The following is a 144179-nucleotide window of genomic DNA, read 5'->3' on the forward strand; positions in this document are numbered from 1 at the left end:
TAATAAATAACAATGAAAAACTAACTATGTTTTGTGGCCACAATTCAGCGCAACATTTTGAAGACTCAAAAACCCAGACAACTTCTTGTATCATTTATTGTGAGGAAAAAGCAACTGGTATAATGAGATTTCCTGAAAAAGATTATATATTCTGTACAACTGAATTATGAAATCTAGTAATTGTCTGCTACTGACCTGAAAGGGTTTCTAAAATACCTTAGCAAGGAAATTAAGAAACACAGTTGCTGTCACTTTGGAAAACAATCAGGAAGTTCCAAAAATTAAATGTGACTGCTACAGTGTAAGCCAAAGCAAGCCTTGCTAAAGTAAAGACACGTGCACCGCTCTCTGTCCACTGAATTACTCACATAATCATAGAAGCATGGCATTACTTTCCCCTTTACAAACCTGTGCCAACTCCTCCCCATCACATTTTTGTCCCTAACATCTTCAAAAATGGCATTCCAGGAGAATGTACTCCATCACCTACCCAGGCAGTGAGATGAGGCAGACTGGCCAGCTCCTCTGTCTTGCCCTTCTTGAAGACCAGGCAGGTATTTCCTATCTTCCAGGCCCAGCAGCCTCCCCTGACTGCCTTAGCCCCTCTGAGGTCACCAAGTGTCCTCACTGGGACACTGGAGATAGACCTTCAAGAGGAGGAGTGGAGTTCTCCTTAGCCACACACCCCAGCTGCCGATGCTGACTTTCTGTTCTTGTGCTCCACCTGCCGCAGCCGGCTACAAACACGCTTTAACACATGTCCCTGTTTGTCCCAATCACAACAGAAAGGGAATGCCTTCTGCACTTGCTTTCTGGGTGGAGAGATGCTACAAAGTCCCAAAAGCAGGCTGGATATATTTCCCAATGCTTTTTTTTCTTTGTGGGCTACAGCTGGGTCAGCTCCCCACAGGCTCAAAACCTGCGGGTTTTTCCCGTCTTTTATGGCTACCAGAAGCTCACTGGCTGCCTTGGCCTTCTGCACAGACCTCTACCCAAATAAAGGTACAAGCAAGACCATATGCCAAAATCATTAGTACAGATTTTTATTTAACAGGAACTGTGAGGTAGAGAGATAGAAAAAAGACAAGCAGAGGTAGGGAGAGAAGGGAAAGACTGAGAAACTGGATAAACACCAGAAATATCACCACCCCATATGTTCCAATAATGGCCTGTTGGTTCTTGTCTTGTTGGTTGCAGTCCTGTTCCTGTGGTGGTTGCAGACTGTATCCATCAAGTGGGGAGGAAAGAGTCCACAAAACACCAGGTCCATGGAGTTTATATTATGCTGAGTCTAGGTGGAAACGTCCCCTGTAATTCCCCTGGATTACGTATTACTGGATCATGGGACATTCCATGAGCCATTGACATCTTCTAAGATGTTGCAGCTGTCTCTTACCCAGTATAGTTCAATCAATCATGGCCCATCAGCCAAGAGGAATACCTTGATCCTGTGGTACTTCAGAGGGGAGTTTTCACAGCTGAGTCACTATGTAAGGGAAGACACTGGCATAGTAAGAAGGACTATCCCACTTTGCAGGATTTGCCTCTTATCAGCCTCTTCCCTTATCTGGAACCCGGTTGGCAGCCTCAGGTGTGCACAGCCACCTGCACCAGGGAGGCCACTCTGTGCAGCACTAGCCAAGCACCCAGCCGATTGTTTGAGCCAGTCCAGTCTCTTGCAGCACCTGGGCAGTTACTGCAAATGGTCGAGTGTCTGAGTCATTCATCAGCAGCAGGCCAGTCTCTCACAGGGGGACAGGCAAGGTGCATCTGTGAGCAGAGGAGAGCTCTGGAGACTTCTATGAGCAGGGAAGGGGTGGAAAGCAATGTCAAGAAGGGGAACAATAAAACAAAGCCATGTCCTCGATTGCAAAGTTTATTAAATATCAAATTCAAATAAATACAGTGTAATAGCTTCACAAAAATGTCTTATAAAGAGTGTCACAGCAGCCTTCAGTGCTTTTCTCACTCCCTGTTAACTCAAGTCCTTGAAATACTTGGTAAAACCCTAAAAGTCTTTCAGTCTTGATTCATCTCAGTACAATCATTCTCACTTTTCCAGAACTGGGACTTGTTCTATACTGGTGTTCCATGCTGGTGACTTTTGCCAATGGGAACTGACAACTCACATCTTAATTAAAAACTGCTAACTCCCTGAAATAAGTGAAACTGCTTATATGGTTGCTGTCAATTTTCCACCACATCTGGGCTACTGACACCATATCATCAGCTGCTAGCAGCAACAAAGAGATTGGCTATCCTATCACACAAGTTCTGGAGAGTACTGAGGAAAGTTGATAATATTAATGTTCCTTTCTTCCCCCCTCCCACTGGAAGTGTTTTCAGGTGTACCACAGGTGTTGATGCAAGAGCTGCAAAAGTCTGAAGCTGCAATTTTTAATACAGAAATCAACACTATAAGAGGTACTGAGTTTGAATATCCCTCATGATATTCAAGTGTATTGTGACAGTGACTGATCATGAGGCCAGGTTGCCCATGGAGGCTTTGGAATCTCCATTCCTGAAGGAATTCAAAAGCCAATACAGATCTGGGAAAATAGCTAAAGGTGGTTCTCCTGGAGCAGAAGGGCTGGAACAAATAGCCTTCCAGAGGTCCCTTCCAACCTCACTCATTCTGTGATACAAAATAAACATACCAAAAAGACCATGAAACAAGTCTTAGCACTACTATACAGAGTCATTTTAAATCTACATCGCATAAAGTGACAACAATATAAAGTGCCCTTTTCTCCAGCTTTAACACCACTATAAGTTAATTAGCAGAAATTAGTCACTGCATCAGGACTGAAGCACTGGGCTCAAAGCACATCAAATGATGTCCTAAGCATTGAAGTAACAGAAGAACTTACAAACATTTTGAGTGAAAGGATTAAACAGAACAAAGGGAATGCTTTTGTTAAAACACAGAACATGAGTGGAGCAACATAATGAAGCCACTGTAATGGGACACATTTCTGACAGTTTTGTCAAGCTCAAGAATCCAGATAAGCCAATCTCCTGGTCAGAAAAAACGAAATGTGGTTCTTACTATGAGTGCAAAAGAAGCCAGCTATGCAGAAAAAACCCCAACAGATGAGTGCACTGGGCTCGACACCCATTTAATAGACTTAGAGTTTATATTCAGACTGCAATGAACATGTTTTTACATCTGAACCAGGGAAAAGGGAAACTATAGATGCTCTGTAAAAACAAAGTATGTCCAGAGCCTTTCCATAGCATTTCTGTCAAATAATGTAATTTTTGGTTAAAACATCACGGTATTCCTCTATTGCTCTGCTAAGGGGATCCTGGTCCACATGAAGGTTTTTTGAAGATCCAGCACATCCAGTTTCAAGTTCAGCAGTGGCTGGGGGGAAAAGGAGACAAGATTCCTTACGTTACTTTTACAGCAGACAGGGAGAAATAAGGCACTATAAGAAGATTTGACTTAACTCAATAGTCTGCAGTCCTGAACGAGACTTTAAAATTTCCAAGGACACATAACAAGGGAAGAGCTGGGCACAAAGGAAGAAACACATTTTGTGCACATTTGCTTATCAGTCAACAGCATTTCTAAAGTCAGTGACAGACATTCCGGAGGCTACACACCAAACATCTTCCAGGACTCTCCACACATGACTCCAGTGGCCCTTAACAGTGCTTCTTAACATAGCCCCTGCAGAGCTCTTCAAGCTGAAGTCTTTGCTTTCCTTAAACGTTGAAAGCAGTGCTTTATTAGAACACTACTCCTACATAGCTGCAGTCCCTGCAAAGCAGTGACTCTGGAGGACCAACTATCATGAAACAGGTGGATTTCCTCTTTGGACGCCTGGCCTCAAATTATAGAGTGCATTTTATGCTCTGTGTTTCAAGCATTGAACTTGTGCTTGCCTAAACACTACTGAACAATCTCTTCCTAAAGAAAGGCTGTCTTTGGTCCCTGATCATGTTCTTCTTACTTACTCAAAACAACACTGCAACACTTAAGCTACAAAGACAAGCCATGCATCATAGCAGGAAAAATCTAGATCTAACAGCAGAGAATGTGTTTGGTATGGTTTAGTACTGAATGCAGTTCATGTACAGGGAAGAAGGGATGGCTGAAGTCTATAAAGAGCTCTAAAAATCTGGGGGCTTCTTTGATGTTTTTGCTGGAGATGAGCTCTAGCAAAGGGCAACTTCATCTTAAGCCAAGTGTTTCTGTGGGGGGCAGTGGGTGAATTTTCTTTTTGCTTGGTTTTTTCTAGGCAAGTGCATAACATTCTATGCAATATTTTGGGAAGCAGGCATTTTTCCCACTCAAGTCTAAACTAGAAAGCTAGCAGAACAAAATCTCAGTGCCTTGCAGAGGAAGTTGAAAATAATGGCTTGAAAGCTGTCGAGACTTAGAAACAGTCACCTTTTTCCTTAAGAACATTCCTAATGTAATGACACATTACCTTCTTTGAGTTCCTTAGTGATTTTTTCATCCAGTTCCTGTTGTACCTAGAATTATACATGAAATATACAGTTAAGATATAATATGACCCAAATGTTACTGCTAAAACTCCTGAAACATTCTTACACCCCACAGAGAATGTGATAAAACCTAAAAATAGCATCCCAAATGGAGATGATGGTCTGTGATGGCCGAGAAGATGCCAGAGGCCTTGGACCACATGAGCTATGTGGAAAGGCTGAGAGAGCCATGACTGTTTCTCTCCTGGAGCAGACAAAGCTCAGGCGACCTTGTCTGTGTGTGTTAACTACCTGATGGGTGGAGTAAAAGAGATGGAGCCAAGCTCTTCCCAGTGGTGCCAAAGGAACAAATGCCCCCAAGCCTCAAGGGTTTTTGAAGCGTGGACAGGCAGCAGTAAAATCCTGGGGAGAAGAGAAGCCCTAGAACATGAAATGAGACACTGGTAGCAGAAGGAAGCAGGAAATCCCAAGCCTAGACCAAAAGACAACCTAAAGCAGGACTAATCCTAAGCACAGCCGTAGTAGTGGAGGTGCTGGAAGCAAGCACTTTCCCTGGTTTATGAAGCCTTCACAATGACCAGAAGGTCCACAGGACCCTCCGCAACACGTGCGGATGAATGAAGAGAAGAAGAAGGTCTTGTTTGCCTCTTATTTATTCCGGGAACCTTTTTGTGATTCTCATCCCCACCCAAGGAAAAAGAAATAGGTGGAAATAAAGCCACCACATGGATTTCCCTGAAAAGGAATGAAAAGGCCTTTGAATGAAAATACACCTTTGAGGACTCTTGACAGTGTCTCCACTGCTCTCCTGCCCCCCAGCCCTCTGGAGAAGGCATCACAGCCTAAACCTCCTCAGCAGGTACCTCTCAGTGCTTAGCTCTTCAGGCAGTACCATACTGGGTCACTTGCAGCAGTCACCATCTCAGTAATTCTGTTTCACAAAGTGATGTTGGCTTACTACTTACCCACACAGCTTCTTGAGCACAGAGTAAGTTGGATCCTCTAAGACTCCATGAGATGATACTCAGAGTCTAGGAACTCAACTTCAGAGCAGTACTGCCAGTCCACACACAACTGCTCTTGCTACCCAGAACTTTCTGACTGTCAGAAAGGCAAGGGGGGTAAAGAGCCTTCTCCTCTAGTGTAACCAAGTTCCCGTAGAACAGATGAAATCCATACATACGGTGCCACCTTACACAAGCTGAACTACCACAGAAGCCGTGACTTCACAAATGCATAAAGCACAGAAGTACTCAGCAGCAGTCACTCTCTCACTCACCAGCTTTAGGCCAATGTGAACGCATCAGTTTGAATAAGAATGCATCAGTTTGAATCAAAACCTAACGGCATAAATAGACAAACCATTTCCAGTAGCACCCAAGGTTAAACAGTACGGGCTACAAACCTTGTCATGTATCTGGCTGCAGAGGAGAGAGAGAAGAACTTTGATTAAGGAGCTGAAGAAGAAAGAAAAACAGCCTTAAGTTTAAAGGTCTTCAGGGAGACACAAGAACATAGCCTACACGTGCATGAGGCAAGGGAAAAAAGCTCACAACAGAAAGACCCCTAAAATACAAGAGGGCAGTTGGAAATTGAAACCAGAAAAGGAACAGAAATTGAGAGAGAGCGTAGGGAGCCGACATTCCCTTTCTCACATCATGTAGGGAAACTGGTTTCATAAATCCACCCATTCACGCTGGTTGCAGGCAGCAGAGTTCACTATTCTCTTCTGTGTCAAGACATACATTTGCAGCAGCCTTTGGCACAGCTGTTAGGATTGAAGCTTGACAGTTTGTAAATATAACAACTGGCCTTGAGTCCCTAAATCTTCTTGCAACATTTGCAGCAGACAGACATTCCCTGTCTTGGGCTACGCACTAAGGCCCCAGCTTCCAAATTCTGGTACACAGACCACTACCAGTACTTCCTATTTATGAGTTGGAGAGGGAAGACAGGTCTTAAGACTTTCCTGAATACACTGAACATTGAGGTACTTGAGGCTACAGGCGATGCTGTGACAATTAGTCTCAGTTCCCTAACTGGTGATTTCAGAAAGATGTATCACAACAGAATGTGTGGCTCAGTTTAGTAAGAGGGAGGATAAATTCACAGCCGGAAATCTGAGTCCCAGACAGCAGCCTTCTGCTTTAATTGAGAGCAATCTGGCATGCTGAGATTTCCAGCTTTCTCTTGAAGAGTACCTGGCTGAAATGGTAAGATGTAGGTAAGTTTTCTGTGGATATAGCAGTTGTTTGACTCACCCTTATTCTAGGAAGAAGACTTCAGAGTTTGATACGGTATTAAAGTTCAAAGGGAATCCCAAGAAGACAAACTGTGTATAGTGAGAGTGGATTATCCTCTGCTCCTCTGAGGACAACAAACCAGAAGTCTCCACAGGTTGTAATCAAGAGCAGAGAGAACGTCAGGGGACTAAGTCTTACCAACAAAACTGCACTAGGAAGGAAAAATGTTGGTATAGAAGAAAGCCCCAAAATGAAGAAGCAAATCCCCTCTGGACATCAGTAATTGAGGACTGGGAAAATGTCATACATAACTGTTCAACAACTTCCTTGAGAGTATGCTCAAAGCTGTGAGACACACATGCTCTGGACAGAAACTCTATGGGTGCTACTGAAGTCAGGACACTGAGTGGGAAGAGTATCACCATTCTCAGATCTAGTGCAGACGTGTCTTGGAATCAGCTCAAATATTTTTCACAAGGGGGTTTGGAAGCATTTTTCACAAAACACTGAAGAGGCCTATATAGCAATTTGAACTATACATTTATTAGAGGCTGTATAAAACAATGAGCCATGAAATAGCCTGGAGAGATATTTAATTTCTGTAATACACTTAATGGAAGGCAGTAAACCCCTGAGGGTGTCTGTCTTGATACTGACAAAACTTTTGAGATTCACAGAGAGTTCCAATGTCTTCTGGAAAATGAAAATGGAAAGTACTGCCTGAAAACGGTTGCTGTCATTCAGTTTTAAGAAGCAGTAAGTATGCCCACTTTCCTTCCCTTCACTGTTTTCCTCATTCTTCTCCAAAAAAGGCACAACTGTGAAGCCTTTCCTTTTAACCTAAGGCAGCTTTTTTGCCTAGAAGAGGAACGGCTTCCTCTTTTGCCTTTTTCTTAACATCTTGCTCCCATCTCTGTCCTTTCTTTCCCTCTCTTGTTCTGTGCTCCCTACCCCTCCTGGTCTCCTCTTTATTTCCATTTTCCAGTGGGTCCCTGAATTTTCCTTCCTTTCTAGTGCTTGCATGCAGAATAGCCCCTGCAGATGCTACAGTACTAATGACATCAAGAGTTCTCCCAGTAATGCCTGTCCACCTCTCTGCTCTCAAAAGAGTGTTCACAGCTACATAGAGAAGTTCATCTCTGTAACTGCCACAGCTATGCATTTCCTACGCTGCTTTGGTCCCTTTTGTTCTCTTGACTTTCTTTTCTTAAAACAGGTGCTGTATGTAGACACATGGTTTAAATGGGTTCTTTCCAGCAAGAGGGGACCACCAAACTGAGATGGACTTAAAAGTGAACAAATACTTCTCCTATTCCCTCGACAACAAAATACAACGACTCAACAGAGAAGCTTGGCCATGCCTTAATCCCATGTTAAGTGGGTCTCCCACTGATTACAACTATTGGTGTGGGGTTTTCACATCTCATGGTATAATGTTCAGCATTCTGTGAGGGATGTGCTATAACGGTGACGGCTAATTACAGGGCATACTTGGACCAGAGGTACTGCAGAGGCTGCAGCACGGCTGCAAAATCAGAAAGCTGTGAAGACTTGCCAAGGAGTAGGTAATTTTACTGTTTCATGAAATAACACATGGCAGGAACTACAAGAACAAATGTCTCCTATGTGTAGTATGTGTCCTGCACTGAAATATAAAGAGCAAAGTTACGCCATCCCAGTCATATCATCCTATTTGGAAGCATCCTTTTGTTGGTATCAACATACTAAAGCAAGCTCTCTGAAGAAACTGCTGGAGTCAAGATCAAGAAGAAGAAAAAAGGTGTCTCAGAGATGTCTGATTGGATTTGTCACTCAGCGTGATGTTAGCCATTTTAAACAGCAGGTTAGCAAAACCATATATTGGAATTTCATGCTGAGCTTAGCTGGGAACTCTCTATGCACCAGTATTCCTTGTCACAGTTTCTCTTGTAAAAGAATGTCATGACACAGTTCATTGCTTTGACTTAAATACTTTATGGCCTTTGACCTTCTTGAAATTTTTTACAACCTTGATGACCAAAAGTCTTCAGCCTTACAGCGCACAGCTGTGCACTGTTCTGAGGATTAGCAGTTGCTTTGACCTATAGACAAGATGGCATGGAACAATAAATGGATTCTAACTTCAGACTAAAAAGGAGAACCTTGCATACAGCTACTGTTCAGCAGCAGTTGAGAACAGGATTTCAAACTGCTTACCTTGGCCACAAAGGCTGCAACCCTGTTTCTTGAGGATAATGTGTTCTCACTTTGCCTTAGGAAGCTTCCTCCTAGACTGAGACTTCTGTTCAGTCCCAAATTGTTGCCAAGATGTCCAAGTGCAGTTGAATACAGAACTGGAGTTGCAGCCAGACCTCCGCTAACAATGCTGCTTGTGATTAAAGATTTGCTTTTATGGCGCTCCCGGAGGAGCTTAGCATTGGCTTCTTCAAGTCTCTCATTAGCTCTGAAACATTTGGAAGCACACAAAGGGTTACCCAAAGTTACCCTCCAGGTCTTCACTATTATTTGACTTCTGAGATTAAGAGCCTCCCAAAATAGCACATCATTTGACCTGAGCTTGTTTGGAGGGCCTGTTTCTAAGAAGTCACACAAGGTACAAGGAGCAGCGAGTGTTACCCATGCTTAGGACTGCTCAGCATGAGGGCCTCAAGGCCTTCTGTGAAAGCCATGTGTTTACACAGCTTCTTCTGGAAGGTACATCACCTCCCTAATAAGTCTGGGCTGGCCCCCCCTTCCCAAGGAAAGCTCAAAGCTCAGAGCCTTGTGAGCCTTTTGGCTTCTGCTAAAATAGAAGCCAAAAATATAATTTCTATTTTTTTTTCACAGAACAGAAATCTGTTCTCTAAGAGGTCTACCCTTATTCAATAAAGGACATGAAATTCATTTTTTCTGTTCTACAGAGGATGAGATTATAGAGACTGGCAAAAAAAGCTGCCAGTTAAAACAGCATCGACGTGAAAAGTATCCTGTTAATGCCATGAGCAGTGGTGTTTCTGCTGAAACATTAAAGAGAAATGAAGGCCTGCTGAATGGGAAGGGTCTTAAGATACTTTTCCCCATAAACATGCCATCCATAGGCTTTCACACATAATGCCGGCCAGGTGCAGAAGAGGAATTACCAAGAAATATGCATGAGGAAAAAGGAGTCTCTTATTAGCAGTCCAAAAAAAGCACAGACTTACCTTTCCAGTTTCTTTGCTAGGCATCGTCTAGTTTTCACTTCCTCCAGATACAGCTCCTTGTACTTTTCCACTTCTGCCTGTGCACATTCTTTTGGAGAAGTACTCTCTTGTTGGGCATTTTTTATCTTGTCCAATTCACATTCAAGATCTCTAATTCTGTCTTTTAGCTGGTTTCTCAGTGAAGCATGATGACTGGCTCTGATGTGTTCTAGTCTGTCCTGGGAGGCTGCCTGTGCCTGAAGGAGGTAGTGCACCTTCAACCACCACAAAGAACAAGAGACCTCTCCCCACCTGTCAATTGCATGTACCCAGTTTCAAGGGCCCAGCTGGGCTCAGAGAAGTGGCTGTGCCTCCTCATTGCCATCAGCAATCAAGGCAGAACCCTGGAGCTACCACCAGGGTAAGTAATTCTTGTCTCTCAGGAAGAAGCCCAAATTTGTACTGCTATTGAAAGCTACCAATGAAAGGGCACTATCTCTGTTGGACAGGGCATGGAGAACAGGATTCCACAAAGGCATTAGCAGGATGCCTCACCTCCTCCCCATCTCCACACCTGCAACTTCAGTCACTTCTTTCCTGAGCACTCTCCCCCCTCCAAGGACAAAGCCGGACCTGTCAAGGTCTGGCCATGACAGCTGGAAGGTGCAAAACCCCTTCAAGCATGAACAGTGAGAAAAGCAGACCAGCGGACAGAGATAGCCCCAGGCACTGCAAAATGGAAATCTACCTTGGGAAGGCTCCTGATTTAGGGACCTGCTGGCACATCACACACCATGAGAGCACTCCTGCCCAACCATATTCCCATCTCACACTGCCCTTCGGCACAGGCACGAGGACAGCGCTAATACACAGCATCAGGCACCCAAAGCCAAACACTTAAAAAATGATGGCCACAACCAAAGTCTCCATAGTCTCCATAGAGACACACATCAGAAAGTCACTCACTTGCAAAAACAGATTGACTTCTTGTAGTTTTTGTCTTATTTCTTGGCCTGCTCGTTCATCAACCTCTCTTTTATACTGTTCTATTTGGTTGTGATCCACCATGTTAGTCTGCAAGTGATGTTGGAGTTTTGCCACCTCTTCTTTCAGCTGGCATTTGCTCTTCTCCAGTTTTTCACAGTTCCCATGCAGGGTAGACAGCTCTTCTCGCAAATCTCGATTTTGTGCTTCTAGCTGCATGCTTTTTTTAGACTCCGTGTCCAGTTGCTGGGAAAGTTCAGCAACCTGTACACATGGAAAAAAAAAGAAACTCAGAGGGATCTAAAGGCAGTGAATTCTGTTGAAATTGCTGAAGAGGTTTTCCATGGAGCCTGTATTTATCATCTGCATACTCAATATCAGAAACTAAGTATAAGCAGGCTCTTCTTTTCCAACAAGATCAGCCTTCACATCATTTGTGAGAGGATGGGAACCTGAGGAATCCTTTTGCAGTTCTTCATGCAAAACCACTGTAAGCTTCTGGACTAAAAATGAGTCAGTGCAAAGGCAGTAACTGATTCTGCAATGAGGCCTTCTAAAGCCAAGCGCAGCTCTGAAAGGCGGCTTCTCTAGCAACGAATCTGAGTGCCGAGCGGAGAAGTGTATCAAGGTTACATGCTACTACTGAACAGCCAGAGCAGCCTCAAAAACATCTCTGGCAACAATACTGCTGGGTTCCCATGCCAAGATGGGCTGAAACAGTTACCTGTGAAGAGTAAGTTACAGCACTTCTCCTATGTCACCTCTCCTCATCGTACCCTGCACAGCAGCAACGCTCTTCAGAAAAGGAAAGTCTCAACTGCCTCTGGCTGAACTCGTGCCTGAGACAGGGCTCAAGGGTTCTTCCTGCTGTGCGAGCAACAGCAGCATTCCTCTCCTCTCTTTCAGAGAAGGAATCCATCTGTCAGGCCTAGGTGACGCTGCCACAGCCTCACACTGCAGCCGGGCCAGGGCTGAGGCCCGCTGCTCTCAGCCCTGACCCTCACCCATGGGTGTGATGTCCTGGTAGGACGGCAGAACTGCCCATCCCTAAGGCCCGGCCTGGGGATCTGCACTCTTGGCTGACCCTGCCTGCTCTCACCGGACCTGTTCTGCTCCTCTTGGTGAGCGCCTGTGGGAGGGCTCCCTGGCCCGTGAGGTCACGGACCCTGCCAGCCTTGCTGCCACTCTTGGCTTGCCCTTCCTCTGCAGGACAGTCTGCCCTTCCTGTGCCATTGCAGATGCTGCTTTGCACTTCAGGATTGCATCTTTACCCGTAATGACAACTACATCAGTATTAGTTATAGTCACCTCCTTCTCTAACAGTAGAAAATCATTGAGAAAGGTCAATCAAATCCAAAATACAGCCAAGGAAAAAAGGCATCAACATGACAAGAAATACAAGAAAAGCTTCACACAGGTTTGAAAAGAAATAACACCACAACCAAACCCCAAATTAAGCAGAGCTCACCTTTGTTCTCAATCTATCAACTTCACTGACCATTTCAGAATATCTGCTCTTCATTTCTCCCTTCAAATTAAGCTGTGACTCCACTTCTCTCTCCTCATACATCCTTATTTTCTTCGTTGCTCTACTGAGAAGTCTCTTCAACCTAAACAGCAAATCAGTTCATAAAACAATGAAACATGGGAATAAGCAACCTTTTCCATATGCTCTCAAGTAAGGAGTGCACACACAGCTTTCTTCATCTTTAACCTTGTCATGGGTTAGCCACTACAAACATACTTGATAGTATCAGGAATTGCTGAGAAAAAACCCGCTTTTCCTGTGCCACCAATCACCTGGAGCATCCAAATTTCAGCTGAAAAGATGAATAGAAGACCTCCTTCCCCAGCCCTGAAGAACTGCAGGGCAACCTGGATTGGCAATTCCTTTTGCAGCTGTAAGTAAGTATAGCCTCATGCACAGACATACCTTGAGGGACTAACATGAGACTACTACTTGTTCACAGAGTACATATACCTATTCCTAAAGTTCAATAAAACTGGACTTCTATTCAGGGATATCTCTTCACCATATCAAAAAGCCATACCTCTTGAAGTCTTTCTGCAGTTCTAAGTTTCTTTTCATTTCTTGGTCCAGACGGAGTTCAACTGGGCGTTTCAACTCTACCAGTTTCTTCACTTTCTTTCTTTCACTCTCACACTTTCAAAACAGAAAAGACACATGACACACATAAAACGTAAGAACAATTGCTGGGTGCAATATATGTCTCTAGCATTCTCCACAGAGAAGCTGCAGTTCCATCTGTTAGCCAAGTTCCACTTTAAGTTTCACAGCAAACAGGCCAGTATTGAAGAACAAAACCAGATGCCTCCACTGAAATGAAGGTGGAAAAGATGCTGGACTACTTTCAGGAGTTCTCAACTCATAGCAAGGATTATGTAGGTATGCTTATCATGGGAGAATACAGATCAATCTACAGCTTTTACAGGATCTTTATTGACCAGCAGGCAGAGGAATTTGATCTTTGGGAATTTTTCAACATCTTACTCCCTTCTGCCATTACCTCCACCTCTTCTTTGTGGCTATTTACCTATGCCGCATTTGCTTTGCACTTCCTTTACTCCTCTATGGAAGAGGAGGGAAAGACTGCCCCTTTGAAACTGTCAGCTATTTCTTGTTTCCCAAGTACTAGTTCATTTCCCCAGAATTCCTTCTCTATGTTTTTCTGCAAGGCTTTTAAGCATCCACTATGTGGAAAACATGCACTGCACTGGAAAAATGAAATGCTTCAACCCTGCCCAGAAAACAAGGGGTCAGAAGATGGCCAGAAGGAATCCAACAGAGAACTGGGGAACTGCAGCCCTGCTTGGTGTGCTTAACTGATGCAAACCATACTGGGAACTCTTTCAAACAGAATCACTCCAGAATTACGCAAGATACCCAGACAGCTTTCATTTGCTTCCTGGATGATCCACAAATCACAACATATCCAGAGCCTGGATGGCAGGGGTAATAAAAAAATGCTCTTTACATAAGAACTTGACCAAAAGGTTAACATGGTTCTCCCAGGTACTGCCTTAGGTCTCTGGAGAATTTTCTGGATTTACCTGCTCAAAGAGATCTGCCTTTTCCCTGTCAAGTTGAGCAACACGCTCCTCGAGGTTGGATCTTGACTTAAATTGCTCTTCCCACATGTTCTGTAAGTCCTTTGATGTCAGAGCCAGCACATTCTGCTTTTGCACCTGTAAAAGCAACAGTGTCAGAAGAAGAAACTAAGGTGACCGTAAAGAAAACACTGCAATAGAAAGTTGTAACTTAAATGGAAACTCCTCTCCCCAGCAAAGGTCTGTGGTTAATGTAAATGTGGAATGCAAAACACAGCTTGGGAAACATAACTAAAAAGAGAAATTGAAGATGTAAAAACAATGAATGCTATGGGGTGATGAGATGAGGTTGCAGCTTTGGGGAATAACAAACATACAAAACAATACAAACAAAACATACAAAATTACCCTGCAGCTTTCTTCCAAAGGTTCTCCAGAATTCATTACATACTTTATAATGTAACAATTTCTAGTGCCCACCACAGAAAATACCCTACCCTCATGACTTCTGTAACAGCTGCACATCTCTTGAGAGCAAGAAAATGTTTTGAAATTGACAATGGTATTGATGGTTCTACCTAAAGGGACAACGACTTGCCTAAGGGATGCATTTGAGTTGAACAGAACTTGCTGATTCAGTTCAAGTATGAAGGCTGAAAGTTGACTAGATGCTTTTAGTGGCATCTTTTAAGGAAAAAAAAAAGAAAATTACAGAAGCAAAAAAGGTAAAAAGAGATGTCTACTGGCTACAAAAAGTCACAAAACACTTAGCACAAAGTCTTAGATAAGAAGAATCTTATCTATTAGGGTGCATGACTTTCTCAAGTGTCCTTACAGAGGAGGTAAAACACTGGGTCTTACGACAAAAATTGACATGGCCTCAAGACAAGCTCTGACAAAACTGCAAAGATAATACAGATCTCTCAAGTCTGGTCTCCTCTCTCAGCTTTCAACCACAGATCTCCAGATGTCCACAACATCCACTCTATCAGTCATCTGCCATGGTTTAACCCTGGTAGGCAGCTAAGCATTACACAACCACTTGCTCACTCCCTGCAGGTGGGATGGGGAAGAGAATTCATCAGATGAATCACACTGATCAACACAAGTATCTTGCACACCACAACACAGATACAAACCACAGCAGCACAGAAATGAGGAAATTTACAGCCTTTTCCCTTGAGGGTGCCTTGCCCTAAAACCAGATGGGTATTTAACAGCTGTGTGCTTACACAGCCCACATGATCTTTTCATCAATTACCTACACACAAAAAATTCAAAGACTAAAGCAGTCATTCACAGAAGCTTGTCATGTACCTGTTTGTGGTGGTCTTCTGCAGCTGCCTGTGCTGTCTGTAAGCTCGTTATCAAGTCTTCCAGGCGGTTATGAACCTATAGAAGCATTACAAGAAGCAAGAAGGCACACCATGACTTTCTAGATTGAAGTTACACCACACTGACAAAAATAAGTATTACATAGAACCTCTTCACCTCTTTATTCCTACACTATTTACACCCAACCAACAATGATCAAAATGGCCTTAGTTTGATGCCACTGTAAAATTGTTAGCAATCATCATCTCTGCCATGTGGCACAGAGAGAGAGAGAAAAGACCACTAGGGATACAAAGAATCTTCAGTGAAAACAGGCAGGAGTAGCTTTTCTCATCCCCAGTACCCTTGAAAATCATGCCCTATTAATCAAAGCGGAAGGACTTGTGACTGCCTTCCCACTTCTCTTGACAATATCAGTACATCACAAAGTTCAACTATCACATGTAGTGATTTTCAAAATACCTTCAGCTATAACTGAGAACTACAGTCGTAACAAGAACCCTAAGCCACTGGCTACAACACAAATACAACAACAACAAAATCTCTTAATTCAGGCCACAGAGCTAAAATTAACTGCTGTGTAGCAGTGGTAAATTCCAAGGCTCACACTGAGTTTTGCAGATACCACGGGCAGTCCTCTTCACTGTTTCATGAGAACAAACACACAGCAAGTAGCCAAAGGAAAAGCAATTCTGCACAGCAAAAGCTCTGGGATGTGTAATTTTTGTTTCAGTCTGATGATGTCAGCCAGGTCTCTGGCACAAAGGGCTTGTCATCAATATACCCTGTGGAATTTCCACAAGTTAACTTAATGAACACCTTAAATGAAAGACATTGCAGTCCCCAGAGAAGCATCTGACATTACGAAGGGTCTAAAGCAGACAGTAGTTACACCACAGTATTGCTTTCAAATCCTTACCTTTTAGAGTGTTTGACTTGCTATAGTATAGGAAAACTTTCAAAACCAGATGTCTGGGAAGTAGAGCAGGCTGCTTTTTGAGCAGCATCTATTCAGAAAAATGCAAGAATGAGCTCCCCTAGGCTCTCCAGGAAAACCTCATCTTAAAATTTTCCCACAGAAATAGGTAACTAGGCTCAGGAGTCTCCAAAAGGGGAAATTTATGAGCAGCTTACTGAGGCAGAGGCTTGCAGGTCTCTCTGAAGGGCTTCAATCCTGTTGCTTTGTTGCTGGACAGTGGCTTCCAATCTGGTGTTTTCAATTTCAAGGCTTAAAAAGAAATACAGAAATACAGGTCTTACTATAAAAATCTGCCAGAGCACCAATTCCAAAAGAACAGTGCAAAATATTCAAAATCAAGAGCATCCTTCAAAATCATAATAATTTGCTGTGATGCAACAAGGCTAAGTATCTATCCAGTGTTTTCCACCCAATCCCTGCAAGCAACAGACACCTCGCCCCACTGTGTTGTTCTCTTACTGTTGCACATGTTCTTCCAGTTGTTTTATAGTAGTGTTAGTCTCAGAAGATGCCAACAGCTGGTCCTGCAGTTTCTGGGCAGAAGCTGTTGCTTCTCTTTCCTTCTTATCCAAGGCAGTCTTCAAGTCACTAATAGAACGCTCTGACTGAAGAAACTTTTGTTCCATCTCCCGCAACTGTAAAATCACAGGAAGAATCCACAGTTGTCAGGTGAGCTTTTGTACAGAGTCAGCTGCTGCCGGAGGATTCACATGCTGCAGGTAGCTGCCCATAGATACTGGAATCTCTGCCCAAAGAACTGTAATCATCTCAAGTACCTTCACAGCTTTGCTTCTACTAGCAAATGAACACAAGCTGTGTTACTTCCTCATCTTCTACAGTGGCCTCTCCCATCCCTCCATGGACTTCCTAGAGCACAGTTCTAAGCACTGACACTGCTCCCTCCGACCCTTTTGGTGACTTAGGAAGCTCTTTGTATTCAATCGTTTGCTCCTCCATGAAAACATGAATTAAGAAGTTGATCTGTCTGTAGTGACTTCACAAGTCTCTCATAAGGATCAGATTTTAAATTATTTTTCTTTTAGAACTCCAAGGCCTCTATACCTCAGTTCTTGGAAAAACACTGTGAAAGGTGGTCCCTAATTCAGAAATAGCTTATACTTCCCTTGTAGGAAAACCATTTAAGGATGGCAAATTATAGCAGGGCCAAAGAAGGGGGGAAAATGCAGAATAAGCTACAAAAGCATCCAGAATTTGACATGTTACCTGGTGGCAGGACGGGGTAGGGGAAGTGGGGGCAGGGGGAAAGCAGGACAGCATAAAAATGTCCAAACACAGCAGTCCAGTACTTCTACTGTTCTTCAGAAATCAGACAATCTGCTTGGCTAAACCAAAGGCAACAAGCTATAGACACACCAATTTATTGTGTAAAGCACCTTCAGAAATAAAAAAAATTGTCCAAGTATGCGCATAATATCTACATGTCAAAGACACGGACACCAAGTTTATTAAACAATGCAATTGATTCACACATCATTAAATCTATCCTGTTGACTTTTTCCTGGGGTTTTAGGACAACATCCAATCCTACTTTTATTAGCCACCCTAAGACTATTCATATAATTACACGATGTACCTTGGTTTTAGCCTTTTCCAATTCCTTTTGCAAGCACAGCTTGTCTTCCTCCAGGTCACTGCGGTAGCGCGTAGTAACTTCGAGTGAAGCTTCTGACATAGATTGCTTTTTAAGAGCATCAGCAAGCTCCTGCTGCAGCTGTCTGATCATGCCCTAACGAAACAATTAAATGAGCATGAATATAGTTGTAAGAACATGAAAAATGCCTTTACTTTGACTTAATTTGATTATACAATTAGACCTGTCTTTTTATTGAACTGAAGTGAAATTGTCTGTCACCAGCAGGCATGTGCACAGACAATCACCTCTCCATCTTTCTCAGCTGAGCACCCCCTAACTGTCAGCAGCTCTTCATGAGGATTTCTGTTTTCTAATACATAAAAAAGATCCTGGTATTGTTCTTCTTCTTGAAACCATACATAAGCACCCACTGCAATCATGGGAATTTTTCTAACAGAATCCAAAGAAATCTGTTGTGATGCAAGAGCCATAGTGTGACTGCAGAAACTACTTTGTTGACCAAAGGCAGGACTTGGTATTCCATTGTTCTTTGTTCTACTCCTGCATTTTAGAAATCTAATTAAATGAATACATATATCTAAAAGCTCTTTTTAGATATACTCTAAGAATATGCTGAATCACATCCTCTTACAGCTGTCTTAATAAGTACGTTTTAGAAAAACAACTGCCTTTATACTGACATATTAAGTTTACCAAAATCTATAGAGTTCATACAGTTATACAGATGTAGTATTTTCAGAGGGAAAACTGTTGTTTTGGTATGTAGAATACACAGCAATTCACAGATTAAAGTGACTGACAGTATTGCTGGAGTTCCCTCCCCACACCCACCTTAAAGTAACTGACAAATGAAGAATAAAGCAGTTACCTCACACATGCCTATATTTATCTCACTCGAAGATTCTGGACTTGTTAGGAAGAAGGAAATGTAATTTTAAATCAGTATTCAAATCAGTAAAGGAGCCAAACCTTACACCAACGTGTCTATATATGGAATTTTATTAGTTCCTATTTTCCGGAAAGTAAGGGAGATTAAACAAAATGAGTAGGGCAATTTTAAAGTCATTGCTCTATCTGAAATTGGCCAAAATACTCTATCATTACAGAATACCCTATGTACTCCTAGGAACACAGATAATGATGCATTCTCCAGGCAGGCCCCTTAGAGCCCCCAGAATATACATAAATTAACACCTAGACACTATAATACTCTTCAATTTTGATAGCAACTTACAGAGAAGCAATGTTTTTCCTCTGTAGGAATTTATTTTAAGTTCATCTCACACAATTCACTCATCTGCATCTTCATTTCTCAACTGTCCCATATTGGATCAGTCTTCCTTTTATATCACTCTTACTTGTGTCATCAGTGCAATACTTCAAAAAAACATTAAATACCTAAACCAATTCTACAGGGCAAAAAATGGACTAAGGAAAAGAGATGAAAAAAGTTCTAGAGAAGAATCACCTTTCTTGATCAAAGCAGACGTGGATACCTTTTTTCTGCTCTCTGCTCAGATCTGAGCAGTAACATCCCATTTATCAAAATCTTACACAATTTCAAGAGAAACACAACAAACCAGAACAAAATATCATTATCCAGTCCCTTGCATATAGCTTGTACCTGGAACACTTTAGAAACACAAAATAATTTCAAGAACTGGAAAACTTTAAATTGCTCTAAGTCTGTAATTTACCTCTCTCTCTATTTTGTCAGTCTCATACTTGAAGACTTGTTCTCTTAAATCAATACACTTGGCATTTAATTCCTTGTTTCTCTCTTCTAGTAGGTAAACTTGCTTTTCAGTATCAGCTCTGAGCTTGTTGAAAATATCATTAAACCGATCTTGCACATCATTCACTACTTTTTCTTTGATGATCCCCTTGTTCTGCAGATCTTCCAGCTGCTGACGGAGCAAAAGGTTTTCACTCTGGAGCTGGGCCAATCGTTCCTGCATGGATTCCTGCTTTATTATAAGTTTGTTTACTTGGTCTTTCTCCAGTTGTCGAGCATGATCGTATTCCTTTGCCTGACACTGGGTTTGACTTAATTCTTTTTGTGTCATTTCTAAAAGCAATGTTTTTTCTCTGAGCGTTTGTCTTAACTGGTGAAGCTCATTTTCTAGACTATTAGCTTTGCTTTCAGCTTTACTCAGCTGCTGAGACAAGCTCTTGCTGGCTTCTCGCACATCTGAGAGGTCATGATGGAGCTTGTCTTGCAAACGAAGCCATTCGTCACGTTCCCTCTGAAATGTTCGTTCGACATCACTTTTTGCTGACTGGTGACGTTCAAGTTCTTGAACAGCAGTGTTCAAGCGGGAACGAAATGATTCAATTTCTGTCTCTAGTCTGTCTTTGCTTTCTTTTGTCTGCTCAAGTTTGGAAGTTAGCATTGCGGATTCTGTCTTTAGTAAGTTCAGCTGTCCATTGTACTGAAAAACTGTTTGTGTTAAAGCTTCCTCATTCAGTTTAAGTTCCTTTTTGAGATCTTCATTTTTTTCTTTCAAGGTCTCATTCTCCTCTAAAAATTTTCCTTCTTCCTCCTGGTGCCTAAGTCTTATTTGATCAAGTTCTAGTCTTAGCATGGCAATCTCATCTTGCAGTAACTGATTTTTGTACAACAGATCCTTTTCTCTCTCAGTGTCGGATTCCTGAATGACAGAGAACATGAATAAATATCCAGGTGGGAAATAAATCTACAAAACCACTTCAGCGTTAAACTGCATTTTAACATTTCTAACATTGCAACATGACTTCAAAGATGAAAGTGACATTTCAGATAAGACACAAGCTGATCTATGAACCAGTGCATGTGTCCAACACATGCATAGAATGAAAGCGTAATGTATCTGTAAATAAACATGCCAAATATACAATGTCTTTTTTTTGCCATAAAGCAGCAACAAAATAATAAAATTATTTAAAATATTTCAGGTATAAAGGTCTTAAAATGACAGTGCTTTTTTGTGTGTGCATGCCTTTAAAATATTCCCTTTCAGGTTAATTTAGCTGTGTTACTGATCTGGTAAAATCTATGTTTACCACAGGTAAAATCTCTGTTTACCAGGCTAAAAAGGGTATTTTCCTTTTTAAACGTCTTCTTGACACTATTTTTTAGCATTACTGAAAGTTAGCTATACAGCTGAATCATCCCTGGAATGCAAGAGTCTTGTACAGTGCCTGTTTATTATACAAACTTTTTTCCATGTAAACATATTCACCCTATATTTCTTGGGCAGCACAGCCAAGAACAAATAGTTTTTCCAAGAATTTCACATTCTTAGTAAATTCAGTAAACTTTTAAAGACTTTTTTTTTTAATACAGTGCTCACGATTACTTATTCTCCTTCAATTATTCTAACTAGGATCGAGAGTTTAATTCATTGTAGACCTTCCTTCGTAAGATTTTAATATGTCGAGGTGAAAAAGAACTTCGTATTTCAAGTAACTAAGTTTGGTAACGGAATAAATAATTTAAAAACTCCCAAGGAATGGGAGCACAGAGTGAGTGTCAAACAACTTCTTTCCTGGTCAGTCTGGATGTAGGTAGCTAGGTGTTTCACTGCTAGAAACCTTAGAAAGTGAAGATAAAATGCTGAGGAAATAAAAACAAGACAGTTTAAAAAACGGCATAAACAGTGTTTTCTTTTAGTTTTCCACCTGTACATGCAGTTCAAGTACATACAGCACTGATACTGCTTTCCAGAACTTTTAAAGACATTTTTAAAGACATAAAGGAAAACAGAAGAGGTATTTGCACAGTAAAATTACACTGGTAAACTGTAAATAATCCATCAAGAAGCAGAAAAAAATATTTAAGTTTTATTATGACTTTAGAACAAACATGGTGAAATTTAATTAATTAGAAAAAAATCTGCTTACATCTGAACTTTTTCCTATAGTTCTTCTTGTCTCTTCTTCTAGTTCTTTTTGTCTCCAAAGGTGGTTGTTCAAAATGCCTTCTTGCAGGGCTCTGGCACTCTTTTCCTGAGAGAGCTGTCTCTGTGTTTCATCACGCTCGTCTTCAACCTACAGTAATACAATTAAACTACTTGCACCTTCAGAAAAATCAAAGCTAGCAACATCTTCCCACTCTCCCTTTTATTCTTCTAAATATTTTTGCTTTCCACAGTTATGATAATCCATCTATAAATTTTTATTTTCTTCTGAAAAATTAAGAAGAGATATAGAATGCCTTGTAATAATTTAGAAAAACAACTCAAAGCCAGGCTTTGAAATACAAACGAAAAGAAAAGGGAACAGACTACTTGGAAACCAGCTGTTTTCAAAATCTGGCAATAGCTACCCAATGCCTCTTCCATTAACAAAGTATCTTTCAAGTGTTTAAGCCATTATCTAACATACCTGTTTGAAGAGCTTTCTCATTGTTACTAACTCCATTTCTAAATTCCTTGATTGTAACTCAAGTTGCTGTTTCTCCTCCATCTCTTTACAACATTGCTCTTCTTTCCTTCTGAGTTTTTCTCTTGTTTTCTCATATAGTGTTTCTATTCTGAGCCTCTTTTCTTCTTCTTGTTTCAAAGTAAATCTGGGATTTAAGAGAACAGTTGAGAAACTAAAGCACTGATACAAAAATTAGCTATTCCACACTATGAACTTAGAGAAACAACTCAAACCATAAAAATGTTAAATATTTTCAGATTTTATATTTTTACTTTAATTTTTAACTTTTTAAAGAATTCTAACTTCTTTATCCATGGTATCAGTTTTACAATATATGGAAATAAACCATTGAGTGTTTTATCACTTTTAAGTTTATCTAGGTAAACATACCGAGGTATGCACATTTCTGTTACTTTTAAAGAAGTCATCTTCATATTACAGACATTTCGATCAAGAGGAGTTTGTTGCTCATCAATCAAAGCAATATAAACTTTTGACTATGACTAATTTACATTTTCTTAATATGATGAGCATTGTCTGCATATTATGGATTCAGTGACTGCAAGTAATGCTGATGAAGCATCACATCACTTACCTCTCTGACAGACCCACCAATTCTTTAACAAGCCTTTTGTAAGTCTTAAACAACTGCTGACCACAGGAAAAGCACACAGTTTCTATTTACTCAAGAATGAAGTCAATTTTCAAAAATATATTTAGAAATGCAGAAGGTTTAATGTGATTAAAAATAGTTTTAAACCTCTAAGGATCTACACCTGGAAGAAACAACAGCAATCTGATTTTGAAGATTATCTATAGAGAAACTCTTAGCGAGTATCAGCTTCTTTACTAACTTACACAAGTAGCAATAAGCACCAACACAGTAAGAAGTGGTCCATGGTGTGCCCACAGTACCCAAACAAAAAAAGCACTTTTGTGTTTCATGATTATTTTGAGTATTTTTCCTAATATCTTCGTGACAGTCAACAAGAAAAAAAATTATTTACATAAAAGTATTAACATAAGAACAGTGCTGGCAAGTGAAAGTCTGCTTTAGAAATTCTGCAAAAACAAGTATCAGCAACCACTAATAAATTGTTCAAAAGACTGACAGTAACATTTGTATCTCAATGGTTTATATTGCAAGGAAGAAAGCTTTACATATAATTTTTAGGGTAATTTCACAAAAAAATAGCTTCTATAATTGTAAGGTTAACATTGCTTTCATAATTTATTAAAAATGAAAACATTAATTATTCACAATTGATAGATACTTGAGAATTTTGAAAAATGGTGGCTGAGTTAAAGCTAATTTTCTTCACATGGGGCTGTGTTTTGAATTTGTGCTGAAAACAGTTGATAATATAGACAGTTTTGCTATTGCTGAGCAACATCTGCACAGCAACAAGGCATTTTCTGCTTCTCCTACCACCCTGCCAGGGGCTGTGGGTGCACAAGAAGTTGGGAGGGGAGACAGCTAGGACAGGTGACCCAACTGACACAAGGGATTTTCCAGACCATATGACATCATGCTCAGTATGTATAGTGGGGGGAAGAAGGAGGATGGGGGGGATGTTCAGAGTGATGGCATTTGTCTTTCCATGTAACTGTTACATGTGATGGAGTCCTGCTCTCCTGCGGATGGATGAACACCTGCCTGCCAATGGGTAGGGGTGAATGGATTCCTTGTTTTGCTTCGCTTCTGTGCATGGCCTTTGATTTCCCTATTACAGAGTCTTTATTTCAGCCCACGAGCTTTCTCAGTTTTACCATTCTGATTCTCTTCTTGCCATCCCACTGGTGGGGAAGTGAGTGAGCAGCTGCGCGGGGTGTAGTTGCCAGCTGGGCTTAAACCATGACAAACTGCTAAATCCAATTCAGGCAAAGCTGGGAATAGCTTTGTCTTCCCCATAATCCTCTTCAAGTACCAGGAGGCACAACTCAAAGCTCACTTCCCTCAGCCTCTCCTCACAGGGCTGGTGTTCCTGCTCCCTGACAAGCTTGCTAGCCCTTTGCAAAACTCACGCATATCAATTAAGATCCCTCTTGTACTAGCCCAAAGACTGGACACAGTGCTCTAGATGTGGTTCAGTAAGTGCTGAGTAGGGGCAGATGATCACTGCCTTCCATCTCCTGATCTGCTGCCATTGGCCTTCTCAGCTGCCAGCTCACACTGGTTCACATTCATCTTGCTCTCTGGCAAGACCACCAAGGTCTTCTCAGCAAGCTCCTTGGCCAGGCCATCCCCAGGATATCATCACAAGAAGATCTTCCTTCCCAAGAGCAAGGCTTTGCATTTGTTCTTGCTGAATTCCCTATGGTGTGTACTAGCTACTCCTGAAGTGACGTAAACAGAGGTTAAAAACCTCACATCATCCAAGCCTAGCTCAGGATTATAGAGAAAGGGGCACGCCTTAATTTGACTTTTCAAATAAGCAAACATGAAAGCAAGTAAGCACTTGCTGCTTCTCTAAACACTTCTGAGTTGCACTCTGTGGAGTTACCTGAATTTCTAGTATTATACACCAACACCATACACATCTCATAAATCACCTCTCTTTTAAGTCTCATTTTCCCATACAAACTCTCTTATTCTCTTCTCTTGCTATAAAAAAAAAAGTGAAAACAACATCCAGACAATTTTAGATGGTGCTAATATCCAGGTGTTTGGTTTTTTTTCACCTGACATTACATGCTTTCTTTATAGCATGACTTGCCCATGGGACTCAAAATACACAAAATCAAAAGACTAGAAGCTTCTCAACCATCACATGTATCATCAGCACCTTCTGGAACATTAACACTGACAAGGTAACACACTATCAGAACACAAGATTACATACTTAAGACTTTGGATATCACTTTTCCATTCCACTTCTTGATGAGCCAATACGGATTTCAAATCTTGAGTCTCTTCCGCCCTTAATTTTGATTCCTGCTTTTCATTTTCCAATTTTCTTACTTCTCTCCAGACTGCTGCATACCGATTTTTTTCATGCTCTATTATTTGTTCATATTTAAGAAGTATGCTTTGAATTTTCAGCAAAATAGCAGAACCTATTTTGAGATAGAAAAGACAAAGCTGCACATATGCATAAATACTTTCTAATGTGTAAATTATTTGATTTGTTGTAGGTGATAAAAGTTTTGGTAGTGGGAAGACTGCAGGCAGTGGGAGTTCTGTGTGAGAAGAGGCCAGGGGTTGCCCCATGCCAGACAGAGACAATGGACCCACTGCAGGGCACAGCTGAGCCTTTCAGCCATGCTGGTGGCACCTCAGAAAAGTGTATTTAGGAGAAGACAAAACCACCACTCAGGCAAAGGAAAAAGATACAAAAAACAGCTCTGTATACACTCAGGTCAGTGACAAAGGGGGCGGTGGGGAGGTGGTACCTTAGATATAAATAAACTAAGACACCTAGGAGTGCATACAATGAAACCACATTTTAAAAGACTAACTTGTAACATCTGAGGAAAAAGTGACTTTAGAACATACCTGTATGATCCACAGGAAGCTGTTCTAAGAGCAACATAGCCTCTTTGTAGGTGGATGTTGGTAATTCAACATCCTCTGAAGTTGTGTCAGATGAGTGAGTCAAATCAAGGTCATCAGTTGCATCCATTTGTACGCCAACCTACAAACAATATAGTATTTTCTGTATACTACTATGTAATATTACAGATGCATTAATGACTCATTCTCTCATTCACATTCCATATCTGATTGATCCCATCCAAGAGATTAAAAGCTGATAAAACGATTTATCAAGAAACTAATTTTATAGTACCTTGTTCTTTCCACTCGCTGTTTTTGCTGCAGGTCTGGAAAACAGAAATGTATTTCAGTTCTGGAATGTTTATCTTGCATTAAGAACAATATCTAAAGTTGTTCTGAAAACCTAATTTCAGTAGGGAATTAAAGTAAAATTTAATACAAGAAATTTTTCAGATGTAGGTGAATACTGGAAAAAAACTGTCTATCATCATTATTGGAAGATTTTTTTTTCACAAGATATTAAGCAAATAGTTGAATTAACTGTTCATTCAAAGTGATAGGAATCATATAGCTACAGACATGGAGATACACAGATACATAGTTATGTGCATTCCTTGTTTAACGAGGTTTAGCTCTCTTCAGTATCGAGACTCTTTCCCTCACAAGCCAAAGAACCATAATTTTGGATTCTCTAGTGTAGTTAAGGCTGACTGGGATGGAGTTCGTTTTCTTCAGAGCAGCCCACACAAAGGTGTGTGTTAGATTTCTCACCAAAACAGTGCTGACAACACACCGGTGTTTTAGCTATTGCTGAACAGTGCTTGTACCCTTCAACAATTTCTGTTTCTCATTTCGCCCCCTACAGTTAAGTTTGAGGTAGGCAAGAAGTCAGGAGGACATACAGCTGAAGAAGAAATAATAAAAAGAAAAAAACCCAAACCCTAAGATGCATGTGATGAAATAGCAACTTTGTTCTTCTGTAAGTCTCTCCTCTCCCCTTTTCAATATACAAAATATATGTTTACATATACACTGACCTTGGGTAATTTTTTGGCACTTGAACTTGGCTAAGATGTTCAAAGCACATTAAGCAAAAATGATGTGTTTTGAAACACAGAAGGCATCAGGTCATATTGTCACATGAAGGAACAAAAACCACTGTACACATCAGGTTTACAAAGAATTTACCTTTAGCTTTAGGTCAATTTCTATCATTAAGTAAGTTTTACTTGTAACATTCCTTATATTCAGTACCTTCCTTCCCCTTGAGATGTTTCACTGAAAGTGCTACTATCCAGTACTTGAAAATTATTCACCCTGGAAGAGCACATCTGCTGATTAGCCTTCTGCTTTGAAGTCTGTCCTTTATTTTTCCTTGCAACTTCGGGATTCAGGGCAAATTCACTACATTAAATAGAAAGGAAAAAAAAAAAATCACCAATTGAGTAACTTTACAGAAAACACTTCTTTGAAACAGACATACTTAGGATGATGTCCAGAAACAACTGAAATGAAAAATATCTCTGATAAAACACAGACTTAACTCTTGAGAATTGTTGAGTATTTAAAAGTATTTAAAAAACCTTGCCCTAAGGAATGAGGGGGAAAAATGGAACCTGAACTGGATTCAGGCAGTATCTTATATCCAGATCAGAGGAAGTATTAAGAGCAAAGATTCCCTTGAAGGACAGAGAGAAAAACATTCCTGCTTAGGATTACATAAAAATATCAATGCCTCCTTCAAACTTTTGAGATTCATTAGGTAATATCTTTTCCCTCTGCCTAAAAAAAATGTGGTTTTCTTAAATGTTTGTGAAGCAGTGGACTATCAGTATGGCTTTCAGCATTAAAGAAATGGCTTCAACTAGTACAATATTAGAAAACCTGAAAGATACTTAAGGAATGCTACAAATAAGAATTTAAGATGTCTTTAGTTTAGACTTTCATTGGCATTTTAATAATTTCTGACCTCTCCTCAGGTGAAAAGTTCTTGTTGACTCTTTCTTCTGTAGTGCTTTCATCCTCCATTTTCAAACATTCATTCTTCCTCAGCGTAAGCTTTTCTTTCATTTGCTGATTAGTAATGTTACCCAGTGGTGTATTTAATTTATCAACAATTTCCTCTTTTGCCACTGTCTGCGTATTGAAACATCTTTCTTTGCTTTTTTCCTTCTCAACCTAGAAAAAAGGGTAAGTTTCATGTATTAGTCAGTATTTTCATAAAAGAGAAACACAATATCCAAGATCGAATAATTCAGAGTTTACCCCTGAAGAAGTGTAAAATGAAAAAAAAAAATATTGACAAGTATTTTCACAAAAACTATATTACAAAGTGTATTATCATTGAAAGTACTTCAAATTCAGTCATGATTCTATGATGTAACAGAAACATAGTCCTTAGAAAGAAAACAACAGTGTATCTTAAAACAGGAACAACAAAAACGTAAAAGCATTACTGATGGATTAAAGAGTTAGAAGGACAGTACAACGTTAGTTGTAAAAACAGAAATAAAAAAGTCAGGTGCAAGTGTGCTTGGCTACTGCTTCCTCCATGGAGGGTAAATAGGGTGGCAGGAAAGAAGATTTCAAACCCACAAGTAGAAGTTCCACTCACAGCAAACAGGAATTTTACTGAAGGGCAATGAAGACACATGCAGAAATCACAGCAAATGAAAATTTCAGTCAAGACCCTGTTCAGAAGCTATTTTCATTCTTTGTTTCAGAATTGGAACTGATTTAATTGTGTGCACTTCTTTTTATGTCAGTGGAAACTTACACTGGAACTGAGTGCCACGTACTGTTAAACAGGAACAATAGTGCATTCTGTGTTTTCTGAAAAAGGGGGGAAAGGCAACTCTCTGCTGCTCTCTTTATTGATAAGTATTGTATTTTCTTTAAAACAATAACCAATTTGCACAAAGCATCTTCATTTAATGATGAATAGCTGAAGTGAACAGGACCATTGATATGGAGAAAGACTAAACAATAAGGAGTAGCAGGTGAACTACCTCTTTTTGCAGCTGTACCTTCTCTTTCTCCAAAGCCAGGAATACTGTTTGCAGCATTCCTACCTTACTCTTAAATCTCTCCATATCTCGTTTTAGCTCTTCATCAAGACTCCTTTCCAGCATGCCACACGATTCCTGAGCATTAGTGAGAAGACTTTCAATTTCTGTTTCTCCTATATTACTGGTGGTAAGGCAGTCCCTGGGAACATCATCATTAAATTCAGAGTAGTTTTTAAGTTGCAATTTTGTTACAGAATGTGCATTTTCATCACTTGTACAAACAGGTCTTATTTTAGGAAGAATATTAGAAATGTCACCCAAAATACTTGATTTTAAGCTATGTCTCAGGGAGTAAGCAGGACCTTCCTCTTCATTTTTACTACTTCCATTAGCATTCTCTTCTGTTTCCATAGCAGGCATTTTCTTTTTCTCTCCTTTTGCTAAAGAAACCTTTCTGTTATCTATATTGTTAATGCCAGCTTCTTCATCTGTATTCCAGGTATCGTTTACATTTGTCTTTAAGCTATTTTGATCAGGAAGAACACCATGACTTGGAAATACAATTTCCATTTTGGGTACTTTTCCACCTAACGTAAGTTTAATATCTCCAAATTCACCTTCCCTTTTTAACTTATTACTTGATTCTGTCACAGGAGATGAAATAATGTGAGAACTCTTCGATTCTTCACCAAAGCCATCTTCTGGTATTTCTTCCACAAGGGAAGCAGTTTTCCCAGCTTCATTTTCACCAAACAACTGCTTCAGCTCTGCTGTAATGTTTTTAAAATTTGTTTTCAATTCCCTTTTCTCATTTTCAACCCACATTCTTTCATATCTTTCTTCCCAAGGTTTTAGATTTAACTCCTTGTCAGCACTCTGCGATTCCTCATTTTCTGTTAGGGCTTCCTGATGTGAAACTTCTGCTTTGTCAATCTGATTTTCATGTGCTGTTTTTTCTATCAAGTTGGTAGTTTCTAAAATATATTTATCCTTAAGTAAACAGGTACAGACAAGAAAGTCACCAAGAGAAAAGAAGTTACAGTTAATCTAGGTAATTTCTGTTGCAAACTCATCCTATTGTAAAACAGAAATAACCGAAACATATAAAATAAATATACATATATATACACACATAAGAGAAATAAGCATCAAGGTATTTTGAAAGCAATTTTTATAATACAAATCAAGGGATAGTAAATTAAAGGTTCACTGACTCACCTTTTACTTAAAAATAAAGGACTTACTAGCTACTAGGACTTACTAGAGACAAACAGTTTTTCTAGGATTGGAGTTGTCTAGACATTAGGGTTGCTTTTACCTTTAAGCCTGCCTGCTTTTTCTAACTGGTGGCCTTTGTTAGAAACCAATTTATTGTTTTATTGCTTTAATACCATTTTTCTTTGGAACTGCCCATGTTTTCTCACCCTCCTTCCTCCATTATTCTCTACTGTCTGGTATTTTACAATCCCTTGCCAGCTAAACTAATACACTGTTAATGAACATGACAAGCTTTTTACTGTCCCCCACATGGAGACCTGGGCCTGTTTCTTCACCCAAGATACAGAAATGTTAAATTCCATTCCAAGCTCCGAAGAACAGCATTTATTAGGGAAACCTGTCCATTCCTTCCCTCATCCCAAAAGTCAGGAACCCAAACTTATGTGAAAACCATACCATGCCTCACTCAACCCCACCCAGTCTCCTCATGTCCCTCACCCCATGCCCTGCTCCTCAACCGCTCTGAAGGCTTCTGTCATGTGTCACACTTTTCCCAACATGCTCCCTCCCCATATGCTTCCTAGTGCCTTCCATACAGGCCTACAGCCCTAATCCCAATGGGCTGAGACCACCCAACTCCTCTCTCTCTTCTTGTTATCCAGGCCCTTCTCTCTCTGCAAAAGCTCCTGCTTTCAGAACAGAGACGGAGCCCCTCAGCCAGCTACCATCTGTCCCAGCCTGTCCATTCCCCAAGTTCACTGCCCAACCCCTACCACCTTCCACAGCAGGCCTAAGTTCCACGCTCTGCCTGGTAGTAATGAGCATGTTCCTCTTTCATTGTACCTGGGTGTGGGGTAGAAGTAATTTGCTCCACTGTCCCTTGAGGCACTAGAGAAGACTCCATACCCCTCTATCCAGCCCTCTCCCTCTCCTGTTGTAGGCCCAACACAAACAGGATGCCTACCTTATTCCTCTCTAAAACGCCCTCTGAAAAAAACGTATTCGAACGCTTACTAACATGGTCAAAGAAGTGTGTATTTTGCAGAGGCAGAGAAAGCATTGAGAAGGTCACAAAATTTAATTTTTTTTTGTTTCTTCTTCTCTCATAAAGGGGAAGACCAGGCATGCTTAATCAAACAGATCAGCATATTAAAGACAAATTTCCTTCTTTACTTGAATGCGCAAATTGCATAGGGAAAAAATGAATTTGACTGCACTGTTTCTCAGCACTGTGCAAAAGGAAAAACACTGAACAAAGTTTAAGCAAACCAGCTGGAAACAAATTAGTATAACAGTAAGTATCCAACATAATTATAAGGATTTTTCTCCACCATAAGACAACTACATCCCATTTTACTTCAGGCTGTTATACAACCTTTATCTACAGGACTCTCCAGAATTACTCATTGACTGGTAAGTTTCCTTTACTTTTTAAGTGTATAATATATAATTCTTTGCTTTACAGTGTATAATACAATTTACTGATTCAGATTCTTAATTCAAAATATTTGGTGTTACATACCCACAGTCCATAGTTTTCAATGGCATCCTTAACATCTTCTTTTTCAGCTGCTGCTGATATATGGAAAGTAGATCCTGAGTACTCACCTACAGTGAGAAAACTGTATTTTGATAGCCAGCATGACCTAACACTACTTATTTATATTTAGAGTGCATCTTGAATCATATTTTTGAGAAAAATCTTAACACAAAATAATGCATCCCCTCTAATTTGTGAGATCTTAGGGACAAAAATTAGCATAAAATATATTTAAGATGCATCTGTGTGCATTGCTTTCTTCCAGGCATTTAGAGGAAATTTGCTGAAAATCACTATAAATAGTCACAAATAAACCAATCCTGTTTCTTAAAGGTGCATTATCTCTATCTCTCTCTTTGAAATGCTGTGTGCCATACAGTACCTAGTTACATGGCTCCAGCAACTGTAATTTTCCTATGAGCATATGTGCAGTGCACAAAAAATCATGAAAAAAATCACAGCTTTGAAATATTTTAAGGACTCAGCTTTACTCTATGCATTAAATAAATCTGTCTCTAGACATGGATATGGACTGAGTATTTCAAATTGCTGCCTCATCTGTTGCAGAAGACATGGATGGGAACTGAAAGACAGACTTATGTAATGTTGAGAATCAATCCATGATCTGAACATTTCGTTCATACTGTTGAAAACTGGATTCCACTCTTCCATCTCTCAGAATTTCTATATAATATGGGCAGGTCACAAACTTCTCAGACACAGTCACTCAGTCTAGCAGCCTATCCTGAATCTCTGTTACACCAGAGAACTGGACTCCAGATAATCCCAGATACAATCTAGAAGCAGCAACTCAGTGTCATTGTTCTTGTGGAAGGCACACTGTACACCTTCAAGTGACAAGTATTCAGAAAGAAACAAGTCTTAGCAACTCAAGTGTGCAATCTAAAAACAAGAGATGGAGGCTTTTCACTTTAATCACTCTGCACCTCCCGTCTTTCTCCATAATGCCATGGATTCTACACAATAGCCTTTCTATTCACAAAGTTTCACTGCTAAAGAGGGACACAATATCCTTCCTACAACAAAAGTGAGTAAGATGGAGAAAAATAGATAGATATAATCATAAAAATACAAAAGCGCACAACCTCACTTCTTGGCATTTCCTGCTTTAGGTGAGTACTTTAGCAAGCCTTCATTTCTTGAAGGGTTCTTAACATTTGATACAAGCTCAGAGTTACAACTTTTTATCTGAACTGGGAGTCCGAGCTCCTCAATCAGTCCTAAAGGTCTCCAGAGGTCAATTCTAACCCCAAGGTACACAGTGTGAAGTAACAGCCTTTTCCTCCCACCTCACTGCTAGGTAAAATTTCTGACAATTTTTGTAGATTTGATTGTTGGGTATTTCAGCACAAGGCATTTCACAAGACAACAGTCATTAGTGAGTTGACAGCACTAATTTCACAGGGTTGTTATGATGATCTCTTGATAACTCTGATGCATTTCAGATGGTCTGATTAACTAAAGACAACAATAACAGCAATAATTAGGGACTATCTAAGGATAATGTTCTACAAGGAGCACAGGCATTTTTTTTTATTTTCCTCATTGAAAAACAAGAGGAGCTTTAGACTTTACTCTTGCTTATACATATCCCAATACCAAGCTGTTTGCTGGTGCAAAAGAAGGTTCCACCCAGCAGTAAAAACAGACAGATGTGCTGGTGGTTGAGGAACATTCGTAGGTAGCACCACGGAAATTACCCTAAATTATCACTACCAAGACTGCTGTAATCAAAAGCAACCCAAACTCCTATTTAGTCTTGCCCATCAGTGAAGTTCTCAACCACACCTATGTTGAGTTTGAAGTCTCAGTCTTCAAATAAGATTTTAGGACCTTTGGAGGCCATAAGATCTATTTCACACAGTGTTTAATCAATCTTGAAATTTCTGTGTAACAGGCACAGAACAAGGGAAAAGGCAGGAAAGACACAAGGCAACAATGTTCTTCCATCTTTAGGACTGCCTGAAAAGGGGAGACGACCACATGTATGCTGGAAGAAGCCTGCATCATGGAAGACTATAGGAGGGAGCAAACATGTACAGGTGCATATTTCAGTAGTCCTGCTTCCAGACCACCTTGTTAGAACCATTAATTTAAAATTAGGAAAAGATTTACAATTACAATGTGTCTGTCCATGAAAGAACATTACAAAGAGATTGTTATGGATACCTTCAATATCCTCGACATCTTCTAAATCAAATTCCTGCAATAGATCTGCAAAACATAAAACAGATGCCTTATTAAATACTCCTAAGAGATTATGAAGCTAAACCTAGAACCACTTAAGGCAAATATTACCTGATTTCTGCTGCCTGTTTTTAGGAGACATTTCGCTCATTTCCAAAGCAGATATGGGAGTCTTCAGCTATGAAAGACAATTCAATGATAAAACACCAAATTCAAAGTAACTACATACTATTTAATGAGCAGAATAAGTAGTCAGTCTGACACAAACAAATACTTACCCATGAATTGTTGGGTTTCTCCAAAAAGCCTGGAAGTGAAAAATGTTTTGGGAAATGTTATTTTATTTAATTGCGGGTACCTTTTACTCCATTCGACATCAGGAGTTTCTACAACTGTTAGTCACAAGCATTATTTCACCAGGAGTACAATACTGAACGTTCCATTTACCTCATCATGCAGCATGTGTCTTAGTATACAAGAAAAGAACAATGCATAATTCCCACCATGCACCTTGGATTTAAAAAATAATTATCACAGAACTAGGACAACTTAGGTGAAGCAATAAGGTCATGCTTGTTAACAGAGCAAGATTAAAATGTTTAGTCCTTTTGAGGAGCTGAATCCTGCTTTCTAAAAGGATTATTTCAAAAGCCAAAGCTGGTCTACTGTAATGAATGATCATAAAAGAGCATTATGACTGTGATTATTCTACAAGTGCTTCATATTGAGGAGCATTTTCCTTTCCATTGATGGGGCTATGAAAGCACGGGTGCAGACACAGAAGCCTCATATACGTCTAACAAGGTGAAATCAAGGCAGTATTCATCAGATTGTTGTGGTTTAGCTTGCAGGGGAACAATAGAAACAAATGTTGTTTGGTTTTAATCTACATTTATAGCGTAGTTCCAAATTTTTTTTTTGTCCAACATTAAATCATTTCCAAACCCACACAATCTGCTGTCCCACCTATATTTCTCAAATCTTCTGCTTTAGTCATCTTACAGTTTGAGTCCTCTCACTAAATAAGTATATGAAAGAATACTTAGAAATATTAAGAATGGCTCCATGGCAAAAATTCTATATTCAAATAAAATTTGTTATATTTTATACTAAAAAAGAACCCAAACTAACATTAAAAAACGAACAATATTCAATTTCACTAAACCTGATAGACCAGCAGCATGGAAAGAGCTTAGAAAGATTACCATAAACCACCTTTTACCCTTTTTTCACACTAATGCTAAACCTGTCTTACTGGAATTCTTATCTAAGCAGAATTCCATGACAAATAGTTAACAACTACATTTGAAGCTCCTGGAAACTTGTAAAGTTTTGCTCAAGATGCTCAAGAGACATTGTCACAAACCACAGGCAGAAATTCTCGGCAAAAATCCCGGTACTTGCAGTCCTATTTTAGCTCCTAGGCAAAGCACAGAATAAAGCTATCAAAATGCTATCAAGGGTTAAGCTAGGGGGGACAAAAATGCTAAGCCAGATCATAGCTGTCTTCTGCTGCATTATCATCCAAAAATGTCAAATGTTGAGAGAGGTCAGTCCTAAAACACAGTCATCGCTATGAAACAAGAACCTGAATCAAAAAAAGCCTACGTACTCGTCTGAAGAGCACACATAATGAATGCAAAGAACTTCCTTTACAAACTGGCCAGCAAGTGCTGTGATTACTGGTGTTAATTAACGAACAGTAAGCTGGTATGGTTTGCACTCACACCATGACAGCATTTCTAAGACAGACACTGATAAAAGTTTACTTTAGCCTATAAATGCTTACAGACAAACATTAGCCCACCAGGAAGTTACCATTGTCACTTTCCCCTGAAACAATCTGGGAGCATGCTCCATGTCTCTCTGCAGCTGGGAGCAGCACAACACATGATATTTTTCTTGGACTTTCAGAATCTGCCTGCGTAACCTAAAACACATGAATGAGAATTGGTACAAATGCATTTTCAACTCATTTCTATACAATAAGCTCCTGCTAAACCAATTCACGTAGCATGGTACCAAATATATTAGGGATACAAAAAACATTTTTTAAGGCCCTTGGCAAGAATGCATCAAGACATAGTATACTGGAAAATCACAGGAGTTGTGTTTGTTTTCAGACCTTGGGCAAGAACTTCACACCAGTATTCTGCCACGCTGACAAACCTTGACAAACTGGACAATTACATACAAGAATTAACATGGTAACTCAAGATACAGGTTGTGAACCAACAGCTGCAGGTCTGCAGTGGTCCAACATTTGTACTGAACTTGTATCTGGCATTCAAGTTGGTACTGATATTCCCTAGGCATATGTCCTGCAGTGACGAATGAACACAGTGCTGCTCACAATTGCAAGAGCCATTTGGGTTGAACGAAGATTAGCAAGGCAGAGCTTAAAACCTCCTTAAAATTAACAACATTTGTACTTTTAAGAAGGGGATTGGATGAGCTCTTTTTCTCTCACAAGAACCAGAGGGACTTCGCTACAGACCCTGCTCATTGCCACAGACAGAAAGAATGAAAAAGGCAAACAAGGCCAGCATGTGCAGTGTCTCTGTTGAAGAAGACTTTGAAGAGGGCCAGAGTACAGCTACAAAAGGTAGAGAGGGTCTGTTCAGAAGCAGCTAGCCATCTCGGTTGTAGACCCCAAGAGCAATGGCCCACCAGGTCAGTAGACTAGGGCTGTATGGTGAAAAAGCAACAATCCTGCCAGCCTGTGAAAAGGTCAGAATATTTTAAGCAGCAAGGAACTTCACTGTTTCAGTACTACACTAGAAACCAAACTCAAAGGCCAGTTGCTGAGACCCAAGCCATTAGCTCAAGCTAACTTCATCCCAATCCTAACTGAGCAGCTGGTCTAGAGCACAAGTACTTCAAGGGCCCCCAGTTACAAACACATGGCAAAAGCAGGAAAAGAGGAAATAAGCCTTATCAACAGGAGGGTCCAAATCAGCTCCCAAGTGATTCTGGATCTTACTCCTACACCCTGCAGTGGAAACCCTTGAGTCCTTCACAAAAAGTACCTCGGAATCCCAGGGAGATTCAGCATCTTCCTCTTGCTCTGCTCCCACTGTTGGAAGGGCACCTACAAAAAAGGTAAGAAGTGAGATGCTTGAGTGTTTCTAGCTCACTCTGCTTTCTCCTCATCAGTCAGGTCCTGCATCCAAAGATGCAGGTTCTATTGATGAGGACAAACTAAGAAGCAAGTTTCATTCAAGGGTTTCTTCCCACCCAGACACATCATGTCCATTTCCAGCTCCTTTCCATCAGAAGATGGCTATGCACAACAGCTGACAAAGCCACAGACAATATCCAACACGCTTGGGTAACATTCAGGAAGATACTCCAATATCCTGCAGTTCTGTTGTATACAGAGCTAAGGTCTCTCCAGCCTACAGCTCCAAAATAGGCATTTACTATCACTTTTCACTGTACAGGGGGTACCATAGAAACACCATCCAAAACTTCCTCACACTAACGTCCAAAAAGTCACCAAGAAACAATGCTCCTTTTGTTGTGCTACTAGGAAAGATCTTCCCTGACAAAGCTGTTACCCTGCCCCTTCCCAGAAGCTAGACACCTAAACATTGCCATTTAAAAATTGAGGCTCACACCTCAAACACTTAACCCAAACACACAAAAGCTATTTCTGTCTTGGGGGGGTTAAAATTCAAACCTCTTCTCTACCAGATGATTTTAAGGTTCAGTCTCAGGAGGTTCCTAGCCTAGCCAGATTATGCTATCGTATTTCTGATGCCATGATGATTTTTTGCCTTTTCTTTTATACCCATTATACCTTTTTACAACTTCTGTATTCTTAGTGCTTTTGCCTACATTCTTGGACTTGTTTGTTCAGCTAGGAGACAAAACATTTGAGAAGCTTCGTAGGTAGGGGTTAGTGTGCCCCAGACCCCAAGGTCCTCTCCAGAACACATTTTGTACTCAGACAGAATCATCATGGGGAAGGTTCCTTGGGGAGGGAGGCTCATTCCAGCCTCTAATTGGGGAATTTTTGATAATATGCTAATTAGTAAGACCTATAATGTTATATCAGATCTTTTAGAGGTGTGCATTTCGGTGCATTCCACCTGGAGGTAGTGCACCTAAGGATCCTTAAAATAAATACCAAGGTAAAATCCCTTTTTCCCCTCTAACCATGTTTAACCCTTGATTTTAAGACCAGGAAAAGGCATCATTTCTATTTTAAGCTACTGCATTAGGAAAAACTGATTCAGGATTCAATTGTGGCGATGCATAAAGACGGGGGAAGGAGCTGGACACCAGTGAGGACACCCACCTCAGAAGAGGCAACTGCCAATTCCAACCTGAACTCTTGACTACTTACACTATGCCAAATGCATACTTATGGCAAAACACAGACAGATGAGCAGGTATAGGTACAACACTAGAATACAGCAGGTTCTGCCAGGCAGGCCTCCTGTGTAGCATCTGAGCAGCTGCTACACATGCTCTGGTAGCATCTACTGCAACAAACTACTCTCTGGAGACAGACAATGGAAATGGTGCTTTCTCTTCCTACTGTCAGACCTCAAGTAAGTACCAAAGTGTCCTACTCTGATTAGGCTGGTCATGTTTTCAAGCACACACATGTGGTGCTTGGGAGACCTTCTACATTTTGAAGCTGGACAAGGTGAGGCACTGGAACAACTTTCTCTCAGCTTGACTCAAATCCTTCCCTGGCTCCAGCCAAGAGCAATCATAGCCTTTCAACATGACAGTACTCATCGCAGAAGAGAATACTACTGTCACTGAAGGCCCTCTAGTCCCTCCTTCTCTTTTTCATCTGCTCATTTTGTTCGGATCACTTCAGGGAGAACATAGCAACAAATCAAGAACGGCACTCGCTTCATTTCACATTACTTGGTATACAATGCTGCAATTTCAGTTCTTTAAGAATGAATGAAAAGCAACACAACCTGCTTTCCTTCTCTGCCAGTGCCCATTAGGACTCACAGGCAAGAGAAAATTTTGCTATCACAGGAGTCAATCACCATTTCAGTTAATTTTCTATGCATTAATATTTGTAGAGGAAGAATCTGGATCAGGATTTACTAAGTCATTTCTCTCACCAGAGTTGTCTTTTGCAGCTTTGTGGACTTCATGACTATCATTACAAACAGAATTTTTCACATCCTCAACTACTGTAGTTTGTAGCTTTTTGCCAGAGCCTTCCTTCTCCTCTTCTTTGTGTTCAGATGATTCTTCCTAAAAGAGATCAACCAAAACAGCTGAAAAGAACAGTAACAAGCATCATCTTTGCTGTTCCTCCATAAGCAATTCCTCATCTCAGTCTAACCCTAGCTTCATTTAAGTTACAACATTCCAGACCATATTCTTTTTTTTCCCTCTACTTTGCTCCAAGGAAAATCATTAGCTTCCTGTTCTCAATCTTATGCAAATTTCTTTTTGTTTCCTCACTTTCAGCTATCGCACCATGATTTTTCCTAAATAGTAGTAAAACTTCACAGATTAGAAGTGCAACATAGAATTGAGAAAAATCTAACCGATTCCAGAAAGAGTCTACTGCCTATTCTTTTTCCATATTATATTACCATATTATAGCAAAGAAACTCTTTTGACTCTGAGTAAGACACTGTATAACATCAGAAATGGATGATCAAAAGATGGATGTATGTGAAAAATAAGTATTAAGAGAAATCCAGTTTGCCACGTGTTTCTTACCTATCTGACCCTTAGAAAATACCCTTGTGATTGAATCATCCCTATATACTTACTTTGGTGCTTGAATGAAATGTTGCTCTCAAATTTTCTTCTTGCTTATTTAAGTGCAAGTTTTCACTTTCTGGTTTCAGTGGTTTACAGACTTTATCATCTATTCCTTCATATTCCTCTTCTTCAGTATCTTCACCATCCACATGTTCAAGTATGACAAAGGCTGCTCTTTCATTTTCAGGTCCTGGGGTTTTTTCTGCTAACCAACAATTACTGCCACTTTCAAAGCCATCACTAGAGTTTGACTTTTTCTCCCTAAGACTACAACTATCTAAGAGAGGCTGAGGTATCTCTTTTTTCCAGTCTGTCATTTCAGAGTCCGCAAAACAGGAGTCAGCATTTCTGTGAAACTTCTCCTCAATCATGCTTTTCCTATTCCAGCTTTCTTGGGTATCTTGCAGATTATTCAGATTTTGAAAGACAGCTTGTTTTGGTACTGACTTGCAAGATATTTCATTATTCATGATCTTTGGAGACACTGCCATTTTGTTTTCTTGAAGCCTTTCACAAGACCCGGCTATGAAAGACACAGGACTATCAACAGATTCCTCCACCTTTTCATCATGTTCCTTACTTATTTCGTCATCATCACAGACATCTCCAGTTCCCCACTGAGCATCCCCTTCATGCTTAGCTTTACTGAAATACTCTAATTTCTGATTAATTTCCCCTTTAGGTTCTGTTTTCTCCTCTTCCAGTATTTCATTAGACTGAGTTTCTTCATCTTCCAGCTCTTCCTCCTCCTGTTCATCTTCAGTAAAATCTTCTTCATCCTCCTCCTCTTCCTCTTCCTCCTCATAATCTTCATCACCATCTCCATTGTCATTTTCATCCTCTTCCTCCTCCTCCTCCAATTCTTCTTCATCCAGGTTGCTTGCAGCTGAGACATCTTGATTAAACAATTCTTCACTGTCTCCTTTGTTCACATTTGCAGCTGATGGGATTCTTTCTTTGAGACTTTTCTTTGGCGACTTAGGACTTTCAATTCCAGAACCATCACCATCATCTTAAAGCACACAAAAAAAAAAAGGAAAATGCATGTGAACAGAAGGAATTATGTAAACAGTAATAGGCATGTTATCAGATTAATGTACAAGAGAGAAGCCATTTGGGAATGTCTGGAATTGGAGAGAGGTGAGGTTGGGCAGGACGGAAGATGAATTTGATGAAGGAAAAAGGCTTAAGAGAGGATTAATATCTTCATTTTAATGACTTATTTTATTCTGAATTACTAAGTGCCGTGTTTTCAAAATGCTACTTTTCTCATTTACTATCACAAAAATACCCCCCAAACCAACTAAAAAACCTACTTATCAAGTCTACCTTATATATCAGTGTATCATGCAACCTTTTGCAAATAACTTACTGTTTTTCCTGAACTGATGTGAAGCACTCATTAACAGTGTCAGGTTTGGCTTCTGCAGCTTCTGTAAATAAAGATTTATTTAAGATTTTTTTTAACAGCAACAACAACAAATCTTTTGTTCACATCAAGTCTTGAACAGTAAATATAATCAGACTGTCCTTATGATAGTGCTGGCTCCATCCTATACTTCTAACTACACAAACACTCCTCTCATATCCAATTCAGTAAGTATTTCACACTGCGGAGGCATCCTTCTGCAAATTGTTTTCAAAAATGTTTACGTGCATAACCGTTCTAAAATTCTGTTTCTAATATTTGTAATATGTAAATAAAATTCAATTATATTTAAAACTGCATTTTCAGGATGCTTACTTGCAAATGTGCACAAGGTAAGTAACTGTTAAGATCCCCATACTTAATGCAGAAATTAGTCCCTGCAAGTACACTTTAAAAATATCCCTAATCTCAAAATCGTGACAGAAAAATGTAACATTTCTATTTAAATTAGTGCAAGAAAATGAAATCAAGTTAAAACTAAACATGCTTGCATCTCCAGCATTACAGAGTGGGCTGAACTACCACACTCAGGTTCCACATCACTGCCAGTGCAACAGAATTGATCCAGACATCACTCAGAAGTTGATAATTCTACAAGTCATTAGTAAAAACAGTAGGCATGAGAGCTTGTAACTGATAAAAAGAGTACAACCCCGAGCACTCAAAAAAAAAAAAAAAAGAGGAAAAACATGCAGTGTGAGATCACATGCAAGCACTGAATGTCATCTTATACAAGAAAATAGATGATGACCCATCTGAGTAACTCATCTGTTCATTGAGCACTCTTGAGGTACCTGCTGAGGAAAGGAGAACTAGGTGATGAAGGATTTTTGTAGCTCTTGATAAATAAATATCCTTTATCACTTAGGAATCAATCCCCAAATTTACAGGAAACACTAACAATGTTTGAAGAAGAAAAGGATAGGTTGTAATACTAACTTACAAACTTTTAAGGTCTGCAACTATGACTCGTATGAACAAGAAAAAGTAAAACTATGGTTGTCTTGTCACGTACTGCTTGCTTTGCTCCAAATTACAAATCTACTGCATACTCTGTCACAGCTACAGGTCCTTTAGGAAAAACTCACAGCAGAAGGAAGGCGGGCAGGCCAGATATTGCTTTAAAGAGCAAACAATACTGGCTGGAACTGCAGTTTCTTTCAGTTCCAAAGAAAATTTGCCTTCAAACCCCTTATTTTTACAGGACATTTTCCCTGTAAATGCACCATACCTTGGGGGTAAAATCAAGTTCCTCTTCCTCAGAGGTATGCCAACTGTCATCGCTCCCCTCTTTCTCAGAGCTTCTTCAAAAGCAAAGCAAAATGAGTACTGTGTCTCTCATGTCATTCCTCAGGTAAGTGTTAGGTATTTTGAAAGTCTCACCTTATTGAGTCTCCTTGGGAGAAGTCATCTAGTGCTGTTCAAACATTAATCGACATGTTGAAATTAAATTTAGCATGCTAAAAATTAACCATCTAAAAATTAAACATTTAACATGGACAACTCTACAGATCATAACAGCATGATGCTTTGGGTAGTAAATTCAACACATGGCGGCATAAATGACTGCATTTCCAAAACAAAACTGCTTCTTCAAACAACACTGAATTTAAAGAAAAAAAAAAGGAAATAAAAATACCAGAGCTGTATCTCTTTTGGACTCTTATACCTAGAAGTTAAAAAACATAGAAACACATCTAAACTAAAAAAAAAAAAAAAAAAAAGTGTAACATTAATATGTTACGTTAGTGAACAATTAACAAAATTGTGGTGGTTTAGCAAGACATTAAGTAGAAGAACTTCCAAAGCACTCATCTCACACACAAGTACAATCACATGCAGAGATTTATTATTTTATGCAGCATTATGTATAACATTAGGCCATATATTACACTATCCACTGCTCTACCCAGTTACAGATTATTTTGCAAATGTAATGAAAATCAAAAAGCATAATCAAGCTCTAAAGCTCAAGTAGAAGAATCAGCAACAGCTCTGCACACTGCACCAAAAAGGGAATTCAGCGGACAAAAGTGGCAAACCCAGGGCATTCTATAGCACACTCCAAGCTTTCATCAGTGTTACAAACACGATTTGCACATAGGATAAGAGGATAAATCAGGTCAGAAGGAACCTCAGGAAGTCTCTTAGCCTGCCTTCTCAAATTGGGCTCAGTTATGATATCAGGTAAAGCTGTTCAGGGCTTTATCCAGTCTGGTCTTAAACACCTCCAAGGATGGAGACTGTACAACCTCTCTGTTTTACTGTTCCCACATTCAATTAGGAACTATTTTGTTACCATTTGTGCCTTATATCTCTATCTCCTGTCATGTACCACTGGGAAGCACCTGGCTTTGTCTTCTCACATGTACTAGAAGTTGCTGCTAGGTCCCCTGCAAATTCATTTCTTCTCTAGGCTGAAAAAGCCCAGTTTCCTCAATCTGTCTTCAAAGGGCAAATATTCCTGTCCCTGATGAATCCGACGGCTTTCCACTAACTTGCCCACTGTTGAAAGGCCAATCTCTCTTGCACTGGAGGCTCAGATTACACCCAGAACACTGGGGTACAATGGGAACACAATCCAGAGAGTGCCAAGTAGAGGTGGATAATCACTTTGCTCAATCTCTTGCCTATGCTGCTCTTTATATATTAACTCAGGATACTGTTGCCAGGGCACCCTGCTGCCGGCTCATTCCCAGCTCACTCTGCCAAGGCCCATCAGGTTCTCTCAGCAAGGCATCTCTTCCTGCCAGGCAGTGCCAGCACCTTTTCTAACAAGGGGCTGTTCCTTTCTGTGCTCAGACTGCACTTGCCCTGGCTGAATTTTGCAAGACAGGCCTGACAGTTCATTTACACAGCCTGCCAGAGTAAATGCCTCTGAATGACAGCACTGTCCTAAAGTGCATCTACTGATCCTCCCAACTTAGGGCTATTTGCAAACTTGATGGGAGCGCACTTTAGCACATCACTGACCTACTAAAGAAACCTGAACTCTAGGAATCCAGCTTCAAGAGTGCTAGAACCTCTCAACTATCAACAACTACGATGAAACAAAAGGGCTCTTCAATCCCCAAAACAGAAGGGGAAAACAAACACAACTTCCACATAGTAGCTATTTCAGCATTCCTCAAGTTCCTTATAACTAATTCTTGGTAACCAATCCAAGGTCTTTGGCAGAATCATTAAAGGGAAAAGAAAACAAAGGCACATCATGCCTGAAGACATCCCCTCTACTAGCAAGAAACACAAAAGAGCATGGAAATTTTGTCTGTTCTAAAGACAGGATTTATGTGGGAATTTTGATGAGTACATCTCCTGACCCACACTGGGCTTTTAGACAATAAAATATAGTGTTCATGTCATGTAGAGAAAACCTAGAAGCTGAAACCACCAGTGCAAGGACAAGCTATCAGTTAAAATACCAACAGTCTCTAATTGTTACCATTTCCTACTGCAAACACATGCTATTTAAATAATATTAATTAGTTGTACATACCACAGTTTCCTGTTAACTCAATCAGTACCAGCAGTCTAACCTACCTGCTAATGTCCCAAGCAGAATAAAAATCTGTCTCCACCAGTGCGGAGCAGTCAGTTATCACTCTTGACAGGTGACTTCAGTTATATTTTCAATAGTACAGTCGTAAGTAACCAAAAGAGATGAGTAAGTTTTCCGAAATTTTGCTTCCAATGAATATATTAGCTCAGTTGGGTAGAGCATGCTGCTAATAACACCAAGCTTGTGGGTTCAATCCCTATATGGGCCATTCATTCAAAAGCTTGATGATCTTTGTGGGTCCCTTCTAACTCCGAATATTCTGTCATTCTGTGAATAGTAACTTTAAGAATGATCAAGACCAGGTCACATTGTCCTTTAGAAGGCAAGAGCGAAAGTTCATGAGCTAGCTTTCAGAGAGAATTCTGATTACAGTAGAAATGGGATCTAGAAAAGCAGTCTCTGGGGACTGCTTGTTTCTACTTTAATTGAAGCCCATTTCAGAGTAACAGAAGTGCTTGTTTAAAAATAACATTATTTACTATCACCAATGACACAAAGCAAACACTAAATTCAATAATAAAGAACCAATGCAAAACATGCAAACAAACAAAAATCACGCAAAGCTTGCTCTCTAATGTAGTTCATAAAACCAGTACCATCAAAATAGGGACCTCCAGAATAATAAACATCATAGATGTGTTGATATTTGTATTGTACAGCACATTTCATATTTTAAATGCTACTGTATAAAATACCTTTCCTTGATTTTCCTGCTCTTGATGTCTGGTTAGGAGATTGCTGCATTCCTATATCCATTTAGGAAAAGGCATGGAAAGGACAGATGGAACAATGACATCAGAATAAACTGGAATTTCCAGAAACTTGGAAAAACATAAGCAGTACATCAAAACAGCTACAGCAATGGGAGAACACACTGTGACTATCAGCCTATTCTACAGTTAGAAGTGCTGGAAACAACCCAACCACAATCTACTGAACTCTGCTCTCAAGGGACAGTGTCAAACAGTAACTTATTGTACTTGCTCCATGTAAAACATCCATATTTCAATATTCTGAAATACTGAAACTGATTATCAGAAATATACTTTATTGACAACTTTGTATTTCCCTCAACTTGACTACTCCTTGTCTAGCACAGCTGCAAATTAAATTCCTCCCTGGTTGTAGAGTGCCTTACACATACGGCACACAAAATTCCTTATTCTAAGCATCTCAAAAATCCATATGTGCCTAGAACCAAACTTTGGAGATTATCCAGAAGTTTCAAGGAAATCTTGGCTCCCTGTACTCAGACCAGCATGCAACTTTGAGACATTATGTTATTTACACACACTCATCTTAAGTTACAGTACTAGTATGTTTGTTATCCCTAGCTAAAAAAGGAACCCAGCAACTTGTTGCCTTAAACCAGCTCAATCTTAAAAGTTGTGTCAGTTAGTGCCTGATGCAAACATAGGCCACTTCCAGTTTGAAGAGTCCTACTTACATTGATATAACCATGCTGAACCATTCACATACAAAAGCTACGCCACTAGCCAGAACACAGACACAACAAGAGGGCAGCATGTTCCCCCAGGGTTATAGAGCAGGCCACAATTGGACCAAAATGGGTGCATTGACTGGTGTATCATGTATATGTGTTTGTGTGTGTGTACATGCCAGTGTGTTGTGGAACACAAGTTCAAAATATAAATCACTATGAATCCGCTCTACCCATCCCACTTAGTAACAAATCATTCTGTTATTGCAGCTAACTGACACCAAATTTCTTCATGATGTAACATTTGTCTCAGAGCAGAACGGAGTCCGCCTATATTGACTTTACTACATGGAATGAATGTGGCAAAATGACTTGTATCAAAAAAAGATACATATAAATAGTTGAGAAAGGACCTCATGATGGTTTCTCAACCCTTCTACATTTGTCTGTTTTCTTAAGAGATGATACAGGACAGCTTTTACTGACCTTGGGAGATATAAATCACTGAAGCCCTTATTTCTTTTCTAAGAGCTCTATGATGGAAACCCAACAGTTTCCGTAGGGACCCAGGAACACGAAAGGAACAATACATCACACAGTAAATATTCAAATAAACAAAAGCCAACTTCTAAAGTAGACTGAACTGCTCATTAGAGGAGAGTATTTTGAAAAATATTCAGCAAGTGCAAAAGCAGCAAAAGGAACAAGGACAACACTGAAGATCCCAGAAAAACTGTAGAGAAGAGCAACAGAACAAAAATAACTCCAAAATGGGTTTCTCTGTTCTCTTGAAATCATTCCAACTTCTCCTCTAACAGAAGCTCACAGTCTGTTACTGCAGCATATCACAAGGACTCTCACAATCCAGGACCTGTACTTTTTGTGTGCAAGCTAGAGACTGCAGAATTAATGCAGGTAAATATTCTCTATATGCTACTCATCTCTCAGAGACAGTAACAGTGTCCACTGTTTGGGCAAAAGTAACATTCTCCTGATTAAACCATTGTATTGGGTTGACCCTGAGTTGATGGACAGTCTTTAAGACCAATTACGCTTCTCACAATTTACATATTTAAACCGCACAGAAAGGCGGGACTTCTCCTTTTGGTCGGAGCTCGCCTGCTGAGAGGTGGGGGCAGCTCGGAGCCTCCCGGCCCCGCCGGGCCGGGCCGGGGCCACTGCCCCTTTCCCCCTTTCCCCACGCTGTGGCACGGACCCTGGGTGGCTGGGGGGGAACTGCCTCAGAGCCACAGGCAGCTAAACCCAGCCATGGACTGCTCACAGCTAAACCCATCCAGCGTGGCTTCTGGGGACCGGCGGGTCCCTCTCCTCTCCATGCGGAGCCGGCGGAGTCAACGGGAGCCGGCAGAGCCTCCTGTCTGCAGCCAGCACACTTCGTGCTGAACTGAAGAGGACACCACGCAGCCAGCAGCACAAAGGGAGCGAGGCTTTCCCCACCGTAAAGCCCGAACAAAAACACCCTTCAACATGGCGGCGTCAGAGTCAGAGAGAAAGAGAAGTGAGTCCCGTGGGACGGAGCTGGAAATGGCGACGGGAGAAAAGAGGGCGGTGCCACGATTCTGGCGGGCAGCTTAAAAGAAACCTTCTTGCATGCCGTGGTAAGAAACTGTAATACCACAAACTGTTTGTCTCTTTAATCCATTTGAAGAACATGGGGGGATGGAGTATCTTCGTGTGCCTGTGAAGATTGTGAAGAATGCCCGATGCCAGACTTTATAGTAGTAAGAGGCTGTTAGAGACTTGTGGCGAAGAAGAGCCTTTGTGTGCAGGCCAAAAGAACTTATCCTTAAAAAGATGAATAACCCCATGTGATGGCCCATGTTTTGTAGTGTGAAGGAACTGTGAGATTTTTCATGGGAGAGATGTTCTACACACAGCAGATTGTTTCCGGGCGGATCTGCTGTTAGTGGCAGTTTGGGAACCACGTGCAACTGAAGGAAAAACCCTTTTTTCCCTTAAGCATAAGAGAGAGACTTTTCAAGAACTGGAACACTGACTAACATCCCATGTTCTGTTATCCCTTGTGTGAGCTAGGTAAAAGGAGAGAAGTGCTGGCTGGAGGGGGGGGGGGGGATTTGCTTTAATTTTGTTTTGTTATTGTCTCTTTACTTTTAATTCTATTAGTAATAAAACTCTTTCATTGTACTGCAACTGTTTAAGGTTTGTGCCTGCTTTGCTTTTCTCCTAATTCTTATCTCACAGAAGGAAAACAAGTAAGTAATGAATATTTTGAACCAAAACCACTACATTTAATTGGTGTTTCCGCCCGGTTTCGAACTCAACCCGCTACAACCATTTGTACCAAAGCCTTTCAAAAAAAAAAAAAAATCCTGCAATCTATCAAGAAACTTTCAAAATCTCTGACTAGATCAAATCAAGTGTTCCTAAGCCAAAGGAACAAAGTCTGACTCTAAATTAAATTCCTGTATCTAGGAAAAGTCAGTGATGAAAAATATCCCATATTTTGCTCATTTTTCTTGACATATTTAAAAATGGAGTACGGAACTGCACTTAAAGGAATAATGAACTGTATTTGAGCACTGTCTTCTGCCCATTTCCCACATAGTTCCAATGTAAAACCCTTAAAAACTCAGAAAGAATAAAATATCCCACTTGTAGGGCTTGAGATGTAAAGTACAAGACAAATTATTTCATTTATACTCAGGTATTCATTTTCTAAGATTCCTCTAGGACTCTGAGCTCATAAGCATAGAGGATTTCTAAAACTCACTGAAGGAGTTGATTTTATAAAAATAATTACTACCTTGCGATCCAGAAAAGCAATTAAATTGCCTCGTGATCAAAAAATTATTAAAATTACAGAAAGTGGAAGAAAAGCATTATTTTTATTGTAAATCAAACTATGTTTAAGCCAGTACAGCATACACAGACACTGCGATGTTATTGCTAACAAAGTTACTTTTCCAATATAGTATTTGCTAAGTACATCTCTGCAGCACTTACATGACAACTGTTATAACTGATTTTGAGAAGTAAGACATGCAAAAAGGACCTTAGTGCAGATGGAGCTATTAACATTAAAATGAAGACACAAACTCCAGGAAAATCAACAAGACACATACCTTTCTGCTCATTTCTCTGTTGCTTCCCAACTACAGAAAGAGGAACAACTACTCAGGTGGAACTCACTGCTTTTGTAATTGGATTTTCACAATCTGAGTGGCCATCTCTAGGTAAAAGTACACACTTGAAAAATAAAAACACTTTTGCCTAGCTTCTTCCCTATCCCCCTTCTCTCTCAAGGAAAACCCATAGAGATGGGCAGTCTGACAAACAGAAAGTAACAACCCTAAGAAGTGAACACAGAATGCAAATCAAGTGCCTTCACAGCCTGACAAGCAGCACTTACAACTATCATCAAATAACCACATTCACAAAGCTTTTGCTACTCCATCTGATGCCTCCACTAAAACCAACGGTGAACACAGTAAGCGCTAACAACACAAATCCACTAAAGAAAAGCGGCTCCTCTTGAGCTACTCCATGGTTAAGGGTCTTACCTCCTCTGTCCACAGCAGGTGCACCCAGTGTAAAGCCAGCAGCTGCTGCCCAGTGTGGAGTGCCAAGTGCTGTGATGCCTTGTGCACCACCCCCTGTAGAAGGTTCTCCTGTGTTTTCCCAGTCTGCATATTCTGCCAGTTGTTTACTAAGACTGTATAGAGAAAGAGAGGAAATATATTTGATAAAAAATAATCACATACTTGTATACACCATTTAACAGAAGAGTTAACAGCCACTTCTTATCCACCCTACACATATTCATAGTCATATAGATTCATATACTCATATGCACTTACTGCATGACTATTACACACTTCAATATTCACTAGAGTCATGTTCACTCTCTAAATATCAAATTCAAACCTACAAAGTTATTAACTCCTGCTTGGTACCTGTCAAGTTCCACCTCTGGATAACTGTAGGGTACAGACATATTTTAGAGTTTATATTGAGCAAATATGAGCATAGCAGTAAAACCCGAAATCTAACAGAGAACTCTGGGTAAAAATTTTCCTCAACTTTCAAGTTAACACTAGACACTGGAATGATACATAGCAGAAGACAAGAGGAAATGGCCACAAGTTCTGCTAGGGGAGGTTAAATTGGATATTAGGAAAAATTACTTCAGCGAAAGGGTCGTCAGGCATTAGAACAGACTGATCAGTGAAGCTGTTGAGTCACCAGCCCTGGAGGTATTTGGAAGATGTTGTAGATTGGCACTTAGGGACGTGGTTTAGTGGCAGGCTTGGCAGTGTTAGGTTGATTCTTAGTGGCCTTTTCTAATCTGAGTGATTCTATGAAGACATCACTGAGCACACCTTTCATACAAGTGCCAACAGACCATTAAACACACTTGGTGCTGTTTCCACAAATTATCAAAAATCACACTGATAACTGACAACTTACTCTAATGATACAGTTTCAAATTTACCTAGAATATCCATGAATAACAGCATAATCCTCAGCTGTCCATCCATTAGTGTCTTTATGGGAAACATCAGCACCAAACTGAAGAAGAACTTTTATCAGATTAAGCTCTCCACCAGAAGCAGCAGTCATAAGTGGGGTTCTGAAGGATCCAAGAAATATGATATGAAATAGATTGTTTTACACAGTCACTGTAATTATTTTTGTTTCTGTTTGCCCTCAAAAAAGCATTCTCCCCATTACTTTAAAATGAACAAAAGCATTTTTCATTAAGAGAAACAATAAAATGGGAGAGGGTCTCAAAACAATTAAATGTTTAATCTTAAAGCTTCCACACAGACAACACTTACAAACTCTACTACTATGCAGGAGATGGCTTTCAGTTTGAGGGAATGCTGCTGAGCTAGTGGCAGGCTTCCTGCCAGAAAGGCCAAAACAGACAGGAACATTTTGCAATCCTCAATGTGGAAAGCATCGAACGAGACAGCAAGCCACAGAGGCATGGCCATCTTTCACAAATCACACAGAAGAAACTGCTGCTGTGTGGCTCCTTGTTTTGTATCTTTTCAGACCTCATTGCCATGCCTCTCTCCAGCCAACTTTAAGAATATTACAGGGACCGATGTAAAGTTTTGACAGCCCCTCACCTTTCACATTGATCTCGAGCATGCACATCAGCACCTTTTTTAAGGAGAAACTCCATTATATCTTCATGATGTTCGGAGATAGCAAGAATAAGAGGGGTATATCCCTCCTGAAAGGGCAGATAAAGTTAGAAATCAAAGTAAAAAAAAAAAAAACCCTTCAAGAAAAATATGAATGAAACTTTTGGAAAGCACTTCATTAACAAATATAAAAATTTACCTTATTTTGGGCATCAATATTGGCATTATTCTCAAGCAACAGCCCTGCTAAAGTAGTATTACCAGAGAGGACAGCCAGGTGAAGGGCAGTGTTGCCATCAATGTCTGCCAGATTTGGGTCAGCACCGTGTTCTAGCAGAATAGCCACACATTCTTCTTGCTGGCACTGTACTGCCTGGAAACAAAACACAAAAAACTTCCAGCATTTACATTTCACTTTGTTGCAATTCCTCCAGCTTCCCAATACTGGGAATTAAGAGCACCTTCAAAGATTAGCTAACATATGCCCATTCCACACCAATCACAATATGCATGTTTTTACAAAGGTCTACATAAAGAATACTGAAAAATACGTAATTTAGTTCAAAATCAGTAGGCCTCACTTGCAAGAACATACCATAGTCCACGTACCTTCATCAGTGGTGATCTGTTATCATTGTCAAAAAGATTTATCTTACACTTGTTTTCTACTAGATATGTAACTACATCCACATGGCCGTTTGCACAAGCAAGATGCAGAGCTGTCCTAAAAATTAAACAAATTGAATTAGCACAGACAGGGATAATTCCACGCTTTTTTGATAAACAGATATGACCACAAGTTTCACTTTGCAAATTGCAAGCTTAAGAACTCACTCCATTACGAGTACCACTAGCTGCAAACCAAATGCTTGGGACTTGCTAGCAAAAACCCTCCATGGCATCTGCTTAGTAAGGGGATATTTCCTTCACTATAGACCTGAATCTGCAGAGATTCCTGTGCCCAGGTGTTGGGTACTGCCCTCAGTGGGACTACACACATGGCACAGCAACAGAGACCAAAACTAGGGAATCTGAGGACTATGGCAAGTAAACCTCTAAGTTTTTCTTTCATCATTCATGGGAAAAAAGCGTATTGGAGATGTAGGAAATGGGTTTCATCACAAGAATATTGGAGTTTCCCTGCACTTTGAGAATTTCTCCTTTTTCTCTAGCTTTTTTACTACTGAAGCAAAACCAAGAATGTGCTTGCACCAAAGTGCCTCTAATAACATGTAGCAAAACAGAAAGCAGAACACTAATCCTGACTACAGGAAAGTAGTTTTTGACCTTCCTGTAGTGTTCAACTATCATAGTCAAAAAAAGCTTTCTACAGAGGAAGTCCTCTCTGAGGAGGCAATACTGTGTTTCCACATTATATAACCAGCAGAGGAAAAGTGAACTTTTTACTTCAATTTAAAGCCTTGCCAGAAAGAAAAGGGTCCTTCAAACCACAGAACATCTTAGGTCTGATGTCAATTAACCAATCTACTTATACACAAAGAGACAATCATCAAGGAAGTCCTTGCATGTGTTTCCTCCCTTGAAGGTGACGGAATAAGAATTCTGCAGTTCCCCAAGAACCATAGGGAACACCAGCACTAGTTTTGAACCATATCACTGTAGGTAGGTTCTCTGTATTTAGAGAAGCTCAGCTAACCTTCAAAATATTTTAGTACCTTGTTGAGAGGCCAAGGTACAACAGCTCCCTGGCTGGGTGGGAACAGAGAGGGGAAGATACACAAATGTGGCACATGATGCAGGAACTCAACAGTCTATAACGCAGATACTCCTTGTTAGATGGCAGCTGATGGGGCCCCCTCTACAGACTCCAGGATGAGGACAAAAAAACCACAAAAGACTTCAAAGAACTTGTGATGTCTTGCTACAGACAGGGAAGAGACTGAAGCATCAAGGAAGACCTCCTACTTCTGAAGAAGTAACTGACTGAGATTATCTGAAAACTAACCAAGACTGGTTATGAAACAAGTCTAAAAGCTTCTATTAACAAGCACAAGGAAACGTGACAAACCTGAAGTCACTAACTATGGGCTCATCGCTGCCATCCTCAGCCAGTCCTCTCAATCTGCCTAGCAGAAAGGAGTTGGCTCTGCTTGGAGCAAGGCCTGCTGAGCTCCACAGAAGATCCACTTCAGGGAACAGGCTGGCAGAGAACATCAGAGTGTTCAAAGTTGCCTGTCCCCACAAGAGACTGCAAATAACACTGAAGCTGTTCTGCCACCAGCCCTAGGGACCCTGCTCAGACTCTGCTCCTCCTGCTGCTGCTGCACTCACATACACTGATCACCCATGGGGCAGAAGAGACCTGATGATCTCTGAGCAAACAACCCAACCAGGAGGCGTCAGGGAAACAGCAGCTCAACAGCACACGCTTTCAAAGGCAGTTAGCCAACAACCCAGGAGCTACAAGCTAAGCAACATAAAGCTCTACAAGTTCACTCTGACAAGCAGCTGACCGGGTAAATCTCTCTTAGTGATTAGCTTTGACCCAGGATTCATGACTAGCCGGTATCATACCTACATGTGCTTTCAACTCTGTGCCAAGTTTTGTCTACCTTTTCCAGCAGGGCTGATGGCTTCCCTACACCATGTCTGAAAACCCTTCTCTCTCCTGACTGATGCTGTTCCATACACATTTTTTGGAGGTCCTATAGGCTACAGGACCCACTTTATGGAAGGAGCCTGTAGGTGTGAGACTTGCCACATCCCTGGGGTAGTATTTTGGTTTTGGAAATCCCAAGAAGCAGAACTGAGACATTCATATGAACAACACACACATTTCAGCAGTTACTTCATAGATTTCCTATTCTTCACTTCTACTTCCAGTCATGTCTTTCAGTCCCTGAAGGATGTGATGGAGCTCTGAAACACAATTGCATCTGACGGTCATTCAATCCACACATGACACCCACAAGCACTGCGAGGGCACAGGTGGCCCCTGGAACCCTCAAGGCTGGTATAGCATACACGAGCTGCAGCAAGCAGGCAGACTGTCCACAGGACCCCTGTCAGGTAAGCTTTCCAGCACTGAGCACTGTCATGCCAAAAATCACTGCAATGCTCTAGAACTTACACTGCCTTGTGTCTTGTAAAATTTGTTTTGGTGTTTTTTTTTTTTTTTTACACTGTGCTACTTTATTTCCCCAGTTATAACACTGATAATAGCTTGACACACAGAAGGAAACCCTGGCAGAGAAAACAAAGACTTCTAGACAACACTTTAAAATACCAAAATTATCTGAAGTATATACCAGGCCTGCTAAGATCTGATGACTATTTCTGTAAATGCCATTGGGTACCCTGACTTGGGCAAATGGAGCAGGCACAAAATGCAGTCAATTCACCTTAAACTGCATCTCCCATCTCCAGCTGCATAATCAAATACTAACTGCCAACATTCAGGCACCTAACCCCAAATACTAAAGTGATGCGTACTGTGCTCTTCCTTGCTTGTCCTACAAATCTAGGTGGTTTTAGGGCAATAAAACTAGATGAGTTTTATTGCTGCCAGAATTCCATCCTTCTGGACAGCCAGTCTAGGAAGCTGAGCTGCTCTGCTTAGCATCTCTTCAGAATATCACAAAGGATTTCACTCTAAGACTTTTCAGAAAAGGTGATTCCCTTATGCATATGATAGATCACTAGGAACTATGCTGCAGCCCAGGGCTTCTCCTTACGGTAGAACTGTTAAGTGCTTGCTGTGCTTGATTCAAAACCCCACACAACAGCACCTGTCAGAAGAAACAGCTTCACCTGCAAGTCACTGACCAGATCTTCTAGTCCAAGGTACTGATTAACTGTACTAAAGCCTCAGAGCAAAAAACTAACTGCGACCTAAAACCACACTGTGGCTTAGGCTGCCCCATCACACTCACAAAAGGCAACTGTGCATGCAGCATCAATAAACAACATGTTTATTTTGCGTTATAAATCCTTCCTAACTGCAGTGCCCACCTTTCTTTAAGTTGCTCCCAGCTGAGGCAGTGCATCCTTCGGGCTCAACTACTGAACCTGCACGCTGAGCCCTCAGAGGTACATAGAGATAGGTGCGATTACACTCAGACTTCAAACCCTGGCTGGAGAATGGCCATGAGCCTCCTCTTGCAACCCCCGTTTGCCAGGCTAAGACTTCCACTCCTGCCCCTCTGGGCACGGACATACAGCTCCGGGAATGAGGGCACCGAGGAGGCCGGGTCAGAAAAGGTGAGGCGACAGTTGGCCGAATTCAAGGGGTTTTTGGCACCACAAGCCTGCTTCCCACAGCCAGCCGAGGGCTGCTCTCGGCTGAGGCGCCCGCCCTCCCGCTGCTCACAGCGACGCCGCAGGTCCGCTCCTGCGCCGGGGGGCTCCCGGGGGCCGCTACAGCTGCACCTGGGGCTCCCGAGACCGCCTCGCGGCTACCGCCCTTACCGCTCCGCCTTGTCCCGACCGTCGATGCCGTATTTCCTCAGTCCCTGCCGCACCTGGGCCAGGTCGCCGCTGGCGGCCGCGCGGTGTAGCTTGCCCAGGTCCTTCTGCCGAAGCTCGTAGGCACCGGCGGGGCAGGGAAGGGAGGCGCTGCCGGGCGGCGGCTGCCCCTTCTTCTTCCTCGCGAACCCGAAGATCCTCTTCATCCCGCGGCAGGGACACAGGCACGTCTAAGGAGAGCGACGGCGGGAAGCACCTGACGGGCTGTATCGTGCCTCAAGCAGGGACAGGGAAGGGGAGCTCCCAGCAGCGTCCTCGACGCGACGCGGCTGCTGCGGAACGAACCTCGCGCGCGGCGGCAGCCCCGGGGCACAGACAGCGCCAGCCCCGACCCCGCGCACGGCGAGCACCGCGCAGGCGCGGGAGGGCAGCGGCGGACGGGCCCGCGCAGGCGCGGCCGCGGGAGGCGGGGAGTTCTCCGGTGGAAGCCCAGGGCGCTTAGTGCTGTGTGGGTGCTGCTATCAGCCTGGGGTGAATGGGTGACAAGAACAGACAACACGGATTAATACAGGAGGAAAGGGGGTGGAGCGGGACTTCAGACATCATCTAGTTACGTGCCTGACCAGATGCTGAGGAATATGTCTGGTCCAAGTAGCTGGGATCGCAAGCTGCCGATTGAGATGCAGGTTGAGCTTTAGGTGAGAGCTCGAGACAAGAAGCCGTGAGCTGCCAACCTTCGGGATATCAAATGGAGCGAAGACGGGCGACGCTAATCAGGTGAATAGACTCTGAGAGACACAGCAGGAGCCTGGAATTGCCGACTTTTTGGATAACAAAGGAGATGAAGACCGGTGACGCCAGCGAAGTCGTTGGACATGGAGAGTGGGACAGGAGCCGACGACTCGGGCGGAAGAGCGAGACGGGCTTGCGGCGCGACTGTGAGGCTGTAGAAGCCCGGGGTTCTTTATGTAGGTGCCCTCCTCAGAGGCACCAGCTCGAGCTGTTTCTGTGTTACTGCACAGGAATAAATTGCTTTATGGAACGAGGTACCTGAGACTCTGCTATGGAAAACTGGGGTCGAACGGGTTAGGAAACCTGGTCTGACTGTGTGAGAGTGGGGGGTGTGAGACGCCCCTCAGCTCACTGGAGCCGCCCGCCGTGAAGGGGCTGCGCTTCAGCAGTGAAAGCCTTTGGCCCTGGGTGTGTGCCTGTCAGGTTTGTGAATGGTCAGACTGGGAAGTTTCCGTAACACGCATGACAGACTCAGAAAGTTACTTTCTGGTAAATGGGGCTAAGTTGGCACCGACACAGAGGAATGCAAACATGCATGTGGACGGACTTTATGAAAACGTAGTACAGAAAGCAAAATACTTGGTAAGTTTGGAATCATTCTCAATACTGTACTGCTACAGTGATGCCACTGGGTAGTTCAGATACCATGTCATTTGCGGGCGATGCCATGGTACAGTATACCCTAGGGTATTTGACTAAGGGAACACCTTGCCAGAACACTTTTTCCTATCTTTAGAAGCTACTTTTTGCATATGAATTTCTGAAAAACAGATGGCAAACAAAACCTAATTCAAACAGAGGAATGCATTTCACAATGATTAGCAGTGAAAATATTTATTGCAATGGGACAGGAATATAATGCCACTTTTGAAGGAAGTGATTTAGCCCTTTGAAATATTTTCTTTTTCTTCATCACTAAGAAAGGTACATATATTAAAATCTTTATTTCCCTTCCCAGAATGAATCTTCACAGCTTTATCAAGTATGTTTGCTTCTGCAGTATTCTCTCGTACCGAGGTGACTGATGTACAGTCAGTTTTAGTTGATTCTCAGTATATTAGCAGTGTTGTTTTTTCAGACGTGATGTCTAGAAAGAAGAGCCAAAATAATAATCATTTTAAAAAGATGGAAAAATACTTTTTTGCTGAAACCACAGCTAAGTAGGTTCAGGTTGCAAAACCTAAATTTCTATGAGTATTAGGAAATTACTATGAGTAACTATTTTGAGAGTGTCTCTGACCATTTAATGGAAAAATGGAGAGCAAAACGCATTTTTTAACTGGATATATTTGTTTTCTTCTAGTCATCTTAGAAGAAAGGAAAGTTTATTTATTTAGAAGATGGCAACATGGAGTAAACACGAGTCATCGCTATGCTCTTCAGGAGGAAGTATTTAATCTCAACTTCTTTTTCAAGTGGACACATGCTCAGCCACACATAGTTTTGTTTTTACAGGTTACTCCACAGCTAAGACCAGGAGACCCTAATTCCATGTCAAATATTTCAGAATGGTATCAATAAAAAACCCTGTGATTACAGTGTCAGCTTTAGTTGGTGGTGACTTTGATAGCTGAATGGGCTAAAATTTGGTTTCATGCTTTTAAAGATAAGGGGATCCTGATGAGGTCATAGAGTCATATGGGTACAACAGGAACTATTCATTCATTATTAGCCAAAAAAGATGCAAAATAAATAGCAGGACTGTCACTAAACCAACTGCCAACTGTTTGTATTGATCTTTGTCCATACTATTTCTTTAATTGTGTTGGATCAGGGTGCTGTTGAAGATATCAAAGTGTTTGTTTTTAGTTTTTTGATCTGTTTCTATTTTTATTTTTATAGTTCCTTTTTGGATTTAGGTTTGGGGGCTTTTTTTTACTTTTTGTATTTCCTGTTCTGTTGCCTTTTCTGCTCAGTGTTCTCCGCTTATCTGTAGTTTTCTCAGTGTCATCTAATAACAGCTGTTTCTTTTCTTGTGTGCATGAAATGTTTCATTCCTGTTCCCAAATTCTTGTTTCATTACAAAACTCGTGTATCACAGGAAGATTTCCAAATAGGGCTTAAGTGTGACTTAAGTGTTGCATAAGCATTGGTATTTGGGTTAGTCTGCTAAAGGTATCCTTTCCTTCAACATGATTCACTGTAACTGGATAACTGAGCTCACAATCTTTGTACAGCTGAGGTATTAAAATGGCAGTCTGAAATTCCCCTTTGCCAATATGGCTAATTTCCCTATTAGACCACCTGATGTATTTTGTCTACGGGAAGGAAAAGTGTCAGTAAAGACTTGGGCTGATAACAATATGCTGCTAAGTATCTGGTTCAGTACACCTGCTTTGCAACTGCTGTATTTATAGAAGGAGTGGTACAACTTAGAAAAGCTGTCTGGGACGATTGCATGTCTTGGCAGTGCCGACTCAGAGGCTTTGAAGGGCATGGATTAGTTAACACACATCCTGCAGTGACTTCAGCAGCTTTTGCTCTAAGCGGAAAGCTGCAACTGTGGGGAAGCTTCTGCTGTGCCGCCTCTGGAGCCTTCTAGAGTCATTGGCTGCGCTGAGTCAAGTGGGGGCAGTTTTACTTGGTCCCAGTCCAGCCTGATGCACCATATCCCATGCACACAGTAGGATTAACAGCTAGCTTTCTGCTCAGAATGTAGAAGGGATTTCTTTTGGCTTCCTCTAAGTGATGAACAAGAAATGGTATTTTCTTTTCAATACAATAAAAGCTTTACTGTATGAGATTGGCTCAGCTGGTCAGAGAATGGTGCTAATAACACCAAGGTCATGGGTTCAGTCCCTGTACGGGCCATTCACTTAAGAGCTGGACTTGATGATCCAGCCTTGTGGGTCCCTTCCAACTCAGAATATTCTTTGATACTGTGATTCAGAAGAGGCTTACTAGCATATTCAGAACCACACAAATTCACCGGCTCACACTTTTTGGGCTACCAATATACAATTATCATGGAAATGAACTCTTGTTACTGGGGAGTCAGGTAGGTTGCAATTGGATTTGTTAGGTTTGGTTACATTTTAGTTGAGAAAAATGCCAAGTAAGACCTTTGTTTTCCTTCTTTTCATTAAACTACTTGGAAATTATAAACCATAAGAAAGTGAGAAATGTCTGTTGACAGTAGGACTGCAGTGCATTGAGAACTTATTTCAATTCCCAAATGTTGTGGCTTAACCCAACACGAACTGAGGTACTACACAGCTGTGTGATCGCTACCCCCCGCGCACACACCACCACCCTCCCTGCCCCAGTGGGACGGGGAGCGAAAAAAGTAACAAAAACCCCCTGACTTGTGAGTTCAGATAAGAACAGTTTCATAATTGATACAAACAAAAAAATAAGAATTGTAATTAAAAAAAAAAAGAAAAAACTCATAAGAAACAGGTGATCCACAATACAGGTGTTCACCCCCCACTGACTGCCCATCCTGTCTAACTCGACCCAGTTTCTATGGTGTGGACTATCCAGTTGGCCAGTTTGCATAAGCTGTCCCACCTATGTCTCCTCCCAGCTTTTTGTGCAGCTTGCCACTGGCAGAGCATGAGACATTGAAAACTCCCTGATTTCCGGTAAGCACTGCTCAGCAGCAACCAAAACATCGGTGTGTTAGTATGCTGTTTTGGGCTGTGGTAGAGTTAATTTTCTTCACAGTGACTGGTAGGGGGTTGTGTTTTGGATTTGTTCTGAATGCAGTGATGATAATACAGAGGTGTTTTTGCTATTGTTGACCAGTGCTGTTGGGTCCCAAGAGTAGTTCTTACTCTGAGTGCAAAAGAAGCCAGCTATGCAGAAAAAACCCCAACAGATGAGTGCACTGGGCTCGACACCCATTTAATAGAGTTTATATTCCGACTAAAATAAACAAGTTTTCACATCTGAAGTGGGGAGAAGGGAAACCACAGATGCTCTATAAAGCAAAAAGTGTCCAGAGCCTTTCCACAGCATTTCATTCAAATCATGTAGTTTTTGGTTAAAACATCACGGTGTTCCTCTACTGCTCTGCTAAGGGGATCCTGGTCCACATGAAGGCTGTTTGGAATCCAGCACATCCAGTTTCCAGTTCAGCAGTGGCTGGAGGGAAAGGAGAAAAGGTTCCTTATGTTACTTTTACAGCAGACAGGCACTATAAGAACATTTGACTTAAGTCAATAGTCTGCAATCCTGAACGTAACTTTAAAATTTCCAAGGACACATAACAAGGGAAGAGCTGGGCACAAAGGAAGAAACACATTTTGTGCACATTTGCTTATCAGTCAACAGCATTTCTAAAGTCAGTGACAGACATTCCGGAGGCTACACACCAAACACCTTCCAGGACTCTCCACACATGACTCCAGTGGCCCTTAACAGTGCTTCTTAACATAGCCCCTGCAGAGCTCTTCAAGCTGAAGTCTTTGCTTTCCTTAAACGTTGAAAGCAGTGCTTTATTAGAACACTACTCCTACATAGCTGCAGTCCCTGCAAAGCAGTGACTCTGGAGGACCAACTATCATGAAACAGGTGGATTTCCTCTTTGGACGCCTGGCCTCAAATTACAGAGTGCATTTTATGCTCTGTGTTTCAAGCACTGAACTTGTGCTTGCCTAAACACTACTGAACAATCTCTTCCTAAAGAAAGGCTGTCTTTGGTCCCTGATCATGCTCTTCTTACTTATTCAAAACAACACTGCAACACTTAAGCTACAAAGACAAGCCATGCATCATAGCAGGAAAAATCTAGATCTAACAGCAGAGAATGTGTTTGGTATGGTTTAGTACTGAATGCAGTTCATGTACAGGGAAGAAGGGATGGCTGAAGTCTATAAAGATCTCAAAAATCTGGGGGCTTCTTTGATGTTTTTGCTGGAGATGAGCTCTAGCAAAGGGCAACTTCATCTTAAGCCAAGTGTTTCTGTGGGGGGCAGTGGGTGAATTTTCTTTTTGCTTGGTTTTTTCTAGGCAAGTGCATAACATTCTATGCAATATTTTGGGAAGCAGGCATTTTTCCCACTCAAGTCTAAACTAGAAAGCTAGCAGAACAAAATCTCAGTGCCTTGCAGAGGAAGTTGAAAATAATGGCTTGAAAGCTGTCGAGACTTAGAAACAGTCACCTTTTTCCTTAAGAACATTCCTAATGTAATGACACATTACCTTCTTTGAGTTCCTTAGTGATTTTTTCATCCAGTTCCTGTTGTACCTAGAATTATACAAGAAATATACAGTTAAGATATAATATGACCCAAATGTTACTGCTAAAACTCCTGAAACATTCTTACACCCCACAGAGAATGTGATAAAACCTAAAAATAGCATCCCAAATGGAGATGATGGTCTGTGATGGCCGAGAAGATGCCAGAGGCCTTGGACCACATGAGCTATGTGGAAAGGCTGAGAGAGCCGTGACTGTTTCTCTCCTGGAGCAGACAAAGCTCAGGCGACCTTGTCTGTGTGTGTTAACTACCTGATGGGTGGAGTAAAAGAGATGGAGCCAAGCTCTTCCCAGGGGTGCCAAAGGAACAAATGCCCCCAAGCCTCAAGGGTTTTTGAAGCGTGGACAGGCAGCAGTAAAATCCTGGGGAGAAGAGAAGCCCTAGAACATGAAATGAGACACTGGTAGCAGAAGGAAGCAGGAAAGCCCAAGCCTAGACCAAAAGACAACCTAAAGCAGGACTAATCCTAAGCACAGCCGTAGTAGTGGAGGTGCTGGAAGCAAGCACTTTCCCTGGTTTATGAAGCCTTCACAATGACCAGAAGGTCCACAGGACCCTCCGCAACACGTGCGGATGAATGAAGAGAAGAAGAAGGTCTTGTTTGCCTCTTATTTATTCCGGGAACCTTTTTGTGATTCTCATCCCCACCCAAGGAAAAAGAAATAGGTGGAAATAAAGCCACCACATGGATTTCTCTGAAAAGGAATGAAAAGGCCTTTGAATGAAAATACACCTTTGAGGACTCTTGACAGTGTCTCCACTGCTCTCCTGCCCCCCAGCCCTCTGGAGAAGGCATCACAGCCTAAACCTCCTCAGCAGGTACCTCTCAGTGCTTAGCTCTTCAGGCAGTACCATACTGGGTCACTTGCAGCAGTCACCATCTCAGTAATTCTGTTTCACAAAGTGATGTTGGCTTACTACTTACTCACACAGCTTCTTGAGCACAGAGTAAGTTGGATCCTCTAAGACTCCATGAGATGATACTCAGAGTCTAGGAACTCAACTTCAGAGCAGTACTGCCAGTCCACACACAACTGCTGTTGCTACCCAGAACTTTCTGACTGTCAGAAAGGCAAGGGGGGTAAAGAGCCTTCTCCTCTAGTTTAACCAAGTTCCCGTAGAACAGATGAAATCCATACATACGGTGCCACCTTACACAAGCTGAACTACCACAGAAGCCGTGACTTCACAAATGCATAAAGCACAGAAGTACTCAGCAGCAGTCACTCTCTCACTCACCAGCTTTAGGCCAATGTGAACGCATCAGTTTGAATAAGAATGCATCAGTTTGAATCAAAACCTAACGGCATAAATAGACAAACCATTTCCAGTAGCACCCAAGGTTAAACAGTACGGGCTACAAACCTTGTCATGTATCTGGCTGCAGAGGAGAGAGAGAAGAACTTTGATTAAGGAGCTGAAGAAGAAAGAAAAACAGCCTTAAGTTTAAAGGTCTTCAGGGAGACACAAGAACATAGCCTACACGTGCATGAGGCAAGGGAAAAAAGCTCACAACAGAAAGACCCCTAAAATACAAGAGGGCAGTTGGAAATTGAAACCAGAAAAGGAACAGAAATTGAGAGAGAGCGTAGGGAGCCGACATTCCCTTTCTCACATCATGTAGGGAAACTGGTTTCATAAATCCACCCATTCACGCTGGTTGCAGGCAGCAGAGTTCACTATTCTCTTCTGTGTCAAGACATACATTTGCAGCAGCCTTTGGCACAGCTGTTAGGATTGAAGCTTGACAGTTTGTAAATATAACAACTGGCCTTGAGTCCCTAAATCTTCTTGCAACATTTGCAGCAGACAGACATTCCCTGTCTTGGGCTACACACTAAGGCCCCAGCTTCCAAATTCTGGTACACAGACCACTACCAGTACTTCCTATTTATGAGTTGGAGAGGGAAGACAGGTCTTAAGACTTTCCTGAATACACTGAACATTGAGGTACTTGAGGCTACAGGCGATGGTGTGACAATTAGTCTCAGTTCCCTAACTGGTGATTTCAGAAAGATGTATCACAACAGAATGTGTGGCTCAGTTTAGTAAGAGGGAGGATAAATTCACAGCAGGAAATCTGAGTCCCAGACAGCAGCCTTCTGCTTTAATTGAGAGCAATCTGGCATGCTGAGATTTCCAGCTTTCTCTTGAAGAGTACCTGGCTGAAATGGTAAGATGTAGGTAAGTTTTCTGTGGATATAGCAGTTGTTTGACTCACCCTTATTCTAGGAAGAAGACTTCAGAGTTTGATACGGTATTAAAGTTCAAAGGGAATCCCAAGAAGACAAACTGTGTATAGTGAGAGTGGATTATCCTCTGCTCCTCTGAGGACAACAAACCAGAAGTCTCCACAGGTTGTAATCAAGAGCAGAGAGAACGTCAGGGGACTAAGTCTTACCAACAAAACTGCACTAGGAAGGAAAAATGTTGGTATAGAAGAAAGCCCCAAAATGAAGAAGCAAATCCTCTCTGGACATCAGTAATTGAGGACTGGGAAAATGTCATACATAACTGTTCAACAACTTCCTTGAGAGTATGCTCAAAGCTGTGAGACACACATGCTCTGGACAGAAACTCTATGGGTGCTACTGAAGTCAGGACACTGAGTGGGAAGAGTATCACCATTCTCAGATCTAGTGCAGACTTGTCTTGGAATCAGCTCAAATATTTTTCACAAGGGGGTTTGGAAGCATTTTTCACAAAACACTGAAGAGGCCTATATAGCAATTTGAACTATACATTTATTAGAGGCTGTATAAAACAATGAGCCATGAAATAGCCTGGAGAGATATTTAATTTCTGTAATACACTTAATGGAAGGCAGTAAACCCCTGAGGGTGTCTGTCTTGATACTGACAAAACTTTTGAGATTCACAGAGAGTTCCAATGTCTTCTGGAAAATGAAAATGGAAAGTACTGCCTGAAAACGGTTGCTGTCATTCAGTTTTAAGAAGCAGTAAGTATGCCCACTTTCCTTCCCTTCACTGTTTTCCTCATTCTTCTCCAAAAAAGGCACAACTGTGAAGCCTTTCCTTTTAACCTAAGGCAGCTTTTTTGCCTAGAAGAGGAACGGCTTCCTCTTTTGCCTTTTTCTTAACATCTTGCTCCCATCTCTGTCCTTTCTTTCCCTCTCTTGTTCTGTGCTCCCTACCCCTCCTGGTCTCCTCTTTATTTCCATTTTCCAGTGGGTCCCTGAATTTTCCTTCCTTTCTAGTGCTTGCATGCAGAATAGCCCCTGCAGATGCTACAGTACTAATGACATCAAGAGTTCTCCCAGTAATGCCTGTCCACCTCTCTGCTCTCAAAAGAGTGTTCACAGCTACATAGAGAAGTTCATCTCTGTAACTGCCACAGCTATGCATTTCCTATGCTGCTTTGGTCCCTTTTGTTCTCTTGACTTTCTTTTCTTAAAACAGGTGCTGTATGTAGACACATGGTTTAAATGGGTTCTTTCCAGCAAGAGGGGACCACCAAACTGAGATGGACTTAAAAGTGAACAAATACTTCTCCTATTCCCTCGACAACAAAATACAATGACTCAACAGAGAAGCTTGGCCATGCCTTAATCCCACGTTAAGTGGGTCTCCCACTGATTACAACTATTGGTGTGGGGTTTTCACATCTCATGGTATAATGTTCAGCATTCTGTGAGGGATGTGCTATAACGGTGACGGCTAATTACAGGGCATACTTGGACCAGAGGTACTGCAGAGGCTGCAGCACGGCTGCAAAATCAGAAAGCTGTGAAGACTTGCCAAGGAGTAGGTAATTTTACTGTTTCATGAAATAACACATGGCAGGAACTACAAGAACAAATGTCTCCTATGTGTAGTATGTGTCCTGCACTGAAATATAAAGAGCAAAGTTACGCCATCCCAGTCATATCATCCTATTTGGAAGCATCCTTTTGTTGGTATCAACATACTAAAGCAAGTTCTCTGAAGAAACTGCTGGAGTCAAGATCAAGAAGAAGAAAAAAAGGTGTCTCAGAGATGTCTGATTGGATTTGTCACTCAGCGTGATGTTAGCCATTTTAAACAGCAGGTTAGCAAAACCATATATTGGAATTTCATGCTGAGCTTAGCTGGGAACTCTCTATGCACCAGTATTCCTTGTCACAGTTTCTCTTGTAAAAGAATGTCATGACACAGTTCATTGCTTTGACTTAAATACTTTATGGCCTTTGACCTTCTTGAAATTTTTTACAACCTTGATGACCAAAAGTCTTCAGCCTTACAGCGCACAGCTGTGCACTGTTCTGAGGATTAGCAGTTGCTTTGGCCTATAGACAAGATGGCATGGAACAATAAATGGATTCTAACTTCAGACTAAAAAGGAGAACCTTGCATACAGCTACTGTTCAGCAGCAGTTGAGAACAGGATTTCAAACTGCTTACCTTGGCCACAAAGGCTGCAACCCTGTTTCTTGAGGATAATGTGTTCTCACTTTGCCTTAGGAAGCTTCCTCCTAGACTGAGACTTCTGTTCAGTCCCAAATTGTTGCCAAGATGTCCAAGTGCAGTTGAATACAGAACTGGAGTTGCAGCCAGACCTCCGCTAACAATGCTGCTTGTGATTAAAGATTTGCTTTTATGGCGCTCCCGGAGGAGCTTAGCGTTGGCTTCTTCAAGTCTCTCATTAGCTCTGAAACATTTGGAAGCACACAAAGGGTTACCCAAAGTTACCCTCCAGGTCTTCACTATTATTTGACTTCTGAGATTAAGAGCCTCCCAAAATAGCACATCATTTGACCTGAGCTTGTTTGGAGGGCCTGTTTCTAAGAAGTCACACAAGGTACAAGGAGCAGCGAGTGTTACCCATGCTTAGGACTGCTCAGCATGAGGGCCTCAAGGCCTTCTGTGAAAGCCATGTGTTTACACAGCTTCTTCTGGAAGGTACATCACCTCCCTAATAAGTCTGGGCTGGCCCCCCCTTCCCAAGGAAAGCTCAAAGCTCAGAACCTCGTGAGCCTAAAAATATAATTTCTTTTTTTTTTTTTTCACAGAACAGAAATCTGTTCTCTAAGAGGTCTACCCTTATTCAATAAAGGACATGAAATTCATTTTTTCTGTTCTACAGAGGATGAGATTATAGAGACTGGCAAAAAAAGCTGCCAGTTAAAACAGCATCGACGTGAAAAGTATCCTGTTAATGCCATGAGCAGTGGTGTTTCTGCTGAAACATTAAAGAGAAATGAAGGCCTGCTGAATGGGAAGGGTCTTAAGATACTTTTCCCCATAAACATGCCATCCATAGGCTTTCACACATAATGCCGGCCAGGTGCAGAAGAGGAATTACCAAGAAATATGCATGAGGAAAAAGGAGTCTCTTATTAGCAGTCCAAAAAAAGCACAGACTTGTTGCTGCCTGTTCCGAGCTTCCTCTCCCCCCTCCCAAAGACATGTGCTCAGAGGTCCTTTGTTCCAAGCGCGGGCAAAGCCAAATGTAACTCAGACTCTTCAGCAGTGTCTGATTGGCCGCTCACCCCGGGTCCGCCCCCAGTCCTCCCCTTTCCCCTTCTCCTAATAAAAGATGGTCGAGGAGAGGCCACGCTCTCTCACTCAGCTCAGCGACTTTCCTGCGAATATCTCTGGTTGTCTGTCTCGTTTGAAAGCTTCTAACTGCAGGGAATTGAGCGGGCAGGGAGCTATATTTCTCCCTCTTTGCTTCTGCTGATGGTATTTGCTCTGCAGCTGATTCAGGTACCGATTTTAGAGCTACCAAAGTGCTAGATGGCCCTTGCTACCTCTCAAGGCTGCTCGGGGCTTTCTAAGGCATTGAAATACAAGCGCTAGCCGGTATAAAGCTGAAAAGATACCTTCCACACAGACTTACCTTTCCAGTTTCTTTGCTAGGCATCGTCTAGTTTTCACTTCCTCCAGATACAGCTCCTTGTACTTTTCCACTTCTGCCTGTGCACATTCTTTTGGAAAAGTACTCTCTTGGTTGGGCATTTTTTTATCTTGTCCAATTCATATTCAAGATCTCCAATTCTGTCTTTTAGCTGGTTTCTCAGTGAAGCATGATGACTGGCTCTGATGTGTTCTAGTCTGTCTGGGAGGCTGCCTGTGCCTGAAGGAGGTAGTGCACCTTCAACCACCACAAAGAACAAGAGACCTCTCCCCACCTGTCAATTGCATGTACCCAGTTTCAAGGGCCCAGCTGGGCTCAGAGAAGTGGCTGTGCCTCCTCATTGCCATCAGCAATCAAGGCAGAACCCTGGAGCTACCACCAGGGTAAGTAATTCTTGTCTCTCAGGAAGAAGCTCAAATTTGTACTGCTATTGAAAGCTACCAATGAAAGGGCACTATCTCTGTTGGACAGGGCATGGAGAACAGGATTCCACAAAGGCATTAGCAGGATGCCTCACCTCCTCCCCATCTCCACACCTGCAACTTCAGTCACTCCTTTCCTGAGCACTCTCCCCCCTCCAAGGACAAAGCCAGACCTGTCAAGGTCTGGCCATGACAGCTGGAAGGTGCAAAACCCCTTCAAGCATGAACAGTGAGAAAAGCAGACCAGCGGACAGAGATAGCCCCAGGCACTGCAAAATGGAAATCTACCTTGGGAAGGCTCCTGATTTAGGGACCTGCTGGCACATCACACACCATGAGAGCACTCCTGCCCAACCATATTCCCATCTCACACTGCCCTTCGGCACAGGCACGAGGACAGCGCTAATACACAGCATCAGGCACCCAAAGCCAAACACTTAAAAATGATGGCCACAACCAAAGTCTCCATAGTCTCCATAGAGACACACATCAGAAAGTCACTCACTTGCAAAAACAGATTGACTTCCTGTAGTATTTGTCTTCCTTCTTTTCCAGCTCGTTCTTCTGCCTTCCTTTTATATGGTTGTTTTTGGTTGTGATCCACCATGTTAATCTGCAAGTGATGTTGGAGTTTTGCCACCTCTTCTTTGAGCTGGCGTTTGTTCTTCTCCTGTTTTTCATGGTTCCCATGCAGGGTAGACAGCTGTTCTCACAAATCCCAATTTTTTTGCTTCTAGCTGCATGCTTCTTCTAGAGTCCATTTCCAGCTTCTGGGAAAGTGCACGAACCTATACGCAGAAAAAAACCTCCAAATATAAAAGGAAATCCAGAGGGATGTAAAGGCAGTGAATTCTGTTGAAATTGCTGAAGAGGTTTTCCATGGAGCCTGTATTTATCATCTGCATACTCAATATCAGAAACTAAGTATAAGCAGGCTCTTCTTTTCCAACAAGATCAGCCTTCACATCATTTGTGAGAGGATGGGAACCTGAGGAATCCTCTTGCAGTTCTTCATGCAAAACCACTGTAAGCTTCTGGACTAAAAATGAGTCAGTGCAAAGGCAGTAACTGATTCTGCAATGAGGCCTTCTAAAGCCAAGCGCAGCTCTGAAAGGCGGCTTCTCTAGCAACGAATCTGAGTGCCGAGCGGAGAAGTGTATCAAGGTTACATGCTACTACTGAACAGCCAGAGCAGCCTCAAAAACATCTCTGGCAACAATACTGCTGGGTTCCCATGCCAAGATGGGCTGAAACAGCTACCTGTGAAGAGTAAGTTACAGCACTTCTCCTATGTCACCTCTCCTCATCGTACCCTGCACAGCAACAACGCTCTTCAGAAAAGGAAAGTCTCAACTGCCTCTGGCTGAACTCGTGCCTGAGACAGGGCTCAAGGGTTCTTCTTGCTGTGCGAGCAACAGCAGCATTCCTCTCCTCTCTTTCAGAGAAGGAATCCATCTGTCAGGCCTAGGTGACGCTGCCACAGCCTCACACTGCAGCCGGGCCAGGGCTGAGGCCCGCTGCTCTCAGCCCTGACCCTCACCCATGGGTGTGATGTCCTGGTAGGACGGCAGAACTGCCCATCCCTAAGGCCCGGCCTGGGGATCTGCACTCTTGGCTGACCCTGCCTGCTCTCACCGGACCTGTTCCGCTCCTCTTGGTGAGCGCCTGCGGGAGGGCTCCCTGGCCTGTGAGGTCACAGACCCTGCCAGCCTTGCTGCCACTCTTGGCTTGCCCTTCCTCTGCAGGACAGTCTGCCCTTCCTGTGCCATTGCAGATGCTGCTTTGCACTTCAGGATTGCATCTTTACCCATAATGACAACTACATCAGTATTAGTTATAGTCACCTCCTTCTCTAACAGTAGAAAATCATTGAGAAAGGTCAATCAAATCCAAAATACAGCCAAGGAAAAAAGGCATCAACATGACAAGAAATACAGGGGAAGAGTCACACAGGGTTCAAAAGAAGTAACACCCCAAGCAAACAAACGCCAAGCTAAGCAGAGCTCACCTTTGTTCTCAATCTACCAACTTCATGGGTTATTTCCGCATAAAAGTTCTTCATTTCTTCAAGCTCGGAATCTTCTTCTTTCTTTTCAATAACTCTTAGTTTCTTCCCATCAGTCATCACAACCTTTTCCAACCTAATCAGCAAATTAGTTAGGAAAACAATGAAACACAGGAAGAACCAGCCTTTCTCCCATACTCTCACATAAACAGCACAGACCTCATACAATGGCTTGGGTTGCAAGGGACTTTAAAGATCATCTAGTTCACACTCTCCCACCGTAGGCACGTACACCTTCAACTAGGCCAGATGTTGCTCGGAGCCTCATCCAACGTGGCCTTGAACACTCTCAGGGATGGGGGAACCCGCCCCCCCAACCCCCCCCCGCCCACTTCTCTGAGCAAACTGTTCCAGTACCTGCCCACCCTCACAGTAACAAATTTCTTCCAAATGTCTACTCCAAAGCTGCTCACTTTCAATTTAAAGCCATTGCCCCTTGTCCTGTCACTATATGCTCTTGTGAATGGATTCTCTCCATCCTTCTTGTAGGCTCCCTTCAGGTACTGGAAGGCCACAATTGGGTCACCCTAAAGCCTTCTCTCTTCCAGGCTAAACAATCCCAATTCTCCCAGCCTTTCCCCACTGAAGAGGTACTCCAACTCTCTGGTCATCATGGTTGATTTCCTTCCTGTGATGGGGCCCCAGAGCTGGGTGCAGCACTCCAGGTGGGGTCTCACCAGAGTGGAGCAGTGGGGCAGAATCCCCTCCCTTGACCGGCTGGCCACGCTGCTTTTGATGCAGCCCAGGATACAATTGGCTTTCTGGGCTGGGAGGGCACTTTGCCTGCTCATGTCCAGCCTCTCATGCACCCCAAGTCCTTCTTGGCAGGGCCGCTCTGGATCTGTTCATCCCCCAGCCTGTGTTGTTACAGGGGGTTGCCCTGACCCAGCTGCAGCACCTTGCACTTGCTCATGTTAGAACCCATGACATTCCCACCAGGCCACTTCTTGAGCTTGTCCAGGTCCCTCTGGATGGCATCCCATCCTTCAGGTGTGTCAACTGCACCACTCAGCTTGGTGTCACCTGCAAATCTGCTGAGGGTGCACTTGAGCCCTTTGTCTATGCCATTAATGAAGATATTAAATAACACTGGTCCCAGTGCAGACCCCTGAGAGACACCGTTTGTCACTGATGGCCATTGAGACGCTGAGCTGTTGACCGCTATCCTCTGGCTGTGATTGTCCAAACCATTTCTTACCCATGAAATTTGTCTCTCCCCAATTTAGAAAGAAGGATGTGGTGGCAGACCATGTGAAAGGCTCTCCAGAATATTTACAGGTAAATGCCATCTGTAGCCCTCCCCTTGTCCACTGACGTAGCCACTCCATCCTAGAAGGCCACTAGGCTGGTAAGGCAGCACTTGCCCTTGGAGAAGCTGTGCTGGTGTCTCAGATCACTTCCCTGTCTTTTCTGTGCCTCAGCACAGCTTCGAGGAAGATCTGTTCCATGACCTTCCCAGGCACAAAGGGGAGGCTGACAGGTTGGCAGTTACCACGACCCTCCTTACCACCCTTTTTAAGGATAGGTACAATGTTCCACTTTTACCAGTATTTCACCTGACTGCCACGACTTCTGATAATATCATGGGCAGTGGCTTGGCAACTACATCAGCCACTGTTGGCCAAAGGAGGGCAATAATGCAGGCCAGATGTAGATGAGAAATTCATAAGAAAGAGGAAGGAGAAAACAGGAGTCTCTTATTACCGCTCCAAAACAACATGGACTTGCCTTTCAAGTTTCTTTGCAATGAATTTTCTATTTTTCTTTTCCTGCAGATACAGCTCTTTGTAGTGTTCCACTTCAGCCTGCGTGGATTCTCTTTGAAAAGTACTCTCTGGTTGGGCATTTTTTAGCTTGTCCAATGTACATTTGAGAGCTCTGTCTTTCAGCTGGTTGCTCTCTGAGTTCTGATGTCTGGCTCTGGTGTGTTCTAGTCTGTCCTGGGAGGCTGCCTGTGCCTGAAGGAGGTAGTGCACCTTCAACCACCACAAAGAACAAGAGACCTCTCCCCACCTGTCAATTGCATGTACCCAGTTTCAAGGGCCCAGCTGGGCTCAGAGAAGTGGCTGTGCCTCCTCATTGCCATCAGCAATCAAGGCAGAACCCTGGAGCTACCACCAGGGTAAGTAATTCTTGTCTCTCAGGAAGAAGCTCAAATTTGTACTGCTATTGAAAGCTACCAATGAAAGGGCACTATCTCTGTTGGACAGGGCATAGAGAACAGGATTCCACAAAGGCATTAGCAGGATGCCTCACCTCCTCCCCATCTCTACACCTGCAACTTCAGTCACTTCTTTCCTGAGCACTCTCCCCCCTCCAAGGACAAAGCCAGACCTGTCAAGGTCTGGCCATGACACCTGGAAGGTGCAAAACCCCTTCAAGCATGAACAGTGAGAAAAGCAGACCAGCGGACAGAGATAGCCCCAGGCACTGCAAAATGGAAATCTACCTTGGGAAGGCTCCTGATTTAGGGACCTGCTGGCACATCACACACCATGAGAGCACTCCTGCACAACCATACTGCCTTCTCCCACTGTGCATGTGAGGTGTGCTTTCACTTTTTCTCTTGCATAACTACACCTGTCTTCAGAGTGAATTCAAACTAAGAAATGCTGCTGGCCACCAGCGGGTAGTCAGGAAAATGATGAAATCTTTCTCCTCCTCTTTTAGCTGAGCAGCCCCATGCTGCCAGGGGCAAGCAGGGGAAACTTCAGTGCTTCTATTCCAGACTCGAAAGGCCACTCAAAGGCCACTTGCCATGAATGCCATGTAGGTCCTCAGCTGCTTTCAAAGCAGCCTCTACTCAAGAGAAAGCAGGAATCAAACTCCCCTCAGGTCTCCAGGAAAACCTCACCATAAAATTTCCCCATAGAAACAGGTAACTAGGCTCAGGAGTCACCAAAAGGGAAATTTGTGAGCAGCTTACTGGGGCAGTGGCTTGCAGGTCTCTCTGCAGGGCTTCAATCCTGTTGCTTTGTTGCTGGACAGTGGCTTCCAAACTGGTCTTTTCAATTTCAAGGCTTAAAAAGAAATACAGGTCTTACTATAAAAATCTGCCAGAGCACCAATTCCAAAAGAACAGTGCAAAACAATAAAAATCAAGAGTATCATTCAAAACTGTAACGATTTGCTGGGATGCAAAAAGGCTAAGTATCTATCCTGGAGTTTTCAGGCAATCCCTGCAAGCAACAGACACCTTGCCCCACTGTGTTGTTCTCTTACCGCTGCACATGTCCTTCCAGTCGTTTCACAGTCTCCACACATGCCAACAGCTGGTCCTGCAGTTTCTGGGCAGAAGCTGTTGCTTCTCTTTCCTTCTTATCCAAGGCAGTCTTCAAGTCACTAATAGAACGCTCTGACTGAAGAAACTTTTGTTTCATCTCCCGCAACTGTAAAATCACAGAAGAATCCACAGTTGTCAGGTGAGCTTTTGTACAGAGTCAGCTGCTGCCGGAGGATTCACATGCTGCAGGTAGCTGCCCATAGATACTGGAATCTCTGCCCAAAGAACTGTAATCATCTCAAGTACCTTCACAGCTTTGCTTCTACTAGCAAATGAACACAAGCTGTGTTACTTCCTCATCTTCTACAGTGGCCTCTCCCATCCCTCCATGGACTTCCTAGAGCACAGTTCTAAGCACTGACACTGCCCCTCCGACCCTTTTGGGGACCTGTGATGATGCTCTTTGTATTCACTTGTTTGCTACTGCATGAATGCATGAACTGGGAAGCTTCTATTCCTAGGAAGGAAGGTGTCTTGGAAGTGTCAGAGGAAAACTGCTCCAGAGGACCTGTGCTCTGGAGCACACCATGGCACCGGGGGAGTTTTCTGAATTGGGGGAGACCTCAAATGCAGCACCAAGAGAGGTGTCCTGTTCCCTCTGAGAAGGAAGTGGGGGATCCCTGAGGAGAGGCAGCTCTGCCTCAGCATGCTGGGGCCAGGAGGAACAGCAGCAGTTGTATCCTGGTGAGCACCACTTCAACAAAGGCTCCCAGGTGAACTGCACTGGCAGACCTGCTCTGGAGTTGGGAATTGCACCAGGATGCTCAGGGAGCGTTCTTAAACCAGGAAGAATCTCAAATGTAGAGCAATGAGAGGAACCCCATGTTGTCTTTTTTCATGATATATAGAAAGAGACAAGAACCCACAGCTTGATTCCTATGGGGACAGGCTTTCCATAGCTCTGCTCAAACCCTAGCCAATTCCTCATGTAAGTAGAGGTTCTCTTTCTCCACATCAGCCTTGTGGCTCATGGTTAACTGCCAGTGAAGCTTTCCATGTAGGTTGCTCTTTAACTGCATTGGCAACCTTCTGCTGCAGCTTGGCACCAAGTCCTAGTGAAATGGTGCTCCAGGAGCACAAAGATTTCCCTGAGCATATGAGGTGTGCCTTTACTTCTTCTGCTGCATAACTACACCTGTCTTCAGAATGAATTCAAACTAAGAAATGCTGCTGGCCACCAGCGGGTAGTCAGGAAAATGATGAAATCTTTCTCCTCCTCTTCCAGCTGAGCAGCCCCACGCTGCCAGGGGCAAGCAGGGAAAACTTCACTGTTTCTACTCCAGACTCGAAAGGCCACTCCAAGGCCACTTGCTATGAATGCCATGTAGGTCCTCAGCTGCTTTCAAAGCAGCCTCTACTCAAGAGAAAGCAGGAATCAAACTCCCCTCAGGTCTCCAGGAAAACCTCACCATAAAATTTCCCCATAGAAACAGGTAACTAGGCTCAGGAGTCACCAAAAGGGAAATTTGTGAGCAGCTTACTGGGGCAGTGGCTTGCAGGTCTCTCTGCAGGGCTTCAATCCTGTTGCTTTGTTGCTGGACAGTGGCTTCCAAACTGGTCTTTTCAATTTCAAGGCTTAAAAAGAAATACAGGTCTTACTATAAAAATCTGCCAGAGCACCAATTCCAAAAGAACAGTGCAAAACAATAAAAATCAAGAGTATCATTCAAAACTGTAACGATTTGCTGGGATGCAAAAAGGCTAAGTATCTATCCTGGAGTTTTCAGGCAATCCCTGCAAGCAACAGACACCTTGCCCCACTGTGTTGTTCTCTTACCGCCGCACACGTCCTTCCAGTCGTTTCACAGTCTCCACATGTGCCAACAGCTGGTCCTGCAGTTTCTGGGCAGAAGCTGTTGCTTCTCTTTCCTTCTTATCCAAGGCAGTCTTCAAGTCACTAATAGAACGCTCTGACTGAAGAAACTTTTGTTTCATCTCCCGCAACTGTAAAATCACAGAAGAATCCACAGTTGTCAGGTGAGCTTTTGTACAGAGTCAGCTGCTGCCGGAGGATTCACATGCTGCAGGTAGCTGCCCATAGATACTGGAATCTCTGCCCAAAGAACTGTAATCATCTCAAGTACCTTCACAGCTTTGCTTCTACTAGCAAATGAACACAAGCTGTGTTACTTCCTCATCTTCTACAGTGGCCTCTCCCATCCCTCCATGGACTTCCTAGAGCACAGTTCTAAGCACTGACACTGCCCCTCTGACCCTTTTGGGGACCTGTGATGATGCTCTTTGTATTCACTTGTTTGCTACTGCATGAATGCATGAACTGGGAAGCTTCTATTCCGAAGGAAGGAAGGTGTCTTGGAAGTGTCAGAGGAAAACTGCTCCAGAGGACCTGTGCTCTGGAGCACACCATGGCACCGGGGGAGTTTTCTGAATTGGGGGAGACCTCAAATGCAGCACCAAGAGAGGTGTCCTGTTCCCTCTGAGAAGGAAGTGGGGGATCCCTGAGGAGAGGCAGCTCTGCCTCAGCATGCTGGGGCCAGGAGGAACAGCAGCAGTTGTATCCTGGTGAGCACCACTTCAACAAAGGCTCCCAGGTGAACTGCACTGGCAGACCTGCTCTGGAGTTGGGAATTGCACCAGGGTGCTCAGGGAGCGTTCTTAAACCAGGAAGAATCTCAAATGTAGCACAGAGTTAGGTGCTCCAGGTCCCTGACTGGGAAGTGTTGAAAACCTGAAGAGAGGCAGCTCTACCTCAGCATAGTGGGGAGCAGAGGCAGGAGGGACAGAGGCTGATCAAAGTCTGATACAATCACCACTTCCTTAGGTCTCTCTCCTTCTGGCTCCCAGGATACTGAGTTGCCCTTTTGATGATGGACAGGAAAGCATCAAGCACCCCACAATTTACTCCTCTAGGGACACGCTTTCCATACCTCCGCTTCAACCCTCTCCAGCTCCTTCTGCAAGCACAGACTGTCTTCCTCCACATCAGCCTCATGGCTTGTAGTAACCGCAAGAGCAGTCCTGAAGCATGAAAATTTTGATAGGAAACATGTCCAATTCTGCATCGTTTTCTCCCTGCTTGCTCCCAAATCAACTCTTTCCCCATTTCTTACAAGCACAGTGAAAGCTAAGCCAAGCACATGGAAGCTTGACGAATTCAGATTAGAAGGGACCTCAGGATGTCTCCAGTCCCACTGCCTCCCCAGTGCAGCCTCGAATATGAGGCAAGGCCATACTGTTCAGGGCTCCTTCCACTACTCTTCAAATCCCCATGGATGCAGCTGCACCAGCTCCCGGGGCAAGCTGTTGAACTGCCTGACCATCTACATGGCAAGACGTTTTCTCTTTATGTGTGGTTGGAACCTGTCATGTTCCCTTGGACAAGTTGCTTCTCTTTCTCCCAACGCTCCCATCCATACCACTTAACGCACCAACCGTGCCTTTGCTCAAAACCCCCTCTCCCGCAGATCAACCTTGCTGCTGAGCTAATGGCAGCTTTCCCAGTGGGCCTGGGTCTGTGTGGGGAGGGGGCACCACAGACACCGCTTCCTGGTAGTCCTCAGTGGGCAAAGTACAAGAGTACAGAAGGTCTGAGAGCAGCCAAGAGCAGACCTGCTTTTACCAGTCGCTTGGGGAACTCCTTCCGTGTGGCTCTTCCTTCTTTTTCTAAGCTCATTCCCACGCCTCTCCTCAGTCACACTCACTGACAACTGAGGAGGCCTGTGTGCTGTTTTGACAAAGCCCTCACCTTTCACACTGCTCTGCAGCATGCCTGTCAGCTGCCTTTTCTACAAGACACTCCAGCATCTCTTCACGCTCTTTGGAGACTGCAAGATCTAACGGGGTATATCCCCCCTGAAAGGAGAGAGCATCTCCATTAGAAAAACAGAGGCAAGTTCGGCACCTGTTTGAAAGAGCAGCTTCACCCACATGCCAAGGTTACCTGGTTCTGAGCATCACTCCTGGCACCATGCTCAAGTAACCGCCCTGCTACAGTTGCATTACCAGAGAGGACAGCCAGGTGAAGGGCAGTGTTGCCGTCAGCATCCGTCAGATTTGGGTCGGCACCGTGTTCTGGCAGAATAGCCACACATTCTTCTTGCTGGTGCTCTGCTGCCTGGGAACAACACACAAAACGAGGGGGAAGAATTTCCACATTTTTGTCTCACTCTGTCACAACTCGCTCATCTCCCGAATGCTGTTATGGAAGGTCATCTTCAAAAATTTAGCTAACAGAGGCCTAAACCACGCCAATAGCAACATGCATGTTTCTGTGGCCCTTCAGTGTAAGGAATCCTGTCGGATACCTCTCCTGTAATGCACCGTCAATAAGCCCCACTTAGAAGATCAGAACACAGTCCACTTACCATCATCAGTGGAATTCTCTTGATGCCTTCAGGAAGGTTCAGCTGGCAGTTCTTTTGTGCTGGATATCTAACGACATCTGCATGGCCATTCGCAGAAGCGAGATCCAGAGGTGTCCTAAAAATTAAACAGACGGTCTCAACACAGACAAAAGATGGAACGAATTTGCGTCTTTACGCAGCCCTGGGGAGCCTGCCCGGACTCTGTTCCTGCCACTCGCGGCTGCTGCAATCCTGCGCTGATCAGCCACAGGGCAGAAGAGAACGGGTGAGGTCTGAGCAGCTGCGAAACAGCCCTGCAGAGAGACCACGGCGAAGTGGCAGGCCGGCAGCACGCACTTCCAACAGCGCTCGAGCCAGCCCGGCAGCTACAAGCCACGAAAAGCTCTAGAGCTCACTGTGTCTCCCAGCTGACAGGACAAATCTCGCTGTTCAGGCCATTAGCTCGAACGCGATGCTACACACGGCCTTAAGGGCGGGCGCTTCCACGTGGCATCCAAAGCTGCCAGGGGGGTTTGGTCGCACCATGCTGATGCTCTCGGTCTGCCTTTTCCTTAAGAGAAGGCTGCCGAGGACTAGAGGAGCTTGGCTCAGAAGCTGCCGCGGCAGCACCTGCCAGAAGCAGCCAAGGTGTCCCATCCGTGGCCCACAGAACTGACCGGCTCTGCTGGTCTCGCCCGTCGGTGCCGGCTCTCTTGAAACACCTCGGCCAGGCAAGGTGGCCGCGGGCAGCCGCGCGGTGCAGCCCGCCCTGGACCCTCTCACTGGGCTCGGAGGCGGCGGTGGCGGCGGCACAGGGCTGCCCAGACGGGCTGCTGTATGGCGACTGCTGTCGCCTTCTGCTGAAGAGCCCCCTGACTCTCTTCTGCAGGGCGTGCCACGACATGGCCCTGCTGGGGGCGACCAGCAGCAGGAAGCCCCCGGCGGCCTGCTGGGCCCCGGGTGTGGATCGGGATAAGGATCAGGACGAGGAAGAATGTCAGGGCGAGGACGAAGGACAGCGAAACGAGGAGGACGAGAACAGGCACTCGGCACAAAGCAGATGAGGTCGCCGCGCGCAGTGGCTGCGGCCAGGAGCCTCCGACACGGCGGCAGGGACGCGCAGTGCTCCCAGCGCGGGACGTGCTGCTGCTCCCGGAGCGGGTTGGGCAGCTCTGAGCGCCGCGTCCGGGCACCAACAGAACCGCGGGCACCACGCGCCTGCGGCGTCACAACGGCCGGGGGCACGCGCGGGGCTCCACCGGGGCCGTCACAGAGGCCGCGGCGCGGGCAGGGGAGGCGCCGGGCGGGTGACGGCGGGGCCGCGCGGACGCGAGGGCGGCCTCGGCGGGCGCCCGGCAAGGAGGCGGCCCGCGGCTTGCGAGGCGGCCGGCGGCACTGGGCGCTGCCTCGCCTCGGGCTGCCCCGGGGCACGGTCCGGGCTGCTCCGGCCGAGCTGCAGGCTGCGGCAGGCGCTCGAGCTTTTTTTTTTTTTTTTTCCTTTGCGGGCTGCAGCTGGGTCAGCTCCCCACAGGCTCAAAACCTGTGGGTTTTTCCCGTCATTCATGGCTACTAGAAGCTCACTCGCTGCCTTTGCCTTCTGCACAGACCACAAGAAGGATTGCTCTAAAATGCAGGAAGAATCTGTTAGCAGTGAATTTTGGGAATGTGGCTTTCGCATGCAATAAGGAATTCATCAGTAGGAGAGAAAGAGTTATTATAATTAGGACATTTGTCTAAAGTTATTGGTGGACTTGGTTGTTATAGTCAATTTTAATTCTCTGCTTATTAATAAGTTTAAGGATCCAACGTTTGCAATGTTTCATGTTTAAAATAAGTTGTTTACCCCCATAGGACTGAACGTAGAACATTCCAGAACCAGATAAAGTAATGAAAGCTGCGGGCGTCCAACGAGAAATTAACGTAAAGGGATAAAACAAGGAACAGCATTGGATGGACAGTGAGCCAACCGGAGGACCCTAGACAACAGTCCAACAGGGAGGAGCCAATCAAGATACCCAAGACATCAATGAGCTGATCTCAAAGACTTTGGTGGGCGGAGGAATGGGCGGTCTAAGGGCGGGGTTTCGGGGTTATAAAATGTATCGCCCCTAGGTTGTGGCCGTGCCTTTGGCGGCATCTCGTTATGGGTAGGTGCGCTTTGTTTTGTGCCAGGCGGTATATTTTGATCAATTGGTTCGGTGTTTAATAAATTCTTTGAACGATCAAGATTGTGATCCCGTTTTTCACAGTCTGGCAACCGATAACTAGCAATAGCTGAGCTTGAGCCCACGATTTTGATCCGACTGTGCTTCAAGTCCCCTGCAGGACAGGGACACATTTGCCTGGCCTCCGGCTGTGAAGATCAGCTCATTAAAATTCTTTGAGAGATACCTCTGCCCGAATACAGGTGCAAGCAAGACCATATGCCAAAATCACTACTACCGATTTTTATTTAAGACTAAATGTTAAATAAAACTTGCAAGAAACACATTTTCACATCTGAACTGGGCACAAGGGACACAATAGATGCACTATTAAAAAAAAAAAAAAAAAAGGTATCCAGAGACTTCCCATAGCAGTTCATTCAAAGGGGAACCTGGTGCACGTGAAGGTTTTCTGGAATCCAGCACATCCAGTTTCAAGTTCAGCAGTGGCTGGGGAGAAAGGAGACAAGATTCCTTATGTTACTTTTACAGCAGACAGGGAGAAATAAGGCACTAGAAGAAGATTTGACTTAACTCGATAGTCTGCAGTCCTGAACAAGACTAAAATTTCCAAGGACACATAACAAGGGAAGAGCTGGGCACAAAGGAAGAAACACATTTTGTGCACAACAGCAGAGCAAGTGTATGGTCACGGTTTAGTACTGAATGCAGTCAGTGTTCAGGGAAGAAGAGGTCGCTGAAGTCTATAAAGATCTCTAAAAATCTGGGGCCTTCTTTGATGTTTTTGCTGGAGATGAGCTCTAGCAAAGGGCAACTTCATCTTAAGCCAAGTGTTTCTGTGTGGGGCAGTGGGTGAATTTTCTTTTTGCTTGGTTTTTTCTAGGCAAGTGCATAACATTCTATGCAATATTTTGGGAAGCAGGCATTTTTCCCACTCAAGTCTAAACTAGAAAGCTAGCAGAACAAAATCTCAGTGCCTTGCAGAGGAAGTTGAAAATAATGGCTTGAAAGCTGTCGAGACTTAGAAACAGTCACCTTTTTCCTTAAGAACATTCCTAATGTAATGACACATTACTATTTTTCAGTTCCTTAGTGATTTTTTTCTCCTGTTCCTGTTGTACCTAGAATTATACATGAAATATACAGTTAAGATATAATATGACCCAAATGTTACTGCTAAAACTCCTGAAACATTCTTACACCCCACAGAGAATGTGATAAAACCTAAAAATAGCATCCCAAATGGAGATGATGGTCTGTGATGGCCGAGAAGATGCCAGAAGCCTTGGACCACATGAGCTATGTGGAAAGGCTGAGAGAGCCGTGACTGTTTCTCTCCTGGAGCAGACAAAGCTCAGGCGACCTTGTCTGTGTGTATTAACTACCTGATGGGTGGAGTAAAAGAGATGGAGCCAAGCTCTTCCCAGTGGTGCCAAAGGAACAAATGCCCCCAAGCCTCAAGGGTTTTTGAAGCGTGGACAGGCAGCAGTAAAATCCTGGGGAGAAGAGAAGCCCTAGAACATGAAATGAGACACTGGTAGCAGAAGGAAGCAGGAAATCCCAAGCCTAGACCAAAAGACAACCTAAAGCAGGACTAATCCTAAGCACAGCCGTAGTAGTGGAGGTGCTGGAAGCAAGCACTTTCCCTGGTTTATGAAGCCTTCACAATGACCAGAAGGTCCACAGGACCCTCCGCAACACGTGCGGATGAATGAAGAGAAGAAGAAGGTCTTGTTTGCCTCTTATTTATTCTGGGAACCTTTTTGTGATTCTCATCCCCACCCAAGGAAAAGGAAATAGGTGGAAATAAAGCCACCACATGGATTTCCCTGAAAAGGAATGAAAAGGCCTTTGAATGAAAATACACCTTTGAGGACTCTGACAGTGTCTCCACTGCTCTCCTGCCCCCCAGCCCTCTGGAGAAGGCATCACAGCCTAAACCTTCTCATCCTGTCCCACCTGAAGAATTTGCATCCCTCCATTGCAACACTCAAATGATGGGAGCCATCCCACTGGATATAAGGCCCCAGAGCTCACTCAACGAGTTCCTCTGAGAAACTTACAGGGTTTTAAAATGTACCCATGAGAAAATAGCAACAAGATATTACTCAAGGGGTCAAAACAACAAAAACTTTACTGGCAAACTTCAGAAAATCAGGGAACTTTGGCAAAGTTTAAAGCAACATTCATTTAACATAAAGCATTTCACAAAGCTCACTCAACTTAGCAAACTCTGAGCCCCTTTGTATTTAAGGTACTCAAAACCCTGGAAAGATGGAATTAGAAGAAGAAAGAGAGAAGAGATACAGAAAAGATCAGATATAGCTACAACTCCTAGTTCCAGCAGTGTTCAGCTGATGGAAATTCCAAGAAGAGGTAGGATTAGGATGTGCTGCCTTATGTCCTGGGTTAAATACCCTTTGACTTTCCTGGGCCCTTCCCCCAGGTGGGATTTCCAGTCATCTGGCCATTCAGGAGCTCGGTTAGGGGCTCCAGAGACTGGGAGTGGAGCACTGCCTCAAGTATTGCCTCAATTGGTAGCCACTGTGGGGGCTGAGCCAGAGGCTCTAGGGGGTGGGGTGTGCAGAGTAGTGCATTGCCTGACCAGGGCAAGACCCGATGTTCCCTTTTCTTGATACACACGCCCGAAATGTTTCGAGCCAGTAATCCTTGCAGTCTCTCACAGCTTGTTAGTACCACTTTTGAGAAATGTATTGTAAAAATGTAAGGCTTGATAACCAGTATCTTTTGAGACTAACCCATGGGCCTTTTGCTCACTGTTCGGCAATTACATAATAAAAGTTAAGGTAATTATACAATAAAAGCACAAGAGTTCTTGACATATATCTGGTGTCTTTGTTTAGACTGATGAGGGAATTTACAACAAGCATCATGCCCCTACCAGTGGGTTGTGACACCTGCTTTGTGAGGTGTCTCACAACTTTCTCAAGCAGACGCTGATCTGCAAACAGGGTCCCACAATCACGTAATCCAAAACACAGTTTCCAAATGCAGTGCTGCAGTCAGTACTTGATTTGTCCTCACCATCAGGGATTGAGGAGAACGCCATCAGGGCTCTCATCACCTTGACTACTGCTCCCAGAGCTCTGAAGTCTCTTTTGATACTGCCCAGGTTTCTTTGGTCTTCTTTTCCTTGGTAACTTGTCATATCTTCAGGGAATGAGGTCATGGGAGCAGAGCTTGTCTCCTTCCCAGTCTCCTGTGTTGTGAGGGAGCAGACCATCTCATCTTCTCTCTTGCTTTCCTGATCATCCTTCTCTCATTAAAAATGTTTTCTTTAATCCAAACTATTCCCTTTGAAGACTGGAAGAAGATGTTGGGTTTTCTTCTCATGCTTCCTTCCACATATGCATTAGTGCATGTGTCCAGAGTGATTTGTCAAACTTGTACTGCTCCTTTCATTTGAAGAGGTGGGAACTGGTATGGTGGACTTTGATAGTTAGCTGCTGCTATTTCTGCCTGGCCAGATCTGGAAGATGGTGTGGAGGACAAAAATGTATGGATCCACAAGTAGAATCATTTAAGCTGTCTTTCCTTTGGTGTCTGTAATTACCCTAGCATGGCCCTAAGTGCAGCTGAGGGAGGGGCTTCTTCAGTTTGCTTTCTTGAGTCATTGTGCTTTGCAAGGTGTTGCGAAGTCTTTTAAATAGAATAAGTATTGGGAAGGGGGTGTTGATCTGAAGAAAGTTAGTAGATGCAAAAAGGGGATGAATGGGCTCTGTCTGTAGCACTGTGCCAGAATAAATGAAACTTGCCAGTAATACGGTCCTTTGTAGCACACCTGCCAGGATGTATACACAAGTCCTTGCTGCTGTACTAACTTGTGACCCTTGCAGTCATTCAGCCCTCAGGCACATCTCAGTTTGTGTTCACAGAGATGCAACGACAGTAAGAGACTTCCCAGCCTAGTGTTAAAAGGAGATGATGCTGTATAGATGGGGGAAGTATGTTGGGAGATTTGTTCCCCAGTATGTTTAGAAAAGAAAACTTACAATACCATCATTGTGGTAATTAGTGTTTGGTGCCAGTGTTTTCCCAAGTGACTCTCACAGTGTTGCCTGTCCCCAGGCCTAGAGTAGGTGCGGTCCTTTTGTGTTATTTAAGTCTCTGTTCACATCATGAGGTATGTCCTATAATCACTCCACAAATCAACAACAAGGCTTCCGGAGTAAAGCCTTTCAAATGGCTAAGGATTTTCCTATGTCCCCTCCTCTTTCACTATCCTCACAACTTCATAGTCACTTGCACCCAGATTTCTGAACTCTATTGTGCAGTGTCCTTAAAGCTTCCCTGAACTGCCTTCAGCTGCAATCTTTTTTTTTTTTTGGTAGCTAGCTTTAAAACACAGCTTGATGCAATGGGAGGTGGAGAATTAGACAGCGTTGGGATATAATGCAGCTTTTCAAAACGCCCAGTATGTACTCAGACAGGGCTTTTGTGCTGCCCTGTTGCCTTCCTGCCTCTGTTGCCCTACGAAGGAGTAAACTTCCCTGAGTGAAGAGAGCATTAGCTACACTCTCAGAAATGTGTTATTCCTTTACATGTGCACTTTTTGCCATCTAGTGGCAGCAACGTCTTTGTGTACTGTCTGCCTCACAATTTTACTTTTTAGGCGCGGTACAAAATTGTTTGTTGTACAACTGCTCCATCAAGCATCAAGGTGCAACTCTCCATCCATGCTACTGACTGTACTGCTGTGATGAAGGGTCAGAAGACTAGATGGAATGGTCAGGTTGGGAGAAGTATCCACTGTCAAGTAAAACCACAGAAATGCTCAAAATTGGTGCCTTTCTGAAGCTTAATGGCGTTTTGAGTTAATTAACCAAATACTCATTATGTGATCATATGGAAGCCTGGTTGCTGATTTAGGGATGTATCCCGAAAGATATTCAGTCTTCTGAGGAATGACTGACGGAACTGGGGTTGTTCAGCCTAGAGAAAAGGAAACAGCAGGCAGACCTTATAGCTCTCTAGGATGATCTGAAAAGGAAATTGTAGCCAGGTAGGGGTCAGTCTCTTCTCCCAGGTAACAAGTCATAGGACAAAAGGAAATGCTTCAAGTTGTACCAGGGGAGGTTTATACTGGGTAATAAGAAAAAATTCTTCACAGAAGGGTTTGTCAAGCATTGGAAGAGGCTGCCTAGGGAAGCGGCTGAGTCACCATCCCTGGAAGTATTTAAAAGATGTGCAGAAGTGGCACGCAGGGATATTGTTTAGTGGTGGACTTGGCAGTGCTGGGTTAACAATTGGACTTGACAGCCTTAATGGTCTTTTTCAACCTAAACAGTCCTGCAATTCTGTGGTTGTGGAGCCTCTAAAATCAAAAGCCGTATTTTGATGGGAATGCGTATTTCATGAGTGCCTCCCATAATCATTAGGTATGCTGTGTCTCTGAAATGCAGCAGTTGTGTTGGACATGCAGGTACTTAAAACAGCTCCCCAACAGTGATGCCAAATTGCTTTAGAGGAATTCCTTCACTAAAATACAGTTCTGCAGATCTGTAGGGATTGTATGTGGCCATTTTCCTGAGCTTCCATCTACTTTTGAACCAGGATATGAACTGGAACTAGGTTTGTCTATATAGATGGCTTGTTACAGCACCTGATACGAGGCTATTAAACTATGTGTCTTTTCACATCCAGAAACTAGAGACCTGCTGTGGCTACACCATATCTGAAACATGCTATAATCCCACCAGTTTGCAAATGTGATAGAAATAATATCCATCCACATTACTACTGAGGAACTGAGTCCCTGGCACGGGTGGTACATGCAGAAAGTCTATAGCACATATTTCTTCAGGATAGTTGTTTCACATAGGAGTAGACATGACATAAAGTGCATATATTTGTGGATTATTTCAGGCATGTTCTGATTTCCCCAAAAGTGACCTTGGAGTATTCCAGATAAAAAACAGGGGGCAACCCCCAGGAGCAATCTTGCAAAAGCTCATTGAAATGGCCAAATCCTCTCCAGGAGGTTGTAATGTCTGAAAAGCACTATGCAACACATACCTTTGGTAAGCAGGCTATTTTGACAATGCACTTTGCTTTGCTTTAAACCAAGCATTATTTCCCAAGATACAGAAACACTGTGCAGAATACAGTCCAGTCAAAAGGAACATTCAAATCACAGCTCAAAGTTGCATTGCACTGAAGGAAGGAAACTAAGGTAGATCTACACTCCATGACAGGGTAATTTAGCATAATTAGATTATGTTGCTGTAGCTAGATTTGCTCCCATAAGCATATGAGCTTGTTTAGCAGGATCTTCAGCCTGTTCACCAGGACACCACGAGGACAGACTTATCCCACCACATGTGATGTGTGACTACAGAGCTGTTTCCCCATTGAACTCTAGTGGCTTGCCTCTCCTATGTGTGAAACTTGTTAATTTGCTTTACCCTATGGAAAGTTCACAGATGGCTACTCCCCAATTACTAAACTGTTTGCAGATGTTTAGTTGATAGATGTTTGTTTAGCAAGCATCTGTGGTGATTTAGGATGATCCTGCCCCTGTGCTTTTGCCTTCCACTCAGAATGAAAGAGGTTGTCGTTATTCCTTCATGGGCTTTCCCTTTTAAAGTGATTGACTGGAATCTGCCTGAAGCAGTTGTTTAAGTGCTCACCAAAACAACCCACAGGCTCAGGGTAATAGCTTTAGATGTGGATATTGGCTACTGTTTGCGAAGTTAATCTGCTTCCACCCAAACATGGTAATTTGTTCCCCCATGATTCTGACACAGTGCCAGTAACCAACACCTTGAACTGGCTTTACCAGTCTGGCTGAATCCAGGGGGGGGTCAATGGTCCAGCCCAAATGCTGCACAATATAGAGAATTCATATATTTTCCATGCTTCTTCTTGGGATGAACATTTTATTTCTAAAAATCTATTACTTCAAGACAAGAATTTAAAGAAGTTAAAGAAGGCTAGCAAAGAAAAAAAGAAAAAGAATAGCAATAACACAGATATCTTGAAGGTGTGTTTTGTTACTGGGATACTGACTTTTTCATAATAAGTCAATGACTTAAAGTGCTAATACATAATGAGTTCAACAAACATCAATGTTACAAACGTACCCACATAAACAGTCCCAGTAGGTAAGCCAAATTGCCTGCTGTGGATCATCTGCCCTTTTTTTTTTTTTTTTGTGGGGGGGGGGAAGGGGATGGCTAAATAGTGTACCAATCTGGGTACAGAGCCCTTTCCTTATCTTAGAGAAGCTGAGAAACTGTACCTGTAAGAGCGATGCAAAGAAGTGGCAAATTCTTCTCTTGAAGTGAGACTTTTAATTAAAAGATTAAAATAAGTAGCTAGAAATGGTAAAACAACTCTCCTTTTCCAGCCTTCAGCTGGCTGTATTTGGTATTCTCAGAGCTGGACAGTTACTCTGTTTTATTGGTGTGTATTTGGTATTGGATAATATGCTGAATGCAGTTAGCTCTTTATTACCACCTTTCCTCATATTTTTCAGTTATTTTAACCACGCCTTGTTTCTCACTTCATATTTAAATGGCCATGTGTCTCACTGTATCTGTACAGAGCTTGCTGCAAAAGGCATTGAGTGTTCTACTGCTATTGTAGAATTATAATAGTTCTGGTTTTACAAGTCTGACCTGTAACTAGAGGAAAAATGGACATTTATAATTTTATTGGCCTACTAGTGATTACTGGATGGACAACTATCTTTTCAGTAACTAGAGTAAGAGGTAAAAAAGCAACGAATACAAAGGTGCCTAATGGAATATAGTGCAACATTTCCACAGATTGCAGGATTTCAATTTGCCATTACATTTTATTAAAATACAATTAAAAGGCAGAAAAGAATAGAATCACCTATACAGTATATAAGCTAGAACGTGTAGATTAATGTATTTTTCAGCATCACATTTCTAAAAACACTGGCTTCTCTATTTTAAACTCTAAATAATGTTATGTTATTGAAAGGGTATGAATTTTACATAAGCTAATGAAAGAATTACTTTTGATGATAAAAATATTGTGTAAGAAAAACATTTCATAAATGCTAAAAAAATCTTGTGAAAGAACTGGGTACATTTCTTTGTTTTGTCTTTGGGTACTGGTGTTGTGCAAGGTATATTCTCTTGTCTAGTTAGATTTTATTAACAAGATATTTAAGTCAGTAATCACAAATCAGTCATTTTCTTCTTACTTACAAAGACTGGAGCTTTCCTTCTGTGTTGCTATAGATTTCAAATTACAGTGGTGTACTGTATACACCTTGTACTATCTGTGTCTTTATATACGCAATAAATATGCACATATGTAGTTGAGTAAGTATGTATATAAAATACAATTGATTGTCTGCTTAAAACTTGTAACTAACTTTGGAATACAAACCTTGTTTGTTTTCAGAGGAATTGTGGTATTAGCCTACTTGGGAAAAATCTCCTTTCCTTTGTTTTGTTTATACAGGATACAAGCAAACAAAAAAAATACAACAAAAAAAATGAAATTCAGTGTTGTGATAATTAATTCTAATTCATCAAGTGCCTCTGCGTCCCCTTGGAGTGGATCCCACTGAGCCCGGTCAGCTCCGGACGCAGTCGGCTGCAGGGGCCAGCCTCCGGACTCCGGGAGACCAGAGGTCTGGCTTGTGGGTCCTTCCACGGGACCGCTGGGATGGAGGCAAGCGGTGGAGGGAGGAGGCAGACTCAGATCTGGGTTAAATCTGGGAAGTTTATTGAGCCTCGGACACAAGATCCCACCTCCCAGGAATGCCCAGCTCTGAGCAAGCTCAGAAAGCATCTCCAGGAGGTTTTATGGGAGGGTGGTAACTAGGGAGGGATCAAAGGAATAACCAATCATAGGAGGGAAGGGTGTGGTGAACAGAATGAAAGGCGCATCGGGGGACCAACCGTGGGAGAGGAAGGGAGGGATCATTTTCTCCTAGCCAATCACACGACGCCTCTGCCAGAACTTTCTAGAAGCCTGGGAGGGGTGCCAGCACGATTGGCAAGGGCCAGGGAGGAGACAAAGGAGGGAAATAGGGCAATTGACAGCGAACTGGGAGGATACGAACTGGGAGGATACAATCTGGGTAAATGCAAAAGTAAAAAAACTCGAGGGGCGACCCGGACTGAACCAAACTAAAACATACTCCCACAATCAAGGATCAAATTCAGAAAAGAATATTTTTCTCCATGTTCCAAGAGGGGATAAAGAAGGATAGAAAGAAGTATATTTTCTTATATAAAAGCTGAAGAGGTATAGTTTAAGTGCTTTGTAATGTCATAGGTGTAATACCACGTCAGAAGACACTCCTGTGTACCTAGCAACTATGTGCAACATAGAGTGAGTGGGTCAGTAGTGAATACTGGTGCTGTTCCCAGAGATCTGATGGCTATTGCCAACCTCTTTACCAGGCTGCTTTTGTTTGTTCTCTGGGAAAGATGCTATGGGGATTTTGATTCAACTTAGTCTCAGTAATATGTCTTTAGGCTTGACCACAGTGAAAATAAAAAGAATGTCACTGTTACTGTCACTCTCCTCTAGGGCCAGCTTATCTGTCTTGTTCAGCACTTTGTCTGCAAGAGGCTTTGGCTTAGTTGTGTCCCACCCTAGCAATCAGAATGCTAGCTAGGTAGCTGAATTCCTGCAGTTCCCATTGGAGATTTTTATTTGTATATTGTGCATTCTGTTGTTTTCTGAAGTTTTGGTGAACTCCAGGTGTAGATGAACATGAATGTTTACTGAAGAACCAGTCGATTTTCATATTATTAGGCATTATCTTAATGCATCTTCATATTTCCTGGTGTTTTACTTGGCTGGCCGCTTCTTTCTCACAGAAGTACAACATGTAGGCCTCAGTAGAGTATACAAATTTAATTATTTCTTCCTGATGCATTTTTTTGCACATATCCCCAGCGTCCGTGATCTACCACTGAACTACTAGCTGTGCTATGCCTGTCAAACAGCTTTGGAGTAATGGTTTATGGCAAGATAACTAGCTGTACAGAAGATTATTTAAGATTAACAGCACTGGATTCTATCATTCCTTCTATGTTCAAGTTCGGTTGAGTGGCAACACGAATTAGCAGGTACACTGATCTGAAGAGAGCAGACAAAAACAGGTGTAAAGAAAGAGTGTAAGAGAGGAAATTACGTATGGAGATACTCAAGAAAAAATGTTTAAAACAGACTAGTAAATACAGTCTGTAAAATGTTCATCATTTGGATCAGTCTTAACTGTAAAGATGGGGAACAGTGTGTTTGTGTTTCCACACACAGAGACCTGTTCTGACTTTTAAGGGAACAGCAGACAAACGTCTTCAGGGTTGACTGCTTTTGAAGTAAAACCTCAGGCACCTCAGACACACAGCAGTTGGATGCAGGCTGAATGTAGGCTTCAAAAGTCCTTCACTCAGTGGACTCAAGGACCATAATTAATATATCTAGGTCAGTCAATACCAGAGTAAAAAGTCATTGTCCATAGACCCAGCAGGGATAACTAGTGGGGTTACTCTGGTCCCCAAAGTCCCCAAGATCTAACAGACAGGATACCCATCCAGTTTTCACTGCGATAGTTTGGGTAACAGGTCTCTGTGTCCTGAAGTTGGTTGACATGCCTAAACATTAAATCCTCCAAATCAGCACTAACATCCTTTCTTTCTCAAAGACCCGCTACCTAAGATCTGCAGGCAGTACCTCTGATGCAACCACAGGAAGACAATCTCCTTGGTCACGTGGTGATGACTAAACTTCCCACTTTCTGGGGTCATGCTTTCTGCTTCCAGAAAACAGTGCCACCCATGAAGCTCAGCAAGGTGCCATTTCCCCCTTCACTTCAGCAGCACCCTTGTCCCCCTCAACATCACTGAACAAAATGCTACTTGCAACGCAGCAGTCTATGTGACCTCCAATCTCTTCTGCCTTTTCTCCATCTAAAACCTGGGGGCAGAACATTTACAAGAACTCCTTTGTCAGCATTGGAAGAAGGGTCTTGTTCATAACACAGAACAGTCTGTGGTGTGGAAGATCACTGACTTCCTAACAAAACAGTTATTGTAAAACACTTCCTGACCCTTTCCACAAGTCATTGGTCAAAATCTGCAGAAGGTTTTGTCCAGAACAAAAAGACCCATGTCTTTTTTCACGTATGGAGAGAACTGTCTTTATCTTGAGAAGATTATTTGTAACACAAGTTTGGAACCATTTTCACAGCTGCTTTATTTACTCATGTTAAAAGGTGCTTAGAGGCAGACAGCTATTCTGGGACCTGCATCACCCATTACTGACGCTCTTGGGGGCTTCCCGAGGCCGTACAGCATCCAGCTGCAGACGTCCTTGGTGTCACCTGCAGCAAGCAGGAAAAAGCTGGCTCCTTCACAAGGAGCAAGGCCCAAATAGAGATGTTGTAAAGGTGTTGGTGGAGGCGAAGGATGAGAGAGGGGTCTTTGTATAGGTTTGTCCTGGGTTGCAGTGTATTCTATTACCATCCCCATCAGCTGTTGAAATCAGGTGGGGCAGTGTTTCCTTGCCTCCTCCCCCCAGACTATCTTTCTGTTAATGGCCCATCATTGTCCTGCCCCATGACTCAGAGATAACTCCCTCTGGACTATCATCTGTTAATGAGCCTTATCAACACTTGGCCTCATGACTCATTACCCCGTTGTGAGATGCTCCACCCAGAGGGAGGAACCAAGCATCCCATCCTGGATATAATCTGGGACTCTGAACACCAGAGTCAACCCTTTCCACTGGATTTCCAGAGGACAGGAGCTACACAGCCACCACTGGACTTTCTGAGGAAGAGCAGACCCCTTTACTACAGGATCACTGCTTCAGAGGACTGCAGCCACCATTCTAGCAGACTGCTACCACCACCCTGCCTAACAGGGACTCAGGTTGTATCTTGACTCTGTTGGTTTGAACCAGTGTTTTCTTTTACTTTTTTTTCCTTTTCTTTAATTTCCATTAAATTGTTATCTGACTCGGTGCCTCCCACTGCTTTGTTTTCAAACTAGTACAAGGTTCCAGCTGGTTTATTGCAGGTGGAGGGTCCAGGGGCAAAGACCAGGGATAAGGGAGAACACAGTATTTTATTGGGGGGGGGGGGGGGGGGGGGGGGCAAAGGGAAACAGCCAATGGGGATTGACTGAGGAGGAGGAGACAACAGGGGAATAGCCAATGGGGATAACTGAGGGGAGGGAATTACATGGACCAACCAATGGGGCATCGAAGAAAAACAAACTTTCTAGAATTAATACTTAAGCAATTAGGGAAAATACCTAAACATTAACTTATATATGAAACTGGGTGGAGAACTCCTAAACCAATAATCTTGACATATGCAAACTAATTCCCACTGGGCTCATGGGAACTCACCATAACTGTGGAGGAAGAATTAAACCTCTGTGTCCTGGAGGCCTGCCTACCAGTCCTCCGATTGTTCTGTTGAAGTGGCCACTGCCGCATGCACCGCAGCACATTACCTGTGAATATTTAGAAATCTCTGCAACTGGGTTACTAGAAAGGCAAACCTGCATTCATTCAAGCTGTTTCATTGGAGCAGCGCAACAGAATTTCCACGTGAAAAATAATGACCAGGAGTTAAATCCTTCTAGAGTAGATTGTTGCTAGCAGGAGGTTGGGCTCTGTCACTGAGCTGGTAATTTTCCCCAAACATGTGATAAGGGCTGAGATCTCATCTCTGACCCTTGAGCTCAGTGTTTTGAAGATCTCAGATAGTTAATTACAAGCTCTTTCTGCATCAGTAGATCTCATAATGTCTCATGCAGTGACCAGTGGTAAATTATAGCTGTTCCACAAACCTATTTCTTGTAGCCAGATAAAAGGGAGGATGGCCACAGCTGATCAATTGGAAGGTGAGAGAGGTTAATTATTTTTGCCTTTTTGCTCAATACCAGCCTTTTCAGGCCTCTGGAAAGAGAGGCTGTAGAAAATTAAGTGACACAGAAAATAATTTCCCTGGTGAACTAGTTTATTTATACTCCATGCATATGCTCTGTAATAAAGAAGAGAGAGGGGTGAGGCTCAGGGGCACAGCTTTGTCTCTGCTGGAGCAGTGTGAAGCCTTGCCATCCATAGCAGCTCTTTTCTCAGGCTGGGGAGCACCACTGGGTAGACCTGTGAGCCCAGGCAAAGCACCACAACTTTTGGTAACACAGTGCTGTTACCCAGGAGAGAAATCCCTGGCAGAAGATGTAAGCCAAACCAGCCTGGGGCATCATTCCTGGGTAGAGTGACACAGCCATGTCTGTTCCCACTGCCCACAGCTCTGCATTTTACGAATACAGTTGTGTGGTTCCTGGGATGAACCTGTTCATGGAATGAACCTGTTCACGGCTCAGTGGTAGGGCATGGGAGAGAGAAGCTCAAGACAAGAGAAGCTACAACATCTGTGTAGACATCCTCCACTTAACCTCCATGGGCTCAACTTCCACTGCGAATTTCCTTTTTTTCAGTGTGTTTCTATAAATCAGCATAGACTTATGATAGAGCTGCTAGAAGGGCAGGTAAATTCAGTGGTGCATGCTCTCTACAGAGAGTTAGATCATAGGAGCTCAACATTTTTATTTAATTAGCAGCTTTTGGCTTCCTATTTTATATGTATAGTCTCTGTTCTGCTTTTTTGTTATCATGGCAGATTATCAATCATATTTTGGGAAGAAGTGTTAAAGCAAAATTTGACAAACTTGCATTTTACTAACTTGCATTTTTTACATGAAAGTGAGTTTTCTTCTAGATTTCTTACATATTCAAATCCCTCTGGAAGATGTATTTCCAATAATTACTCTATCTGAAAGGTAACACCGATGCCTGATGCCAGATGGGAACTGTTGCCTGCTCCAATATATCCTTCACTATCCAGCTGGTAATGTTAGGGATACTCCTAAGGGAGAAATGTGGAACACAGCCCCATTAAGAAAATTCAGGTTTTCTAGAATAGTGATTTTTAGTTTGAATTTTAGGGCTTAGGTGTACCATTATTATTATAACATATCATGCACTGCAATTCCTGAAATTCTATCATTTAATGAATTAAACAACAACAACAAAAAAAAAGAGTGGATTTTAAACATTCTATGGAAAAAGAATTAAACTAGAATTTTTCAGTTTAGAGAAATGGTAATTAGTTGTTCTGCTAATTTTAAAGTGGATGAAACAGTCCAGATTAGCCCTATGGATGGTACATGGGGCCAAAATAGAGATGAGGAAATACTGCCATCACTATACATATGTACTTAGAGCAAGGGGATGCAGGAGATGCTTGCAGGCTTTCCATAATCTCTGCTGCAGACTTGATTAAGAGCTGCCGGGCTGCTGGTTGTCTCTTGGCATGAGAATGTATGGCACAAGGCTATTTTGAACTAGCCAGGTTGGAAACCTGACACTCTAAGGCACTCAGCATTGTCTGGGATAATGTGCATGAGCAGAGGTTTGTGTAAATAGGGGCTGGATACTGCATATGGGACCCAAGCTAAGATCTGGTAACACTGACCTCTGCTCTGTGGGAACACCAGTTTATCTGGAGATGATAGACTCAGTGTTTCTGCCTGACACTAGTTTGAACAAAGCAGTGTAACCTCTGGTAGGATGCCAAAGAGATAGGCAGGTGTACACTTTTTCTCTGCAAACGTTTTTCTTGCATTCAGATGTTACTACAGGATGTCTCAGATTTAACAAAATGGCTTTGCCACGGTGAAAAGTATTTTTTCAAGTAAATAAAAGTACTTATAAAAAGAAAGAGTTCTAATTGACTCTAATCATAAATAATTGCATTAGAAATGAATGAAACTGTTCTGAACAAATACATTAACAGATTTCTGTTGCTACATTGCCTTGCTTTGTTATGTATTCATTCCATTAGTCACTAATTTAATCCTCCTGATCGTTAGTGTTAATTAGTGAGGTGTGGCTGTTCCAGAATGTCAGTGAGAAATTTTAAATATTTATAACTGGTTAACCTCTACAGGATATTTTCACCAATACTGAAATTCTACTTTTCTAGGATAATATCATCATAATATCACAGAATACAGCATTCATCATAAAGATAGGGTATACTGTCTTCTTTGTATGCCAAAACATGACACAAGTCATGCAGGCTCTTTACCACAGATGATGTGTAGGGGAGTGGAATTTTTTCTGGCTTCTAAGTCATTAAGAAGAGCAGTTTTATAACTTGATCACAGGTGATAGATGGGTTTTGAGACAGAGAAGGAAAACAGAAAATAAGCATGACATCTTTCTCCATCTCTGTTTTGGGCCGTTGGGTATTAGCTACTAATCTATAATAACCAAAATTTTATGCTTCCTTTCTCTCCTTCTTGGTATGCTCCATTGTAGTTTTCCAGTTGGGTTTTCATTATCTCAGATGATGAAAAGCAGGTAAGATAAAAATGAAGACCCTGATGTAAGTATTTCTGATGCTGTAAGCAATTTGGTTGCACAGTAAAGGCAGTGCCAAGTTCTTTGCTAGCGTAGGGGGACTCTAATCAGAATTGAGTTCTTCAGATTTTCAGTTCTGTTTCCAGAAGGCATATGTGTGGAAGTTCTCAGATTACCTGTTCAACTTCAGTAACTTGCAAATAACTCCCGAGAGCATTGTAATGTCTTACACAAAAAATGATGGATATAGGACACAAGGAAGGCTTTAACAGAGGTCAGGAAAGTGCATATGGGAAGACAGTGGGGGCCAGGCAAGACCAGTATCTGAGATTTCAGGAAGTTTCCCTCCAGCAAGTGATTTTTGTAAGGTGACAGAGCAATATAATTGAGAACAGAGACACTTCAGGAATTGCTAATACTGGGTGTGATTAATTTTACAGTATTTTTTTTCTATTCAGACTGCTTCTTACATAGATGCAGTTAAATGTTTTGATTCTTGTTAAATAGCCCTACTCAGTATTAGGTGTCCCTTTTATTTCAAGATAAAAAAGCATATCATGGAACATGTGTGCACAGGACAATTTCCTGAGATGGAGAACAAGCCTATATTATGTACTCTTCAAAATTCTGTAGTGACGTGATCTATGATACAAATTATTTGTAGTATTCTAATGACATGAGTCTTATTGTTACCTTCTAGTGAGAAATGTGTTTCTTTCTTTACATATAAAATCTTCTGCATAGATAAATTGTGTCTGATTTGGCAGACAAATAATTTAATTCTGTTCCTTCTTTACTCCTGCTATATGTAAAATATTAAACCTAGCACTACACAAAGGCATATTTTTGCATTTAATTATTACTCAGTTGCAGCCTGGAAGTAGTATTAATCAACACAAAGTATGGTATCACTTCTTCCAAATGTATGCATTTTGTGTGCTGTATTGTTGAGATTAGGATCATACTGGGATTGTGCTTCTCTATTAAAGTCTTATGTTGCATCATCTTCTATATTTAATGGGATTATGAAGTAACTCACTGAATCCAGGGAATCTTAAAGAGAACATGGTCTAGATGTGCTTCGCTGTGGTGCAGAAAGAATTTTAGCTCTCTTATTAGCCCTCGATCGTAATTTTCTGGCTTTCCTTTGCAGTGCTGACAGCTGACCCAATGTTTGCTGCCCCTCAGGGTGTGCCTTTTCCTTAGCTTCTCTTATGTGGATATGCATAAGTGGATGGCATGGCCCTCTTTTGCTGGAGCTGCTTCTATCCATGCATCGCAGTGAAAGGGGCAGCTGGGAAGGGACCGTGTGTAGTGCAAGAGATGGATACTTGGGGAGCATTGCAGGATTGATACACTTCTATATAAAAAAAGGATGATGTAGTGGTTTAAAACCTGAGTGGAAAATTAAACACACTCAAGCTTCTCCCTTTCCCCCTCCCCTTCTGATAATGGAGGAACACTAGGAGACATTATGAATTGGAATAACAATTTACTGAAAATCGCAATAACCACAACAATATTAGTAACAAAAAGTGTACAAAAGAGACAGGGTGTTTTACCCACAAAAGGATATTCACCACCAAGCAAACAAAAGCACTTCCCAAAGATAGTGTCTGTGTGGTTTTCCAGACAAAGGCAATATGGCAACTGGCCCTGCACCAGGGCCACTTGGTATTTGGGAAAACAGAAGCAATATGGCTGATGAGAGCTTCCACAGCTTAATGCTCCCACAGCCCTGCCCTGTTTGACAAAACAGTGGAGATCTAGGGCAAAAAACCCATTCAGAAACTAGATCATCCGCACTGTGCCACACTGCCGCCTTGGATGGATCCGAGCAGCTGCCGCTGGCACCGGTGTCACTCCACTTGGCTCCACTGGGGCTTGTGCTTTGGATGGCTTGGCCCTGCACCACCACCATGCTGCTTGGAGCAGCGTCTTGGGTTCACTATCGTGCAAATGCTGTGTATAGATCCTATTAAAGCAAAACCAGCTTGGAGGTTAAGGAAGTGTAAATAAGTATTGTGAAAAAGTCTGTACGTTTCAGAAATACATTTCTCATTTCAGTTGTCTTATGTCATGACTTCAAATACATTATATTGTACCAACTTTTGGAAGATGGGTAAATATAGCAAGAGTCCATACCTCTTAGTCGTGACAAGTTAATTGCATGAGATGTATGCGAACTACAGGGCAGATGAATTAATTGTGTTGCTATTTTTGAGGAAAACCAAGCAATAACTAGACACAGGTATAGCAGCAGGGATAAGGAGGCTTTATTCTTTCCATTAGGATCAGCTGACACAAAACGTATTTTTACATTGATGTCTGTGCCATACTGTGTAACTGCCCCCTCCCCTCTCTCTCTCCCTATTTGTATCAGGACTCTTTCCATCCCTGTTATTATGCTGCAGTGCTGAACTTAAGTACATCCTGGCATCAAGTGTGAGAAATAGATGAGGATACTGCCAGACATACTTAATTTAAGACATTAGTATTACCCATCGATGTAATCAATCTGCTGGGTTGTTTTTTGTTATGCTGCAGCTTGTTTGCTGCTTTTATTGACTGGACCAGCATAATAGTTTGGTGCAGGTGCAGAGTCCTGCTGCATTTCCCTCACTGCGCCACTCTGACATAAAATGATGGATGGCTTGGAGGTAATTTTAAACAGCAGGGAAAAGGCAACAGCTATTGCAATTTAGGAGATATAAAAGGAAGACAGGGGTCAAAATATAGTATTCTTCTGTGAGAGGGGGAGGAAAGGAGATACTGTAAATTGAAAGCAGTCAGGGAATATTAAACACTGTGCAATTATATACAGTATATTTAAGATGGTAAGCTGCTGTTAATGAAGAAACTATAATGGTGGGGATAGGAAAATTTTAAAGCTATTATAAAATATTATCTATCGAAAGTGATAAAAATTAGGGAAGTAAGTACTTTAATATGTTATCAGACATCAGTGACAATTGCTAGGTTCAGCAAAACTCGTCTTGATTCACAAATTAGGCCACTGAGAAATTTGATGTCAGCAATTTGCATGAGCTTGAAGCAGATCAATTCGCCAAAGTGATTTTTGTTGTTGATTCTTACAGCTTAATCAGAGTAATACAGTGAAACAGGCAACTGAATGAAATCAGATCACCGAGTTATGTACAAATAGGACTATTTTGGAGCTAACAGATTTAGAATAAACTAGTTTTAATATTAAACACCGTCTTTCAGTTACGAAAAAAGCAATTTTGGTCCTTTGTAACAGTTTTGGGGCTATAAAGTGCCAACAATATCCTTCCACAGATTTTCATACTGTAGTTACAGGATGTTCATACATCTGAAACATCACAGACATGCATTGCAAAGCAACTGGCTACTTTGAAGCTTATGTGAGAGAAGAAGAATAAAAAAAATCCAAAACCTATCACTATTTGTTCACACAAAACAATAAACACAGGTCTTCTTTTCTGAAAACTCTTGCTCCTAAATTATTGACGTTAACCATGGTCCTTCACTTGACACTCCATTCTTCCTGGGAGCCAGGGACTGCAGGAAGGCTCAGCTAAGCTTGATCACCTCCCACCTGGGGAAGGCTTCCTGAACTACCTCTGAAAACGTTTGCTCAGATTTAGCCCAGTGCCTTTGTCTGGCTTGATTTGTTCTGTCAATGCATAGATCAGTTTTAGATTTAAGCTGCACTTAGGAAGTTTATTAAAGGAGGTTCTAGGTGACATACATAATAGTGGTGGGCAAGTGCTCTCAAGAGCCAAAAGGAAGAATGTTAAATTCCTCAGCTTCTTCATTAAAGACTGTCTGGATCTCAAAGAGTCAGAAAGCATGTGTTTGCAATGTTAAAATAGCATGGGTTTATTTCTTCAGGGCAGATAGAAGTCCTTTGCCCAACACAGAGGACTCAGAGGATTTAAGTACCTGTGGGTTCTTTTCCCAGGGCCAATAGCAAATGTCGTAAGACTTTGTGTCCCTGACAAAACACTTTTTCAGTCCAAGGTCCTTGTTTCTCTCTACCAGTGATGGGTATTTTTCCCCGTAAGTAGTCCCAGGAAGGCTTTCAGGGGCACAAGAGGCCTTTCTTCCCAACCAAAGGCATCAGGCCCAGCATAATGTAACCAAAGCACAGCTGTGCTTCAGCAGCTTTGTCTTTCATGCTGCTGTTTGTTTCCTTTGCCTGTAATGGCTCTAAGGTGTGTGCTTGCTGCACCAGCTGCAGCAGGATGAAAGAAATAAAAAAACTTGTGCTGAACCTGCCTTTTCCCAGACTTGCTTTGGGGAAGGTGCCTGTGTAGTTTCAGGACATGTGCACTCAGCAGCATGCATCAGTCCTTATAATCTTGCCTCATTGTATTGTTGTGCAGCTACCTTGATTTCAGTACTTAAATGGGTTTTATCCTGTCTCAGCCCTAGAACTTTTGTCCACCAGAGAAGCCCTAATGTATATGCCAGGGACCTGTGGAAGAGAAGACTCTGGTCTGCTGTAACCTGGTTTGTGGTTTGTGAACTCGTTAGGTGTGCATGTGCCCCACATCAGACTGATGCTACCAAGGCACTGTCCTGCTTTGCTTGTTCCTCTGTGAGTTTGAGAGTTCAGAAGTCATTAAACTGACTAGAGCATTTATAGCTCAGACTTAAACTGTAAAGGAGCTGGCATTTGTTCTTTGATCCTGAGAAAATAATTTAAAATACTTGTGCCTCATTCCACCCACCTGTGAGAACAGGAACAATGCTATTTCTCAGATCCCAAGATTTTAAGAATACATGTTCCTCAGATTAGAAACTATAGCAGTAGGAGCCAATAAGTATGTTGAATAGATACTGAAGAGATTGGACCCAAGACCTATACTGGCAGCTCAGCACTTTTCTGTCATAAATATAATCTTCCTTCCCTGCAGGAGACAATCGCAACACTTACTTCTTCTCAATGGATGACATATAAATCATATAAAGGACTGCTTTTTGAATAAGCCAAATTACCAAATCAGCTGTACTGATCTGAATAATGCTGACCTGAGGGGTACATTTGTCCTATGCATTTAATCTTGAGTTATCAAACTGCATCTGCAGGGTACAGTATAACTTGGATGCATATATCTTGTTTTCTATAGCCATGTCATCTGTTTCACATGTATTTTTGAAAAAGGGTGGTTGCTTCATGTAAGTATATATTCTTTCACTAGCAATAAAAACCTCAATGGGACAAGACTGGTTGATGGAGAAGAATATAGAAAGGAAAGAAAAGTAAAAAAAAGGAAAAGAAAAATTCTTAAGAGTGCAAATGCAGTCATTGCAGAGTTTCTTGCATATAAAATACCAGGTAGCAATAAATGGAAGAATGCAGTAGATGAACCTAAATGAGTCACAAAAAGCAATCTTAGTGACAGGAATGCATTAAAAAGCCTTTATAAAAGTAATAGTTACTTACCTTTCACAAGATAAACTAAGACATGCATGAAAAGCACTTAGTGTCACATAGCCATGATTCCAAGACAAAAGAAGGAAAAAGGAATTATTGGATTTGCTTAGTTTATATCAAACCTCTGTATATTTTTCTATTTTATCTTTTTCTGGTACTTGTTTTATAGTTTAGTGGAAATACTGGGCAGCTACAATAAGGAAGCAGCATATAATACTTGAAAACTGCTTGGTAACATGCATTCCTTTGTTCTAATGCTTTCTGTCACAAAGGACTGCAAACACCTTTTATTACATTTTCCAAAGATTAAATAAACATCTTGCTGGAACAGCTCATTGTCCCATCGCAGCGAGATCGAGATCTGGATGTTTCAATAGCTCAGCTGGGAGAGAATTAGAATGAACAACAACAGAAAAAGACATGCTACATGCTTCTTTCAGCATGATAGATGCAAAACTGACTTCTGATCTAAGTGAGTTTATTCATGTCAATTTGGTTTTTATAACTTAGTATTTTAAAATGTTACTGCATTTATATTTTTGTTAGCATTTTTTGGTTAGGCTTATGGCCTTGATGTGGTAACTAGCTATTTAAATATTCAAATTATCTTTTCAAAATTACTTGGACTGCTTGTAAACTTTAGATTAGGAGGAAGAAACACTTGAGCTGGTCATAGCCCTATCCCAGCACAGTAATTTCTCAACATGGGAAGAACAACTACATTACTGTTTGCAGTTTCTTTCCAAAGCACTTATGGTTAAATACTGCAAAATGTCTACGTTTCCAGTTATAAAGCTAGACCTGCTGTTAGATTAAAACATTACATGTTCATTGAAAAAGGGATGCAGAAAAGTTGCTATTTATACATTTCTATGCTGTTCTATTTTTTCCTCCTGCATTTTATGGTTCATGATATTCTGAACTATTAGTGGAAGTCTATACAAAGGACTTTCATTATATTAGATGTTTATAGTGCTAGTTCACACTTAGAGCTATTTTAAGATGCTTTGTGGGGTTTATTACTTCTGGTTTTACCTTTATTGCTTTTTCTTGAGTATTTACTCCACTGTCTCTCACTGGTGCCCAAGGAGACCTGTAACCAACTATTTAATATTTGTTGCACCCTAACAAGAAAGTTGTCAGAAGTTAAATTCATGATAGCTACAGCCTGAAATTTTTCTTGTCACTGTCATATGAGGAAAGACTAGTGCAGACATCCTCACTAGATTTATAGACTCATGTTAATCTCTCTCACTAGTGTTTCAAGATTTCTAGGACTGTAATACTTCCCTGAGAAGCAGAGAGTGGTTATTGCCTGTCACAGATTGTAGTTAAACACACTCCATTATTGCCTGTCATAGTCTGTACTTCAAATACATTCAGTTTAATACTATAAGCCAGTGAATTGTAACACACAGAGATAGATCCTGAACTCAACTCTTCAGGCAGTGAAATATAGTGTTATCTCAGCAGTGTTATGATTAAGTGTGAATTCTTGAAAAAGCCATGACTTTACCAAACATGTGTCTTTTAAATTGTCAGTATATTTTGTGGCCAGCTTGTAGCTTAATGTGCTGGGTTTACCACTGGCAGGGAAATTAAACTCCAAATAAGCCATTCCCTCTGCCCCTTTTTTGTAAGGAATGTACAATAAATGAGATTGTGAGTTGAAGTAACAATTTACTAAAACCACAATAACAACAGCAGAATCATTAAGTGTACTTTTATTCAACACTCCAAGTGATGATTTTGCTTGAAGATAAAATTTCCCTACATGATGAAAGGTAATGCTGTGTTGGATATATAGGAAGGACTAAACAACAATTTCCATTATAAAGCTTCAACTAAAAATATTTTTCAGGGAAGTAATTTAGGCAGATGGAGAATTGAATGTACAAAAGGGCCAGATTCCTATTTTGAAAAAATATTTTTTCCTATTTTATATAACTCATAGTTTAAAAGAAAAAAATGTGCATATGTTTCTGGACATTCAACTGATAACTAATTGAGATGGAAGCTGCCATGTGATGTCATCTACCTGAAAAGTTTCTGGCCCCTACAACTACTTGCCCATTTCTGAAAATGTGAAGTGTTCATGACTTAATGTCTGAATTCAGTAGTGCCTAGTTAGTCATTCGTTCAGGAAAGATTATCCATTGTTCACAGAGATAACACAGACAGTGCATTTCATTCCTTCCAGGCACAAATCTTCCAGGTAATCAGTCCCTTCCATTCAGATTTCTACATGTGGATGGGTCATGTATAAGGGAGATGAAAGGGATAGAAATTAAAAACTATATGGAGTTTATAACATGAAGCAGTGTGTCTCCATCACTGTATTGCCCTTGGGACTAACCTTACATCTTCTGGAAAACCTGATAATAGTATTTTAGATTTCAGTTAGAAAATCCATTTACTTGTCTCAGACTTTGTGTACTTCTGTCACTGCAGTATCAGAGTGCCTCCCAGGGATTTGAAAGTAGTAATGGCAATGATCAACTGACTTTCCTAGCCTCAAGAAAAATATGCTGGGTTAACTGATGTCATGGTTTAACCCAAGCCAGCAACTAAGTACCATGCAGCAGCTAGCTTATCCCGCTGCGCATCCCCTCTGCCCCAGTGGGATGGGGTGGAGAATCAGAAAAAAAGTAAAGCCTGTGGGTTGAGATAAGAACAATTTAATAATTGAAATAATATTTCTATTAATAACAACAATAATGATGATGATGATGATGTAATGAAAAGGGAGACAACAAAAAGATAGAAATAAAGAAAAAGTGACACACAAAACAATTGCTCTCCACCTGCTGATGGATGCCTGGCCTGTCCTCAAGTGGAAATCCCAGCCAACTTCCCGCAGTCTGTATACTGAGCATGACATTTTGTGTTGTGGAATATTCCTTTGTCCTGGCCATGCTCCCTCCCAGCTTCTTGTGCAGCTCCTCACTGACAGAGCACAAGACACTGAAAGGTCCCTGACTTAGAGTTGCTACTACTTAGCAACATCTAAAACATGAGTGTATTATCAACATTATTCTCATACTGAATACAAAATACAGCACTGTACCAGTTACTGAGAAGAAAGTTAACTCTATCCTAGCTGAAACCAGCACATCTGATGAGTTTATTATGAGTGATGCTTAAGTAGATGCATCCTCGGACAGGAAGCTGATCTAGGGAAGGAGTTTAAGTAGAGTTTTTGCTCTTATCTGATCACAGTGAGTTGCTGCTGTGCTGCATAATCTACTAGAAATACTCCATTATTACTGTCTCTGTCCCGGCTCCGTGGGGTCCCACGTGCCCCCACAGGCGCACGGGTGGGTTCAGTGTTACAGTCGGTAGCAAAGAGCCGAGAAGGGCATTTGCGTGTGCTCCAGCAGGAGCATTTATTGCTGCTACACTGTCAAAGGGTGCAGAGGCAAATACCAACATGATCCCACAACTCACAGTTTTATCTGGGGGCAGGGAAAAGGCAGGACCAGGGAACGGGGACCAATGGGGAAGCTCTGGGGGAGTGACGAGGGGTAGAGGCTGACAGCCAACCAGGGAATCCAAACTGGGATAGATTAACAGAACAGAACAAGCATCCTGGGAGAAGCCTTTTTGGTCACCCTAACATAAAGTGGTTCTTGTGGTACTAGGAAGTTGTCTTACTGAAAACTCTCTGTCCCTTGTAATGTATGTTCACTGCCCACTACACTCCATTGGTTTGTTTGGACTACTTAGCTTTTCTGTAGCAGAACTGGTAAAATGATTTATAGCCTCATCTATTTCATTATACACACCTGCCATTTCTATTTTTTGGGCTTTAAAGCTATTTTAATGACAGTGTTGCTGTTTACCTATAGCAGAACAGAAATACCTTCTGTAGTTACTTTAAAAACCATTTTCTATTGCTGTTGTAAAAAAAAGTAGCTACCATTCTCCTGAAAGTCTTTTAGCCACGTGCATCAGGAGGAGGCTCATCTGTGAGTTCAGGGTGCACATCTTCTATCTGCCTGTCCACTTCTAGTGGGAAGAAGAAATGCTCAAACCACCACCACTGCCTGGAATATGAGGCTCTTGACATGCTTTGGGATTTGAATTAACTTGGAAGGAGTGATCACGTAGAATCATAGAATAGTTTGGGTGGAAGGGACCTTTAAAGGTCATCTAGTCACACCTCCCCTGCAATGAGCAGGGACATCTTCCACTAGATTAGTTGCTCAGAGCCCTGTCCAACCTGACCTTGATTGTTTCCAGGGATGGGACATCCACCATCTCTCTGGGCAACCTGTGCCAGTGTTTTACCACCCTCATAGTAAGAAATTTCTTTCTTACATTTGGTCTGATGTATGCATGTAGATAAACTCAGGAGGCCTCAGCTATTTTGGAGTTACATTTCACACTGTTATTCCAATATCATTAGAGATATGTTTGAATTTTCTCAGAGTCTTCTTTTAAATTTGATTATTGAGCTTAAACTAGCTTCAAATTCAAATCCAAATATTATCACTCTCTGTGACTGTAAAGCATATTTCCTTTGACTGTAAGTGAAGACAGTTTCTCATTATTGTCTAGTGTGAGTCAGTAAACCAAAAGGGAACTACAAAAATTTGTGAAGCTAACAGGATTTTTCTGTATCCACACCGATTGCTTAAATCTCGAGAGCATCTTATGAACAAATGTGTTTTCCCTACTGCAGATCTCCACCATGTAATGTTCAGCATGGTATATTACAACTATGAATACAACCTGTATTTTAGAAGCAAAAATAGAGACTGAAGTAACTATGTGAGGCCAATACCAAGTGTATCACTGAGGAACTGAATGGATCATATAAATAATTCTGCAATAACACGTTTTTCCCATCTAAGATACATGCCAGTGCAATGTGCACCAAAATTTATTCTGCTTTTAATGACATGATGCAACAGTAAAAGTGTACATGCTACTAGTCCCTGCAGAAAAGGCTTTAAAGTCCACTGCATATTGCAGCACAGCAGCTATATATGATCTACTGGACAGCAGCCAAGAGGAACTTGGAGGAAATGGTGAGAAGTGTGCTTTACAGTAGTTCAGTGAAAGTTGTCTTCTTTGTAGGAAGATAAACCTTTTCAATTATGTTGGTAGCTGTAAGAGTTTAATATGGGCCCCAGTGGTAAGATTTTGTTCCAGAACTCGGTGCAATACAGAAGTTCCTATTTTAAAAAATGCTATGCCTTTCTCCCCCTTCACCTACACTGAGGGCTGGGGTTTTTTTCCAGTTGAAACACTAGCAATTTACATAGCAATAAATGTGAAAAACCCCCCAAATTTAAATCTGAGTTGGTGCTGATTCTGTAATAAAAGCATAGAAACATTTCTAAAAGGCAATTTCTTCACCTATTTGATTTCCTCTTCTGTAACTGCTTTGCAGTGATGACTTTACCAATTCTTAAATTAATTGTGACCTTTATCCTCATATTCACTGAAAAACCCTTTTCTTCTGTTCTATTTTTCTTTGTCATTGTTTTTACCTTCTTGTTATTATTATATATAATGTTTAATAGTAAACTATGTCCTCTTCAAATTGACACAGATGATTGCAATGTTTCTCGTGCTTTTCCCCATACTAACACTTCTGTGTCACTTACCATCTTTTGGAGGGGTTACCACTTTTTGTTGTTGCCTCCTCATCTGAATTGTTTTTAGGAACTAGACTCTGACAGGGCCTGCAAGTTTATGAATTGTTTTTTCAGAAGGGCCATGTGTGACCTACAAGATTCAGTGTTATCTGAGGATTTATAACATCTCTGTTGAGAACTGAATCAAGAATTTTAACTTCAGACCAGTAATAAGCAATTTGGTTTGATAAAGTAGAGCTCAGGTGTAGTGGGTACCAGCAGAATTGCATTATACAGACAATTTGCAATTAGACATCAAAGAGACAAGTGTTGCTGACAGAACAAATGAAGGAGAGTGGAAAACATGCTCAGAATTCCTTCTAAAAATTACACAAAAGTAGAGTGTGACCTGTTTCCATAGTTCACCACAGTAAATTTGTGACAAGTCTGTTTGATTAATACATTGCTTGTCACATTTGATGTGGTATGCCAAGTTTTTTCACAGTTAGGTTCTCAATTTTTGATGTTGGTATAGCCAAGAATATTATCTAACAGAGTCCATTTGTTTCTTCACAGAGTCTACCACTCTAGTTATTTATAGCATAGAAACCTGAAAGTGAGGCATATATTACACACAAAGTGTAATCAAAGTCAAGCACACACCTAAGAAATATGGCCTATTGTTGTTTGATGTATTTGTCCAGTCTTGTCTGGATTCTGCTCCCACCATACAAAAGTAAAATCTCAGTGACGTCACTGCTGTGTTTGTGATGGAAACTTGATGGTCCATGTAACACGGAAAACTATAGTTATAGTTCAAAATCCACTCATTTTGCTATTTTTCAGAACATACATGGGTAATATATATAGAGTAACTGAAACATTTTAGCCTTATTTCCTAAAGAAAAAAAAAGCATATACAGCTGTCTTTTCTGTGTGTTCTTCTCTGCCTTCCTAGTATTTTTTCAAATTTTTGATCAAGGCTCACATTTCAGAGCAGAACTGAGATCCTGAGCATGGTAAAGTTCTTAAAAAATCTGGTTATGAGTGGTCCCTAAATAGAGGAACGAGATCTCCATTACTGAGAGAAAGGCTGACAACTTTTGTCTGGCAGCCCATGGGTAGCTTAAGGCTGGTGTCAATCCACATGAGCCAGTGGACATGTGGAGAATGTCATGAAGTCTGTGGAAGGAGGCATGGGAAAGGTGGGGAAAAACAGAACCATGAGAGACCATGAGGTGATGTACTCACTGCTTCGGCCGAGTTTTTTTATAGACATTTCTTTCCAGTAGCCTCTTAAAATTTTGCCATATTTCTGGTTCAATGACATCTAAGGACTACAAACTGTGGTGGTTGTTGCCAGCTGAATTGCCTTCTGAACAAATGTGTAACCTATGAGTCCTCAATGATGGCACTCTGGAGCCCAGCTGGAACATCAGGTGATCTCCCGAGTTGTGATGGAGCACACAGGATGAGGGCAGCCACTGCCTGCCATGGCTGGAAATAAGAGTGGCAGCAACAGTCGGGTAGCTGATCCAGCTGTTTCTTGTCTGAGGATATGGCATAGAGATCCCAACTCACTGTGAAGTTAATCTTTAATTCTGGTCTCTCTGGTGTGAAGAGAATTCATAGGAAAAGACAAGCTGTACCGATCGGTCCTCAGTCCCAGCACTAACAAGTTGGCTGTAGCTTGTGCCCTGTAAGCATGGTCCACACCTAGTTGGTTTGATGAGACTGATACAGTAGGGACATGTATTCTCCTGAAAATTCAGCCGGTGAAAAACTGAGTAATCCAATGAAGAGTTCAGTCTGGGAAATGTTCATGTTTAGATGTATCATTTTCATAAAAGAAATAACCTGAGGAAAGAAAAGAGAAAAGGAGTTGAGAACAGCTCTCTTCAGAACTGTTAAAATTTGGAGATAGGAAAAGCAAAGACATAATGAGGAGAAAAATTACCTAGTTTTGTCATATTTTCATACCTGACTTAGGAAAATTAATTAATCTAATTGAGAAGTGCCTAATTGAGCAGTACACCTTTTAAAACAAAACCTACGCTCTTTTATGCCCTGGTTTGAAGATACGCCTCACAGATAAATCCCCACTCAGTTAACATCCATCACTCTGAGATGACAACTTGATGGGTGGGTACCCATCTACCCAGAGCTGGAACTCAGGATGCAATGACAAATAATGAAAGAATCTAAGTGCTGGATTTTGGCTCAACATGTTGCTTGGAGTTTGCAATGACAGTGCTGACAAAGCCTTGAAAATATCTGTGGTAATGGCTCTAAATCAAGAGCTATAGTAAATGTCAGGACAAACTTCATTTGTTTGAGGGAATGCGTACAGAAAACAGTAAGAGAGGCAAACTCTGGTAACAGATTAGAACTAAGGGCACAATCTTAGTTCTAGTTGTTAGTACTTTCCAAGTCTGGAGGGGAACTCTGCAGCAGCTTCTTATATATAATGGTGATACATTCAATAGTGAGAGAAAACTCGGGCCACCACTTTCGCTATTCCATGTATTCTCATAATCAGATTAATCTGTAAATTACTTCTGTGCTCCACACAGAGCACCAAAAAGAGTACAAGATTTTATCACTGTAAAGGAGTAATGGATTTTCTGATGCAGACTTTGTGAAGCATTCCTTGGAAGTTTCTTCCTCTTTTATGTTTCTGTACTTATGGGGTAATGTGACCTATTTTATTTGGCGATGTAGGGACTGCCTGGTGTTTTAGCTCCAGGAAGGAAATAGCTCTGACACAGCTCATCTGTGTCATTTTTCTTCTTGATAGCAACATGCCTTCTGAAAATGAAAATATTTCCAAGCAAATATTTGTTGAATAATATTGTAATACCTTATGAAAAAAAAGAGAATTCAAATTATGGAAAAGAGAATTCAAATTATGAGCATAATTGTTTTATTACTCGGTAGTTAATACTTTAAAGGTAGTGGAAATAGGTTATTTTTTACTGTTGCTAACTAAATATCACATTTTCTTCCCAGAGTCAATTCAATATTATTAAATTATTATTTTGAATGATCTGGCACATTATCTATCTATCTATCTATACACAACTAAAAATAATTCCCTAGAAATAGTTTTCAAATAAAAAGAATTCTAAGGCTATCCTGTATCCTTGCAGTATAAGTGAAGGGGTATCTTTTGAAATTTTTAAAGCTAGCTAAGATAAAACTTAGATATAGGTATATAAGCACCTAGAAGCAATATATCTAAAGGTACTGATTTTTTGGGGGCTTTTTTTAGCAAAAAGAATGAACATAGTCGTCTTGAAAATGTTCATGTTAGGTCTTGTAGTCAAATAATCACTAATTTAATGAAACTCGGGGAATTTTTTTTCCTGTTTGTAATACCATCTGTGCTATCTATTGTATATTGAATATGGAAAAAAAATCAGGATTCTTGCTTCACAGATAGAGTGACAAAAATTCTCCCGAAGGCTGATGTTAAGAGATTTCCAGTGATGAATAGCAAGTAAACACAAATTCCCCTACATGTGGTGTCTGCCAATTCAGATGGCAAAACAGAGGTTTGGGGTTTTTTGCTTCTAGCATGTAAGCTTCAGAGTAGTGATTAGTTCTGTGCTTCAAAGGCGTATTAAAATTAGCAGAGATTTTTATTTCTGCTTATATATATTGGAAAGCCAAATATCACAATTAATGTTTCTCTAAGGTAAAAAATGAAATAAAGACTTTTCCCAAGCAAACATTAGTAGCTCCTGTTTAAATAGTGCTTTGGGTGTTAAGGATGAGAATAAGCATTTTGCAGAGAGATGCACTGCTGAAAGTCATGTTAAGTGTGAACATGTATACTTCCCCAGTTTCTAAATTTCCCAATTTTTAAACTTGAAATTTGCAGAACTCTGGCCTTAATAAAAGCATAAATTAACTATAAGTGATTTTAAATCACAGCATACAAATTGCATTGCATTTGTATGTGTATTGGGTTGACTCTGAGTTGATGGACAGTCTTTAAGACCAATTACGCTTCTCACAATTTACATATTTAAACAGCACAGAAAGGCGGGACTTCCCCTTTTGGTCGGAGCTCGCTTGCTGGGAGGTGGGGGAGGCTCCGAGCCTCCCGGCCCCGCCGGGCCGGGCCGGGGCCACTGCCCCTTTCCCCCTTTCCCCACGCTGTGGCACGGACCCTGGGTGGCTGGGGGGGAACTGCCTCAGAGCCACAGGCAGCTCAAACCAGCCATGGACTGCTCACAGCTGGACCCATCCATCGCGGCTTCTGGGGACCGGCGGGTCCCTCTCCTCTCCATGCGGAGCCGGCGGAGTCAACGGGAGCCGGCAGAGCCTCCTGTCTGCAGCCAGCACACTTCGTGCTGAACTGAAGAAGACACCACGCAGCCAGCAGCACAAAGGGAGCGAGGCTTTCCCCACCGTAAAGCCCGAACAAGAACACTCTTCAGCATGGCGGTGTCAGTCAGAGAGAAAGAGAAGTGAGTCCCGTGGGACGGAGCTGGAAATGGCGGCGGGAGAAAAGAGGGCGGTGCCGCGATTCTGGCGGGCAGCTTAAAAGAAACCTTCTTGCATGCCGTGGTAAGAAACTGTAATACCACAAACTGTTTGTCTCTTTAATCCATTTGAAGAACATGGGGGGATGGAGTATCTTCATGTGCCTGTGAAGATTGTGAAGAATGCCTATGCCAGGCTATACAGTAGTAAGAGGCTGCTAGAGACTTGTGGCGAAGAAAAGCCTTTGTGTGCAGGCCAAAAGAACTTTTCCTTAAAAAGATGAATAACCCCATGTGATGGCCCATGTTTTGTAGTGTGAAGGAACTGTGAGATTTTTCATGGGAGAGATGTTCTACACACAGCAGATGTTTGTTTCCGGGTGGATCTGCTGTTAGTGGCAGTTTGGGAACCACGTGCAACTGAAGGAAAAACCCTTTTTTCCCTTAAGCATAAGAGAGAGACTTTTCAAGAACTGGAACACTGACTAACATCCCATGTTCTGTTATCCCTTGTGTGAGCTAAGTAAAAGGAGAGAAGTGCTGGAGGGGGGGGGGGGGGGGGGGATTTGCTTTAATTTTGTTTTGTTATTGTCTCTTTACTTTTAATTCTATTAGTAATAAAACTCTTTCATTGTACTGCAACTGTTTAAGGTTTGTGCCTGCTTTGCTTTTCTCCTAATTCTTATCTCACAGAAGGAAAATAAGTAAGTAATGAATATTTTGAACCAAAACCACTACATTTAGTTGGTGTTTCTACCCGGTTTCGAACTCAACCCGCTACAGTATGCAAATTGTATAAACACCAATGTCCAATAAATACCTAAGCTGAGTTTTCACCTATGTTCTTAGCAGCATCTTGATTACGTCATATCAGATTCATTTTCAGGGATACAACTAGAAAAAAGCAAGTAGATGGCACCTCTAATTTAGTTGTTTTTCCTGGTATTAGATCTGTTCCCTCCCTGGTGCCTAATTGCTGTTAGAATAAGAAGACATGATACATAATGAGGTATTGGAAAATATCTCCTCTGAGCTTTGCTAAAGATACTAATATTTACTGAAATATGCTTTATGTTTTCTAAGTTATGTAAAAGTATCTTAGAAAGTACCTAGCCTCTGTACCACTGCCTCCTGAATAAGTTTTACCTTGCAGAAGTACCTATGGAGTCTTATAATGAATGCATTACTGCTCTAAGTGCAATTTAAAAGAAAGATCCAAAAATAGCTTCCATCTTTACTTGGAGTGACAGCTTTAATATTCAACCCCTTTTTCTTCAACTTCACACTCTTCTGTTCATGCCACTGTTAATATATGGACTTTATGTCTTCTGTAAAACTAAAAGCAATGCTTTAAACTGTTTAAGTTTAGGGACACTTACCATATACCATAGAAGAAATCATTTGCCTTGTTATTTGAAATGAGCTATTGTACTTTAGTTGAACAGTATTGTTGCTGGAGCCCTGAAAAACCTTTAAATATATTTCTCCTTAATTTTATGTCTAGCACTTCAAATATAAAATAGCACTGAAAATATACTTTTCAATAATTCAACAGAAATAGGACTGATTTTGAGGAAGGTTTATATTTTCAGGGATACACATCCTGTCATTTCAATTGCTTCCCTGGGAAATGTGTTTCCAGAAAGATGGTTGTCATGGGTTGGCAAGCATAGTCCCAGAAGCGATGTTCTTGCAAAGGGGTGCTTACAGCTTCCTCTGTGACCTGACAGAACCTATCAGCTGGCCAGTTTGAATATGGACAATTCCTTAAGCCACTTAAAATTGTGACCACCTCTGTGATCCACACTTAAGAATAGAGAGAGCCCTCTCTCGTTTCCGGTGCTGGCACAGGTGGCTGCGGGCCCCATGCAGGGGCCGGTGGGCCTGGCCCAGGCCCTGCTCAGGCCAGGCCAGGCCGGGCCACGGCCATCCTGGAGCCGATGGACCTGTTCCAGCCACGGAACGCCCCCCCTCATCCCCCCCCAGTCCTGCTGTGGGCAGCTGGAGCAGCCCAGCTCGCCCTCTCCAGTGCGGCCAAGATTCAGCCGAAAGCTGCACCACTGTCCAGCAGAGATGATGCGAGCAACAGCAATAAGCGAAATTCCAGCTGCAAGGCCTCGGTGAGATTAACCCTTTTAGTGCTGTTAAGAGCTGAAAACCTGAGGGAGAAGAAAGAGGAGATGCTTAAAGCTGAAATTCTGTTGTAAAGCTATGATATATCAGAGTACCCGTTGTAATTTCATGAAGGCGTGGGGGGTGGAGCATTCAACTTGTGCTTGTGAGCAAAAGCACCTGTGCTGAGATAGGCAGATGCTGAAGCAGCTGTAATTTCATGAGAAGTTTGAACAGGGAGAGATGGAAGCGATGAGGACTTTTGCTCCAAATGCAAAAGGAGAAAACCTCAGTTCCTAGAGATGCTCCCAGAGATAGTCCTAGAGATGAAGATGAGGAGGACTCTTTGCTCCCAGAGAAGGAGAAGGGCCTCTATTCTTTGATATGAAATGCTCCCAGAGATGGGTAAAGAGAACTTTTGTTTCTGAACGGCTCAACCTTAAAATTGTACCCCAGTAATTCAAGAGTGGACCCTCGAAAGCAGTTGTGGGAAAAGCTGCAAGTCGGGGGAAGGGACTCACATGTGAGCAGAGAACCAACCTGGGCGGCTGTCTCGTTGTGATAATGTTTTCATAGCATGGGCCAGAGAGACTCCTCTTCCTAAATGGACTGAACAAGGCTATTACAGAAGGGGTAAACAGACTGAACATCTTAAGGGTTGTCTTTTTACATTGTCAGTGGGAGAAGGGAGAAAGGTGGGGGGGAGGAGAAGTGTTCTGAAGGTGTCGTATGATTTTTTTTTTTTCCTTCTTTTAGATCTGTTAATAAATTTCTTTATATTCTTTCAAGTTTGGTGCCTGCTCTGCTTTTCTCCTAATTCTTATCTCACAGAAGGTAAACAGTAATGAGTATTGTGGACCAAACCACTACACTAAATTGGTGTTTCTGCCCGGTTACAAACCCAACCTGCTACAATGGTTTAAATGGTTGTCAGGCAAATTTTTTTTTAAAAATGTAGACTAATTAGACAGTTCTTCTTTGTCATAGATGTTTAGCTACTGTTCTCTACAGAGTGACATGCTTACAGACATATTGCCATGTTTATAGTCTGGTGATTAAAAAAAGCTTTTAAAATAAATTACAAGGGTTGGTATTATTTACAAGACACTTTAATTCATCAAGAATAATGTTACTTTAATTTCTTAGGGAAAACATAAACTCTATTCCCAGGCTGGGCACTGATGGTTCTATTCACAAGGATCAAATGACTGTATGCTACAGTGATCTGTGGGTGGTTCTCAGTTGTTCTGAAACAGAAACTACACTGCTGTATCTTTCTTCTTACTCACCCTCTTCATTGAGAAGTACAATAGGAAGTCAACAGCTGAACTGAATTTTTCTTATTTTACTTTTGTTTTGCTTCATTTCAGGCCTGTGAGACCTCTCCAAACATGTACATTTCCCTTGAGAGGACATTACCTTGCTGGGCAATAGGCACCAGACTTCACTAAACATGTGTAACATTTGCCTAGCAATACAGAGCCATAGGCACTTCCCAGGAACTGTGATTTGCTGACTAATGGAGTAGGCTCCTAGGCTAAATTAGGATCATACATTTGGATGCTATGGATACCCTTTCTTAATATTTTTATTCCTGCAGTCACAAATCTCATAGGAACTGGCACTCTCCTTTTGTCAGGGTACTACATAACACTTTTTAGATGCTGCAGCTCATTAGCAGTGAAAGAAAAATGGACGAAGGTACACAAGAACACATGAAGTCAAGTTTGCATGTCAAGTAATCGCCAGAACTAGTTTGATGCTTAATGCAGTATCTTGCCTGCTAAAGTGCCTTATTCAGAACAATTTATGTTTACAGAATTTTGGTTACCTGGTGAGACATTAGGGGTTGAAATAAATTCTGTTTTTTCCTTCCAGTACCATCAGCATTTTGTATAGACTTAAACACTAAGATGGGCAGTTTGGGGCCACTGAAAGCAAGCCCTTAGAATCTGTCTCCCATCTTGAATACATTCCTTGTTTCCATGGAAGAATCAATTAAATCTGTAAATATGCTTGGCAATAAAAAACTCATTAGGCTGAATTATTTGCCATCTTTCTTTATTTTCCTAGTCTATCCAGGCAGAGTTGTTATTAAATAGCATGTTTTTCATGTTCTTTATCAGTTGAACTCAATCAGGATCTGAATTGAACATGCAAATGCAAGTCATGGGGAAAAATGTTCAGTTTGAGCCTGGATCTGAACATATCACTTCAGTTCTTGCTTCCAGCTTGAAAAACAGCCCACTGCCTGAAGTCATGCCCAGATGATCTAAGGAAAGAGGATGAAGATGCTTCCTTTCCACTCTCTTACTTCCCCTTTCCTTCTACTGGGTAAAGGACTTTATGATCCTTCATTTTCTTGCTCTTACCAACTGGCAAGAAAGATGGATTCAGATATAAGCAAAATATGTGCTTCAATGGCTGACCTACTGTCTTCCAGCTCTTGATGGCTACTTACTCCTTTTCTGAAGTTCAGTTGCAGGAGGAAGATGCCAATTTTCTGTAGTAGTCCATGATCAGAATGGATGAAATCAGGATGAGATTTTGAAGAGGTGCACATAAAAAGAATCCCATAATCTTCTGTGAGGTTGCTCAGAAGAGGAAAGTGAAAGATATGCAAAACTGTTTCAGGAATGAGAGTGGAGGAATAATGCTATAGAAGGAAAGGATCTTCCTTCTTTCCTTCCTTCCTTCCTTCCTTCCTTCCTTCCTTCCTTCCTTCCTTCCTTCCTTCCGAATTCCGAATTCCGAATTCCTTCCTTCTTTCCTTCCTTCTGAATTCCTTCCTTCCGAATTCCTTCCTTCCGAATTCCTTCCTTCCTTCCGAATTCCTTCCTTCCTTCCTTCCGAATTCCTTCCTTCCTTTCTTCCTTCCGAATTCCTTCCTTCCTTCCTTCCTTCCTTCCTTCCTTCCTTCCTTCCTTCCTTCCTTCCTTCCTTCCTTCCTTCCTTCCTTCCTTCCTTCCTTCCTTCCTTCCTTCCTTCCTTCCTTCCTTCCTTCCTTCCTTCCTTCCTTCCTTCCTTCCTTCCTTCCTTCCTTCCTTCCTTCCTTCCTTCCTTCCTTCCTTCCTTCCTTCCTTCCTTCCTTCCTTCCTTCCTTCCTTCCTTCCTTCCTTCCTTCCTTCCTTCCTTCCTTCCTTCCTTCCTTCCTTCCTTCCTTCCTTCCTTCCTTCCTTCCTTCCTTCCTTCCTTCCTTCCTTCCTTCCTTCCTTCCTTCCTTCCTTCCTTCCTTCCTTCCTTCCTTCCTTCCTTCCTTCCTTCCTTCCTTCCTTCCTTCCTTCCTTCCTTCCTTCCTTCCTTCCTTCCTTCCTTCCTTCCTTCCTTCCTTCCTTCCTTCCTTCCTTCCTTCCTTCCTTCCTTCCTTCCTTCCTTCCTTCCTTCCTTCCTTCCTTCCTTCCTTCCTTCCTTCCTCCCTCCCTCCCTCCCTCCCTCCCTCCCTCCCTCCCTCCCTCCCTCCCTCCCTCCCTCCCTCCCTCCCTCCCTCCCTCCCTCCCTCCCTCCCTCCCTCCCTCCCTCCCTCCCTCCCTCCCTCCCTCCCTTCCTTCCTTCCTTCCTAAGTCCTTCCTTCCTTTTTCCTTAATTTTGTAATTTTTCTTTCTCTCTTTTTTTAAAAATTAATTTTATCATCTTTTTTTCCCCAAGTTTGAGAGGTGAATAAAAAAATATGAGCCAGAGTTTGGGCCTATAACATTATTAATTTAGATCAATCTTTTTTAAAGTAATAGACACTTAACACTATCTTACTTTTTTGACAGTGCACATATGTTTTTGAGTATATAGGATAGGAGGCCAGATATTTGGGTACTTGTAACATGCAGTCATGCTACAGGAACTCAGAAAGGGTCATTGTTTTTCATTCATGGAATATCCTTAGTTTTAGCTTTTAATTTAGAAAGTAATAAATGTATTACCTTTAATGAAAATTTATAATTTGAACCTCCACAGGTTAATTCAATATACCCATGGTTGAGGTTCTGACATTGCAGAATAAGAACTGTGCTGAACTTGAGGGCTTGTAGGACATGGATATTTTCAAAGTTTAACCTGACTTGTGTAGTGAGTGTCTGCCAGTACCTCACTAGTGGAGCTTTTAAGCAGCACTGCAGTTTTCTGCTTGTTTACTATTACCCCAGAGATCCCTTGCTTATGAGTTTCCTACTCTTCAGCATGTTTTATCTCTTTTATATGACCTGTCAAGTTTTCCTTTTTCTACTTTGCTTTTACTGTTTTCTGTAATTTTTTGTGCTTTCCTTACAGAGTGGTCCTTGTTTCTCCCTAATTTCCATGTGTTGCTAAGTGTACCAGGAATAGTTCAATCAAATACACATAGGGATCCATTTTCCTTTGAAATGTCCTTGGAAATCTTCCCCTGCAAGTCCAGGAAAGCTCACTTGTGTTTGGTATTTTAGCTACCGGTTCCATGGAGATGTCTAAAGTACTATAGAGTATCTCAAATAGCACTGAATGCCTCTATTTCAGGAACTGGATTGTACTTGCCATTTCTTTCTCAGCCTGCTGTGATTTCACCACTGTATCCTCCTCCTCTCCTAATCTTTCCCAATTTTTTTGATTTCCTGCAGTTCCACCTTAAATTGTCTCATCCTCTTCCTCAAAGCAGTCCTCCTAGCAGAAGTGCATCCCTCAGGACCTCACCTCGGACTTCTGCCAACGACAGTCTCTTTGTGCTAAGAACCATCATCTCCAACCTCTTCCTTTCTCAGACAGTCCCTCAGTAATCATCACAGCTGTGTGCTCCCATCAAAGTTCTGTCTCCATGCAACTGGAGGCAAATATAGGACAGAGAGAGAAAATTAAGGTTTTGATCAAAGTACAGAGGAAGCTGAGATTTTGAAAAAAAAATAGTGTATGGAAAAACATGAGGAGGATGCTAAGTGAAAAAGTAATCTTTAGTTACACAGCCATGCCCACTTGATAATTCTCTTTTGAAGTCTGACTGGAAGAAAGAGGGCTCTTCAAGGAAATTCAGACAAGCAGCCTGAAATAGCAGACCCCCTGGGGAATAGGAAGCAGACAACCGGTTGTTTGCTTTAGGAAGGAATGGAGGAGAATTAAAGACACTCATGTTTGGTACTGAGAACAGCAAACTAAAAACACATTGCTCCTCCTCTCCTCCAGGGATTAACTGCCCTTGGCTGATAACAAAAAAGAAGCCTGTAAAAGTTTGTAGGCTTAAATGTACATAGCACTTTTCTACACTTCAGGAGCACTGAGCAATCAATGAAATCTGCTAAATGCAGCTGTTGTCCATATTTAGCATACATAAGGGGGTAATTCATACAAGCAGAATTATGGTTTTCACAGTGCTAAATGAATGAATGAACTGCTAGTAATGGGATGTTTCAGTCTAAAAAACCCCAAAACATATTTTGCAGCATGCAGCTCTGCTGTTAATGGGAACCAGATCATGTTCATGAGGAAAAATTATGCATTTACTACTTTTTCCAACATTTCTTTCCTACGATGATGTTTTTGCAATTTTCCATTCAGGTCAGTGCGACACTTCTGCATAATCAAGGGAGCTGTTGAGGGAGAAATTTTAGCACAGGCATTTGGGGGAAACACTTAGAGTTTAATCTCTCACAATTTTAATTGCAAGACTGGCCACACCCAGTCTTGCAATTAAAAAAATATAAACCAGGAAGCTATTCCTTGGTTGTCTTAGTGTGCCCATAAAAACTATGCAAAAGGAACACTTATGTACCCTCATGTTATGTCTGATCTTATGCAGTTTTCCAGCAACTTTTGTTAGCAATTTTTAATAAGCTTTGCCTGCGACATGAGGATGAGAGTTGTAAGGTCATGGCTGGGCCTTGTCATGAGTCTGCACAAGACTCAGTTGTACTGTGTCATAAACTCATAGCTCAGAGCAGATATTCCAATGCATTATTGCAACCAAAGCTAATGCTGTGAGTAGCTGTAATGAGTATGGTGTAAAAATTACTCATTTTTGGAAGCAAAAGGCACCTTGATTGCTTGGCCTCAGTGTTGAACCTCATCTGAGTCCAATTGTCTGCATAACTGAATGTTCTTTTTATTTGCAGTGACCAACATAGCAGCCTGTGCATTAATTTTAAAACTTTATTCCCAGGGTAAATTTTATAACCCCTATGTTTGTTATGTGTTTTTATAGTATGAAATACATGAGTCAACGAGTAGCATAGTTCTTCATCTGTACCAGCCTGTTCTGAATCCTGCAATGTATAGCTTTGCCATCATTATTTTAAAATGTAATTATTTCTTGGAATATATCATCATTATATAATAAAGAGGAATTTTTACTTGACTATAAAAGAGAAATGAAGATACTAGGTATAATCCTGCAAATTTTAATACAACACTTATTATTCTGCTTGGCAACATGCTTTCAGCATACTTTTACATTGCATATACATAAATAATGGTCTTCTGACTCATTCTCATGACCTTTTATCCTCTGCTCATACCCATAATAAAAGGAACAAGAAGTAAGACTTTAAAAACTGTTTCAGTAACTTAACATCCTAACGCTCATCAAAACTCACAAAAAGTTGCTACTAACTTCAACCATCAAAACTCACAAAAAGTTGCTACTAACTTCAACATCATGTGCCTTCATTCAGATGGCCTTATACTTCAGCTAATTACTTTTCTTAGCAGAGCTTACTAGGGAGAATAAGGGTATATATGTTCTGAGCTGGGCTGGCTTCTGTGGAAATGGCTGTGGTGTTGATGCTCTGTACTATCACAGTGGTTTGCACTGGTGCATGGATGCCCAAACACAGAGCTGCCATTGGCTTTGCACCAGTCGTGGACTAATTATATGCAGAAATTTTTAAACAGAAATGTACAATATGAAAATTTTCTGATAATAATGAGAAGTTTCCATTTGCAATTTGGTAGAAAGAAAATATGCAAAACTGACTGAAACATTTAGCTGTCTAAATTACGTCTCTAAAGATTTTGTATGCTGATGTCCCTCCTGATTCTTCTGGCAGGCAACTTATTTAAAAGCATTTGAGACTTTCAAATTCTTAGTTTATGGCAGTACTTCAGACAACAAACATAAGTAATTATGCTCACATACATGGATAAAGGCAATTGCCAGTCCTATTAGTGTCAGACAGTGATGCACATTTGACAGTAAATGGTGCTTTAGTTCATCTCATTTATTCCACTGACAAATGGAGAAGTTAATGGTTCCTGGGAAGTATTATTATATACTAATTGAGAGCTCTACCAAGCTTTAGATAATATTATTATTACCATTATTAGCATTAATTATAGTAGTAAAAACCATAACAGCAGCCAGTCAGGAAGAATGGCAGTATGTGACTAAGCAGGGAGTCATTGTTGGATCCTTCTTCAGAACACCTGTGCTGATGCCTAATAAGAAACAACATAATTTATTGCAAATGTCTTGCGGTTTGCATGTCTTCTAACTCTGAAAGCATCAGATTTCAATTATAGAGATGACCCTCAAACCTCAATTCCACCCCCCTGCAACTTCTTCTATGCATCTGAGATCTTTCTAAGAATAATCAGAAAAAGGAAGTTGACGTGAGCAATGTCAAAAAACTACTACTACTAGCTAATTGAGGTACTTACAAAATAAAGACTGAGCCTGCTTACCTAAAGGAGGCAGAACTGATACTCAGGTTCTTAACAACACATTGAAAATAAAGAAAACAATGTTGCTAGAAAACATTTCATTATTTGGGGAGTGATAGGTTTTCTCTCCATCATGACAGGGAAAGTATATTCAAAAGGAAGAGGGAGCTCTCAGTTTTGGATTGCAGAAGGAACTCTAGGGGAAACCTTTAATCAACCAGTCCTGGATCTCTTATGCTCTTACTAGCTCTGTGCCCCCAGACTTTTATCTATACCTTTACTTCCTGGCCGAGGGAAGGCAGAAGGTAGTGTGGGTCTCATCATTTGTCATGGGATTAGGAGAAATCTTTGCTGGAGATTTATTACAAGTGTGGATGTGTGTTTGCATGTTTATCTCTCTGCATGTAGAACTCAGGGACATGGCTTAGTGGTAGACTTGGCACTGTTACATTAATGGTTGGATTCAATGATCTTAGAGGTCTTTTCCTACCTAAAGGATTTTATGATTCTATGACCTATTTATCTTTGCTGTATTCCTGATTTTTTGTTATGTAGCAAGAGCACATCCATGGCAGTGATGAGGAAGATAGCTCTTCTGGTCTGGGAGTCAGAGTTCTTTTGGTACACAGTGTCTGTACTCACTTTCCAGATGAGTTTCCATTATGCAGAAGAATAAACAGCAGGAGGGGTCTTGCATTAATACTAGTGCACTGAGACAGAGACCTGTTGAGTGATGCCTGGCATTTTTCTGCCATGCTGCATGAAAGGAGCAGAACAGCTGACACCAGGAATGGTGCACTAGGATTAACTTGAAAACTTTGGATCCCTGTTAGGGATTTTGGCCCAAGAGCTATTTGTATTAAATACCAGTGTGTTGCACAGTTCCTAGCTTCTGTTGGCTGAGCTCACTGATGTTACTGAAGGCAACTTCAATATGTTTCTTGTATGCCAACTGCTGCTTCCTCTTGCCTTTCTCCTTTAGAGATTCCCTGTCTTGATACCATCATCTTCTTCAATTCTGTGGAATCTCTGTGGCCCCTCACCGCCAGCTGCAAACCCCAGGGACATGATGTTTGATCTCTGTGGCCCCATTTCGGTTTTGACTGTGTTATTCCCCATCTCCATTCCTTCTTCTCCTCCCTTAAGAGGATCTGTGCCCCGTCCCTCTTGTCTTTCCTCTGTGCATCCCCTGTCAGCCCTGCACATGCCACTGCACAATTACACTATTTCTCCTGTCAGAAAGAGAGGATGTTCCTTAGATGCTGACCCTAGTGTTGATATTCATCTTACTCATTGTTTACCATGAATGCAGAAGGCTGTACCATGATTTGGAAAGACAGTCAGAGAAATGGCTGGAGGTTGTGACAGCTGCAGTCCTTTGTATGGAGCATGCTGTGTTTGTGGAACACATAGCTGGCAGAGGGTTGTGGGGTGAGATGCACATGAGTAACCTTTTTACCCTGTGGCACATGAGATGAAAGGCTGAGTGGACACGACTCTTGCACTGCAAAGGCTCAAGCCCTTTTCTGTGTGCATATCACTAGAGCATGCCAATGTTTCCAAGGACAGGTATACCTGTGCAGATTTTTCTGGTACAGAGAGACAAATAGCTTTTGTGAGTACCCAGTTTCTCCTCTCATGTTTTTTTGTCTGTCACCACAATGAATGAGATTTAGCTGGTCATTCCCTACATTTATGACACTGATCAGACATAACTTTCAAAAGTTAGTGTGTAATGAATAAACAAGAATACACATTAGATAGAATGGAGCACCTTACCTCACCCAATTTGTAATAAATCAGTGTACACTCCAGATAACATTGTGGACTGCCAAAGTGTTTGACATCTCAGAACACTATTTTTGCCAGAATAATCATGATTTTTTATTCTTGCCATGTACAGTACAATGCCAGTATGACTCATTGCACAGTTTTCTTTGAACATTTTTGAACAGAGTCTTTAGAAAGTGTCAAATGGCCATATTTTCCCCAGAAGTGATAATGCATATAAATTGTAAAATGATTTTATCATTTTTGCTAGAGGTGGGGAATACAATCTCCTTTGACACTTGAGCAATTTTGCCAGCATTAATTAAAGAGATTTTTAATTAGATTTTTAGGAATTACTTCAAGCTATAAGAAAAACATAATTTCTTGATTAAATTTTGCATAATTAAGTTATATTTTGCAAATCTTTGTAACCTACACCTCTTCACTTGTAAGCTAAAAGCATGGAGGAATTATGTAAATAAGAAGCTGAATTGGCTGTAGAAATGCTCTTACTAGTTTTGTACGTCCAGGAGCCTGAAAGTACTACACGAAATGTAAAGTCTAATCCTAAATGTATTCTGTTGTGTGCCCAAAGTTATTATAATGCTTTGGGGAGTAAATTAATCAATTCTGAAGAGCTAGTCAAGAGAAATTAAATGGCAAAAGGATTATTAATGTAACATGTGGGCGATGTAATTCAGGACACAGACTGTTAACAGCAGAATTAATTTTATTATCCTTGCGTATAATAATTCAATCAAAAGTAATTTTAGCGACATCTTGAGAGGTACAAAAAACTGTAAGACCTCAAATTTTTGTGGGCATCAAATGGAAGTTAACCACATCAAGACCCCTTTATGTTTTTGAAAGATTTCTACAATCTTACGGACAAATCTGGTATCAGAAAGCAGTATTAGATGGGAGAAGCTGAGTGGGCGTAGCATTAGGTAGCATAATCCTTTCTCCTGCATCACTCTGTGTGACCCTGGTTCTGTGGATGTACACCCTATATACCCATCTGGCCCCCAAGTAAGACTGAAGTTGTATCTATCTTTGGGACATTATACTGTATCTATCATTGCGGTAATTTGAAGCTGCATGTCTGGAAGTCCTGAATATTTCATTTTCATATTGTAGTGCAAAGTTCACTTTGACTGCACTGTTTTTGGAAGGGCGCAACAGAAGTTGTTCTCTGAAACCGGTCATCCTGAGTACTGCCTCTGAAGTAGGAATGGGGTGCTTGACTGCTAGCAGGAATGACAACCTTCCCTCTCAGTAGTACAAGAACAGGAACTGTATTTGTACTTGAAAGAATAACTTAGTGTTTAATTTAAGTTGTCACTTACATAACCTGTTCATGCTGTAACCCCCTCTGTAGCCTTTCCCCTGGCCCAGGCTGGCACTGGTGATGTCCAGGGATCCTTGGCTCTGCTTTGCAGGGGCCAGATGCATAACCCTGGCTCACATTGCTGAGGAAATTGCCTTATGGGGACAACCAGCTATGAGAGGTCTACAGAAAGATAAGAAATGTGAAATTGCAATCAGAAGTAGGGTTATTGAGGCAGAGATTGAGAAGAAAATAAAAGCCATTTGGAAAAGATATAAAATCTCAGAGAAGGAAAATACAGGGGAGTTTTAGGCTTTTTTTAAAATTCGTTTTTAATTTAAACAAGGTATATGCTTGCAGGGTCTCTCTGCATGTGGCTAAAGGTGGCCTGAATGGGAGTGCTAACACTTAGGAGCTGTGACTTTTGCTGATAGTCTGGGTACCTCAAGCCATTCCTCAGATGGATCACTTCCAAAATGTTCCCGTTGGTAGGCACTCTGTTACTATTCATCTTGGGACTTGGCACTGGAGTCAAGCAGTATTGATACTGCTTCTCATTTGAACATGTGAAATTTTTAGGGAGCAAATGGATGATGAGTAGCCTGATTACTAAAAGCAAGTACTATATAAAGCAGAGTGAGTATTCTTTGTTGTGTGCAAGTTTGTTTTATTAGTTTTTGTGAGCATTTGCTAGGGAAAAATCCATCACATTATTTCTGACAACATTTTCACAGTCTGAGCTCATGCAGGCTAATGTTTGCTTGAAACTAAGAATGCAGCCTCTGGAGTTTACATAGAAGTTTGCCGATAACTTTCTGATTGTATCATTCTCAATCTCTTCTATTCCTTGCAGAATGGATAGTAGTGGTCCTTATGAATGCTATCAGGGCATCTGTACAGCAACTGATATGATTGCTGCCAAGGGTTCCAGAAGTTTGTAGTCTGATTTTTTTTTAAGTATGAAAAATTCCTATGAGAGGAATCCATAAACATGTGTAGCAGGTTGGGTTTGTAACCGGGCAGAAACACCAATTTAGTGTAGTGGTTTGGTCCAAAATACTCATTACTGTTTACCTTCTGTGAGATGAGAATTAGGAGAAACGCAAAGCAGGCACCAAACTTGAAAGAATATAAAGAAGTTTATTAACAGATCTAAAAGAAGAAAAAATAAAATCATACGACACCTTCAGAATACTTCTCCCCCCCCCCCACCTTTCTCCCTTCTCCCACTGACAATGTAAAAAGACAACCTTTGAGATGTTCAGTCTGTTTACTACTTCCATAATAACCTTGTTCAGTCCATTTAGGAAGAGGAGTCTCTCTGGCCCATGCTATGAAAACATTATCACAATGAGACAGCCGCCCAGGTTGGTTCTCTGCTCGCATGTGAGTCCCTTCCCCCACCTTGCAGCTTTTCCCACAACTGCTTTCGAGGGTCCACTCTTGAATTACTGGGGTACAATTTTAAGGTTGAGCCGTTCAGAAACAAAAGTTCTCTTCACCCATCTCTGGGAGCATTTCATATCAAAGAATAGAGGCCCTTCTCCTTCACTGGGAGCAAAGGGTCCTCCTCATCTTCATCTCTAGGACTATCTCTGGGAGCATCTCTAGGAACTGAGGTTTTCTCCTTTTGCATTTGGAGCAAAAGTCCTCATCGCTTCCATCTCTCCCTGTTCAAACTTCTCATGAAATTACAGCTGCTTCAGCATCTGCCTATCTCAGCACAGGTGCTTTTGCTCACAAGTGCAAGTTGAACGCTCCACCCCCACTGCCTTCATGAAATTACAACGGGTACTCTGATATACCATAGCTTTACAACAGAATTTCAGCTTTAAGATCTCCTCTTTCTTCTCCCTCAGGTTTTCAGCTCTTAACAGCACTAAAAGGGTTAATCTCACCGAGGCCTTGCAGCTGGAATTTCGCTTATTGCTGTTGCTCACATGATCTCTGCTGGACAGTGGTGCAGCTTTCGGCTGAATCTTTGCTGCACTGGAGAGGGGGAGCTGGGCTGCTCTGGCTGCCCACAGCAGGACTGGGGGGGGATGAGGGGGGGCGTTCCATGGCTGGAACAGGTCCATGGCTCCAGGATGGCCGTGGCCCGGCCTGGCCTGACCTGAGCAGGGCCTGGGCCGGGCCCGCTGGCCCCCACACAGGACCCACAGCCACCTGTGCCAGCACTGGAAACGAGACAGAGCTGTGGGGGGGTTGTCTATTCTTAAGTGTGGATCACAGAGGTGGTCACAATTTTAAGTGGCTTAAAGAATTGTCCATATTCAAACTGGCCAGCTGATAGGTTCTGTCAGGTCACAGAGGAAGCTGTAAGCACCCCTTTGCAAGAACATCACTTCCAGGACTATGCTTGCTAACCCATGACAACATGATATGAAAAAATTATGTTATATTTATTTCTGATCTTTACTGCTTTAGAATTGTGTTTTATGTGGAAATGCTTAGATTTCTTTGGTGAATTCTGAGCTTGTGACTGAGTTTATGACAGTAGTGGTGATAAAGAAGGGATTTAACTTCTAAAAGAATATCATATGTGATTTAAAATTAATTATCCCAGACATTTATTAATCAAAGAGAAGCTTTAAAATTAAAGATTTTCACATAGCAACCTTACAATCAGCTAGATCATCATTTCTGCAGTGAAATGCCACCTTTGGTGAAGCAATAGATCCATGTAATGTTATGAGAAAGTTATAATGATGTCAGCAAATCTTTACTTGGAGGGTGTTCATAAAACAGAGAGGGTTTGCATGTACCCATTGAGAGAATTGTGTACACCTACCACCTTCACTGACAGATTTGTTTCTGTATGCATCCGTTCTATTGAACTGTGTGTGTTGAAGTATGATATTTTCCCAGATGTGCAACAGATGTTTTAAAACATAAACTATAGTTTTAAAAATGATACAGCTCAATTCTAAATCATATTAGAAGTACTATTACTGCAATGCTAAAAAGGATTTATATGTCCAGGAGTAAATAATTAATAGAACAGTTGATACACAGGGAAGATTACACTGGTTAAGGGCGTAGGAGAGATGATAGCAAACTAAACTTTTCCTATAGACTTTGTGTTGAGAGCCTTTGACATTGTGTTGAGAGCCTTTGAAGGCTGTCAGGGTTGAATTGGTTCTGGGTTTAGCTCTTAATTTTTGATTATATCTACTTGTCTTTTAGCAATTCACCTCTGTCAAATAGACATGAAATGTACATCATTAACCTGAAAATATTGGGAACCAGCTGAGTCAGTGTCTGGCACAGGTTTTACTCCCCTTTCAAAAATATGACTTTATTTTGCTGTGATTCCACCTACAAGGCAGGGATTGTATAGTCTTTCTAACTTGAGTACGTACACAGAAATGCCTCAGCCGAAATGAATATTAAAGCCTAACTAGTGCAAAGCACTGATGCAAATCTGTTTCTAGCCTGTTCACTCTTATCTCAAACTCATTCATGTTACTGGAAATCACTATAGGAAGAGATTATTCTAGAGACGAAAAGAACTAATTACCATAGTTTTTCTTCTTCTATATTTCTGTCACATCAACATCTGTAAGAGTCTCACTGAAAAGCTTTTTGTTCTGTGGAAAGTTAGATAGAGGGCAGATGTAGTGCTGTCTTTACTTCTGAGGCTTTTAATTGACTGGTTTTAGAGCAATGTGTTCCATCATGGTTAAGAAGAAGACAGGACAGCTCATTGAAAACATAAGCTGTTGGGCTGTTCTTCTCCTCAGGAGGCAGCTGTAATAGGTCTTGTTTGCTCAACCAAGTGTTTAACTTGTGCAGAAGTTATTATTCAGCCAGTGTGGTTTTCATGTAATGCTTCTTGGTGGAACCTCTGCTCATTTAAAAGTCGTGAATAATTAAAATAAAATTAGATATTGAACAAAGCTGCCTGCTTGGAAGGTATATGGTGCTCAATACAAATTCAGTCTATATCCTAGCTGTAAAAAGGAAATAATTTTTGGGATACATCCAAGCATATTCTAAAGCTTGTGATGAGTTTTACCTATAACATTTTCACTTGAGATAGTTGCATGCAATTGGTCTAACACAGCAATTAAGAATTGCTTTTTGAGAAATAGGGTTTGGACACAGTTTGGCCAGTGAAAGTGATTGATGATTTAATGAGTCATTTAATGAGCAATTTCCAGCAAAATACCTGCTCAATGAAATATAAGGCAAAGCTAGTCTGACCTGCTGTTTTGTCCACCGCTCATTCACCATAATTTTAACAGTTAAAAAGAGTTATTAAAAACAGTTTAAATAACAAAGATGTGGACTGGACAGTCCTTTTTTTTTTTTTTTTTTCCCTTTCTCTGTCATTCAAAGGTTACTGAAAAAGGACATATCTCTGAGGAGAAAAATTTCCCTTGAAGTGTTTGGTGATACTATATGCCAAGAAGGCCACCATATAAAAATATAACATCATGTGTATCAGTAAATGGCCTGTCAGACAAACTGTTCTTAGTTATAGGACAGATTAGATTACACATTGCACATATTTTTTTCATTATGTTTGGTGAAAAAATTGAAGTAGTTTCTATTTTTATAAATTAAAATGTAGCCTGCAAATCTCTGTGTACAAATGTCTGTAAAATAGGCATTGGTGGTGACACAAATCCATCTCGTAAGTTTTCCTATGCATCTGTTGTTTCTCAGCACTTACACCAGCAGCAATGACTTTGCCTTTGAGCAGAGTGAGTACATTTTCTAAGACTTCTTCCCTCCCAAATAAGTGAGCTAAGTGATGTTGTGAATGGCTACTCATGTCAAAAGACCTGTCAGGCTCTCTGATCTTTGTTGGTGACCTCATGCAACAGTGTAACCTTGTGATGTCTTGATTCCACCCTGTACATTATATAGGTAAAATCAAATGGAATTTTGTAGCTTGAATCTATCACATCTGTCCTTCATTAAAAGTGCTCAATTAAATTACCAGCTATTTTCCAGTTAATGAGAGATGAGAAGAGAGGTAAAGATGGTCTGTTTGTTTTTCCATGTCATTCATAGACAGTGGATGAGTACATCTTCAATACAGAAGAATGACATTCTCTTTCCTATGATCCTGTGCTTGGAAATTGTACTACCAGTGCAGTGGGAGAGACAGAGATGTTCAAGCAACTCAGTAGGTTACTATGTAATTGAAAAATGTCATAGTATGCAGACATAAGGGGAAGAAGGTATTGTTGCCAAAATAATTTTAGTTCTAGTATTCTTTAGCTTTTCCATGCCTGATTTTACCTCCCTCGTCCCAGTCTCTTCAAAGGTCTTCTTTCCTCTATACTTTAAAAATTGTGTCTTCTAAGTCTGAAATTTCTATATTTCTATGTTTATAATGGAGAATTATTGGAAAGTGGGCAGCCTCTCCAACCTTTATTATTCGTTTAGTCTCACAGGATTCTTCCTGGAACTGATGGAATGAAGTGGTCTCCTAAATCTCAGGTTAATATCTCTGAGTACTGTCATTATATCTGTGTAATTTCATTAAAAATTTTTTAACACTTCTTGGTTTTTGTCAGTCTCTTTTACTTAAACATGTGGGTATAAACTTCAGCAAGTCAGGAATTAAGTAAAAATAAGCTTGATTTTTGTGTACAGAGGCAGTTTTGAAGCATCAAATTATTTTACCTTAGATTGAGATATATGTGTGGGTATCATCATGGCAAAAATTCTTTTCAAATAAAATTTCTTGCAATTTCAGAATAATCCTTAAGAATATTTGGTTAAAGCATTTCAGCATGTTTGTAACTCTGGGCATAATCATCCCTTCTGCTCTAAGTGTGGTACCAGCTATGTTCTTTTGAGGTTAAGAAAATTGTTGTTGCAGACAACACAGACAGATGACTTTCCAGTGCATGCTATTTTCACTGTGCTACTTAAGTCTCATCGTAATTTGATATCATAGTTCAACCATGCCATTTTTTTGTTTAAAAAACAGGAACAACTATTCATCCTCAACCCTCACCATATAGCAGAGATATTGATATGCAAGAAGGTATTACTCACATTAGCATCCTCTGTAAACCACACTCATCTGTGTAACTGATTCAACAATTGCATGCGTTCTTTCTTCTCTGCAATGAAACTTATCATCCTTGCTATTTGAAAAGGCCAGGCTCCTTTTGGCAAATCCATGACCTGTGAGTAATCTAGTTTTGGGAAAAAGTTTTTAGGTTTCTCTTCGTGTTTTTTGCTGACAGTTGCTTTTTGGAGAGAGAAGGGAGTCTAATAGTATAATAATATTGTATGTTACTATACAATAATCAAGAACTTTTTGTTACTCTTGGTACAGTGAAGGCTTTTTACTCTTTTAATGCATTCATTCAAGGATGAGGCTGTTGTTAAAACCCAGGAGTTTCCTCTTCTTACAGGCTTACCCTTGAAACATTTTTACATTTTTATGTTTAAAATGGAATAAACCCACTTTACTTACATATTTCATGATTCTGCATTTTTTGTTGTGGTTTTTATTTGTTTGTTTTGTTTTTTAAACAGTAGCATCTTTTGAGCAGTCTTATGATGTGTGTGATAACATGATGGATGCATGACTTTTACACAGTTAGCTTGCTACTCCACTCATCAAAATGATTTCATTACTTTCCATGACAAATACTGTCCTTTTTTGAGAATTTCTGCTTTTGCTCCTACAATCCCAAAATCATCATCAGGAATGTGGTCTGAAGAACACAGCCAGCAACTGAGACCTTACTAAGATAGTTCTGCTATTGTATGTTAAAACAGTCCTCAGCTCTTTGTCATTAATACAAAATGTTTTGGATTTCTGCTTTTAAACTTTTTTTTTTTTTTCAGTGAAGAAAGAAGATAAGAAAATGTCTGTCATCTTGAGGCCAAGTCTTCACATCTAGCAGTGCTCCGCATTTACTGAATATAGGTGTCTGTAGAAACTAGTTCTGACCTGAGAAGGCCCAGGGAGACCCCAGAGTGTCAGCGCTCAGGTGTTTGATTGTTCTTGGAGATTCCTCATACTCTCTTGGAACCCTGGGTTCAGAGAATTTCAGGCTTTCAATGCTGACAGGGAATTATCTTCAAAAGCACACTGCATTTGACCTGAGGCCTTGGGAAAGGCTTCCCAGGTTATGTAATAGCACTGAGATTGTTGCTGTGTAATTGAAGAGAAGTTTGTTATATCACTGGGTGGAATATGTAGAGATGTAGAAAATTTAGGTTTCTGGGATAATATAACAAGATGGAGGATTTTGGGTGTAGGTTAGTTTTTCTTCTTTTTCCTCCTTCTTCTTCACAAATCTGGGTGGTCTGGTATTGGTTCAAAAAATCCACAGTGCAGAACATGAATGATTAGTTACTGGATTATAAGTAAAAATAAATTAGTTGGCATTCCATAATTGGATAGATTGGACTTTAAAAGACCTTGGAAGGTAACACTCAGGGGCCATTTTCACCTTATTAACTTAGAGGCACATTCTGTGCAGCTGTACTACAGATAAGAAATAATAAACATCTGAGTCCGAAGAACAACTCCCCATCTCCTGCGTTTCAATCTGAACTCTGAGTAAAAGAACCAAGAGACTGAGGCAAAGAAAGTACGGAACAGAGAAAATTAGTAACATTCCCCAGCATATGGATTGTGGAGGATCCTCAGCTGATTTTTTACATTTAGCTAGGATGAATCAAGGTCTGAGTTTATGTGGTTTTCAATGCACTGGATACTTCATCTTTGCTAGTTTTCTATCTTTTTATTTAAGATTCTGATTCTAACTCACAATACTTAACAAAAGCTGGGTATTTTAATATATATCTCATGCTTATCTACAAGGCAAGACTGATAGGCACCACCTGTAGAGAATCTATGGGTGGTACTGTAAGTTAGAGACACATGAAGACACCATTCCCTCTGCTTTTGGAGTTGGTGGTTTTAGGCTCATGTAGCAACAAGCTTCACAGACTAATGCTGGCTCTTCCATGAGTGGTCCCAAGGAAGATGGGACACATTCTCATTTGCTCTGGTGTCTTGTTCCTAAGATGCAGTGGGTGCAAATTGCTATGTGTCCAGGTAGTGTATTTTGTTTTCTCTCCTGAGCTATCTGTAAGTTAGGAAATACAGGCAAACCGGAAGGTGAGTAGTAAAACTTTTCAGGATAACTTGAAAAGATACCTCTTTAGAAAGAAAAACTGCAGTCCAAAGAGTGAGGAGTTTCTCAGTCTTGTTTTGCCCTTTGAGTAATTTTAACTCTCCTTTCCTCCAAATGCTGGTGTTTTGCATTGCCCTTTAGTCTCAGAAACTTACAGACTCCTTAAATGTAAGTTTGATGCTGAAGTCCATGTCACAAATATAGTTTTCCTTCTCTGGGGTTGTGGTGACTTTTTAAATTTTGTAAATGCTAGTTGTTCTGCAACCTTGCTGTGGTTATCTGGAGTCTGTAGCTGGCTGAATGTGCAGAAGTAATCCAGCCCACTTGGAAGCACCTTATTCTTCTTATTAACAAATTCCTTGGTTTCCCTCTCATTTATATTTAGTCCTAATATCTTGTAGTCCTTCCTTGAATGAATGGTTCCATTTAAAGGCAGAACACAACATAAAATATAGCAGTCCATTACAGCCTTACCTCTTTGCTACAGATTTATCTAAGCAGTTTAGTTTCTATTCTAACTCCACTCAGGAGCTTCACATGTCCCATTTCTCCTCCCTTATCTCACTTATCTTTCTGAGAACATAAGGTACAAAATGATAATTCACTTGCCTGCCGTCTACCTCCTTCTGGGCTGTACCTCTAGCTGTATCCTTAATGTCTCAAAGAAATTCAGTGGTCAATTGCATTTATTAATTTATACATACCAATCATATTTGTTTCCTGCAAAACACTGGATATCATTGCAGCAGTTACACAAATATATGCACAAGGCAGGTTATGGATCAGGCTATGCCTCAGTGCCTGCCCCGCCCAGGGCAGAGCAGTGCTGGGAGCAGTTTTGCTGAGTTGATTGTGGGAAAACCTCTGAAGAAGGTCCATTATCAGATGATGGTGCTACTTTGGGTTGATAGGTTGCCCAGGCCCTCCCTACCTCAGCTCCTCCTGACCGCAGGGCTGGTCTCTGCCTGCAGTTTTGGGAGGGAGTGCAGGAGAGAGCCCTCCCCTCCTGGCCCCAGCTCTGTTCTCCTGCCTCCTGTCCCCAGGAGAACGGACTTTTGATGTTTGTTTGGCAGTCCAATGCTGCCCCACATATATAGCATCCTTTACTACCTGTCCATCCCTTGTTGTGAAGACCCTTCTCCATGTGAACCCAACTGTTTGCTTCCCAGCCCTCTCCTAGTAAACTCCACTCCAGACCACAGGAGAGCAGCAGTGCACAGCCACCTGATTCCCTAACTGGCATTCACTTAAATTGTATTGTGACTGATGGATTTCTTTTCAGGCAGTGCTGAACAGACAGAGCTGCTGGGACAGTCAACATGAATGCTGGCCTTAAACCTCAGGAACAGTCAGATGCATAATGGTGCAGGGCATTCTTTAATTCTCAGGCTGGAGGTAGTTTTTATTAGCTGAAGTAAACTGTTGCATACAATCAGAGCTGAAGGCATATTTGTCTTAATGGAAAATGAAAAATATACTCTTCCCTCTGATGAATAAATATCTTCTTGTGTGCTACAAACCTTTCCATGGCAACTACCCACTATTATTATCATTACAGTTCAGGCACTCTAGGACAATTAAAGTCAAGTCAGGAGGTGTCTGCAAATTAAGCAGTTCTATAAACAACTGTTTCTATATCAAGTCAGCTGTGTCTGACATTCAGTCAAACAACTGACTGCTGCAATGTGTAGCAAGTCTTACTCCCCATTTCAAATAAAAGAAAATTCTGGCATGAATGGTTATAGCCCAATGTTCTGAAACTGAGAAGACAGTACTTTCAGGTCCAGTTGCAGATGACAGGAAAGTTAATTGATATAGCAAAAAAAAATTAAGCATCACTATACTTTTGGGCAAGAAATTCCTGTTCATCTTTCTTAGTTCTGTCTATCTAGAGCACCTCATGCACAGAATTTTCTTCTCTGTCAAGAAAGATAATAGGTAGGTATTGATGGTGGGTGTGGGTGGAGCTGAGAAGGTGTCTGCTTGGCATTTATGCATTGAATGAAAAAAAGGAGAGAAGTGTTTTGAAACCTGCTAATTTTCAGTATGCTGTGGGGGCTGTGGTGGCAGAACTGACTGCTCTGGAGCTGTGCTGCTGCAGTGAGGCTGTGTCAGCCTGAGGACACTGAGGGCATGCAACACCAGGGGACATTTGTCCTGTACTCCAGCAATAACAACAGTCCAGGGAACAGTAGTCTTCTATCTTATAGTGCAAAATCCCTGTGGTGTGACCTTCTGCATGTGTGTCCTATACAGGCAGGCTGCTGCTGCTGAGTTTTGATATGGAGCCTGGGATTTTTTCTGTGCGTCAAACACACCACCAGTTTTCATCCAGACTAACTGAGTGTTACGTCCTTGGGGATGGAGATTGCATTGCTGGCTGGAGAGGTGCAGGCTTGGTTGTGAACAACTGTGGGGAAAGAACTGTGGGGAAATAACAGTAAGTCAGTGGTAGCATAGTCACTCTCTGGGAGCCTGGGAGACTCCTCTATCCCATAGATAAATCACCTCTCAACTCACCACAGATTAATGGATCTCCAGACTGTGAGATCTATCACCATATGCTGAAGCCTATCCATAATGAATGAAAGGTGTTGATTAAAGTAGTGACTGGCAGTGTTATTTGTAAATAAGAAACATTGTCCTGTTCTGAGAATAGATTAAAAAAAGTGTTATTCACCCAACTCTGCATTAAAGATTGTCTCATGTAGAAAAATGGCCTGTGCTGATCTCACTCATACAGTACTTGCTGATCTGATGGTGGACAAGATTATATGTGCTAAATTTAGGCAATATGGATGCTTACAAGAAGCTGTGCTCTCAAATACAATGACATCTCCATACTCAGCAAATCTGTTCCCCTCTCTCTGTTCATGAACATGCCTGTAAGTGTTACAAATAATTTTTACTAGTTTTTCAGTCTTGCTAGCACTTCAGAAACAATATAACTAAGTGGTGTCAGCTGAATTTTATTCACTTGAGAGCATTACCGTTAGAATTGTGCACTGCATTTCTTCACAGGGACAAACAGGACAGGGTTGCTGCAGTGCTGTAATGGATCACAAGGCACAGCGCAACATCCCTCCAGCTAAACCTGTATGTGGCAGCCATGTGCATCAAGGACGTGCTGTACTCTTAACTTTTCACACTTTTCGTGTCCTGGCTTTGGCCCCTGCCAGCTCTGCCTCTCCAAACAATGCATGAGCACAGCTGTAGCTATGCCTGTAGGGGAGGATGCCTTCTGTTTACGGCGGAGTATGTGTCCTGAGCTGTTTTGTCGATCAGCAAAGGAAAAGCTGCTGACTCTGCTTGGTTGGGTGCAGCTATGAAGTCTTGGGTTTTTCCCAGACATGGGGATAAGTTACCTGACCTCTCCCCAAATCAGAAATGTCCCTGTAATAAGCCACTGTTTGCCCTGGCTGCTGCTGCTCTGAAAGATCAGAGTCAGGGTCATGTAGGAGTTTTATTTGGTGAGATCAGATTTAGGATCACCTGTGACTTTTGCTCTCTTGCAGAACAATGCCAGTAGCGATTGTTAACCAAACAGCTTCATGCCTCATACAAACCCATTACTAGGAAAATGCAGGGGAACCTTCTTAATACCCATGTAGCTTATCAGAGCTTCTATAAATTTTCTTACATGCAACTTTCCTAAAGATGCTCTATTAGAGCTCCTACCTTAGAGACTGCACACAACTTTAAATATCTTAATTTTCCTTTGGAAAAGATCATAGGGTAATCAGCCCTGCACATGACAAGAACACTTCTATTTTTCCATGCAAATATATTTCTGGACAATTAATAGACAGTTGATTTTGTGTCTGTACTGTTTCTTATCCTTTAATTTGGATAATTTTCCACCCTCTCAAGTACTGCTCTTAATGTGTTTATAAAAGCTTATCATATTCCTTTTCTATGATAAGCAGATAAAAGTAGTTTAACTTGTATCATAGGACATCTTAAGGGTTCTCAAAAATTCTCCATTCTCATAATCATTGTGATAGTGCTTCTTTGAGTCTGTTCCCATTTGAATTCCTCTTTCTTAAACATCAGTGAAAGGATATCTTGCCTTTATAGAGGATTTTCTGTTTTCCTTACATCACTGTGAAATGAAATGCTTCTTTTCTCTCAGCTACTGTTGTGCTCTTCTTCTCTTTTCCTCCTTTTTAATGTTATTTTGACTTCTGTTTCTGTGTCCCTAATGATATATCCTATTCTGCTCCCTCTCTTTTTAATGTGACGCATAAGCAAAGCATCTTATGCGGCTGTAAAAAGTTGATTGAAAAAAAAATCAAAGTACTGCTCATTTTGTGTCATACCTGCAGTGACAGAATTAGGACAAAACTGAACAATTTCAAGCTTTTTTCACATTTTCAAAGTAACCTGAAGCATTTTGTTTTGGCATAGAACATCTAATGAGTATTGTCATGGTAACTATTTGAAGAGACTACACTGCGTGTTCAGTTTTACTGGTATCACTTCAATGCAGTGATAAAAAAAATAGTGAAAAGACAACCCTCATTGCAAAACTTGAATCACTTTGAATGATTCATGATGGAATCTGGAAACAGATTCTTTGCTTGCTGATCTGCACACGTTTCCACTGAGGAGAGCAATGGGCTAGATGTGGGTGCTGTCCTTGGCTGCCTGGGGATCTAGCTGGTCTCCCATTTTTGACTTTCTTTGTGTTTATTAACAAACCATCACACAACTCTGCAGAAGGTCTAGAGTAATAACAGGATTAAGATTTTGTGTTCTACCATAGAAGAAAGTATCCTAGTGGCAACGTACCTTTCATCTAATGTCAGAAACACAGGCAGAGGCAGAACAAGAAAGTTCAGAATCATTCCTAATTTCACACTGAACTCAGTTTACAGGGAAATAGGCCCAAGTGGGAGGTGGCAGGGCAGGAAGTGTGGCCAGAAATAACAAAAGCAGCAGATGGAGTGTGGAAAGAAGCAGCGGTGTGACTCCATGTATATTGTCAGGTATGAATTTATGTTTTGAAAGGTATCGGCCTACTAACTTTGATAAAAGCCTTGGAGAGATTAAGTACAGAGTGGGAAGGTATAAAGGTCCTCAGCTTGCATCAGACAAGATATGCTTAAATGTCATACCCAAATTTTCGCAAAATTTTCTGATCAGTGCTTTTCTATGATGGGCAATTATAAAATGGTCTGAAGGACATTGGCTGCATCCTTCAAAATTCCGGTTCACATGATGTCATAAACTCCCAGAAATTTGATAGAAGTTGATTACTTGCACAGATTTTCAGGGTCGTGTCTTCATACAAATTAAAGTTTCATATCAGATTTGCACAAATATGGAGAATGTTGTCATCAGGCATTGTATCTTCATTACAGAACTGTTTTGCAGGCTTCTTTTATGTTTCATGATATCAGAGATTTCTTTGGTAGTTTGAGAGCTAGTACTAAGGCAACATTAATTTGTTTTCCTTTTCTTAAGACTATACTTGCTACAATCTAAAAATATTTAAAATGTTTCAAGTTTAAATTCATTGCTGTAACCGTCTTGTTTTATCCCTAGCAGGTATAAGTTTCTTTATTTATTATCTACTTCAGGCGCAGATGATGCCAGCTGGGGATTATTGTATATATGAATGACAATAACAGATCGGGTTTTATGGGTGTGTTTGTCTGACAGGCTAGGTAAAATTAGAAGAAAAATGGGGCTTCAGTAATTGTTGGTAATAAAGAAGAGTTAGAGTCTAGTTCAGCATGATACTGAAGTAGGTGCTTAATTTCAAGCATGTAAGCAGCTCCATAAAGCTTGATTGCATGAATAAGTGTTTGAAAGATAAGTCCCTGAAAGGCTTTTAATGTTCAAGGCATAGTGTGGAAGAGCACAAGCTTCTGATAACCTGTCCTATCTGGACTGAAAATTGATCAATTAATGTTTCACATTCATGCCCACAGGTTGTGGAAAGGCTGCTGAATATGGCCTTAGAAAATAAAAATGTCAGAAATGAAGGGGGGAAGGGAATGTCGGCCTTTGCCAGAAGTGCTTCATTTGGACCTTATAACTCACTGAAAGAGGGGGAAATAACTAATACATCTCTGTTGTCAAAAACAATTTGATTGTCTCCTTATGGAATTTAAATGCCTTCTTGGAACACAATGAAACAAATCTTAAAAAGTTAACTGCATGCAGATCCTATGAAGTAAAGAACTGGGACACTCAATTTTAGTTCATTCAGTGATTCTTTATAACGTAATGACATAGACTTAGCTGGAGATCTAAATTAAGAACATACTGCAGTTTAGATAGTCTTAACAACTAGTCAAGAGACAAATGCTTGGAGAACCTGTCTGCAGATTTTGGAGAAAGCACTTGTAAATATTCTAGATGTATAGATGGAATAGAAAAACATTATGATCCCAGAAGTAGTTAGATGTAATCTCTGCAAAAGTTAGGTTGGAAAGCAAAGAATAGCTAAGAAAATGGAAACTGAGGTGAGAAAAAAGAGCTATATAGCTTCCATGAAAACTGTCTGAAAAAATGTTGGGAACAAGTCACAGTATGTCAGAAGTTTCTCCATAATGTGTCTTGTAACAAAGAGGAAACGTTATAGGATGACACCTCTAAGATATCTTCCATGTAAATCTCAGTAATCATTTAATCAATGTCTTACTACAAAATTCTACTTTTTCTTTCATAAGATGAGATGTAATTCAATTAATTTTATCCATCGTTGTACAGAAATTATGGGGAAATCTGTGTGTCCCATGTGACCTTAAGGCTATGCAGTATTCTCTATGTTACATGACATATATTAACTAATGGGAGAATGACAAAAAAACCCACCACGACGACTCTCTCTATGGTCACATTACATAGTGCAGATAAATTACTCTGATCTCTTACATGTGTTACTTAAAAGCACCTGAAGTGGTATTCCTGCTCCTCGTTAACTGAATACTCAGACCCTGTTGCTTTTGAACATCTGATTTTCTTATCCATCTCAAATATCAATTTTCTTGAAGAACTAGGGCAGCAAGGTTTCAGCAGCTAGAATATTTTTATTTCCATTTTTTATTCTGCTTTCCCTTATGAAATTCCACAGGGGAACTGAGACATCTCATTTTCTATTTTAGCTGAATCAAAAGATATTTTTGTATGTATGGTTTGGACAAAATAGGTACTGGGACAACAGAAAGAATTACAATCTTTGTTTCTTTCATTCACCTACTGTGGGTTTGAATCACTTAATTCGACTTTTTTTCTGCTAATGGGCCAAGGACAGGCTGCTCATCTAGGCAGTTATCAAATCCCATAATGACAATTGGGAAATGTCTTGCTGACCCCTAAAAGCTGAATTTTCCACTCCATTTTGCATAGAGAATGATATATTTGAAAAGAACAGATTGAAATTCAAATAGCAAGTGTCTTGTTAAGTCGTCAATGGCTATAGGATAAATCACTGTGAAATGTAAGTATATAAGCCTTGGGATTTCAAGCTGGAAACGTATGGTATCAATCAGGTGATGATTACACTGAATACACCTGGAAGGTGGCATAAATGTCTGCACAGAATATGTTTAATTTAGTCTTGACCCCTGGGTTTGGCCTGGAGAGCATGATGACACTTTTGCCTGTCTGTGTAAGGCACGGCTCTTACCATCTCTCTTTCATGTATTCCTGACTGCAAAGTCCTCCTCCCTTGCCCAAGTTTAAAGGTCAGGTATTAGTCAGGCAGTGACCCTCAGCTCTTTCAGGAACCCTGGTTAGGGATTCTGTAACTGAGTCTTAGATGTTCAGTACAATGCAGGAAGAGCTAAGGGTTAAACAGTATAAATGGCATACAAATATAGCCTTAATGAATAACAGTGGCTAGCTGAATGTAGGCTGGAGAGAAATATATAATATGTACTGTATAATTAATTAGTATTCCAGACAGAGTCTGCAAACAGATTTTATAAAATCTGAGCACTACATAATTAATAGGTACACGTATCACACTGAAGAGTTGATTCATTGCTAGAATAGGGGCATTACATCAATCTCTTGTATACCCTAGGATGAGCTAATCAGAATTTTCCAGGTTTAAATGAGGAAAAAAGGATGCTACAGTCTGCGCAAATACATTCCTGTGTCACTACCTCTGGAAATGAAGGAGAAGCCAGGACAAGATCTTACATTTTTTCATACAAATTACACATGCAGCGTGGGATGTCTGGTTAGGTAGGACTGCATGTGCACATATGCACATATGTAAACACATGGGCGGGGTTTCCATGGATTTGCAGAGCAAAGCACAGAACTTTTGGCTTCCCTATCAAAGGCTGCTGGCTCTATGCCATAGGTGCAGTGTCATATTCCGTGTGGTGCATTGTCACTCTGACATTTAGAGTAGGGCTACTTTCATGCCTCTGCCTATGCACACAAGCACACAAAGTAATACTTTTTTGATGGGTTATTTGACAGGGTTTGACTGACCTACTGTTCAGCTCCTTATTCATATATTGGAGGATGGAAGCACTTACTGGTTACGTACAGCAGTACAAATATTAAATTATCATTTATCATTTCATGGTAATATAATTGCTGGAGGATTAAAAAGTAGCAGGATACTTAAAGTACTAAGAAACACCCCCTAAAATACTCAGTTTTGACCTCGCTTGCATGATGTATTTCTTAATCCTAGTTATCACTGCATTTATTAATTGACTTTATGTTGGCACCTACAAGCACTAGAAACATCTGCCCTGCCATAATTAGGTTAAAACCTAAGTTGAAGCAAAAGCACTGGCTGATTTTTGGTTTAGACTATTGAAGAGCACTTTGAGTATTCAATGCATAATATCTAACACAAAGTATATCAAGTTTAAGACACATCATTTTCCTGGAAGTAGTTTTAAGAAGAATAAAAACCATTGTATGGTTCATTTCTTATGGGTGAAGGTATAGACTTTTACTGCTAAATTCATATTCATTTATGACTTCTGAATTTGACTGTTGACATCTATCTTTCTGGGGCATGATTCTGCTGTCCTTGAACTCAGTGTCAAGACTCCTGTCCACTTTAATGAGAGAAAATTGTGTCTAAGCACTGCTTTTTCCTACTAGCATGAATTCTGAGCTGTAAAAAATGTTTCTTCAACTCTACTAATCCACAGTAATAACCCTTTCTACTTTGAACATATGTGCTAATTGTGCTGTTTCTATTTCTGATTTTAAATTCTGATTGCTGAGCATTGGATAAGTATTAATGAACTTACTGTAAGAAATCTTTACAGTTAAAAACAAATTACAACTAATCCACTGAGTAATTCTGGATAATGACTGAGAATGATTTTTCCATGAACATGCCCTTACCCTGCAACATTATTTGGTGACTGATTGGTTGCACTCTGAGATCAATATATGGGATCAGGTCAAGTGGTATGGCAGGTAAAATAAGATCTTATTTAAAATAATATTGGTTTAATATTTTTATTTATATATATTGTAGAAGATTTTATTAATTGAAATGAAATTCAGTCGGAGACTGCTTTCAGTCTCAGTGTTTTCCCTCAGTTCTCTCAGCCTGAGGAGGACCCAGTGGCTTATGCAGTTTTGTACAATGGCTTTGTAAGTTTTACAAATTAAGAAGAGATTAGGTTTGGGGGAGGTGGTTGTCTGAATGCTCTTACCTTTTTCTTTTTTAAAGGAACAAAAAAATCACCAGAAATTCCTAAGGGGAGACAGCTTGCAGAACAGAGATAGCATGTATTTGAAGGTAAGAGTAGATTCAGAGAATTATTAAAGCTAGCATCACTGATCAAACTCATGAAAACATGGTATTAATGATCAGTCATGGTCTTACTACAGAAACAATGAAGGCCACAGCAAAGAACTGTGTAAGTTAGAGATGAAATGGTATATTAGGCTTTCTAGAGTTGAGATTTTATCACTTTCCGAGTGCCGCGGCTTCTGCGCCATAACATGAGGTGCTGCGATCTTCCCAAAAGTGTCTCCTTAGCGAAGCCACTCTGGCAGGACCAGCACACACACACACACACACGCGTGCACGCACACATGCATGGATAGCTCCAGTAATATGGGTCGACGGCAAAGAGGCAGGAAGAGGCTCCATGTAGACTTCCATGGACAGAGGTTTATTGCTGCCGCACCATGAAGGGATCCAATGACGAAGAGAGAGAACAATGCAGGGTCCAAGGTTTTATGTGGGAGCTGGGCAAGCGCCAGTGACCAATGGTCTGAGGGTGCAGGGGCGGTACACAGGCGGTACACAGGTGGGACTAGGGTAAGGGAAACAATAGGGGAGCTCTGGGGGAGTGGTGATGGGCAAGGGCCAATGGGGGGAACTTGGAGTGGAGAACCTTCTAGGGCATGGGACAAATAAGGTAACAAAGGGGGCGGGGAGGCCAACGGCCAACCAGGGAAGCAGAACTGGGGTAGATTAACATACCAGAACAATGTATGTTGGGGGAAGCCTTTTCTGTTCAGCTTAGCCTGGGGAGGATCCCTCATACCAGGGACTGTCTCACCAGTGGTTTCTCTTTGTTCCTTGTATTGTAGGCTCACCGGCCACCACAGGATTTCTGCCAATTCAGGATTGATTAATGCACTGCACTTTGTTATGTTCTGTTCAGCCTAGTTTTAAGTTTCTAGCAATAGGAATGATATAACTTCTTACTAGGAAGGTATTTCTAACAAGCAACTTAGAGTCATTAAAGGATCAGCAAGTCTCTAGCGATAAAAGGATTCATCTCTGTGTACTGAGGAGTACTACTGAGCTTGTTCAAAATACCTAAATCTTGTCTTGAATAGATGCAAGTTGTGTAGATATGATTGTTGCATGTAAGCCCTGATGTCATATTAGGTGCTAAATAATTCTTAGACTTCTACAAGCTTAATAGTTTTTGAAATGCAATGTTAATTTTTAGCCTTGTAGCAGAGCCTTGGATTGATTTTAACTGGTTTATATTCTGCTTTATCTGTAGCAAGTGGATAGCTGCTATCTTGGAACAGATTCTGATATTTGGACTGAGGTTGCTGAAGGATATATTTACTTACATGCCACTTGCAGCCACCACAGAGCAAGGAGTGACTGATGTCATCAAAATAATCAACAGATGTTACAAGCTTCCCAGGATCATTGTCCTTGATTTCTTTATAATCTGTCATCGTCAGAGAGGAGTCATTGTTATGGATTAATAATATCCAACAAAAAACTTATTTTCTTATTGAAGGCATCTATACCCACACTTTACCTTCCTCACACTTTATTGTTGACCATGGCAAGATGATAATGTCAGGAATTTCAGGTTCAGTGAACATGTGAAAGGGTGCTGTGCAGTAGATAACTCTAGTGATATGGGGAGCCCTGAGTCCCTTTCTCTTGTGCATGAGTACAGCTAGGTGACATTTACTTCAAGGCAGGCACTTCACTCCTATTGCATGGTTGGATAGATCAAAATAAGTCCAAATCCTTCCCAAATTAGGTGAAATAGTTCAATGGAAAAAGATGTCCAAGAACCGTAAAAATATATGTGGCTTCCGTTTGGCATCAATTAAACTGAAGGTTTTGACTTTTTCTTTGACACATGTAAGATGAAATTCAGCTAAACTTAATCTCAAAGCATAAATACATTTGTGTGTTTTAGGAATTAATTAAAGAAACAATTGTTGTCCATACATTTTATAAATTATTTCAGTTCAGCTTGTATATCTTATAAATTGAATAAAGCAAAATGAATTTTTATAAAATTTTGAAACATTTCAAGTATTTGCAAGTGCAGAAACTTACCTTATTCATCAGTTCTAATTGTAATTAAAAGAATACTTTAAAAAAGTTTGCAGCTGACAAAGCATTTGGCAAAGCAAAAGCCACAGTACTTTGTAGAAAGCTCCTGGTGAATTGGTCAGTAAACAGACATGGATAAGATAGAGTTTGCTGGATTTCAGGGAACTTAATGAGTAATAATGATATGTCTTCAACAGTATTAGTATTAAATCTCTGGCTTGACTGGGCCAATAATTTACACTAAGCTTGCTAGTGAAGAACAAATTGTTTTCAGTTTTCTCCATCCTCCTGCATTCTCACTTCAGTAAATTAGATCTTATCAGGACCAGTGAGAGACAGTCAACTGAAATGCAATCTTATGAAGTTATTTGTTGCTCTTCTGGAGGGAACACAATTGTAGGAAGGCCTTCAGGTGTAGCTGAAGCAAGCAAGGCTAGAATGGAAACATCATATGTTTAATTTCTGATGAAAAAATCCTCAAAACACTGTTTTCAAACAATGCCTGACAATAGAGCTTGAAGGCACTAATTCCATCAAAGCCAAATCTATAATTCAGATGCATAAATAAAGCATGTAGGTTAATCTCTAAAGGTACCCAAGTTTTAAGGGATTTTAAACCCTTAAAACTCAGTGCAGTGTTATTTTTATTAGGTGTAAGTTAGTATAATGTAAAAGGTGATAATTAAAATTAAGAAATCTGACTTTCATTTCCCTTTGAAAAAAATCCTGGTGTTAAAACACTCACTTCTGTTGATTTTTTAAAAATCAAAATAAATGTGTATACTAGTGGACACAGACAGGGCTTCCTCATAGAGAAGCTGATGAAGTATGGGCTGGATGAGCAGACAGGAGGTGTGTTGAAAACTGCTGTGCCCAGAGGGTGGTGACCAGAGGTACAACATCCAGCTGGAGGCCAGTGATTATCAGCTCCTGGTCAACATCTTCACTGATGATCTGGATGATGGGACAGAGCATACCCTCACCATGTATACTGATGGCACAAGGAAGAGTGACT

General features: G+C 41.5%; 1 protein-coding gene across 1 annotated transcript; it reads right to left on the bottom strand.

The window, feature by feature from the left end:
• Positions 1 to 1860: 1860 nt before the first annotated feature.
• ANKRD26 (ankyrin repeat domain containing 26) lies at positions 1861 to 55814 on the bottom strand. The gene is made up of 38 exons (XM_082280399.1): positions 55465 to 55814; positions 51646 to 51760; positions 51236 to 51409; positions 51019 to 51125; positions 50376 to 50513; positions 49444 to 49595; positions 45156 to 45206; positions 42285 to 42318; positions 42133 to 42205; positions 40845 to 40905; positions 39481 to 40484; positions 38815 to 38950; positions 36748 to 36809; positions 35537 to 35648; positions 33997 to 34025; positions 33830 to 33896; positions 33701 to 33745; positions 31493 to 31578; positions 27714 to 27922; positions 26999 to 27148; positions 26037 to 26070; positions 25745 to 25883; positions 25092 to 25305; positions 22210 to 22393; positions 21727 to 21873; positions 19542 to 20495; positions 17824 to 17976; positions 16689 to 16864; positions 16385 to 16478; positions 15233 to 15307; positions 13919 to 14053; positions 12898 to 13010; positions 12315 to 12456; positions 10829 to 11110; positions 9884 to 10119; positions 8898 to 9144; positions 4440 to 4485; positions 1861 to 3367 (listed from the first exon to the last, which is right to left on the bottom strand). The coding sequence occupies exons 1-38, from the start codon at positions 55665 to 55667 to the stop codon at positions 3246 to 3248; spliced, it is 6501 nt and encodes a 2166-aa protein (XP_082136525.1). The 5' UTR covers positions 55668 to 55814; the 3' UTR covers positions 1861 to 3245.
• Positions 55815 to 144179: the final 88365 nt, after the last annotated feature.

This window comes from Coloeus monedula (assembly GCF_965178545.1).
Source record: "Coloeus monedula genome assembly, chromosome: 4".
NCBI classification, from domain to species: domain Eukaryota; kingdom Metazoa; phylum Chordata; class Aves; order Passeriformes; family Corvidae; genus Coloeus; species Coloeus monedula.

What these genes read in the sequence shown, in the direction of transcription:
- ANKRD26 (XM_082280399.1), bottom strand. Translation starts at nt 55,667, where the DNA reads ATGAAGAGGATCTTCGGGTTCGCGAGGAAGAAGAAGGGGCAGCCGCCG. An exon ending in ACCTGCTGTGGACAGAGGAG is followed by an intron (nt 45,207 to 49,443) that starts GTAAGACCCTTA and finishes AAATGGATATAG; the next exon opens with GAATGCAGCAATCTCCTAAC. An exon ending in AAGTCAATCTGTTTTTGCAA is followed by an intron (nt 10,120 to 10,828) that starts GTGAGTGACTTT and finishes TACCTCCTTCAG; the next exon opens with GCACAGGCAGCCTCCCAGGA.